Source organism: Emydura macquarii, unplaced genomic scaffold (assembly GCF_026122565.2).
Source record: "Emydura macquarii macquarii isolate MOO-44397 ecotype Brisbane River unplaced genomic scaffold, CSIRO-AGI_Emac_v2 contig_1790, whole genome shotgun sequence".
Taxonomy (NCBI): domain Eukaryota; kingdom Metazoa; phylum Chordata; order Testudines; family Chelidae; genus Emydura; species Emydura macquarii.
The window spans coordinates 14586440-14710116 of record NW_027131927.1 but is presented as its reverse complement, the minus strand read 5'-3'; the positions used below and the strand labels follow the sequence as shown (position 1 = coordinate 14710116).

The following is a 123677-nucleotide window of genomic DNA, read 5'->3' as shown; positions in this document are numbered from 1 at the left end:
TCTATTCAGTACAAATTACAGCTTTCCTTGTCTGCACTTGGAGTTTGTACCAATTCAGCTACATCAATGCCTGGCCATCAATTGCAGTAGTTGGGACAAATTTTCAATGGACACTATTTCTGCCATAATAAAAGCAAAAGCATGTGCTTTACTAACAGGTACATATGCCACTGCAGATATTTCAGTTTGATGTGAAGTTTGTATGATTGTACTGTATCTAGCATCTCTAGGAATTAATTGGGATTTAAATGATAGACCTCTACTTTTAGTGTCGGATCATTTTCCCAAACAAAATGGGCTTTTGGACTTAGATTCAGAATCGTTGTCTTCAGTTCAGAAGTTGCTTTTTTTTTTTTAGAATAATTAACAGAAAACTGAAGAGTTGTTTGATGTTATCCTAGCATGAAGAAATATTGTTTTCCAGCCACTGCTCACATTGGCTTTGGCTCAGATTGGCTTTGGATGGCTCAAAAATCATTTGGAAATAGAATAGATATATCATATGCACAAAGACCGTGATTCACCAAAACACAGAAGCATGTACTTAAATTTTAGCACGTGCTTAAATCCCATAAGTCACTGTGGGAACCAGAACTCTGAATTTCATAACTTTTGTGTGACTAAATCTAATCTTGAAGAATCTGTGGTCACTAAAGCAGGTTAGAGATGTGCCAGTTATGATGATATTTGAGCTTTGTAATGCTAGAACTATGAAACAGGTCTGAAGCATAACACCTGCAATTTTCAGACCTATTTTTCTTGTTTGTTTGCCGCACAAATCTTTAAAAAAATTATTTATCAGTTAATCCTCTCAAAAGGCTTTTATTCTACTTTTTGCATTATGGATAATTTGATTATCACCTTTGAAAAGTGACCATTGAGAATACTGGAATTCAAAACCCTTTTTTCTGCATTAGAAGAAGCTCTAATTTGCCATGGAACTATTTATTAAGAGGGAGATTTTCAAAAGCACCTAAAAGATTTAGAAGTACTGCTTCCATTGGTTTGCACAGAGACTTGTGCTTCTACAGATATGTCTGCGCCACAAATAAAGGTATAATTGCAACATGGGCAGGCATACTTGCCGTTAGCTTTAATCTGCCTAACTTCAGGTGACAATAGCAGTGAAGATGTTGCAGTAAGGACCACAGCACAGGTCAGCAATTTAAAAACATTCCCAGAGTCCCCAGAGGGCTTGTACCAGGGTGCTTACCAGTGCTGGGTCTGTGCCATTATATTTTCACGGCTATTGTTACCTGCACGAACTAGATTAAAGCTAGCACTGGTATGTCTACCTGTGTTGCAGTCACACCTTAATTTGTGGTGTAGGCGTACCTTTAATGTCTTGTGCAGATGCTTATTATGGTATAAGAATGCCTTATATTGATTTAACCTGAACCTCTTCTGATGCAACATAAAACAAACCAAAAATAGATACTATTATATCAGAGTAAGGGTCTATGTGAGGGTACAGTGGTATGACAATATTGGTTTAAATTCACACCATAGGTCAGTGATCTGCACTATTTTTCAAGCGGGGGCCACTTTGGCAAAAAAACTTCAATGTGAGAGCCACATCAACTACTAAATTAACATGTTCGTTGCTGTGGTAATATTACGGTTATTATACAACCGATATACTTAGATGTATTTATTGGCGCATGTCGTACCATGTGGTCAATGTGACGTGCCCCACATTCACTTTCCTGGCCTGATTTTACTGGTAGAATATCCCCAACACTCTGAAGGTCTTTTTAAAAAGGTTGAAATTGATCTGTGATACATTAAGGACCACATTTTCAAAAATGGGGGCTCCTAAGGTGTATGAAGTGCATAAGTAAGGTTATGTCTGTACTACAGATCTTATAGCGGCACAGCTGTACCACTGCAGTTGTGCTGCTGGAAGGTCTCCCATGTAGCTGCTGTGTGCCGATGGGAGAGACCACCTTCAATGAGCGGCGGTAGCTATGTCAACAGGAGAGTGTCTCCCGCCGACATAGCGCGGTCCACACTGGCACTTTTCTTGGTGAAACTTATGTTGGTCAGGGAGGTGATTTTTTCACACCCCTGATCGACAAAAGTGCTCATATAGACCTGGCCTTAGCGTATGTGCACACTGAAGGTGGCACGGTCGGAGCCCCTGGATCGATTCAGCGGGATCAATTCAGCGGAAGTGGAGAACTTCTCAGTCGATCAGGAAGTCAACCGTGATAATCCACCCCTGCAAAAAGAGTGTAATGCTGTGTCGACTGAAGGGCATTTCCATTTGGCGTAACGTAGTGGGGATGGCACGGTAATCAGAAGTTAGGAAGATGACGGGAGATATGCAAGCTACATAGTTTGCATATCTCCTATCGACTGCCACCGAATTTCACCGGCAGTGTAGACCAGGCCTCAGTTTCCTGATTTTCAAAAGTGCTGCAGGCCCAGCAGCTCCTGCTGAAGTCAATGGGAGCCATGAACCACTGAGCATTTCTGAACATTGTAAAGATGAACCATAAGCAATAGTGTCTCTCTGAAGTTCAGTGCTCAGCATCTTTGATTTTATTTAAGGGCCAAGTTTTCAGTTCTCATTTCGGCACTTAAATGAAGTGGCCAGATTTTTTAAAAACTCTCAGAAGCTCCCATGATTCTCAGTGGAGCTACTGAGTGCTGAGCATTTTTGAGAATCTGGCCCTGATTTTGATACCTAAACTGAACTCTTCTGAAAACCTGGCCTCAGAAGTAGGTGCTTAGCACGTGAAAATCTGACCCTATTTGGCTATTTGAGATTGCCTGTAATACAATTACAATGTTTCCCCGCCCATACTAGAGCTGGGGAGATTATCTTCATTATTTAGTAACTGGAGCCTAACAAAGTGACAAATCATTCCGCAAAAATAAATTCCCACTGAAGATGAGGTTGGGTCCTTATCACATTACTCTCTTCCTGTTTAAGAACTCTACTCAGGGTAAACTTATTTAAGCTCCTTTTACTTTTGCCTGATGCACAAGTGCTGCCAGGACTTCTACGGGAACGATCAGGTGAGTACCAATGGGACAGTGTGTGCAGTTGGTAATACAGTATGTCAACATAGCAAACTGTACTTTATTATGGGGAAATTGACCAGCATAGCTCCCAGTCTGGGTCATCTATTCTGGACTAAAAGTCACTTTATTCTGGAATTGTTAGTACACTTTGTGAATGCACTGATTCTTTTAGACTATAGTGACTTTTGTTCTGGAATAGAGTGTCCACAGTGGGATCTATTCCAGAATAGCCACTGCATAACTGTAAAATTAGTGAGTGGAAAATCATGCACAGGCAGAAGAGTTGATGTTACAAGATTGGTGGTGAACTGCCTCAGAGTATATAAGTGAATGCCACTTGTTTACTTAATTAGTAACAATTGAAAAACTATCTGTTGTTTATAAGAACTAGATATGAATTATGATGGTAAATGATTTTGATGTGGGATATACTGTATTGTTCCAGTACACTGCCTTAATTTGGATTAATGGATTTGGGAAACTGTCAGTTTAAAAAGTCTGAGTATGAAAAAGGCCCAACATTTTCAAAATTGGAGACCTAAAGTTAGACTCCTACCTCCACATTTAAGCATTTAAATAACTGGCCTGATTTTTCAGAGGGCTTGAGCACCCACAACTTCTATTAGAGTCAGAAGAAGCTTCATAGGATAATGATTTAGGATCTTAGATAGGAACGATAGGGTTGAACTTGAGGTGCCTGTGTTTTAAAGGTTGTCGTGTGTGAATTACTAGTTGTGCTCAATGGTATTGGAAGTGACCAATATTCACAGGTGTTTCCTGAGGCTCGGAAGGGCATGACAGTCAGAAAACATTGTTAAATCAGCCTCTGTACCAGATGACTGGAGGAGAGCTAATGTAACGCCTATTTTTTAAAAAGGCTGCAGAAGCAATGCTGGCAACTAAAGGCCATGAAGTCTAACTTTAGTACAGGGCAAACTGGTAGAAACTATAGTAAAGAACAGAATTATAAGACTCATAGATGAACACAATGTGTTGGGGAAGAGTCAAGATGGCTTTTGTGAAGGGAAATCATGCCTCACCGATCTATTTCTTTGAGGGTGTCAATACATGGAGAAGGGTGATCCAGTTGAGGTAGTGTACATGGACTTTCAGAAAGCCTTTGACAAGATCGCACAAAAAAGACTCTTAAACAAAGTAAGGAGTCATGTGATAAAAGGGAAGGTCATGTCATGGATCAGTAACTGGTTAAAAGTTAGGAAATAAAGGGTAGGAATAAATGGTCAGGTTTCAGAATGGAGAAAGATAAATAGCAGGTCCTCTAAAGATTTGCACTGGGACATGTGCTGTTCAACGTATTCATAAATTATCTGGAAAAGATATAATAGAACAAGAAAAGTAAAGAGGAGGGCAACAGAAATGATTTAGGGGTATAGAACAGCTTTCATATGAGGAAAGATTAAAAAGACAGGGACTGTTCAGCCTGGAAAAGAAATGACAAAGGGGGTTGTGATAGAGGTCTCTAAAATCATGTCTGGTGTGGAGAAAGGGAATAGGGAAGTGTTATTTACCACTTCACATAATACAAGGACAAGGGATCACCCAATTAAATTAATAGGTAGCAGATTTAAAACACACAACAGGAAGTACTTCTTCACACAATGCCCAATCAACTTGAGGAACTCGTTGCCAGGGAATGTTGTGAAGGCCACAAGTATAAGTGTGTTAAAAAAGAATTAGATAAGTTCATGGAAGATGGGTCCATCAAGAACTGTTAGCCCAGATGGTCGGGGATGCAACCCCATTCTCTGGGTGTCCCTAAGCCTCTGATTGCCAGATGCTGGGACTGGATGACGGATGGGTTACTTGATAATTGCCCTTTTGTGTTCATTCCCTCTGAAGCACCTGGTACAGGATAGTGGGCTAGATGGAACATTGGCCTGACGCAGTATGGCTGTTCTGTTGTCCTTCTGTACACAGTGGCGTGTGTTGGTAGATAGCCAGAATATCAGTGAGTAAGGTTAAGATGGATCTTAGTGTCTTCTGCTCGTCAGGCAGCTAATAGAGATGGGGGGTGGGGGCCCATGTTACTGAGGGAGCAGGGGAGCCTTTGACCACTGCTGCTGCTGGTTTTCCTTACAGAGGAGGAAGCCCCTAGCCTCCACTAGTGGTCCCTCAGGGAGCAGGCACGGCTCACTCCTCCTTAGCCCACCACAGCAGGTGCTGCCCCTTGTGTGGCTTTGGTGGGAGGGGGCTACCCCTGGTCCATTGTTCCTATTCTATGGGTCACCTATCTTCAGGGCAGAGGGCCAGGAAAGCGGTGGTCCCCCCACCAGCCCTGGAGGAGATGGCTCTGGGAGGCCCCAGCCCCTGCCCATTGCAAAGAGAGCTCTGGGAGATTCACCGCTTCTGGCCTCAAGTATAGAGGCCTCTCCCCGAACAAGGCTCTGTGCTGTGGTGGCAGGATGCCTGCCCACTGCCAATAAGCATTTCTTGAGTAGACCTTCAGGCAAACAGACCTTAGCACGTTACCTATCATAGCACCGTCTGCTGGCTGCCACTAGGGTCACAGCATCTTAAAAAAAAAAAGAAAAGAAAAGAAAATATCTAGACCGAAAAAAAAACCTTTGTTAAATTAAAGGTGAAGTTGCTACAGTAAGCAACATAAACATCAGAAAAAATAAATTCCAATCATGTTATAGTTAAAAAAGCTAACCGTCAATGTCCACACATGATAATATGCTCTCTAGTGAAGCTATATGGGAAAATTAACAGGAGACATATCATCCTACTTTCCTAACAAATCGACGTGAAAAGCAGCATGAGATGTTCCGTACTTACCCTTATTTCCATAATTAATATTTTTGTCTGGAAATACTATAATACTGCTACAGATAAAGCCAAAGAATTAAATTCATCCCTATGCAGAGGGATCCTAGTCTGCAGAAAAGAAGAATGAGGGGGATTTGATGGCAGCCTTTAACTACCTGAAGAGGGGTTCCAGGGAGGATGGAGCTATTCTCAGTGGTAGTAGATGGCAGAACTAGGAGAAATGGTCTCAAATTTCAGTGGGAGAGGTCTAGGTTGGATATTAGGAAAAACTTTTTCACTAGGAGGGTGGTGAAGCACTGGAATGGGTTACCTAGGGAGGTGGTGGAATCTCCATTCTTAAAAGTATTTAAGGTATGGCTTGACAAAGCCCTGGCTGGGATGATTTAGTTGGGGTTGGTCCTGCTTTGAGCAGGGGATTGGACTAGATGACCTCCTGAGGTCCCTTCCAACCCTAATGTTCTATGATTCTATGATCAACACAAGGCTTATGCACTTAAGTCCCATTTGAAGCCCTGGTTTAGAAGACTTAGGTAATGCTTAGGACTTCTTCTGGGCCTCTTTCACTTCAACTGAAACTAATGATAAAAGAGAAGAGTTAAACAAGAAATAAATGTTGTAACCCTTTTTGTCTTTTTAATGCAGAGATCTAAACTGTATTTGTGTTCCGTGTGTATCCATCGCGATATAGATTTGGGAACCCCCCTCTTCTGGAGAATGTCTGTTCGTTGTTAGGAGTGCTGGGAAAGTGGCTATTCCACATGACTGAGAGAGACTGAGAGTCCCTGATTAAAAGTGAAAAAATATATGCCTCTCTAGTCACCAAACCCATGATGGCTTCCACCACAGCAAGAGCCAGTGTGTCAAAGAAGCACATCCAACTTATAGTTTTTCAGGTCACTCTTATAGGAACGGTCTTCTGTGGGAATGTGCTAATTTGGCCTACAGAAGCCAGTCACTGGCTAAATATTAAGATCATTATACAGGAACTGATACGCCGAGAGCACAATGTCACCATCCTCGTGTCAACTGCTTCCCTCTTCATCACACCACATGCTGAGACGGCTGAGAGGTTTGAGGTGTATCCTGTGCCCTTCGGAAAGAACCACATTGATTCCTTGATCAAGGAGATAATATGGTTGTGGGTGTATAACAAACCAACGACATTGACCTTCTGGCAGTTCTATAAGGAGCTGGGAAAACTGATGGTCAAATTGAATGAGATAAATAGACAGGTGTGTGATGGTGTGCTAGCCAACCAGGATTTAATGACACGCCTGCAGAGGGACAAGTACGATGTACTTCTGTCCGATCCGGTGACTCTTTGTGGTGACTTAGTTGCTCTCAAACTTGGAATTCCATTTGTGTACTCTCTGCGGTTCACACCAGCCTCGACTGTGGAAAGGCATTGTGGGAAGATGCCCTCCCCACCTTCATATGCACCCGCAGCCTTGTCTGAGCTCACAGACAAGATGTCATTCAATGAAAGAATAAAAAACATAATATCTTATCACCTACAAGACTATGTTTTTCAGAGCTACTGGGGAGAATGGGATTCGTATTACAGTGAAATTCTAGGTAAGCATTTTACTCTTGCATTCGTATCCTCAGTGTTATTTAAAGTCTTAAGTGACATTATATCCAAAAATCTATGTCAAAAGAACGTTAATGTTGCAAAGCCAAGTGCTCAAAAGTTAGGAGATGCCAGAATTAAAGTTGCCCCATACAACATCAGTCTGGCCCCATTGTGCAACTGCTTGACTATAACTGTGCCTTGCCCTGCACAGTTGCAGCAGAGCTAGGAATAGAATTCAGCTCTCTTGAGTTCCAGTCCAGTTCCTTAACCCTGGGAAAACAGCCTTTACTATTGTTAATTACTGTTTGTATTACTGTAGTGCCTGGGAGCCCTGCTCATGGACCAGGACCCCATTGTGCTAGGCACTTTAAGAAGCTTACAATCTAACCCTTCCAGCTGTCTGCCTCATTTACTGCCCCTCTTGTGCGCTGAATGAGGTAGGGGCCCTGAAGAACAAACTGTATGTGATCATGTAATTAAAGATTTTCATAATATATACTCACAAGGGGATCGATGAGAGACCAGGCTTCTATTCCCAGGAGTGCCAGAAGTGAAAAAGCTAATGTGGTCCTAGGATGCATCAGGTGAGGTATTTGCAGTAGAAATAGTGTTGGGGAAAATAAATGGGATTCTATGGGAGATACCTAATCCTCCCGCCAACAATAAAAAAGGTAAGTGTCTAGGTCCCCCCTCCGTATCTATCATCAGAGTAGTCAGGTGGATAAATACCAAAACTCAGAATAAAGCAAAACAAGGTACGATTTATTCAGGGGGCAAATAACAAACGAGGGGTCACTCGGGGATTTAACAAAATGGAGCTTAACTCCAGATTCTTTCCCAAATCAAACCTAAACTGTCCAGGCCCAAAGTTAATAAGAACTACTCAAGATCTTTCTTCACCCTCCTGGAGTGTTGTTCACGACTTCCAGGATGATGAGCCAGGAACTCAGGATCTAATGATGGACTCAGGAACCACTGCAGGTAGATATGCTGATTTTCTTGTGTGGGAGCTATCTGTGATGTTCTTCCTAGAGGCTCCTCTTCGCTTGGCGGCTCCTGCCCGTAATGACACTTGCTGCCTCTAGGACGGACAGCCCCGAGCTGTCCGGCTCACTACAATTTATAGAATCCCGTTGCCAGGCATATCACACTCCTTCCTGCCTTTTCTTTCCTGCCTTTTCTCAGAAAAGGGCAGGAGCCACTGGAGAAGAAGACCTCCAAGATGGAGTCCTAGTTGTTCTTTTGCTTTTTCAAAATGGCGGTCAGCTTAAACATTTTACTTAATTAACATAATGATTCCCACTCAGGGAATTTTTACCCATAAGGAATAGGGAACATAACACTAGGGTATTCTTAACCCAACAATAGGGAGTTGTTAGCACTGTTATATAAGGTGCTGGTGAGACCTTATCTGGAATACTGTGTGCAGTTCTGGTCTCCCATGTTTAGGAAAAATGAATTCAAATTAGAACAGGTGCAGAGAAAGGCGACCTAGGATGATGCGAGGAATGGAAAACCTGCCTTATGGGAGGAGACTCAAAGAGCTTGGCTTGTTTAGCCTAACCAAAAGAAGGCTGAAGGGAGATATGATTGATCTGTACAAACACACCAGAGGAGTAAATACCAAGGAGGGAGAGGAATTATTTAAGTTCAGCACCAGTGTGGATACAAGAACAATTGGATAGAAACTGACCATCAGGAAGTTTAGACTTGAAATTAGACGAAGGTTTCGAACCATCAGAGGAGTGAAGTTCTGGAACAGCCTTCCAAAGAGAGCAGTGGAGGCAAGAAACCTAGCGGGCTTCAAGACTGAGCAGGATAAGTTTATGGAGGGGATGGTATGATGGGACAGCCTAATTTGGCAATTGACTGATTTTATATTACTAGCAGTAAATATGCCCAATGGCCGGTGATGCGAAGTTAGATGGGTGAGTTCTGAGTTACTATAGAGTATTCTTTCCAGATGACTGGCTGCTGAGTCTTGCCCACATGCTCAGGGTTTAGCTGATTGCCATATTTGGGGTCAGGAAGGAACTTTCCCCAGGGCAGATTGGCAGAGGCTCTGGGGGTTTTTCATCTTCCTTTGCACCATGGGGCCTGGGTCACTTTCAATGACTCCATCTCTAAAAGAGGGTTAATGATACTTTGTTCTCTTCTAGCACAGGGGCACAACATCTAGTTCAATAATAAGGGGTGTGAGGTGCAGAGAATTACTAGTGCTGGGTGCTAGAAGAGGTGACACTAAAACTCCTAGTTCCTAGAATGTTTTGGTGGTGAGGAGAGTATATAAGTGTAACCCATTGGTTCTTCAGTGATGTTATGTGTCCTCTTTAAGTGGCTGGTCCCCATAAAATGATAAAACCTACAAGTGCTGCCAGCTAATTGAGGCAGTTACCATTTTAGCTCACGTGGTAAAGGTCTGTACTGTGGTGTTGGAGGCCCTGGGTTCAAATCCAGATGAGAAGCAAACAAGCGTGTCGTTTTGCCCATTCGCTCTGTGCTTGTTGTTACGTTCAGAGGGGCGTGAGTGCTGAACTCAGCCAGGAGTCTGCATGCAATGCCGGTGAGCCATAGATCCAAAGATTTTAAGGCCATGCAGGGCCATTAGATCCCTCAATCTGACCTCCATCAATAGATCACCAGCACTCCCTGTGTCCTTTCCATAGAGCCTAAAAGAAATTCTAATAACTTTTTTTTATTTTATGTGCCGAAGGTCTTTGTAGCCCCAGGCACAAGATGTCAGGAAGGAAAACATAGTGGTAGACATTTCATCCCTCCCTAAGTGTGACCAGAAAACGTTAGAACATTCTTTTGATTTTTAAGAGTCAATTTTTTTTAGTGTGCTGTATCTTAGGAACCCCTCCTTCAATTGGCTTGAGATTCTTCCCACAAAGCCTACTCTGGCCCATGGCACAGCCTGCCTACATTCAGAATGAACAGTCTTTTCTGGGGGGGGCGGGAAGGGGTGTAGAAACTTTGTTGCAATCTTAATTAGAGAGAGGCTACTGCCACAATATTCTAACCAACCACCATGGATGCTCTCCTTCTTGAATGGCTTCATTATTGGGTAGCACTGATATGACCCAGACCCCAACCCCTATTTTCCCCTACTGGCTTTGGAGGGTCTTTTGTGATATAGGGCTCAATTCAGGGGTAACTAGGTAAAATTCTCTGGCTTGTGATCTAATGGTCCCTTCCAGACTTAAAATCTGTGAATGCATTAAAGATCGCTTTCAAGTTTTCTCTGTGTCAGTGCTACAAATCAGTTATGGATGAAAGGCTGAAGACAAAATGCACTCTGCCATTCCTTTCCAGCATGGCAAGTTGGCCTAGTGTGTGAGAGGAAAAGTCAGAGATTCTCAGCTAGTACACTGAAATCAAGCATAGCTTTGTAACCAAAGCTCATACTTACATCACAGGTTAGTTAAAACCAAGCCTCTCTTTTCAAAACAAATTATGCTTACATACACTGCACCCAGAAATAAATGCTGAGGGCCCTGAGATTTCATTTCACGTAGAACCTTTGTTCTGAATTGTTTGCAGTTCTCAATGGAGCTAATCTGTTTTGTAACAATGATAGCTTAAATATTAATTACATATGATCTGTGAATGACATTTTAATGGGTTTGAACTGTGAACTGCTCCTTCAACTCCCACTGACTTCAGCACCTTGCTAAGGCTCAGCATTTTGTAAGATTGAGCCCTTAATGCTTTAAGAAAATTAATCTTTATTGTCATATTGCAATCATGGCAGATCACATGACTCCCTTGGTTTCTCATAGCTATTCCATTACAATAGCTGTCAGCTTTTATATGGGAAGAATAAACAGAGAGAATGAAAAAGGAAAGCATGATCCAAACAGTACACATAAACTGCAGTGAAAGACACTAGGACAGCTAAATGCGGCTTGGCAAACAAAGAGAAATATTGCGTGCAGGATCTTAGAGGCTGTTTTTCTCACACAGTGAAAGGGACTTTAAATGATTTCTTAAGTACAGAGTAAACAGGCTGTGACCCCGCCATGCCTAGGGTAGCCACCTGAAAATGCCAAGGTCAGGGCAGGCTGCAAAAAGAGAGCAGATTCTCCCAACACTGGTGGGTGACACTGAAGCCAGACTTCCCAACCAGCCATAAATAGTGCTTCTGATTCCCCACATTGGTTATCAAGAAGCTAAAACAAAAATATACACAGCCCCCTTTACTACATTTCAGTCTCTGACTCCCAATCAGCCACTAGGTCCAGTAAAGAGACCAATTATTTAAAACTCTAAGCTCTTTACCAAAAAGGTTCTCCTGACCCCAAAGGGTCAGCCACATTACCAGATCAATATAAGTTTAGATCTTATCCAAAATACCATGCTGCCAGCCAATCCTTTAGTAAACTCAAGGTTTATCATAAAAGGAAAGAAACAAACCATAAGAGAAATGTTAAATGATTAAAGCAATCAGATACATACAAATGAGTGGAAAGTCCATATACATCAGGGTTCTAGTAGAATTGTGGAGTTTGCAGGCTTGTATAGTCCCTCTGGTGTACATCCAGTACCTGGATGGGTCTCAGGCTATGTCTACACTGCAGCACCAATTCGAATTACAGAAAGAGATTTATAGAAAGCGCTGCAGACTGTCCACACTACAGTGTTTGTGCTTGTGTCCACACTGGCCAGCCTTAATTCGAATTAGAAAGCAGTGCAATGTGGGAAGCTATCCCACAGTGCAACTAACCATAGAGGCTGTTGTGATGAGTGTCATCATCCCTGGATGCAGCGCTGCTTCCCCACCCCCAAACAAACAGGAAAAGGATTTTCATGCTGTTTTTTTACTCTCCTGATCACCATTGCTGCAGGCACATGGAGCCAGCTGAACTATGCTCTCATTTTGACCGTGACAAATACATCGCAGCTTATCCTGGATTACTTTAGAACTGTATGTTGTTTGCCTTTTATGTTCCCCCCCCCACCCCCTCTATATTGCTTGCCTTTGATTTTTCCTTTCACCAAATGAACCCCCCCACCTGTATGCTGTTTGCCTTTTATGCTCCCCCTACCACCTCCTGTGTATTGCTTGCCTTTGATTTTGATTCTACAGGTGTCTGTAGAATGCAAGATAAATAACAAAGGAGTCAGTTAGTATATTAATACAGTGATACAAATGTTTCCATTTCACTGATGGAAAGCATAATATAATGTATCCACATGTAGTACCTTGAATAAACTCTTAATAATGTATCAATTTCCATGATTGGCCACTGAAACAATGTAGCAAAGATTTCCTCTCACTGCTGGCATTTAAAACGCATTCACCACACGGGGAGTGGGGTGGGTGGTGAAATCTTTCAAAGGGACAAACTTTAAAGGGCTAAACTTTCAAAGGGACAAATCTTAAAGGGACAAACTGCAAAGGGCTTGCTGCGCAGTTAAAATGCATTCACCACACGGGGAGAGAGGGGGTGAAATTTTCAAACCCTTAAAGGGACAAACTGCAAAGGGCTAGTTGTGTGTGTGTGTGTGTGGGTGGGGGGAGGGGGTGATCGCAGCTTGGATTTTTAACCCATTCACTGCAGGAAATGAAGATTTAAATCTTCCCGGGGCTGCTTTTGGGGAGGGTACTGAAATGGGGCATCATGGGATACAGTCTGGACGCCAATTAATTTGAATTAAGTCTCATTGCGTCCACACTCACACTAATGTGAATTAACTGATGCACTTCAGGCGCTAATCCACTTGCAGAGGTGGTTTTATTAATTCAATTTTAAAGGCTCCTTAATTTGAATTAACAATGTGCAAGTGTAGATGCGGGAGTAATTAATTTGAATTAAGGGACTTTAATTTGAATTAAGCCACCAGTGTAGACCAGGCCTAGTCTTCTGATGAGTTGATCCAGAGGTATGTGAAGACTGAAGACAAAATAGTCCATGTGCAGAGTTTGTTCAAATTATCCCATGAGAATTTAGCAGGGTGATTCCAGGCTGGTGCTGGGATCTCAATCTTGTGATCCAAACTTTCCCTGACAAGCTTGGACAGATTTGAGATAAAAGGATCAGTCCCCTAGAGTCTTTTATAGATCCATGCAGGCTGACCAATACTTTCTTGACAGCAGGTATCTCCTTGAACAATTAATAGATGATTACTTGGAATTCTGAAGTACCATCTCCCATGTCCCAAGCAGATCAGTAACTAGTTACATTAGCACAAGGTAACTGGCCATTTACAACCATTCACTGGTATTTACTACTTAAACTTCAAAGAGAAATATAAACAATAGTATTGTTACGTTCAAAGTTCCATCTAAATGTCCATATGTTTCTTTTGAACTCTTAATCAATAGAACAGTGATAGACAGGAAAGCAGTTTATCTACACTGCTAACCTCTAACAAGAGATATGTAAATAACTGCAAACAATACATTTGCATATCAAAGCTCTAGTCTATTTATAAGGAATGACCCTCACTACTTTTGTATTTTCCTATAAAATATCTTGAAAGGTCAGAGTTAGACCCTGCAACTTGCAAAGTTGCTTGGCTGTTTTGGGCCTAGCGTCACACAAGTTACTAGGAAAAAACTTTGTTTTACCAAAGACCTTCAAATCCAGTCTACAGTATGTTACTGTCACCTTGTGGCATATACAGCTCTTATACCAAACACCTCCTTGCATGGTATGTATTCTAGTCCTATTTCAGGTACGTATTTGTCCTGCCTTGCTACAGTATCTGAGCACCTCCCCATCTTTAATATATTTATCCTCACAACACCTCTGTGAGGCAAGGAAGTATCCCCACTGTACAGAGTCAGGGCCACCTCAGATCCCAGGGGGTCAGGGAAAGGCACTCAGCTCCCCCTCCCTCAAAGGGGCAGAAGCCCTCAGATCCTGGCTCACATATGGAGGGCATGGAGGCAAGCTGAGACCCAGTGTCAGAAGGGCAGAGTCGCCCAGATCCTAGCTTGCATGAGGCCCCAGAAAAGTTAGAGTCCCTTCTAAATTAGCTGTACCACTCAGAGCACATTTCCTACAAGTAGGAAACCCATTTATGAGAGACAGATAATAGCAACAGACTAGCTGTAGCTCCTTCTCAGACATCTGCCAAGCGAAGAGATTGGACATGCAGTGCAGTGCAGGTTCAATGGTGTCTGCACGCCTCCTTCAGCCACCAAATTATTGTGAGATTGGGCAGCCTGCAAGTCCTTTGGTTTCAACAGAGCCCTGGTCTTGCGGCAAGTGTGTGTTTCATTCTCTGCAGCAGATGGAAGGGGCTGGGTTTTGTTTGCAGCTGTGGTTATTAGGCCAACCCGTAACACTGAGGAGCCCCAAAAGACCCCAAGCTTCAGACCACTTTAACCATCTGAAAGACACCCTTGAAAATTGGGGATGCTGTAGAGGCGGCAAGTTCTTCAAACCATTTCCCAGTTTGTGTGTGTGGACAAACAGTGTTGTTTTAGAGCTGTTTCATTCTAAGCAGGTTAGGCACCTAACTCCCATTGAAGCTAAGGGGAATTAGGTGCTTGTCTAAATACCACTAAGCACCTAAGAAGGGTAAGCACCTATTTGCCTCATTAGGCTCCTAAATACCTTTGTAAATCTGGCCTTTATCTCTGATTAAAAGTCAGTGGGGCTTGGGTGCCTAACTTCCTTTGAAAATCTTCCCTATATTTTAAAAATCCCATAGAAGAGCAAGTTCAGTGTTTACCATTTACCTTTACCATTTAATAGAGAGATCTGCAAAGTTTGATTCATTCCATGAATTCCCATCCAGGTTTTCCAGAAACAGATCGCTGTTTCATAAATCATGGGATGTTTCTTACTGACAGCACGAATATTTGATTACTCACTCTTTTAAGGCAGATCCCTGCGCAAACACAACCTTTGTCCACTGATGGTCAGATGCGGCAGCTATGCTAAATTTGCAGTTTACCTGCAGAAATAATGCTTTGTCTCTCCCTGCTGGCTGAAAATGTGCTCTCTGGGAATGTGCCAGTGTGGCCTGCGGAACACAGCAACTGGAGGAATCTGAAACTGGTGACTGAAGACCTGGCAAGCATGGGCCATAACATTACAGAGCGGGTCCATTCAGCATCCCTTTCTGTCAACGTGACTTCAGCTTCTGCTCTTCAGTTTGAAACCGTTGAGGTCGGATTTACATCTCATGGGCTGTGATCACTGTGGGGAAAATTCTACATTTTTGGGTCTGTGAGAATCCTCTGGTCTCCTGGGAAATGCATAGCACAATGAAGAGCTTCTCCTGTGGTATTTCTCACATGCACAGGCAGATATGTGACAGGGCAGTAAAACGCAGGAAGACGCTGGAAAAGCTGCAGTTGTCCCAGTATGATGTCCTTCTCTCACACACCCAGTACTTCCCTGTGGAGAACTGCTGACAGAACTGCTGAGGGTGCCATTTATTTTCACCCTGAGATTTTCCCCAGCCATTGTTTTTGACAGACTGTGTGGTCAAATACTGGCTCCTTCTTATGTGCCAACGGCCACTTCTGAACTACAGGAAAGGATGTCCTCTTTGGAGAGGACTGAAAACCTATTGCTCCACTTCATTCCTGACCTGATTTGGAAGGAATGGGATTCCTACTATAGCAGCATATTGGGTGAGTTTCCCTGAGGCCTTATCTACACTAGAAAGTTTTGTCGACGATAATTACATCGGTGATAAAAAAGCGCTATAATAACGGCTTGTGTAAATTGACTTCAGTAAAGCGACACTGGTTTACATGAACTGAGGATGTGGCCTTGTACATACAGAGACTTCACTGGAGGGTAAACATATGCATATCAGAAGTAGGGATATATAATCAGCGGTCTCTTTTCCTCTAAGACAGAGGAAGAAATTTGATGAAGTCAATGCGGTTGCCTCTCCTCTGATATTGTTGTAACTCAGGAGTGACTCCACTAAAGTCAATGGAGAAACATTGGCCTAAAACAGGGATAAATGAAGTCCAGGAACCGCTGATTACAGCAGCTACATTGACTCCATACCGACCTCTCTCCTCCTTCCCCTTCTCGTCATCAGCCAGTCCGTTCTGGTGGTGGAAGTATGTGGTCAGGTGGAGAGTGGAGTCTCCTCTGAAGCACTTGTTGTGAAGACCTCGCAGGAATGAAGACTTCTTTTGTTATTTATGTACAGCGGTGGCACACCTGACTGCTACAGTATGTTTCACCAAATCATAATCAGCCTGGAATGTCATGGAAAAAGCTGGTGAAAACCGAGGCTATAACAGTCACAGGTGAACTATCCCAAATAGAAGGGCCCATGTTTTGTCTTCATTAGACTTTTGTAGCTGGAGATAATTGATTGACAATTAACTTTCATATCTAGAGTTAACTGATTGCCAATTAACATGTTTGTAAAGGCTTGTGGGGATTCTCCCCACTGCAGACAGGCAATGCTGATCCCTAGAGAAGAGAACAATTCCTATGTAACATGATGAAATGTCCACACTAGCCTTTACAAACATGTTATTTACCTTGAGTTAACTGGCAATCAATTAACTCTAGGTATGAAAGTCTTGTGAAAACAAGTCCTTAACAGACTGGCTGTAGTAGATGTGCTGTCACCTACCTTCCTTCCTTCCTGGCTTTCCTATCACAGCTGCTGTAGGATCTATCACTGGAAAACTGTCACAGAAACCCACATGCAGCAATACAGTTGGCATGGCAATACATGTGTTTGCTCTTTCTCCTGCAGCAGGGCAATATTCTTCTTCTAGAGCAGCGGTTCTCAACCTTTTTTTCCCGAGTGATACTCGGGTCAGGTACAGTCTGGTCAAGTGGTACTTGACCTGACTGCACCTGACCCGAGTACCACTCGGGGAAAAAAAGGGGGGGGACAGACTTTCGGCGGCGGCGGGGTTACATGGGGGAAACAATGCCCTCCGCCGAAACCCTGCCGCCGTTTGCGAGGGTGGGTGGGTGAGTGGAACTTCCGGCGGCGGCAGGGGGGATTTTCGGCAGCGGAACGGTACGGTTCGGTTCTAGAGGCCTTCCTCTATTCTGTGTCTAGTTCCCTCTCTGCACCAGGGGTAGTAGCAGTTAGTAAAAAGAGCAGTAATTCATCCAGACCAAGAATTAATGTTAGTGCTTTCCCAGCTGAGGGAGTGATCTGACTTGGATCTCATTTCCTGCTGTGGACTGAAGCAGGGAATTCGTACTGTGTGTTATCAAGAACGGATCACGTGTTAGCACGGGTTTATTTACTGCCAAGGTGTTCCATGTGCTTGGGGATAAGTCGGCAGTTAATCAATGTTGGAAGTTTTAGAATATAAAGTCCACGGGGCTGTCCTCTTGTGTACTGGCCTCTGGATTAAAAGAGGTAGGCGAGCAAGCAGAATGGAGCCATTTATGCTGTCTGTGAAGTGTCTGGCAGCACTTTTTTTGGTTTTGGGCTCTGGTGTGGGCACAGGGTCCTGTGGAAAGGTGCTGGTCTGGCCGGCTGACAACAGTCACTGGTTCAATGTAAAGTCCATTTTAGAAGAGCTTGTAGACAGGGGCCATGAGGTGACTGTGCTGCTGCCTTCATTTTTTCTGGGCACTGATCCCACCAGACCTTCCGCTTTCAATTTTGAAGTGATTCCTGTGCCCTTCACAAAGGAAGAAATGGTGTCCCTGATGGAAGACTTTCTCCACGTGTGGCTTTATGAACTGCCCAATGTTTCGTACTGGAAGACAGCTTCCAGGATGTATAACTTAGTGTCACAGATGGAGTCTGTAACCAAAGCAACTTGCGATGTGGTGGTGTGGAACGAGGAGCTGATGAAGATGCTGAGAGAGGCTGCCTTTGACATTCTCCTTGCAGACCCGCTACTGCCGGGTGGGGAGCTAGTGGCAGAAAAGCTTGGAGTCCCATTTGTCTATACTTTACGGTTCTCTATGGGAAACACAGTGGAGCGGCTGGGTGGGGGGCTTCCAGCCCCTCCTTCATATGTGCCTGCCAGCACAGGGGGACTGACAGACAGGATGTCCTTCAAGGAGAGGATGACAAATATGCTCTTTTATGCTCTTCAGGATGTTCTGTTTCACCAGGTTTTCTGGCGAGAATGGAGTCAATACTACAGCGATGTTTTAGGTAAGGCTGGCAGTGATTGTATCTTTCCTGTAATATCGATAAGGTAGGGCTGCGTTTTGTGAAAGGAAGTCTAGGCCAGTGGGTAAGCCCGCCTGCCCATCTGTGATCCCAGACACCTGGCTTTGATTTCCTGGGCCATGTCGACACGGAAAACTTTTGCTGGCATAATTTGCCAACATGAGTTGGCAACTTTTGCTGTGTTCCCCACTAGAAGCTGTTGCAATGGCTTTACCAGGGCTCATTGGGTGCAGGGGTGGAATGTAGCTTTGCACAGATTGCACCGTCTGTGTATGAGCATCTGCCCTGTGTGATAGAGACAGACTAGTGATTGCAGAAGTTCCGAAGCTATCTGAAAGTTTGGGTGTTGATTCACTGACCGTCCAAACTGCCAGAGTCTGAAACACAGGGCAGCAGAGATTGAGAGCAGGTTTTCTTGTGACATTTCTGGCCTTGCCACTTCTTTTTACAGCTAGAAAGGGGTAGTGAGAAGAAAAATCCTTGGTCTCAGTGTCCAGCTGTGCCAACTTCCTGCTTGACGTGGTGCATCTGAGAGGGTGGGAGGCAGAGGAGAATGGGAGAGACCCTCGGAAACTCTGCCCGTTGAAAAACATAGATGTTTCTCTCCCCTCTATGGATCATTCCCACGCAGAGGATACTGGGGCCTAAAATCATTCTGTCAGTATATTTTGGCACGATCCTATAAGGCAGCTCAACATGTAACCAGTAGGTCTTGTGGTTAAGGCATTGGACTGGGGACTCAAGAGATCTGGATTCTAGTCCCAGCTCTGCCACCAACTACCTGTGTGATCTTGGGCAAGTCACTTCACTTCTCTGTGCCTCCATTTCCTATGTGTAAAATAATCCTTCCTTTCTCCCACCTGTTCGTCTTCTCGTCTATTTAAACTGCAGGCTTTCCTGCTGTGTGTTTGTACAGCTCCTAGCACAACAAGGCCTGAGTCTCAGTTGGGGCGTTTAGGTTCTATTGTGACATTAGTAATGATAAGGTCGTTCACAATAGGTAAATCATGAAACATTTTGAAAGCTGTTAACTGTTTGCAGTGAATTGATCATCTTACACTCTGGGATCTAGTTTCTATTTTGAACCTTATTATAAGGATAACAAAATGAGGCCTGATTTCCAAAGGGGCTAAACACATGCAACTCCAGTTGAAATCAAGGAGGCCTGCCAAGGCTTATTAACCAGGTCTTGATTAGTCTACATTGTTAAAGAATGTGTTTCAAATGGCCCAAATTAAGGCGTAATCAGAGCAAATATTGTAATAGATCAATAAGTAACTAGTTACAAGTAACTAGTGCCCGTTGAAATGGAGACATTTGGGACATCACCCAATGAAGATGCAGCATACTAAGTTTCCCAAATGAGAGGGGGTAGCAGTAGAATTGGTGAAACTTTCATCCGTTTTTGTCTTTTGAGACTAATCTCAATGTGGGGCCTAGACTGTCATCCTGTCTGTCTGTTCAGGACCTAGCACATATTGGGTGCTTACTGCAATGCAAATAGTGCTGATATTCAAAGGGTGAGAAGCAGAATCATTTCCCATATGCACTTAGATCTCAAATGGATTCCTACTGGTTTATTTTCCCTAGTTCGATAGACTTCCATTGCTCTACAGAATGCTAGCCATTCATTTAAAAAAAAATGAAATTAAACCTACTGTTATAAAGTCACAAGTTATTTGATTCTTTGTCTTCTGTATAAAGAGTTTAAATTCACTATCTTTAAAAAAATATCTGGACCAAAGGAAAGATTTTCAAATATGTCTAAGGGATTTAGGAGCACAGGCACCATTGAGAAACATGCACTCCTAAGCCCCTTAGGTGTTCTTGAAAATCTTTTCCCCCCATTTCTTTGTTCAAATCAACTAACTACTTTTCTAGGTACCAATCCAGTGTATTATGCTCATGATAATTGTTTATTTATTCAATAGTAGTTCCTACAAACCACAATCCAGGCCCCACTGGGCTAGGCATTGCGCAGATAAGTAACAAAAAAGATAGGCCCTCTTGCAATCTGGATGTCGGACCTGATGTCAGAGGTGGACAAAACAGATATATGCTATTGGGAGGATGAGGTAATAGTAAATTGAAGTGCGTTCAGCAGAGAAGCAAAAGTCTCTGCTTGCCATGTGCCTGAGAAGTGCCAGAGAGGAGTGATTTGATGGTATCAGGGCAGAAGTAGTCAAACTTGTTGGAGTTTGATTTTTATCAGAGTTTTGTGAAATAAGCTACAGATACCACTTGTCCTCAGGAAATATTATGAGGAAGCCGGGCACTGACCCTTATACCTGCTCTGAGAATGGACACTTTCTTGAAATCCTCTGCTCCCAAAGGCTAACTGGTTGATAAAGAGTGTCATTGCCCAAACTGCAGAAGAGAACATTAAGCAGAGAGACCAATATTCCTCCTAATGATAATAGCAGGCTCTAAAGTTCAAGCTTGAGTGTGTCATGATATCTAAATGCACTAGCAGTATCGCAATCAGCATTGTCTGCAAACAGCTTTGGCCCTGATTGTGCCCTAGTGATGGAGTGGGGTAGGGCAGAGGTAAATGTGATGCAGAGTCCCATGGAAAGATAACACAGTGATCCATGACCCATCCTCCAAGGATGGATCGCTGCCTCCTTGGAAAGGCTCCTCAGCTGCCTTCACAGCCACCTCCTCCATTCTTCCCAGAGCCGACAAAGGGCTCTCTGTGGGTCCAGGGATCTGTGGGCTCACAGGGCAAGGGTAGGGTGATAAGGACTGTGTTTGGTGGAGGTTCCTGTAATCATGGCTCCATTACACCATGGCTAGGGAACGGTTCTGAGTCCTGGGCAAGTGTGAAGGCATAGGACTTCCATGCAGATTGCCTAGGCCTCTTGCTGTTGCTGTGAGATCTGCATGGATCTTGGGGGATCCTGGAGTTAATGGGTTGCCCCATTCTGTGTGGGGCCAGCCCCCGTGGAGCATCTCAGGAGCACCCGTCCCCCTTTGCTTTGCCCTGGGAGTGTTCCAGGGGAGAAGGGCGATCAGGCCCTATGTTTTGGGTGTAATATGCGCTGGCCCATGTGACGCAGAGGCACTGCTGCCCTGTCCGCACCACCATGGAGAAATTGGGAGCTAGCGAAAACGCTTCACTTGGGGAGCAAGGGCAGCACTGTGACAGTGTGATGTCCTAAAGCGTCCTCTGCCTGCCTGTCTCCTGGAGTACCTCCCACCCTCACTGACTTTCCCCAGAGGACTTCCTCAGGTACTGCACCTTTCATCCATGGCGGAGGCACAAACCACACCCCGTGGCTTAGGGGACCTGTCAGTCGCACATCAGCATTCAGGACAAAGTGTTCCCAAACACCAAAGTCCCAAATGCGCCTGTGAAACTATTCATCAGCCAGTCACAAATCATGAATAAGCCGGCGAACATCGTGATTGGTGAAAGAGAAAGTGGTGGTTACAGTGCCATGGTCAAGTCCTGTTAATAAGGGCCTGACCCAAATCAGTGGAAAGAACCACAGTAACTTAGCGGGCTTTGGCCTGGAGCCATAATTTGCAATTAAAAGGCTATAGCAGTGGTTTTTAACCTATGGTCCATAGACTATGTCTAAGATTTCCAAAGGGGTCCGGATCTCCATTCAAAATTTTTTAAGGATCTGCAAATGAAAAAAGGTTGACAACCAAATTGTACAGTATTCCTACTGATGTGAAAATGCACCTTGTGTTTCAATAGCTGTCCAGCAGAGGGAGAAGGTTGTCTTCCCTCTTGCAGGAGAATCCATCCGTTTCATTCCTGAAAGAGAAACCTAGGTGATCCAGGACAGGGTTTGATATTAGCTGAGCCTTTCCCCACCCATGGTGTTTTTGCACTGAAATGACCTTATTGGAACATTCAGGGTCCAGTGTTTGTGGGCTGTGCTTGGAATTATTTACAGGATGGATTTTAGGACTGAACTCAGTTCACGCAGAGGAGAGCTGCAGGCATGTTGAGGAAGTGGTTTTTGCTGGAGCTGTGGGTTCAGATGTGCTGCTGGGGCTCAGGAGCTTGTGGGAAGGTGCTGGTCTGGCCCACCGATGCCAGTCACTGGCTCAACTTAAAACTGGTGCTAGAGAAACTCTCCCTTCGGGGCCATGGTGCGACTGTGCTGGTGCCCTCAGCAAATCTGCTCATCGATTACAATGAGCCATCTTCCCCATTTACATTTGAGGTTCTCCCAGTGCCCTTTACTAAGGAGACCTTGGAGGCCACATTGGAGGACTTCCTGCGACTGTGGATCTATGAGCTACCCAATCTGTCCTACTGGGAGGGCATGCTGAAAATGAAAGAAAGCATGGCAGTCTTTACCGAGATGTCGAAGCAGACCTGTGACAGTGTTGTGCTGAACGCCACACTGATAGCAAAGCTACGGCAAGAGGGGTTTGATCTGCTAATCTCAGACCCTCTTGCTCCGGGCGGTGAGCTGGTAGCAGAGTTGCTTGAAATCCCGTTTGTCTATACTTTCCGGTTCTCTGAAGGGAACACAATGGAGCGGCTGTGTGGGGGGCTTCCAGCCCCTCCTTCCTACGTGCCAGCCAGTACGGGGGGACTGACGGACAGGATGTCCTTCATGGAGAGAATGCAAAACATGCTCTTTTATGCTTTTCAGGATGTTCTGTTTCACCAGGTTTTCTGGGGAGAATGGAGTCAGTACTACAGCGATGTTTTAGGTAAGGGTATGCTTGTTGGCTGTGATTGTACCTATACCATAACATCAAAAATGTAGGCCGCATTTTCCGAAAGGAAGACTGGTCCAGTGGGTAGGATGCTACCCTGGGACTCCAGACATCTCTGTTCAACTTCATGTCTTGCCACAAATTTCCTGGGTGACCTTGGGCAAGTCACATAGGGCTTGTCTGAATGCAAAAGTTGTACTGCTTTAGCTATACCACTGTAGTTAAAATGGTACCACCCCTGTAGTGTAGTGGGATATATAAAGGTGTTTATAGCAGCCTGGCTTTATCTCATGTGGAAAGGGGCATAAGCTATATGGGTACAAGGCACCTTTAAGTCAACATAACTGAATCTATGCTAGAGATTATACTGGTATAGCTATTTTGGTTTTAAAAAAAAACAAATCCAAAAAACACACCCCTCATGGAAATAATTGTACTGGTTTAACCTCCCCTTCCCCCTCACAAAAAAATCCTGTGTTTAGACAAGGCCTCGGTCTCTTTGTGACTCAGTTTCCCCATCTGTACATGGGGATACCAGCACTGCACTATCTCACAGGGACAAATACATTAAACACTGTGAGGTGCTCAAATACTAAGGTCATATAAATACTGTCATAGGCTGGGTTAAACCGTCTGGAAATGAGTGGGTGTAACAGCTGCTCCTCATTCTGGATAAATGTAAAAAAACTAGTTAAGCTTCTTTGTGGAACCAGAGAGCTGAAACGTTTGGGGCCTCTGCCTAAAACAAAGTCATCACATGCAAGGTTGGAGTAGGAGTTGTCATGTGACCCAAAATGCTCCTCTGTGATCTGATAACAATCTCGGAGGTGGGGGATGGATTGGATTGTGCCTGTGTGTGAGAGAAAAGCAGATTAAATACCGGAGAAGCTCAGAGAAAAGGATCAGCAAGCCAAGGAGACAGCTGAACAAGCACTGAGGAATGGCCCTGAGGGAAAAACGCCTCTATAGTGATGTTTTTGAGCAGAGTGCTGACTGAAAGACTTGGAACTGCAGGCAAAGACACTGCCCCCTGCTGTCTGATTCCTCCTGTGTTCAAGGAAACAGGACTTTGTGCGCTCTTTAAAGTAAACAGGATTGGTTCACAGAAATACCTGTCTCCTTTCTCAATTCCTCTTGCTAATGGATGCTATCACAGGACCCTGAACTTTGGCCAATGTTCAGGGCCAAAAATGGGATCCAGGTTTCAGAGGGAAAGCTTGTGAGTTGACCTTCCTGTTGAATGAAGATGGAACAAATAATGGAAGTGCTCAGAGAAATCAAAGATGGACAAAAGGAAGTAAAACAAGGCCCGAAACAATTGGAGACTTTGCAAAAGGAATTAAAGCAGCATCTTTCCCAGAATGGCCTGAGGGATGACGTGCAGGCTGAGGTGAAATCTCTGTTGGAATAGCAACTACAAAGAGCCCAGATGGTCTGGAGTTGCAACACTCCCCGTTTGCAATGGTAAGACAGATCAGTGAGGTGACAAGAAACCTGACTGCCAGGGCCCAGAAGGTTTTTCCATGAATTGGGGGAGATCAAGAAAGCTCTGGCCAATTGGGAACTTGCTAACAGAGATGAGCTGCAGCGAGGACTTAAGGAGCTGAGAAATCACCTGTAAAAGAAAGTCAAAGGGTCACAGACCACAGTGGAAGGTGGCTGCCTGGATGAGGAATTGAGCCAGCTAGAGGAGTCGGGTAATACCAGACATTTAATAATAAATGCCAAGAAAAGGTGTTTTACAAATTCAGGCTGTGGCAATTTCCTTTAAAGATGTGGCTCAGGTGAAGCAAATAACCACTGCAAACCAGTAGCTGAAGTCATAGGCGCCTCTGCAGAGCAGTAGGAGTGTCAGCTTGCCACATGCCTAAACAGTGCTAGAGAGGAGTTATTTGTTGGCATCAAGAGGTAGTTAAAACTGTGAGAGTTTGCTGGAGGGGGGAGGAGGCTTTTCTGTGAACAAACCACAGACATAGAATTTGCCCTCAGGGAAGATAATGAAGAAGCCAGATGTTTGCCATCTATCTGCTCTGAGAATGGGCACTTCAACAGAAAGAGAGGCTCCCAAAGGCTAATGGGTTGATCCAGAATCGGCATTCCCTGAATTGCTGAAGAGAACCCTAAGCAGAGAGGCCAGATTCCTACCCAACTTCCCCCCGAATGATAAAAACAGGGGCTAATGTTCAAACCAGCGAGTGTGTGATGGCTGCGCTGTGACCTATGAGCACTAGCCATGTCATGCTGGGCCTTGGATGCAAAAATCTCTGGCCTTGACTGTGCCCCAGGGATTCGTGAGTAGGGCAGGCTGGGCGGTAAGGGTGATGCAGAGTTTCCTGTGGAAAGACAATAGAGTGGTCCAGGCTGTACCATCGAAGGATGGATCGCTCCTTCTTCCTTGGAAAGAAACCTCAGCTACCTCCACAGCCACTTTCTCCACCCATTGCATAACAACAGTTGTCCTGCAGAGGGGAACGGTGCCTTCTCCTGTAGGAGAATCCTAGGAAATCCACGACAGGGTTTAGTATCTGCTGAGCCTTTCCCCACCCATATATGGTATTTTTGAAATGAAATTACCTTATCCTTGTATCAAGATTAACACATTCAGGATCCAATCTTTGTGGGCTGTGCTTGGAGTTGTTTACACTGAGGACTTTGGAACTGAACTTAGCTCAGACCAGAGCTGCAGGCGTGCAGCCATGATGCTGAAGAAGTGGCTTTTGCTGGTGCTGTGGGTTCAGATGTGCTGCTGGGGCTCAGGAGCCTGTGGGAAGGTGCTGGTCTGGCCCACTGATGCCAGTCACTGGCTCAATATAAAACTGGTGCTGGAGGACCTCTCCCTTCGGGGCCACGGTGTGACTGTGCTAGTGCCTTCAGCAAATCTGCTCATCGATCACAATGAGCCATCTTCCCCATTTACATTTGAGGTCCTCCCAGTGCCCTTTACTAAGGAGACCTTGGCGGCCGCATTGGAGGACTTCCTGCGACTGTGGATCTATGAGCTACCCAATCTGTCCTACTGGGAGAGCATGGAGAAAATGAAAGAAAGCATGGCAGTCTTTACTGAGATGTCGAAGCAGACCTGTGACAGTGTTGTGCTGAACGCCACACTGATAGCAAAGCTACGGCAAGCAAAGTTTGATATTCTAATCTCAGACCCTTTTTCTCCGGGGGGTGAGCTGGTAGCAGAGTTGCTTGAAATCCCGTTTGTCTATACTTTCCGGTTCTCTGATGGGAACACAGTGGAGCGGCTGTGTGGGGGGCTTCCAGCCCCTCCTTCCTACGTGCCAGCCAGTACGGGGGGACTGACGGACAGGATGTCCTTCATGGAGAAGATGACAAATTTGCTGCTTTATATTTACCATGATGTGTTTTTCTTGAATTTCTGGGCGGATGAGTGGAATCTGTATTATAGTGATGTCTTAGGTGAGACAGTCATTGGACAGACATGGCTTTTTGGCCCAGGCCAAGACTTTAAAAATCGGGGGCCTAAAGTTAGGAACTGAATTTAGGTGCCTAAGTGGCCTGATTTTTCAAGAGCGCTGAGCAATTTCTCTTCCAAAGCCTGACTTTTCACAGGGGCTGAGTGCCTGCAGTTCCCAATGACTTTGGCTGGAGTGGTTCAAGCTCAGTTCCATGGGAGCTGCTGGGTTCTTAGAAAATCAGGTCTCTAGTTTAGGTGCCTAAATAGGCACTGAAGGGCCTAATTTTTAGGCTCTCAATTTTGAAAGACAGGAACTCCTGTAGCTGAGGCTGGAATTGCTGGAGCCACTGCCCTGCTGCGGTCAGTCAAACTCCTCTCTGTTGTAATTTGATTTAAGGCAATGGAGTTATACTAGGGATAATTCTGTCCCATTATCAACAGCAGAGTCCCAGAGGCCTGGTAGCATTTTGAGCATCTCTGGACAGAATTTAAAATAGCCAAGGGTGCCCCAGTCATGTTTCTCACACAACCTCTAATAGTGTTACATTAATTGATATATGTCCCTGCTGTTCGGTGCAGGAAACAAATTATACAAATCCCGTGACTCTAGATTTTTCTCATAAAGCTCTCAGGGTTTTCTAAACAAGCCTGCTGGCAACTTTTATAAAGTCTTGTGCATTTTTCAGTGCTGAAAAGTGTGTGGTATTATCTCTTTCCCTTTATTACATGAATTCCATCATTTGAAATACAGTTGGAATTTTTTTCCTTATCCTCTGCAGTGAGGGCCAGATCAAAACCCATTGAAGTTAATGGAGTCTTTGTTTATATCAGTGGGCTTTGGATCAATGAATTTTATGCATCTATTTATGAATAAAGAAAGATAGAAGAAAACCCCCTATTCACTGTAATTCCCCCTTCGTCTCAAATTCCTTCGTATACCTCAAGCCACTCAAAGAAACTTGTTTCCTCTACTTGAATTTTCCCACACCATAGCATTAGTTTAACTTTAAAATGATGTAATTGACTCTTTCCCTAGTATGGAATGACACAGTCACTGCCATCATGCAATAGCGAAATGTTTAAAAGCTGCAATTCTTCACCAACACCCATGGAGTTTTCCTTAGCTCTGAAAAGGACACAATTTCAGGTTTAAAATCATGGGCCAGATTTCATTGGTCCTAAACTGGCATTGCACTATGCTGAGGGACTGACCCATATACCTTAAAAAAAAAATTTTCCTTCTGAGCCTTACAAATGAAGCCAGATGTTAATATTGAAAGAAATTTTAGGTGTAACTTTTTTTCACTGTTTGATCAATTTTTGCATTTCTCTGAGCTTGGATGATTAGGTTTTATAAAAGTTTCTAATCCGTTTCACTTCCTGGTCTTCCCATGTGAGCACAGGCCTGCAGGGACAGCGGAGGATTCTCTAAGGATAAGTTGTTTACATTTTAAATGAATTTTAACGTCATAGAAACACTTCTCTTGATCTTAGGTTTTTAGAAACCTGTGTTCACAAAGCCTTAAGCGTCGCCAAACGTGTCCTGAATGTGGGCACAGTCAGGGTCAGAGTTAAGCTCCCAGTTCAGTAAAGTATCCCTACTCAAGAAGGGTGTCTAAGCCTGCGCTTTAACTTGAAGTCAATGGGACCTAAGCATGTGCTTAAGTGCTTTCCTGAAGTGGGGCCTAAGATTGTGATGATAATATTAATTATCTTGTATGTTATAAGAATATTGTTTGTTTATTTTATGGGCACTGTAAGATGTGTGATCTTAAATACTCATTTCCGTGCTCGGAAGTGCCTGAGTTTTGTAACTGACATGGTCGGTAAGACGACTGTGTTCAGATAGCTACCTGAAGACTTGCTCCAGCAAAGACGAGGTATGTGCTGAACTTTAGCCATGTGATAGTTCCAATGCAGTCAGTGGGTAACATTTTCGAGCACAGTTAAGTCCCATTTTCGACAGTGACTAAGGAACAGATGGACGAAGGTAATGTAGGTGCCTAAGTAGGACTTAGACCAGCACCTATGTGAGTTTGTCTTTTTGCGTTTCAGTGGGAGTTAAGCACCTAACCTGCCTAGGCACAGCTATAAATTCCACACTGCCACCTATCTGCATCTTTAGGCACCGAACTATCTTTGAAAAGCTGACCCTAAGACACTTAGGGTATGCCTGCACTGCAGCGCCAGCTGACTGGGGCTCGCGGGGGCTGTTTCATTACGATGTAGATGTCCAGGCTCGGGCTGGAGCCTGGGCTCTAGGACCATGCCAGGGGGAAGCTTTTGAAATGTTTTGCACATTGAGACCACTTACTTGAGTAAAGTTGTATGTGCAGGCTCAAGGCCTGTATTGGCGAGGCGTCCGTGTGCAGCACAGCTTACCTTCCCCCTCAGCATCAGAAAAAAGTGATAAATGATCATAACAAATTATGTATCAGATAGAAGGCAGCCAATACCCTAACCCCTAGGCCAGAGGCCCTCCCAACCAAATCACTGACTCTCTCTGGGCCTTAGTTAACCCATCTGAAAAAGATAAGGCTACTAACAATGTTGTATATGTCTGCAGTGCTGTATCTGTAGATCTCAACACAATTTAAAGATGTGGGGAAGCATTGTTAGCCCAATATAACAAGTGGCCCAGCAAAATACAGACATGCTGTAGTCTGATGATGTGAGAGGTCTTTATAGTATTGTCAGCTATGGACTCTATTCTTAAACTGTGTCTGTGAAGAAATGAGAGCAAATGCCTATATGATTATCAGCTGCCCAGCAGGGGAGCAGTTTGCCGGTACTGCTGTCTAACTCATTGGCCCCTTTAGCAGAACGATCAGTCACCCAAGTCAGGCTTGGGTTCTTGCAGAGCCTTCCCTGCTTCCCCCTGCTCTTCTTCTCCAGTTAGGTATGTTGTGTTCTGCAATGAGGTCAGTTGCTTCGGGCAGGGACAGCCGTGGGCTGCCTGTGGGGATGTTTACTTTGGGCAGGGAGGAGGCGAAAGCGCCCCACAGGAATGTACAGTCAAAGCGCTGGGGAAGTGGCTTTCCCGGGCGCTGTGGGTTCAGACGTGCTGCTGGGTCTCCGGTTCCTGTGGGAAAGTGCTGACCTGGCCTACCAATAGCAGCCACTGGATAAGCTTAAAACTCTCCTTCAGGGGTAGCCACGCTGGTGCCTTCTGTGACTTTGCTCATCGGTTCCAAGCCCTCTTCCCCAGCTGACTTTTCCCCAGGGCCCTTTACCAAGGAGACACTGGTGGCTGCAAGGAGGACGTCCTGCATCTGTGGATATATGAGCTGCCCCTGGAAAGCCTCCTGAAAAGCCATGATGAAAGTCAGAGAGTTCGTAGCAATGGGCAAGCAGAGCTGTGACAGCATCAGGCTGACCCCCTGCTGTTGCAGGAAGCTGAGTTTGTTATTTTGCTCTCAGATCATTTTGCTTGAAATCCCTCGTCTATGCTTTGTGGCTCTCGGAGGGGAACACGGTGGAGCAGCTGTGCAGGAGCAATCCCAGCTCCTCCTTCATACATACCTACTGGCTAGGGGACTGACGGACAGGGTGTCTGTCCTTCATGGAGAGTCTGTAGAATGGTGTTTCACCTGTCCCATGATATGATGTCCCTGCAGTTGCAGGGGAACGACTGGGAGTCATTGAAGAGGCTTGTAACGTGTGGCCTCGGAAGAGATGACAGCTTCTTGGTGACCTATCAAGATACAGATGCTGGTTCTTCTGTTTTCCTCTGCCATGTGTAATCAGTTACGCCAGGCAGAGGGAGCCAGTCGTGTCCAAGGACTTCCTTCCAAAACCTCCCAGGCTGGAATTGCTACTACTGCTGTCAATTGTTCCAGCTTCTTTTACCTTCTAACAGTTCCTCTCCTCTTTCTCCCCAGCAGACTTTGTTCCCAGCGGTGAGGTGAGCCCCTTAGGCTACAGTTTCTAAGGGCAAAACTAAAATCCAAATGCCAAAGCCTGTAAGATGTAGGAGGAGAATAACCATTTACCTTCTTCTAGTACCTGGTACCCTTGTGGCTACGGATGTGCTTTCTAGTCTTTATAGAGTAGGAATCATTTTACCCTCCCACTGAACTGCAGCATTTGATAGTTTAGGAGAAGAAATGGCAGGACAACATTAAAATTATAGAGTTTAAGGCCAGAAGGAAGCACTAGATCATTCTAGCCTGACCTCCTCTGTGTCACTGGCCACCAGCACGCGCACACGAAACTCAGCGATGGAAATGAGACCGAAGTAGATGAGACTCACGGGACACTCGAGAAGCGGAGGGACCGAGACGCAGCAGTGCTCAAGGCCCCTGCAGTGGCAGGGAAATGATTCTCTGAGATAGACCCAGATAATCCTGGCAAGTGACCCACAGCCACACGCTGCAAAGGAAGGTTAAAACCCCCAAGGTCACTGCCAACCTGACCCCACAGAGGGCAGTCAGTGAGACCCTGAGCATGTTGAGCAAGAGCCAGCGAGCTGAGCATATGAGAGAGAGAGAGACTGCTTGATGCCACATCAGCGCCCTGGCCCTTCCTATCCAATGTCCCATCTCCCCTGATGCTTCAGAGGAAGGAGATTAAAAAATCCTCTCCGAATACACTGGGGTGTCCCTTCCTGACCCCTACTAGTGGCTGGTTGAAACCTTGAAGCATGAGCTTTAGGAACATAAGGCATAAACCAGAAGTGAGCCCAGGGCTCTTGAGCCCTGCCCCCTGCCATCACAAGCAACCATGTCAATACAATCGCATTCATAAATTTGTCCCACTCTCTCTCAAAATTAAAGTATTTGCCCCACAATTTCTGTTGGGAGGCTGTTGCAGAACCTCACCCCTCTGATGGTTAGAAACCTTCTAATTGACAGCCTGAATTAGTTTACAGCCACTTTTTATATCCACTTGTTCTTGTGCCAACATTGTTCTTTGGTTTTAAATAGCTCTTCACCCTCCCTGGTATTGTTTTTATGTTTTAATGATTTTATAGAAAGCAATCATGTTCCTTCCCAGCCTTCTTTTTCTGAAACTAAACCAGCCACCCTTTTCCAATCTCCTCTCATAAGATAAGCCTTCTAGTTCCCTGATCATTCTCATAGCTCTTCTCTGCACCTGTTTTAGATTAAGTTCATCTTTGTTGAACATGGGTGACCAGAACTGTACAGTGTATTCCAGATGAGGTCTTTCCAGTGCTTGTACACAGGCATTAATACCTCCTCCCTCTCCTGTATCTAATAGATGCTGCAGGGGGTGTTTGGGGGCACCGTTGAGAGCAGGATATGTAAGGAGTTCAGTCTGCTTTTTGGGGCATTTGTTTAGTCCTGGCCCAGAGGGAGGTCTCGCTTGGTGCCCTGTCAACACTGCTCTCCAGCATCCTGTTGTCCAGTACTAGCGTGGCTAAGCTCGGCTTGTGATGTCTGAAATGGGCTATAATGAGAAGGAGCCGCCGTATGGGACCTCAGTATCATTAGGAAGTGGCTGTGGGATGATCCAGGTTGGCCAGCGCTGGCAGCAGGTGTGTTTGGGAATGGCACATAAGAAGGCCAGGGATGTGCTCAAGTTGCTCCAGTTTACACAAGATGGCAGGGATGCTCTTCCACTTGCTCCATCAAAGCCTTGATTTGTTAATCTTCTGGACACATTGCCCAGCCTGCTTCTTTCTAGAGTGTTCAGCGAAGGGGTGAGAGTTAAAGGTAATGGTGGTTATAGGGGGAGCAAATGCTCTTATCCTGGGGAGCAAATGCTATGGTCTTTATCTTCTTTATCTGTGCTGGCAATTCCTTATGGCAGCACCAGTCACGGCTCCATAGGTAAGGCTGAATTGAGTTTGCACTTAAATCAGAGATTCATCCTCTTTGCTCCAGATGGAGGATATGGGATAGGTCTCTCAAGCTGAAGCAAATACTTTTTAGATCCAGAGGGAATTTGCTGACATATTATATGTAAACCTGGTAACATTTATAGGGCAGAATTATCAAAAGTGCCTAAAGGAGCTGGGTGTCTGACTTCTGTGGCAAATCAATGGGAGTAGGGACCCAACTGCCTTTGGGAAGAAGCACTTAGATGTTACGGGTGTGATTTTTTTCATAAGCAGTGTCTTGACATATGTCTACTCTGAGGGGAGTCAATGGTAAAACTCCCACAGCTGGGCCAACACTGAGCCCTTCTGAAACTCCCACTTCATAAATCAGTTAAGTACCAGATTTCTTAGGAGGAAGGTCCTTCCAAATGCGCTTTTTCATCCATGGTCCAAGGCTAATGGATAGCGACCCAGCTTTGTAATCACCTTAATTAACCTGTGAGATAAGGTGGGTGCGGGAATATCTTTTATTGCAGTGTTTCTCAACCTTTTTGATAGCAGGGACCGGCTTCCTATACTGTGTCAGGGAGATCTCAGGGACCAGTGCCCGTCCATGGACCGGTTGTTAAGAAACACTGCTTTATTGGACCAGTTTCTGTTGGTGAGAGAGACAAGCTTTCGAACCACATGACTCTTCTTCAGGTCTGGGAAACATACTCAGAATCAGTGTCACAGCTAAAAACAAGGTGGAACAGATTGTTATCATAAGTCATTAACACGTATTTCAAGGGACCATTCAAGCTGACATGTCTGGTTAACACCCCTCCAGTCACAGGGAGGAAAGGAAGGGGATGGCAGGAGTAAGCCATAAATCCAGATTCTCTACTCAGTGCACAACACTTTCTAAAGATGATCCTGGGAGCTTAAATTCATAACTTCACTAGACATTAAAAATCATGGACTGAGCAGAGACACTGGATTTATGGCTTATTATAGCAATCTATAACCCACTAACAACCTTCACTCCAGCTGTTTCTCCCCGCCCCCATGGTGCTCTCCCACCAACATAACGACCACCGCTCTTTGGGTGTGGTTTAATTATGTCAGCGTGAGAGAACAACTACATGGGAGATCTTACAGTGGCACAACTGCAACGAGTATAGACATAGCCTAAATCAACACAGAGAGGCACTTACGTTGGCGAGAGCCAAATTTAAGTGAAGACTCTTACACAGCTAGGTCGATGCAAGGCAGCTTACATCAGCCTAACCAGGTAGCATAGACCAGGCCTGAGTATGTTTACCAGAACTGAAGTAGAGCTCTGTGTAAGCTTGGAAGCTTGTCTCGCTCACCAACAGAAATTGGTGCAATACAAGATATTACCTCACCCACCTTGTCTCTCCAATATCCTGGGACTGACACAGCTACAATAACGCTGCATACTAACCAACCCGTGTGGTGATCAAAGTTTACTGTATCATATGTCATGCTGGCGTGGAAATGCTGTTAGTCAACCCTTCAGGTGCTGAACAGGGCAGGACATGGGGCTGCCTCATTGACGATCTTCCTAGATGTGATCAGTGATTGAGACTCTAGAGGGAGTTTCATATTATTGATCTGAGAGTAGCAGCTAGAGCAGGGGTGGCCAGCCAGTCAGAGACGAAGAGCCGCAAAGAGCCACGTTTACCTTTTCAGTTTCCCCTCCTCTCTTACCCTCCCCCAAAAATTCCCGCTGATCTGTCAATTTCAATTTCTGCCCCAGCTTGTCAATTTCACTTGTCAGTTTCCCCTCCTCTCTTACCCTCCTCCAAAAAGCTTGTCAATTTCAAAGAGCAAAGAGCCACATGCAAAGAGCCACCAGCTGCATTTGTAGACAAAAGAGCCACATGCGGCTTGCGAGCCACGGGTTGGCCACCCCTGAGCTAGAGTGTCCTTGTGCTAAGCGCTAGACAAACACATAATCTCTTCCCTGAAGAGTTTACACTCTGAGGCCTGGTCTAAACAGACAGTTGTAGCGATTCAGTTAAAGGTGTAATTTTATACCAATTTTGTTAAACCTCTGTAACTTTGTGAGGACACTTATATCAGTTCACTTCACCTATGTAAAGTACAGGCACCAGCAAACCTAATAGATCTGTCAAAAATGGGTTATAAGAAAGTCCAGATACAAAGTTGCACCATTTTGACTAACCCAATTTAAGGTAAACCCGTGCAGCTTGTGTGTGTAGATGTCAGACTGAAGGGTGAGAGGGGAAAGAGAGGTGAGGTCACATGCCCAAGGTTATGCAACAAGTCGGTAGCAGAGCTGTGGTAAAACCCAGGTCTCCTGCATCCCAGTTCTGTTCACTAGGCCACACGGCCACACAAGTGTCCTGGATTGCCAGTTCTGATATGTAGGGCTAGTATCTTTCAATTGACAATCAGCAAGATGGCTTCCTCATGCGGCTAATTTTAACTCCCTATCTTTTGCTGGCAGGAAGGCCCACGACGCTGTGTGAAACAATGGGCAAAGCAGAGATGTGGCTGATCCGAACGTACTGGGATTTTGAATTCCCTCGCCCTTTCCTGCCTAACTTTGAGTTTGTTGGGGGACTCCACTGCCAGCCTGCAAAGCCTTTACCTGAGGTATCTTAATACTCTCCCTTGACCTAGTCATCTGTCCACCAGAGCAATAACTGTTTGTTTCTCTGCTTTCCACAGACAGGGTAGGCCATATCCTGAGACGCTCACTGAGAACAATATCAGCTTTGGGCAAGAGAAATCTATTATGCGTCGCTGCAGGATGATGTTCCATTGCTGGTTGAAAATAAAGGGCCAGTTCTTGAGCTATGCTGATTTACACCAGCTCAGGATCTGGCCTATAGTCAATAACCTGTCTGCCTATTGGGGGGACAAAGTGGGGGAGGGAATATTTTTTTATTGGACCAACTTCTGTTGGTGAGAGAGAGATGAGCTTTCGAGCTTACGCAGAACTCTTCTTTGGGTCTGGAAAACATACTCAGAGTGTGGCAGCTAAGTACAAGGTGGAATGGATTGTTATCGTTCGTAGTTAACACGTATTTCAAGGGATCATTCAAGGTGAAGTGGCCCGTTAACATCTCTCCAGTGATAGGGAGGCAGAGGGGGATGAGCAGCTGGGTGGGCTGTTAGGGAGCTACAGATTGCTGTATTAAGCCGTAAATTCAGTGTCCTCTGTTCAATCCCTGATTTTTAGTGCATAGCAAAGTTATGAGTGTAAGCTTCTTTTGAAAGTGTTGTGCAGGTTTTCTTTGAGGATGAGGACTGATGGGTCAGATATGGAGTGATCGCTCTGTGGAAAGTGCTCACCCACAGGTGATAGGATATTTTTGTCCTATATCATTGGAGAGTGTTGTCCTGATGGTCTGGTTTCACCCACATAGTTGCTATTGGGGCATGTATTGCACTGGGCGGGGCATGCCATGTGTTGTCCTATTTACAACCTAGGGAGGTGGGCGGGTGAACTCTATGATGCTGTCAGCAAGCTACACTGAGGCCTGGTCTACACTGGAAAAATAAGTTGACCTCACCAGGACTGACCGAAGAGGGGCAGTGTGGTCTCTCCGTTCTGTGCCGGGAGCCCCACAGGCTCCCATGCTCCGGGCAGGCTGCCCCCCCGACTGCCCGTTCCTGCACTTCTCCCATCCTTGCTCCCAGCCGGGAGCTGGGGTCCAGCCGACCAGGGCTTTTTGCCCCACTCCCAGCTGGTTTTCTTGTCAATTTTCTTGTCGTCGAGGTGGTTTTATGATGTCGGCGTAGCAGGGGACTTACACGAATGTGTACATCTCCGCTGTTTTGTCAACAAAAGCTGGCTTTTGTCGACCAAACTATCTAGTGTAGACCAGCCCTTATACAGCCATCTACAGGCAGAGACACACCACACTGAGTGCCTTGCTTAGCCACTCATGAACCAACAATAGAGAGGCACCAGCCAATCATCCCTCTCCCAGTTTGTAAGAACTGCGCCAAAAGGAGTGTATTCCCCAAATTATATTAATAAGCCCGCTCCCTCCTCGTTGCGGGGAAGACATGCAACAGCTTTTGTCACGGAGCTAAGATTCCTAGACCCTCCAATTCAAGACCACGCTGGTTGAGATAAAACATTAAACAAGTTGATTAACTACAGGACAATAGACTAAGTGATTATATGTGGCAAATATAAAGAGATTAAAAGACACTACCAAATGAAATAAACATCAGATCGCAGTCTGAGTACTACACACTAATACCAGTGTTTGATTAGCAACGTCTACCCCTTGTTAGCTGGTGCAAGCAGTTTCTTAAACACAGATTGGGCAACTTTTCCTGCCTGGAACTCCCCTTTCGCCCTTTCAAAGTCTTTTTGTCTTCTAGCTAATCCTTCAGGTGTTGAGTTAGGGAGAGAGAGAAGCTAAGGGACAATGTTGTGCTGCTCTCACACCTGCTTCAGCTTGCTACTACTAGAACTGGCCAGGCATGTGACGTGGTGGCTGCTTCTCATTGGTCAAGCAACACCACTGTGAATGTGCTTCTACAGTGAAGCCTTGCTGTCAGCAATTCCCGGAAGTGGGATCTTTTCTTGAATGGGTGAGAGAGCCGTTGACGCTGTCTGGCCACTCCGTTGTTGTGCTGAAAAGACTGTTTGTGGGAGTTTCCCGCCTTGCGCCATGTTCTAGTAGCATTTACAACGATTTTTTATCACTTCCCATACTATGGTAGTACATACAATCTGACAGGATATTAATGTTTAGCAGATCCAGACTTTTAAAATAATACCACACTAGGCATACTTTGTACAGAACTTATCCTAATGTTATGACATTGGTGAGCATGGGGTTTATGGGGTTTTGGGGGGTCTTGTTTTCAGACACAGGGTGTCACAGTATTTACCCACCTTCCACGGCTCGCTACTCACCCAAGTGGAGACTACCACATCCATATGACTCTTTTTAGCAGCATAGCGTCGCACTGGCAGAGCCTTTCTCTGACACAGAAGACGACTCTGGCAGCAGGGGAAGCCTCTGGCAGGGTGGGAGGCTGCTGGGAGAGGCTTTTGCAGCGGGGAAAGGCTCTGGCGAGGCGAGGCAGCAGGGAGAGGCTGAGTCTTTCCTTGCTGCCTCCCCTCCACCAGCGCCTTTCACTGACTTATGCAGCTGCGCACCGCAGCCTGGTGTGCTTTTCACTGCAGTGTGTTGTGTGCACACTCTGTGCCGATGAAAGTGGTGTGTAGTATAGACATAGCCTGCGTCAGCTAGGACTGATGGACTGCTCTGGTTAGTTTTGTACGGCACCAGGCATGTGTCTGTACTTAACAGCTAACAAACAACGATAACGATAAAAGCTTTGTTAAACCAGCTACTCATGCAATCTTTTTTTTTTAAAAAAACCCTAGCCATTATGGCTGTGTCAGCTAGATTAAAAAACCCTCTGCTATAAGAAATCTTCTTCCATACCAGGTGCTTAGAGACCAGGATCAAATAACATTTTAATCTTCTCTTTGATAATCTTTACATTTACATAAACATATGCAGCTTACAATGTGTGTTTCTATTGAATGCCTTTCATAGTGTGCCATATATTGAAAACTGGGTTAGAATTTAAAGTGACAGCTTGTAATTTTAAGGGGTTTCTGGTCCTGCTTGCAGGCTAGGGGGGCTCAGTAGGGAAGCTGAGATCAGCAGTCAGTCTGCAAAAGACCCAGGCTAGGGCATGGTGGACTGAGTTGTGCCTTTCTCCCTTTGGATTTTTTGTGATAGATTTCTGGATTCTAAGGAAAAAGTAGTGTTATGTTTCCACATTTCAGGTTAGAGTATTGAGGTTTTGGGTCTGACTCGCTCTGTACGTGTGCTGTGAACTGCATGGGGTGGCTGCTTTCCAAAATTAAAAGGCTCTTGTCTCTCTTTAGGAAATGGAAGCGTTTGTCCAGAGTTCAGGGGAACATGGGATCGTGGTGTTTTCTCTGGGCTCAATGATTTACAACTTAACGGATGAGAAAAGTAACATGGTTGCCTGGGCACTCAGCCAGATTCCACAAAAGGTCAGTTTCTGTAAGTGAACTGCGTTCCTGCCAACAGGATCAGCAGCACTGCTGTAAAATCCCTGCTTCCCGCAGGCCACAGCTTTCAAACTTCATTGCCTAAAGGTAGGCTCTTTATTTCACCTAACTATAAGTAAATCTGATTTTTTTTCCCCTGCAGCTCCAATTGGAGTCAGTGGGTTTAGGACTTGCAAAGAAGCAGGTTTGAGTCCTGAGTGGCCATAGAAATTGAATTTATAATATTTCACTTGGACAAACCCACGTGGGGGTGAGTTCCATACCATAATGAGGCAGTGTGGCCTAGTGGATAGAGCACAGGACTGGGTTCTATTCCTGGCTTGTCCACTGGACTGCTGGGTGACCTTGAGCAAACCACTTCACCACCTTGTGCCTCATTTTCCCCATCTGGGAGATGGGGAGGATGATACCGATCTCAAAGTGCGTTGAGATCGACTACAGAAAAGTGCTGTGTACGAGAGATAATAAATAACACTTGATTATAAATGTGTGTATAAATAACTGAAGCAGGTCAAAAGAAGCCTCGCTAATCAACAACCTGATCCAAAGCCACTGAAAGCAGTGGAAAGATTCCCATGGACTTCAGTGAGCTTTGGACCAGGCCCCAAATGGCGCTGCAGTGCGGTGGGGCAGCTTGAACTACATTCATCTTCAAACGTTTTCCTTCAAGGTTCTTTGGAGGTACAAAGGAAAGAAGCCAGAAACATTAGGAGCCAACACTAGGATTTATGACTGGATACCCCAGAATGATCTGCTTGGTAAGATTGCCCGTTAGACACACAGGCTAATAGAATATCCAGTGCAGCACCTTAGAGGTCGCTTTGGAGTCCAGGGTATTTGGTGTGTTCGTTAGGCAGAGAGAGGTGCTTACTCAACCTCAATTCCACTCGCTGATGGTCGCAGAGGAAGGAGAGAATTCACAAAGGTACTGGGGTGCTTAACTCTCATTGATACCAATGGAAGTCAGAACCCTAAATACCTGTGTGGCGCTGGGCCTTAGTAAAGCTTAAGTAGTGAAGGCTTGTTCTAGCTCTGTATGGCCCAGGTTCAAAGCCCACCCTTGGTCCAAGTGCGCTCAGTTACACGATGGGGAACCGAGCTATGGAGAGAGTGCAACAGTGGGGGTCACGGGCAACAACCTTGGACTCAGTATGGATAAGTGGAGAGTCTTCCCTGTGGGCAGTGGGTGTAAACTTCATAGTTGGTTGTTTGGAAAGCTGTGAGCTCAGTGAGAGCACCTGTAAAGCACCATCTGGGTAGTAGCTTCGGGTCTGAAGTCCTGAAACCAGCCAGTGCTGTTCTCAGCTATATGGACCGCAGCTGCATGACTGTAAAACCAGGGAGGGTAACAGCATTGCTTTGTCTTGGTGCAACTGTCCTGGGAATAAATGAGAGTGTGTGGTTCCTGTGATTAAAAACTAGAGTGAATACAAAGAATGGCAACAGAAGTGATACAAAAACGGTAGGAATGGTAGTGAATGGGGCTCCTCAGTAACTGTTGTGTAGAAGGCAGCCATTGGCCCTTCTCTTTTTATTTGTATTTTATTAAGACTTTTTTTTTTTTTTTTAAAACAAAAATAAGGGAAGAACAGGGGAGTAAAAAGAACAAAGAAGTGAAGGAGTGGGCAGGGAGGGCAAGGAAAGGAGAGAGACATCTCAGTTTCCATCCACTGGGGATCAGTCAAAGGCTTCTAACAAATTAGACCAAGTATTTTCAAATTGGTAGAGATCCCTGTTCTCTGAAACAGCACCCGCTCTTTAACTGCCAGGTCAGCAGAGCCACCGAGTCAAAAGTCCGTCCCTGGAGGCAGTCTGCGTCTGCTCTTCCATCTATGCAATATGAGGCGTCTGGCTACAAGCAGAGCTCTAAAGAGCCAGGCTTTCTGGGAGTTGGAGAGTTTCCCAGATGACGGGATAGATCCCAAAACACAGTTCTGGGTAGTAGTTTTTAGAGAGGTTCTGCCTACTTCTAGCCAGAAGGATTGTATCCTGGGACAATCCCAGAACACGGAGAGCCAGCGTGCGTGGCTCCAGGAGACCCACTTCTCCAGCTGCAGTTTGTTCTGGCACCTATGCACGCTAACCTGTGCAGGGACCAGTGTGAATGAAAAAATAAAACTTTCTACTGGATCAGCCTTAATCGTAGATCAATAGCAGAGTTTTTAGTGTTGTGCAAGGTACTTCCCCATTGGCTAGGGTTCAAGCATACACATCCTAATGCTAGTCTGGGGTAATCAAGACTAGCCCCTTGTCTAACAAACAATTATTTACTGAGTTAGTACAAAATTGTTGCCTTCTTCCCTGGAATCTGAGCATTTCTGTACCAGTTGCTCCTAAGCGCTTCTCTACTATTCCAGGCCACCCTAAGACCAAAGCCTTTATTACTCACGGTGGGACAAATGGGATCTATGAAGCTATTTACCATGGGATTCCCATGGTGGGGATTCCCATGTTCGCTGACCAGCCGGATAACATTGCTCATATGAGGGCAAAAGGGATGGCAGTTGAGCTGGATTTTAACACAATGCAAGCCCAGGATTTAATCGATGCATTGAATACGGTCATTAACAACTCCAGGTGAGTTCAGTCTCTGCCTAATGGGCCAGGGTGGGTGTAGCTGTGTTGGTCCCAGGACACTAAGGAGACAAGGTGGGGTGAGGTAATATCTTTGAAGAGCCTCCTCATCTTTCTACTAATAGGAGATGGTCAGGTTTTTGGAACCCAATGCTGCTGAGGTCAGACACCCAGCTGGCTTCCTCTTTTCTGTGAACTGAGTCACCAAAAATGCTGGACAGTTTGAACATAGAACAAGTGGTAACCTCACAAAGGTTCTTGCATTAAGCATGTGTCTATCTGAACCTGCGGCTGCTCCTGGAAGATCTCTCCTGGAAGGGGTGGACTGGAAATTATTTTCCCTCGCACTCTATTTTGCGATTTCTTTGGGAAAGGCCCTGGAGCAGCCCCTAAGATTGTGTCGTTTTCTGCAAGGCACCTTACATCCACCTAAACTTGTAGTGGAGACCAGCTCAGAGAGCAGGGAGCCTGGTCAGCGATCCCTCTGCTTGCGAGGTGCTCCACATGGTAGCTGTGTTGGGGAAAGTGCTGTTTCAGAGTAACCACAATCTTCTTTCCCCCTATTCCTGCAGCTATAAAGAAAATGCACTGAGGTTATCCGAGATTCACCACGACCAGCCCATGAAGCCTCTGGACCGAGCTGTCTTCTGGATCGAATTTGTCATGCGTCACAAAGGGGCAAAGCACTTGAGACCAGCAGCTCACCAGCTCACCTGGTACCAGTACTACTGCCTGGACGTCCTGGCATTCTTGTTCACCTGTGCAGCAGCTGCCGTTTTCATTGCTGTCAAGTGCTGCTTATTTTGCTATAAGAAGTGTGGCTGGACTATAAAGAAAAAGAAAACCGAGTAGATTTGCTGTTCCCCTGGGCCATGCTCGTCTCTGGCTAGGCCGTGCTTCAGCAAGATACTTCAGCTTGTTAGTGGGCTCATTGATTTAGGCACGTGCTGAAATGCCATGCGTAATAAGGGCCACGTTCTGGTGGCATAGTAGTAGGAAAGCTGTGCACTTAGCATAGGTGCTGTTTACAATAACTTCCTTTTGGCCTGAATAAGAGTGAATCATTAGCTGATACACCAATCAGACTCCTTGGGTGATAATACAGGGACTTGTCAGATGCTAATCATGGCAATGATTTTCAGAATGTAACTTTCAGGAGACTTTATTTTAAAAGGACCAAGCCCACCTCTTTTAGGGCCTTTGCTGTGTCTCCCCTCTGCAGGTATTAAAGTTGATTTGCCCACACTGTGATCTGTGAGAGTGTGTCCTCGCTAAATCATCCAGAACCAAAACGTTAGTGGCTCTGTTGTTACGGCTCCTGGAAGAGCAGACACTGATGAGTTCGGGAGCTCAGATAAGCTGTCAGGTGCTCCTAAAAGATCCCCACCAGACAGACCAAGACTTCTGAAAATAGGAACCTACCGGCAGATGGCTATGTCCATATTTAAGCATCTTAATACATAACGATTTTCAAATGTTCTGAGTATGCAGCCACTCCTTCTGACTTCAATGGGAGCTGCTGAGTGCTCAGCACATTTGAAACTCAGGTTCTTTAGTAACCATGGTGGAGATGAGGCGATTGGATATTCAAAGGCGTTTAAGGTAGTTAGGTGCTCTACTCCCAAACTCCCTTGGCCTCCTTTCAAAGAGCAGAACTTCAGGTGCTGTGTCTGAAAGCCTGAATGGTGGTGTGGTGATATGAAGGCTCCAGTCGGAACCCACCTGCATTATTGCTCATCTGAAATTCTTTCCAAAGTTTAATGAAACTTTGCCATGAGTTTAATTTCTGTGGGTGAAGACATAATTTGATGGCTGAGAATCACAGTGATGGGAAGGCAGTAGGCACCTACTAGCGCATGGCCCAAGAAAGGGGTGTGTTAGAACAGCAGCTTTTCCAGAAGTGGCGTTGAAGGGCAGTCACTATACACAGGGAAGATCACCATCTCTACAATGTACAGTTACCTTCAGACAAAGCAGCTGGAGAAAATTGGTGGTTCTTTTACTGCATATATTTTCTTGCCCCACATGAGCTTAGTTTATTAGCTCTAATTTTTGGAGCTGGCTGTGACAACTCCTAAGCTACGTTTGGTTTGTTTCAACGCTATGTAAACCTGAGCTAGGGAAAGATTGATTTGTTCATAAAAGCTAAAGCTCCCATACTAAACTGAAACTGGGCCACTTAGTGGTGGGGGTGATTTAGGACAAACTAGACTCCAAGTCCATCATATGGTGATTAAAATGCACTCATTTGCATGGTCAGGTTTCTGCTTTACACAGAGTATACAGAAAAATACCTAAATTGGTAGAGGGCTTTAGACACCACAGTTCAGTGATTTATAATTGAGATTCCCCTCATTACTATCAGTCAGTGGGAACTTGATTGAATCCAAAATGGAAACACTGGGTGAGATGCTCAGCTAGTGTAAACTGCCCTATTCTAATCACTTCAGTGAACTAGTTCAGTTCACACCAGCCGAGGCTCAGGCCAATTAGCGTCCCTGGAAGTCTGCATGTTGCCTAGCGTAAGTGCAGAACTCTGTACTAGTTTGTGTTCCCAGTCCTATAGTGAGATGCATGTAGGCTGAATGCAGCCCCTTTGAAGTCAGTGGGAGCTGCATATGGGCCCAGAGGTGTGCCCATACAGGCAGCTGGCATGATCACAGTCTTGATTGTTGACATGTAAAACATTCAAAGACTTGATACGTGAAAGCAATGAGCCAAAGTTAGTTATCTAGACCTGCTTGAAAAGGGGAGAGGTTTTGATCAACTCCAGTCTTACTTTTGCCTTCACAGGGAAAGAAAACTATGACCCCACTCCACCATACCCCATGGCCCTATCCCTACAGGAGGAGCTCTGCATGGGCTAGGGCATCACTTTATTTGAATGTAAAAGGTCATACAAGTTCAAGCTCTTGGGTAATTCCCTGTTCTTTGCACTAGCTGAATGAGCTTCCTTCTGTGTGCTGCTTTAATACCACTAAATCTCCACTGCGTCTAACTAAAATATTTGCTGCCTTGTGGATAGACTGTTCAACTCATTGGGTTGATTAATAAGAACAATTCCTATAATTGAGTGTCACACGGATTAATTCTATTTAACATTTCCTCTACTAAAATATACATGTCAGTTTCAATCGTGTGTCAGGGAATTCAGATGTAGACAGTACTGCAGTAGCCTGCACTGCAATTTGTGGAGATAGACTGCCACCCACAGAGATCACCATGCAGAGTTGGTGCCCTACTCTGACCAGCTTATTTAAAAGTTTGCCTATGCAGGAGCCCTATGCTGTCAGAGGAAGCAGGACAGAGGAAAGACGGCTGAGAACAAGTAGGTGGAGACAAAAGGGCTAGCTTTTTCAGAAAAACTTCTCAAGTTGGGTGCTAGACTCTTCACAAGCATAGCTGCAAATGAAGGAGCTGATTGAACATGTGAAATCTGGCCATAAACCTTCTTGGCTTTTATACTTCAGCATGATGCTGCCTTCTACACCTACCAAACATGGCTATTGCCAGAATTTATTCTTTTTAGGATGCTGTGCTTACAAACACACAATATAATTTGCCAGTTACTGAAGTAGCTTTACAAGCCATGGTACAGGTGACAAATTAAGGTGATGGCAAATTACAGATAGCACTGTATAACAGCTGTAAGACTGTAAACTTGCTGGGATCCACAAGGTCCCTGCCTTCTGAGATGAGACTAATACATTTCAACCCAAACGATAACTCTTAAGTAAAGTAAGAACCGTGAAATGCCTCTAACTGCATGCAAAGAAGGGTGTTTTTTCCAGTGAACTCTCTAGTTGTTTAGCTCTCTGGTTTTTACTACTGCAAGTTTAATTTCAAATCTGTCCTGTTCAAGAGCATTTACCATTGATACAGCAGTCAATGAACTATCCCCTGGTATTTGCTATGGCATGTGTGGGGTGTAATTTTGTTTGGCTTGGGCAAGTGTCCTTACCAGGGGATTGACATGGAGGAGCTGTGGATATCTCTTTCAATAAAGTGGTGTTGAGACTGGTGCAAAGCTAGGACATTAAAACCAGATTGTTTCAAACAAGTGATTCCCCCATAAGTAAGTTATTGAGGGCACAGGGGTTACACAGTGGCCCCACAAAAAAGAAAAGTACATTTTCATCATCAATTGAGTGTTTTCCTCTGGTTTCATCCTCAAACTCCATGGAACTCCTGCAGTGGTTCAGGAAATTGACTATGAACCTACGTTCTCTAATCAATCTTAGTTGTGGTGATGCTGAGCCCCAGCTAAGTCTGTTAAGGACAGCTGTCAGGGTTGAATTTCACCCATTGGAAATATCTTTACTGAGGGGGAAATAGGTCACCTTTGAATACAGAGTCCTGCCTTCCTAGAACTGTCAGCAAACCTGGAAACCTTTAAAATGACAAGCCAAATTACATTTTCAATTGTTTCAATTGTTACCAATTTATTTTTTATATAAAAAATGGTAGCAATGTAGAATACAGCAACATTTCCTGCTTCCACACACGCAAACTGTGAACATTCCAAGCAATGTGTACGTTTTAGAGAGAGGCTAGACAACAGCATTGACCAGAGTGTTACTGAACACAGGAAGATTTTTAAAAAGATTAAAAATTAGATATCAATAGTGTCTTCTTAATATTGCTTTCATTATTGAAGACTGAAAAAAAACCTACAGCAAAGGTTAAAAAACAGAAAAACAAGAGGCTGCTACAACACTGCCATACAGTCAAATCATCATACTTCAATAGTTGCCTACTTGATAGCAGCATTTTTTCCACTGAACCATGTGAAACTACATGTAAGATATAAAAGCAAAACAAAAATTATGGCAGTTATCCATCAGTATTAAAAAAAAATCTAGGCTGAAGTCACTAGAAGTAGATGAACACTTATTGAAAATGAACCAATATCTACATTCTTAACTGTTTCCCATTTTCCAATAAAAATGTCAACTCAAATGTCAACTTTGTGCATTTTTTTTCTTTTGGCTGATTGAGTTTTTCCAGTTCATAGTTTACTGCATGCTTGGAACATAGAGGGTCATTGTAAAACCTACACAACAAACTTTAAGTAGACAGCTGAAAATAAAGTGTACTACTTGTAAACACACAAAAATACAAGCTTTGTTGTTTTGTTTCAAATGACCACGGTTCCAGATGGATTATCTTCTATATCTGCCTCTTTCGCCCCTGTCTCTGTCCCGGTCACAAATTCGCTCTCTCTCCCTTTCCCGGTCCCGCCCCCGGTCTCGGTCTCTTCTGTTGTCTCTGGGACGATCGCGCTCCCTCTCCCGCTCTCTCTCGCGAGGTCTGCTTCTCCGGCCACTGACCACTGCTTGTGTGCGACGCAGAAAGTCATCTACCCTCATATCATAGTCATGCTGTGAAAGAGAAGGATGGTGGTATTTATTTCATTGCCCAGTTTGAGTCCCAGCACTTCACCCATCCACTAGCAGGGCCTTTTGGAAAGCCAAGATGAAAGGCAGCTGATAAGAAGCTTTAGCATAAAGTCCTTCATAGCAGGGGCACAAGAAGTTTCCTCCCTTCTCCAGACTTAACCCCTTCCCACTACTTCCACCGCCTGCAGCAGAGGATGTCATAGAAAGGGGGGCACAAACACCTCATGGCAGGGAGAAGCACTGCCACAAAGCCATCCCCACCAGGATTACTTTCTGAAGAGCTGCCCTGCTCTAGAGTGTCTGCAATAATATTGGTTAAAGCAGCACCATCAGAATGACTCTTATTCCTACGATAGCAACAAGAAAATGATCGGTAGAAATATCAAATAAGCAACAGATACCAAAAAATCCTTTCTGATTTGGACTTAATTTCAACCAGGAAAGTGTATGCATTGACAGCTGGAGGCCTTCCACAAACTCAGGCCAAGAAATGGTGGGATTGGTGCTTCTACATCCCTGAAGGGGATTTTCAAAAGCACCCAAAGCCTTGATTTAGGCACTTCAGTGACCCGATTTTCAAAAGTACATTTAGAAGCCCAGCTATAAGACCAAGATTTTCAGAAATCAGAAAGCTCCTGTATGTTTAAGCTCCTAACACCCCCAAAATTCCCTCCATTCCTACTTCTCCCGGTCTGTATGATTTGCCCCTTCCTTCCTTCCCCCTTGTCTGCACGTACACTTACTACTCGTTTATCTCGGTATCTTGCTTCATGTGGTACAGGGTGATGTCCTGAGTATGGAGGGTGAGCTTGAGGTGGAGGAGCATGGTGCTGATAATAAGGGTGATGTGGAGGCTGTTCCATACCTGGATAGGGTGGCTACAAGGAAATTAGAGGATGTTTGTTGAACACGCCAAGATACAGAGCAAATCACCCTTACAGTTAGGATTACAAGTACAAGTTACCATTTGCTTTGAAGGGAAAAAACTGCAACATTTCAATATGTTCATTTCATTTCAACATCTCAGCAGCAGGTGGGCTGTGGTTTAAAGCATTATCCTGCGTAAGGAGTGTATAGCAGGACACTATGAGTATTCCAACCAGATCATCTACTCACTGAACTCCAGCTCTCAGTACTTAAACTATATCTAAAAAGCACTTAAAGATACTCATTTCCTTAACTGCCAAAGAGAAATACTGAGAACACTTCTGCTGTCAGTTCACTAAGTGTTATACCGTCTACCTCAATGGTTCCCAACCTGTGGGCCGGGGGCCAAAAGTGGCCCATGAATCCCCTCCTGCTCACTGCAGAAGAAAGCTGCCACCTAAGGATGCAGGTGGCGCGCGTTGCCGCAGGGCTACAAGACCAGTGTAGGCTCCTTGCTGCAGCCAAGGGACAGGAGATCAGCGCTCCCCTTTCCATCTGTAGCAGGGAGCACGGCAAAGTGTTTTGCCTGGCTCCATAGGCGCTGCGGTCCCTACTGGAGCCAGAGGGAGGGGAGCACTGATCTCCTGTCCCCCTAGCTGCAGAAGGGAGCCACTGCCTAGGGACCCAGATGGAGCACATGGGGCTACAGGACACATGCGGTGTTTCTGATGTAGCCAAGGAGACGGGAGATCAGTGAGGAGGCTCCTTTTGTCTGGCTGCATGGGGGGTGGGGAAGAGGAGAGGAAGCTGCTGGCGAAACAGCCAGGACGCACCATGCTTGAGGAGGGGCAGGACTCTCAAAATCAGTGCTTTCTGGTTTGGCCTGCACTTAGCATGTCACCCACCACGACTTAGCTGCCAGGCCACGTGCTGCAGTGTGTAGAGACAGTCACTTATCTACACTTGTGCTTTGTTTGTGAGCGTGTGACATACTGAGAGTAATTTGTAGGTGTAAAATAGTGAATGTAAAAATGAGCACAGCAGCATCAAAATGTTTACTGTAACTATGTAGTGATTTGTAGTCCTTAATGGTGTAAACCTCAATCCATTTTTTATGGGTTGATAGACTGGTGGCCCTTCAGGGTTGTAAAAATGATATTTGTGGCCCTCGAGCCAAAAGGGTTGGGAACCACTGGTCTACCTCATATAGGATAGAGTCATGTAGACAAAAATATCCTGGGCTGAGGGAGATTGTGAGGCCAAAGCACTTGTTGTTCTGCTGAGTTTTATTAGGATATTCACATTCTGAATGAAAGGGCTATTCCATAAGATAAAAACAGGCTGCCAAAAAGCCAGAAGCTAAAGTGATCTTTAAAAAAAATTTAAAAAAAAGCATTTTGGCCAATCTCATCCATGGCCCCTTCCCCAAACCAGCTGCCTCCCCTCTCCTTGTCTTATGGCCACTCCCTGCATCAGACAGGCTGTTCTCCCATAGATAACCACAACAGGGTTTGGCTTGCATGGTGGTTCCAAACTGAGCTGGGTGGGAGGACTGGATTCTAGTGTAAATGGGTATTTAGCCAACCTTTTGATGGGATGGGGTAGGACATGGGTCAGAGGTTTTCTTTCTTTTTTTTTTTTAAAGAGCTATTTCTCTTTGTGCAGTCTGATAGCCCCAATTGTTTGGATATTTTTGGTTCAGCTAAGAGCGAGAAGTCCTGGTGGCATCTTTACTGCTGGCAAGTTATTTGATAATTCCCAATTACTAAGAGTCATGGCAGAGATACTTGCATATTTATAGTATGGTTATTGAGAAATAACCACTTAGTGATTATCCAAATCAAGACACAGCCAGAATGCTGGGAATTGGATAACTGAGAATAACTAGTTATTCCTCAGTAATTGCACATTATTCCTGCCTTCCAACTGGCAGAGACCCCCACCTCAGTATAAAAGATAGGGGCTCATCCATTATCGTTTACTTTATGTACGAATAATAGTTTGCTGGGTATGTATATTCAACTAAATACACAAAGTAATCAAAAAGTCAGTGCAGTATAGCAGCATACCTAAACAGGACCATGCTGAGTACACTGCAGTGCTTCTCTGCTAATGCCAGACAACTCTTGCACAGTACCAGAGTGTATCATCTTCCCCATGCAGGCTCCTAGTGCCAGAGTCCCATAGTGGCCAGCTTCCCTCCTGCTATATTTTGTACTCCCATTCAAATCTGATGGTGATTGGATCCTGAACACAAGGATCCAGCCACCCTTTATAGTGCATTGTAAGGAAAGGTCTGTTGTTTTTTCTGTTTTATGAGAACAGAAATTTCCTCACAACATTTTCATCCATTCAAAGTGAGCTGGATTCCGTGTCCTAGTACATATTAGGCTGTCAAGACAGCTTCCAAGATACAATGTGTTTGATTACTGCTAGGCCAGGTCTACACTATCATTTATGCTGAAAAAACTTATGTCACTCAGGGGTATGAAAAAACACAGTCCTGAGCAACATAAGTTTTGCTGACATAAGTGGCAGTGTGCACAGTACTATGTCGGCAGGAGAGCTGCTCCCACTGACATAGCTACTGGCGCTCACTGAGGTGGTTTTATGATGTTGGTGGGAGAGCTCTCTTCTGTCGGCACAGAATGGCTACATGAGTAATCTTACAGCAGTGCAGTTCCATTGGTACAGCTGTGATGCTGTAAACTCACGAGTGTAGATATGGCCTTAGTGAGAGTGATTACAGTATCTTGACATTACCTAATGTAATTCACCCCACTGGATTTTGTTTTCCTGCAACACTTAATAATCTAGTGTACACATGGCACTTTACTAAACAAAGTACGAGGGCTGAGAGCGGCGCAGGAAAAACAGACACTCCCACAGGGTAACATAGGGGTTATTTTCAATTAAAAAATGAAGCTGAACAAGACACAAACCATTCCTTGCCATGGTGGCGGTGGTCCCATGTTGTGGAATTCCCTCACATAATCATTGTAGGACTAAAATGAAAGAGAACAACATGAACATTTGATAATTACTTTGGAAGTGATGAAAGTTATGTTTAAAACAAATGCATCAACCTACCCCATTTAAAAACACATCTCGGCGAACTCCTGAAAATCGTCTGTTGGGAATAAGATTTGTAAAACTCAATCCAGGCGATTGATATCAACAGGTTACCAGGACATAAAATGAGTAATGTGAACGAACACACCTTACCTGTCTACTTCTTGATACCTGGGATCCTTTATATACCCTGTTCAAACATCAAGCAGTGTTATCAATCAAATTTACCATTTTGCCATAACAATCTTTACAAATTACAGTCATTAGCATCCACCCTTCCACTGCAACAACCTCCCCTGATAGGTATGTTCTTATATGTCCTGCTGGTCTTATCTCATTTCAGAAGTGCTTGCAAAATAATTTCTACTGACTTAACTTTACCCATCAAAGACATGCAGTAATGGCATACAGAAAAGGGCAAAACAATGTTAAAGAAAGGGCAAATGCACTCTTATGGGCTTGCATATAGTACAAAAGAAATTGGGATGGGGATATTTGTGCAGACAAGGACTAGACTGAATTGCTTCGCAATGCTTATGCACTTGAGGAACACTGGCATGTATTGTTTAGCTGGTCAAGATCTCAATCTAATAATGCTCTTGGAAGTTTGACTAATGATGACAGCATACTATTAAAGTAACTTTCATCTTTGAAGAAAGCAGCCTCTGAAGTCTATTAAAACTGGACACTAAAATATAAAGAGGCTTTTAAAGGGTAAGAAATCTACTATGGAAATAATACGGTATTCGCAGAAGTGTACATTCCATTAAGACGTCCTGGACTGAAGTTTGTCCTGTCCTGACACTGCCTTCTCCAGCAGCAAAGGTACACTGGTAATATTATAATTAGTTGCCGCTGCATTTACACTGCTGAAAAAACTGTTTTATGTCTGAAGACCGTAACTTTTCCAGCAGAACCTCCTCCTCAGCCTGCCAAGTGGACCTTTCTTTAAAAAAGCATGAAGCCTCTCTGATCTGCTTTAGATCCCGTCTTTAGAATTTTCTCTGAAAACACAATGGGAACTTCTAGTATCATCCCACACAAGACTTGCTCAGAGTTGTGAATCCCAGTTAAGTTTACAAAAAAGGTACAAAAAGTCCTCAACTCATTGCAAATAAATGCTTGTCAACCACCAATTTAAATTTGATACCAATATAGAGATTATGGAAAAAAGTTAATGCAAATCTATCCTGGCCTATTGTTGTAGCTATGTACATTCTGAGTGGTACTTTGATAGGTCTTCTTCACTATTAAGTTTCAGGTTACTATTTACAGACTAGGAAAATAGATCATTATAGAAACAAAATACTTCCACCATTTAGGAAGCAATGGATTTGAACTGCCTATTTCAACTACTTGTGTTACCACCTAAGACTACTTAAGAATTTACACTAAATTTAAGGTAGGATTTTCAAAAGTGCTCAGCACTGGCCTAACTCAGCTGCCATTGAAATAAATGGGAATTTTATCATCAACGACATGAGAGCAGAGTTAAGCCAATGCTGAGTGCGTTTGAAAAATCCCACTCTTAAATCCTAGTCATATATTAAAAGCTCATTAGGCCTGTCTGAATTCAAAATTCCATAATAAAAATGCAAATATTTTTACATTTGTGCACATGAGATATTAACCTGGTCTTTGGTGAAACTCAGGGGGATAGTCAATCCTTGGTTTCTTTCTGCTGTTATGAATATCATAATCCTCTGGTCGACGCCTATACAAATTAGATATTAGAGATTAAACAAGACTGTTTGACGCATTCTTTACAGCAGCATACCTCACAGAAAAAAGCATCATGAGCTGGCCAGGATCTCTGTTTAGAGTCATTCTCAACTCAGTCAGCTTTACATATACTTCACATAGTCAACAGTTTATACATTTAAGCTTTAAATTTAATTTCAAATCACCAGAAGCCATACTCTATGCTAGATAAATACACTTGACTGTCACTTTATAGTTATAAATAGACTGTGGCAGTAAGAGAGGAACTTGATCCAACCATACCTTAATATCCAAAGAGAATATTTAACAAGCTGGTCTAAAACAATCTCTCAACTTACGCTTTAACATTATATTTTCCACTTTACATCTTAATTTAACCTAAAAGAATTAGACAAAAGAGACTTAGTAAATCTGATTAATCAGTCAAGTCTACAAATCTAAATATAGATACCACATTTGCAAAGTGTTTTATCCATTTTACATGGACAAACATTTTGCTAAAATTTGTTAGCTACAGGGCAGACAAAACTTTTGTAAAATGAAAGCCTCTTTCTGGGTACATTTTAAAATAAAAGCATGTATGATTTGAATACATGCTTTTTTCCTCCATTAACTATCTAACTTGATTGGGCTGGAGGTATTTTTGGATTGTCACTAACAAAAAAATGCTGTATCTGTTTAATAGTTTAACCTCAGTTCCTTCTAAGGAAGGATTAATTCTAAAAACTTAAGCATCCTAACTGAATAATTAGAGCTTGCTTCTAAAGAAGACTGCTCTGTTGCTGATGTGAAGCGTTAAAAAAGCTCACTCATGCTGGGGGAACCCATTTTAAAAGCAACTCCATTCCAGTTACTGTTTTGAATTAGTTCTCCAACAGTCTATCTCTGGTAACTGGTGCCCCTCCATCAAGAAAATATATAGCATTACAATGGCAAATCACTATTGAATATTAGATTGTTTAAAACATTATGCTAAAAATGAATTTTTCAACAACAGGTATAATTCCTTATGATAAAGAAATCCAATTAAAGTTCCTTTAAATCAGCTAACCATTTTGCAAACGGTACTAGCTGACAATAGCTCTACTAACTGACCTGTTTCCATAACAATAATTTCTCCTCCCCCTTCCCCCTTTCTATTTTTTAAAAGCCCATTTTACCCAGTAACAACTTATTTTTTTAAATGAAAGCAGATCCTTCACCCTCTGAGCAAAAAACCCAAAAAACAAAGCAGTTGCATCTACAGCAAAATCAGATTAAGAAAAATAAAAGCTGGTGTAAAGAATAAACATACCGCTTTCTTGTAGTTTTGAGAGTGCATTTACGACCGGTATAAAATATGATAGTAACAGTTCATATAGTAGTCCAACTACTGACTTTTAGCTGTAAGCGACATACATAAATGGAGGCCCTGGCAGGCTTGAGAAGGTGTGGTGGTGTTATATGTATAGTTTGCAGTCCATTGCAAAACCTTCACTTGTAAATACTTTATTGCACTGGAAACCTCTTAGCTTAACTTCAAAAGCCATCTTGGTGCTCAGTCCTTTAAAGCCAAAAATATGGGGGCGCTGCCAGGTTTCCTCCTACCTACTCGTTACAGTGTCCTTTTTAAGATCAAGGAAATGGGGACTCTTGTTGGATATCTGTACCTACCACAGGATGTTTCCGCAAAGAGGAAACTTAACCAAAGGTTTCAGCCCAAACCATACAGTCTTTAGCAGAAAAAACTTTAGATTTATCTGTAAGCAAAGTGGCTACACACAGGGAAAAGGTGTTTGGTAGAAGGGCTTATATCAGTCCTTTGCAAAGACTTCTCCAATTCTGTAACAAGTTATACCCCCTTTTCCTGGTAAATGCTGTTAAGTTCATAAAGTAGTGATCAATAACCATGTCGATCCTCTAAAAACACTTTAAAGTCCACAGGTACTGCCAACATCTGGAAAGGTTGTATATACAGACACAGCAACAGCCACTCTTTTTGGTTTGTTGCCGGGTCTCCAAGGGCCACTTGATCCCCTTTGGAAAGAACCTACTGTTTTCAGAAGCTCAGCAAGATGTGTGAATTCAGTGGTTACATGTTAGAGAATATTTGGCAATGGGGTTAACACATCACGGTGATACAATTTGAAACAGTCCCAATAATGCTCCTCTTGAATATCAAAACAATTTAAATATTTTATCCTCAAAATGAGGCGGCATCTTCTGCAAAATTATAAGTGATCCTTATAAAAGTCCCATATTTGATAAGGCTTATCCAGAGACACACCTGAAAGAAAAGGCTTTTACAAGATATTAACATATTTTGGCATATAAAGACTTCCTCTTCCTCCATCTAGCCTGCTCATAATAAATCCAAGCTTACCTATGGCTGACATTACATGTTGTGTTATCTGTATAAAAGATCTAGTCTAAACTAGAGAGCTTTATTTATTTAAGAACTATTTTTCTGCAAAAGCAAAGATCCCCATTTTCCTCTTGAAATATGACAGATCGGGGGACAATGTGAAATCCTCAATGAAGCCACAAACTTGTCCATGCAGCTTGATTTGAGGATTTTCTCTCTTCTTTATCGCAGGGAAAGCTTTTGATGAATCACATTCCTCCATCACGTTATTCTGATACATGTGCCTATTATCAGTCCAAAGAACGTTTCTAACCTTCCCACGTCCCGGACTGGTTCTCGACGGGATGGACGTCCTCTTGATCGGGGCTGTGAATGCATTCTTCGCTTGTGCCTCATTTTATGAATGACTTGATACAAGTCAATGCTTTCATCAGGAGGGAATAGGAGACAAAGCTGGGTTCCACATTCAAGCTCAATTTCCTAGAATCAGTTAGAAGTTAAACAGTGATTTACAAGCTGAAAACAGAGAACATCTCACATTAATTACTTCCTCAGGGTTCAGAAACAAAAAACACACTTTGAAGAGGAGGTTTCAATCTCACAAAAAACCGAGAGCACAGTACAGTTATATTAGCTTCAATGCTTTTGGGGACATTTAGCATCATCATAAAACAGTCCTATGCTGGGGATATAGTATCTTCCTAACAGACATTCAGGTCAGTTTCATTATTATTTAAAAGTTGGAGGAGTTTTTTGCAACCATATAAAATTAAGGAAAATAATCACTACCTACCTTAACCAGTTTACAATGGAGTCTGGAATATATGGATGACAATCCCACAAGCATGGTGAAGCAGATTTATTTTCAAGAATTAAATGTTATGCAAACCCAGTGAAAGGGCCACAAGTAGTTTGTGAAACTCAGGTTTAATTTGTGTAACCATTGTAATTATATTTCTAGCTTATAAGGCAATTTGTTACAGCCAACTTAAAGCATACATTTTAATTACACATTACCTGAATGTACTGGAATATTCTCTCCAATGGCTCAGCAATTTCATATAATCATTTTAAAAAAGGGATTGACTGCAATTCTATAGACAGTTAGGTGGACAGAAAATATTTTATTTTAAACATTTCTTTAGCCATTTAAAGGGAAACTGTCGAAGATAATCAGATAAGAGTCCTTTAAACAGTATTAATAAAAAATGTTAAAAAACATACTCTGATTTGCACGGTCCATTTACTTTTTGTAAATTATGAATGTTGAACAGGCAGATGAATATTTAACCACCTCCTCCCTCAAAAAATTATTTAAAAAACAAAAACCTGTAAGAACAATTCATGTTGATTTTGCAAGAGTGTTTTTAAATAAAACCTAAGTTACTGCAGTTGACAGTGTCCATTTAAGTGTGCTCTTGAATATTTGATAGAACTAAGAGCTACCAGCTTGCATTTTACAGCTGTGCATATTATAATGGTAGAATCTGTGCCAGAGGAAACTTAATACATAAGACAAACCCAGTGCAGGGGACAGAACTGAAAGCACCAGAACTCATTCTCAAAAGCACAATACTCTACTACAAACTGCAAGTCATAGTACAATACACACTGATTTTAGCGGACCAGTAAAATGCCTGGACTACCAATAATTGGAATATTGATTATCATGCTTATGGCCAAAAGCAGCTAAATCAGGACTTAGCAGGCCTCTGCAACGGCCTTGGCATATCTAAGCAAAAAGCTGGAGGTGAGGAGATAGACAACTCCACGTCCTTCCTGATAAAATCTCAATTGAAACTGCTGAGATATGTCTTAGAACAGAAAGCTTATCTATATCTGCCTGTTGTCAGGGCCCTCAAAACATGTGGGCTCTGCAAAAACACATCTAACAGTTTAAGAAAACTTCTTGCTTAACTTTTGAAGTTGTTTGCTTAATAAGTTTGTCTATTGACCCATTACTGTTACCCTAACCCAATAAATAAGGGGAGGAAGTATGAGGTAGTTGGATTCATCAGGAACACATCATGGATATAGCCTAGGGCCCCCAATGGTAGCTGAAAGACTGGCCAAATCGGAAAGCTGTCATTGTACCACTCAAAGACCACTCCAAACTTCAGTAATGATTTGATTTTTGCGTTATTTTTATTAACCTGTTGCAGACATGCATAAGTGCTTGAGACTAGAATAAAGTGCAGCTTTAAGTGAAAGCACTCTTGTATTGTACTGTTTGTGCCAGCCATCTATCAGTTGGACGGCCGTGTTTCCATTGATTTATTTCCTGCTTCCACCTCACCAATAGTAAGAGTTGCCAAGGGCTTTGGGTTTTAAGAACCATAGTAACAGTACTACAAACTTTACATAAAATCTATTACACTGCAACTCTGAAATGTTACAAAGTCTGCTAGTACCAATTGCTGTTAGTCATGTTATAACCACACAAAAATTGCTGATAATTTATTAATTGATTTGCTTATCTGAACTGTTACAACTTACTTTTGCAATGCTGCTCCCTTCTCCAGTACTATGAGAAATCAACTTTACCCCATATATGCCCTTGTTAATGAAAGCTGTACCGCAAAAGTTGAATAATTATAAGAGTTTAAAAGTTCTCACACCTGAAGTAAGTTTATCTAGTCATTTCTTTTGTTTCACTTTAGTACTAAAGGCATTGATTAAAAAAATTGACAAACCTGTCCGTCACGTCCAATCTTTACTGGTTTATGTTCATTCCAAGGATTGGTCAAGTGAGCAGATTTAGTGAAGGGTAATTCACGCCTAAATATGCAAGTGGTATAATTTATAGTTATTTTGTCTATTAGTTAAAAAAAATGCATACAACAGGACATTAGGTATTGTATAATCCCATTAATTTGCACCATGACACGATCCTTTGTGAATTACTGATTGAAGAATCCATGCCTTTAGACAGCTGTAATTCAATATTATGTAGTTCAGAATATACTAGTCTATTTTATACAAAATAATTAATCTTAGCACTGAGATTTCTCACTACAGTACTATCCCATTTAACCTCTGAGGTTAAAAGAACATGTACTAATATATCTAGAGCAAGGTTTTATTGTTTGGCTAAGACTGCATTACCGTTCAGTGTGCCAACTTTGACATACTGCTACCTAAAATGCTAACATATATAAATCTGGTAGTTTCCGAGTTCTGGTGGGTACAATTCTCTCTCTAGTTTTGTCTGAGCCAAGTGGGAGTAGCATTACACCTTTGAGGATGAGTTAGATTAGTGAACAACCACTGGAGGAGATATTTCCTACAAGAGCTCCGTGAACTTGATGGTCTGGCTTGCTAATATTTGTTTTATGATCTTGTAGCAGGGGCATCCTGTCAGTTTACTTAGTGTTTTACATCAAATATGCATAATTTATTCCATTCAGAAAGGAACATCTATTCCTCCTAACCTGGCCTTCATTTGAACAAGTTTTGAAGCAGTAGCATCTTGCTTAGCCAGACTCCAAGCTACAAAATACTTCCTCTTTGAGTTTTTATTCTGCTCTCCAGGGCTGTCAGTCCAGAACATTTCAAAGGATCACTTCATTTTATAAAAGGAAGATTTGAAATCAGCTGCAAACAAATGCTTCCAGTTTCAGTTTATTAGGCTACTGAAAAAATGAAGTGCTCAGTTAAAAATCTCTGTATAAAACGTTTAAGACTAGCAAACTAAAAGCATTTGCTATAGCAATCTCACTTATGAGAAGGAGTCCCAAATCCAGCAATAGTAACAATGGGCAGATCTTTCACTGTTTAAGTGAATTACAGTAAGATGGGAATTTTCAAAAGATTTTCAAACAACAAATATAGACAATGAATGGATACATACATTTTCTACTTAGGAATGAAAGTTAGAAATAGTGTTGAGATTGTGTTTCCTACTTACTAGATTTGCCACAATCACATTTTTTTAAAAATGCTACCATTTAAATGAACAGAAATATTTACCTGCAAATCCAGTCAATTTTAAAGACCCCTCCTAACATTTTTGCATTCATTCCTGCAGGCAGCACCCAGTGTATTGGGGACCCTCCATGATGGGATTCAGATGAGAGCCGTGCAAACCCTAAAGGATTTGAGATACGTTGTAACAGAGGGTAGCAGAACAGCTTCTTAAAAAAACAATGAAAACAAAAAAAACCACACACCACACACAAAATGCTACTTTCATTTACCTTGGAATTTTCCACTTTCTCTCACAGAAAATATTAAGATAACACTTCTTGCTGATTTAAATGCAGCATTAAGCTTCTTCTCATTGACTGGAAGAGTTGACCAAACACCCTACAAGAAGAACAAGGGAAATGTACACAAGTCAGTCACTACAAGAAACTGTTCATCAACTCAATATTTTAAAACAGATTTGGTGCGGGGAGAGGAGAGAGAGGCGGAGGAGAAAAGAGGACAGGCTAGTGATCTGGAATAAAACACTGTGGGGCGGCTGCACTGGAGATCGAGTGGTATTGCCAACCCCACTGTTAATAAAGCATGAGATTAAAAAAAAAAAGTCTCTTTTTTAAGCCAAAGTGTTGGTTCTTTGCCTTCTAGTTTCTGAGCTTTTTGGGTGCAGTGAAGTCACCTTTTCAAGATTTTCTCTGCAACAATGACAGCAAGGAATTTATTCAGTTATTTATAAAGATGAAGAGATCCTCACATAACATGACTCCAGGAGGTGGGCCTTTAAGTTTAACACCAAATATCATGAGACTATGCCTAAAAAAGAAAAAAAAATCACAAGATTGGGCAACACTGGGATGGCAGAGGTGAAGAATATTGTAGAGATGCCACAGTTAGATTCAGGGAGAGAACTCAGGTGCAGAGTGTCTTAAGCTGTTGCTTCAATGACTGGCAGTGAACGTGTTAGATACTAGTCTGTGCGAAAGGCACAGAAGGAAATAGTTACTTTACATATAAAGACTCTATATAAAGTAATAGCACTAAAGAATCTGAGCAGTGAACATGCTGTTGACAGCTCCAACAAAAAGAACATATGCTACTGTGGCTTTATTCCTCTCAGCAGAAAAGCAAAGGGCCTGTTTTTTCAGAAGTGCTCAGCACCCACAGCTGTGACATTCCACAGATCAAGCCCAAAGTTAAAACCCTAATACAAGGGATTTAAATTTAAGCTTCATTTGGTGGGGGTTTTACTTTTTCAATGTATTTTAGCAGGTTTAAAACATTTTTTTTTTAAAGATAGGGCCTCCGCCCCACCCAAATTGGGTAACATATTGTACTGACTTTTTCCTGTATTTCCTTTCCACATTATTGCTAACGCATAACACGTAAAAATACAAACTGCCCAACTGCCCTCTGTGTAAGAGGAAAGGCACCTCCTTCTGCCTAGGAGGGTGATCTGGAGGGCAGGCAATAGGGTGGCCAAAGAGATGCCATCTCCACCTCTTCCCAGACATAGCTCAGGATAGACATGTAATACAGACAGACACTGTACATTTCGGGCCCCCCTCCAACTCAGCCTATCACATGGTGTACTTGCACTCCCACTTTAAAAGAGAAGTGGAAGTCTCAAGGCAGCTGATGGTTTCAGAAGCCACAGCAGTAAAGACCCTATTTCCAAGAATTAGTGATCCTCCAGTCCAGTGCCTTTTCTACAACAGAGCAAATTCTGCCCCTCGATTAAATGGTGAAAGCCCTGCACATGGAACGCCACACAAGTTTCTTTCTGCCAGGAAGCAGTGAGGAGGCCCAAATTTATTTCCCTTCTAAACAGTCTGCTCCCCCCAGCACCCTCATTTAGTTAGGCCACAACCCGCCTGTATTTTAACAGTTTACTCAGTTAAGGGATCAGTTCCCTGGCAAGAAAAGGAGGCTAAACAGAAAGGAAAGGTCAAACTTGGGTGCCTAAAACTAGGTATCTAAATAATACGTGGTCTGATTTCACAGATTCTGAGCACCCCCCACTTACATTAATTTCACTTCGGGCACTATGGTTTTTAAAACCTGATGAAATATCCACATACACTCAAAAGTAAAATACACATTTGCATCCCTTGACAGCTATTGTAACTAACTGCATTAAAATAAAATATCCTCCAAATCAACAAAATACATGGATGTACCACACACATGCAGCAATGCAGGAACTATGCGTCCGCTGGAGAAATTTAGTAACCAAAACCAGACTGTGTGTCAAATTTTTCAAGAAGTTCTGATAGATTAAGCTCTTTCAGAAAGGGACTGTCTTTGTTCCATGTTTGTACAGCACCTACCATAACCCCTGGTCCATGACTGGGGCTCCCAGTAGCCACAACAATGATAATTATATTATTAATATTAATACCCCACTTGTTCTAGATACACAGACAAGTTTATTAAAAGGTTATATTTGAAATAAATTTATTGTAGCAAGTCAAATATTGCTTCAAAAGAGGAGGCTACTTACCTGCACTGGAGGTTCTTTGAGATGTGTGGTCACTATCTGTATTCCATTGAGGGTCATATGCATGTGCTTGGAGTCAGAGCTTTTGAAAGCAGTAGTGTCTGTTGGTCCACGCATGTGCCCTTGATCCACCTCATGGTTTCGATCGAGGCGATGAAGGACGGGGTGAACCAACTGCACTCTCAGTTCCTTCTTCACTGCAAATCGAACAGATCCGCAGCAGACAGGAAGGAGGATGGGAAATGGAATACAGATAGGGACCATACATCTTGAAGAACCTGCAGTTACACACAAGTAACCTCCCCTTCTTCAAGTGATAGCCTCTATTGTATTCCACTGAGAGTGATCAGCAAGCAGTACCTAGGTAGGAGAACAGTGCAAGGAAGATGATGGAATGGTGGAACAGAAAACAGCCGTGCCAAATGAGACATCTGTCGCAGAATCTTGCACCAAGGCATAATGGGAAGAAAAGATATGTACCAAATGCCAGGTGGCTGCCCTACATGTCTGTGAGTGGCATGTCATGAAATGTGTTTGTAGTTGATGCTTGCGCTCTCATGGAGTGGGCTTGTACCCCAAGTGGTGGAGACAGATCTGATAATTGATAGCAGAGTATCATACATTCTGAAACTCACTTAGAAATCCTGAGTAGAGATGGCTGCCTCTTAATCCTTTCCGCTATAGCAATAAAGTCTGGGGGACTTCCTGAATGTCTTAGTCCTCTGCAAGTAAAAAGCAAGGGCCCTACAGACGTTAAGGGAATGAAAGCACCATTCCTCCGGTGAGGCATGTGGCTTTGGGAAGAAGTCCAGTAAGTATATGGCTTGGTTGAGGTTAAAGCAGGAAACAATGTTCAGCAGAAGCTTGGGATGCAATAGCAGGGAAACTTTGTCCTTACAGAATTTGGTAAGTGGGAGTTCGCCGTCATGACCCCCAGTTCACCTACTCTTCTCGCAGACATAATAGTTGCCAGAAAAGCGACCTTCATGGAGAGAAGAGAAAGAGAGCAGGAGGCCAGAGGATAAAAGGGCGATTTCATCAATGCCATAAGTACAAGGTTGCGGTCCCACTGAGGAGCGATAGTGTGAACAGGAGGATACGTTCATATGAAGCCCTTGTAGTTAATGGGTGAGTGAAAACAGAGGCCATTCCACAGGAGGATGGAAAGCACTAATGGATGTTACGTATACCTTGATGGAGTTGAAAGCAAGTCCAAGAGGAGAGGAATGCCCATGGCCTTAGGGGCAAGCCCCTTCTGTTGGGTCCAGGGGATGAAACATTTCCACTTGGCTTGGTAGGACTGCCTCATGGATTCTTTCCTGCTACTCAAGAGGACGTCTTGTACTGCCAACGAACACTCAGAGTCCAGCAAAGATACCCATCCAAAACCCAGGCTCTCAGGTGAAGCGTCCATGGATCGGGATGTCTGACTCTGCCACTGTCTTGTGTGAACAGTTCTGTGAACGTCATTAGCGGAAACGGTGTATGTTCTGACATGTGGAGAAGAGGAGGGGAGCAGAACTGGCGAGGCCAGAATGGGGTCATCAGGATGACTGTCGCTCTCTCACTCTGAATCTTGTGGAGGACCAGGGCAGGTGAAATAGCGGAGAGAAGGCATAATTGAACTGGTCCGACCAGCAGATGACTAGGGTGTTGCCTTGGGAACAGACTCCAAGCCCACCCCTGGAAAAATACTGGACACATTTGGTGCTGGCATGGGAGGTGAAGAGGTCCCTGGTCAGAGTCCCTCAATGGCTGCAAATGTCCATGACCATGAAGTCGTGTAGCTCCCATTTGTGGTCGGCCACAAAATTCCTGCTGAGAGCATACGCAATCATGTTCTGAGTCCCAGGGAGATAAGCTGCTGACAACAGGATGCGATGCATTTGCCTGCTGCTTCTAACTCCTCTCCTCCTTGGGAGTGAATGTAAATGTCCAAAAATCAATGTTGGACCTCACACAGTCCTTGGAGTTCATCAGGGCTCACACTGATGCAGTCTCTGCGCATGCCTATCTACTAGAGGACTGATTACTATGGTGATTTCCAATCCTCCTGTTCCAGCCAGGCAAACCGCCCCCACACAAAGCGCTGGTGACCATGTACCCTTTTGCTTGTTTATGTAGTAAACGGTGGTGGTGTTGTCTGACATGATGAGAACATGAAGAGTGGACGGACGGGAGAAATGTGCGACATGTTCTGCTTACCGCCGAAGTTTTAGGATGTTAATGTGCATCCTGGATTCTTGAGAGGTCCAAGTCCCTTGGGTCATGTGTTCGCCCATGTGGGTGCCCCATTCATCGAGTGATGCATCTGTAATGATTGTCATGCTTGTGGAGGATGGAAGGAAAGGCATCCCAGTGCAGACCTGAGCTGGGTCCATCCACCACCGAAGGGAGGAAAAAACCTTAGGGGGAACAGTCAGTAGGGTGGGTGTCCAGGGAATGGCGCGTTGGGGAATGGGCTCTCTGTAGCACAGCTGTACACAGTGGAAGTGAAGACACAGGAAGACGGTGACATATGTGCACACCATCATGTGGCCAAAGAGGGAAAGGCAAGTTCTGGCTGGAACAGGAGGACTGGAAATCACCATAGTAATCAGTCCTCTAGTAGATAGGCATGCGCAGAGACTGCATCAATGTGAGCCCTGATGAACTCCAAGGATTGTGTGAGGTCCAACATTGATTTTTGGACATTTACATTCACTCCCTGAGAGGAGAGGAGTAGAAGCAGCAGGGAAATCGATGCTCAAGACTCCTGTCTGGATCGCCAACAGCCAGTCATCGAAATAAGAGAAGCGAGGACCCCTGGACGCCGGAGATGGGCCGCCAGTACACAAAAAACCTTGGTGAAGACTTGAGGAGCAATGGTGAGCCCTATTGGTAGAACTCTATACTGCAAGAGCTGAGGGCCCACTGTAAATCTCAAGAATCATCTGTGGATCAGGTGGATATCTATGTAGAAATAGCATCTTGCATACCAAGAGCCATAAGCCACATGCCTCTTTCTAGCGAGGGTATGATAGCTGTGAGAGTGACCATACGAAACTTTGGCTTCGGTGTATGAAGTGGTTGAGATTACAGATCTAGGATTGATCTCCATCCCCCCGTTTTTTTGGATATCAGGAAAGAGGTGGAGTAGAACCCTGTGCCCTGAAAGATCAAGGGAACAGGCTCTATTGCCTCTCTCTGTAGGAGGGAGTCCACCTCTAGGGTGAGGATACTGTCCTGAGAGTGGTCCCAGAGATGGGGGATGTGGATGAGGTAGCACTGTGAGCTCAATCATTAACCATGTTGAATGACATCCAGGACCCACTTCTGTCCACTGTTATCGTATTCCAGGCTGGTTGAAAAGTGCCAGACAGCCCCCGAAGGGAGTGGGTTGTAAGAAATGTGGAGTGCAAGGTGGCTGACAGCTCTCTAAATGCACTCAGAAATAACACTTAAGCGAAGATTGAGTGTGTGATGTACAAGAACGCACTGACAGACCAGGCAGACGGGGCCTTTGGGTCTTTTGATGCTTATGGGGTTTCTGATGGAGCGCTGTACTGTTGTGCAGGAGGTGGATGATAAATTTGCGCTTGGGTGATGGTGTATAAATACCCAGAAATTGCAGGGTGGCTCTAGAGTCTTTGAGGGAGTGCAGGAAATCATCAGTCTTCTGGTTGAAGATGTGAAATTCATCGAAAGGGAGGTGGGTCCTCATCTGTGTTCTCTACCTCCCTTGGGGAACCAGATGAACACAACCAGGATTCTCTCCCCGTGATGATCCCAGTAGCCATAGTGTGTGAAGATGTATCTGCCAAATCCACCGCAGCCTGAACATTCATCATGTCAACCAATTTGCCTTCTTTTAAAATAGCTTGGAAGCAAGCACAATTCTGCTTAGGAATCTTGTCCTCCAAGTCTGCTAACGTATCATAATTTAAAAAGTTGTATTTTTGCCAGTAACGCCAGCTAATTAGAGAGGCGAAACTGAAGGCTGGCTGAAGAAAAGACCTTATGACCTAGGAAGTCTAATCTCTTACCTTCCTTGTCTTGTCAGAGTGGAATGTGGGTGTTGCTGCCTGGGCTGTTCAATAGCAGCCTGAATAACCAGGGAATTGGGTGGGGAGTGAGAAAACAGAAACTCAGACCCCTCCATAGGTACATTATATCTGTTTTCCAGCCCCTTTGGGTCGGGTGCATAAGTAGCCCAAGTATGCCAGACAGTACAGGCAGGCTGGAGAATGGCATCGTTGAGCAGTAGTGCCACTCTGGCCGGTACCAATGCATGCTGAATGTCAAGTAACGGATGTTGGCAGTCCTGCAGCTCCTCCAGTGGAATGTGGAAGGCATCAGCCTCCCTTCGTAACAGTTGCTGGAACTAGTGGTCGTTGTCTGTGGGGGAGGAAGGAGTCGATGACATTGCCACATCTGGCAATGTTATGGGGACCTGCTATGGATCTGGCAGTACTGTCAGAGTCGGGCTAACAGGTGCATCTTCCAACCCTGGATCTGAACATCTACTTGAAGAAGGCCAGAGTGGCCAAGACCCCCAGTATGGCCACCAGGAGGATCTGACGGTTGCTGTGGTGGTCCCCAGGCAGCGAGGTACCAGTTGCTCCTGTGCTGAGGAAAGGGAGAATATTGCCACTGAGCCAGCGGAGCCTTTGGGTATTCATGCCAATGGTACGGGAAAGGCAGACCTTGTGTTTCATCAGAGCCCTCCAATGCTCAGAAGTCAGATTCTGGTTTGAATGGCAGCGCTGTCGGAACCAAGAGAGTCGCAGGGGGGAGTGCTCAGGAACACAACCCGAAGGCGGCAAGTCCAATATAGAGGAGTGGGGTCTCTTATGAGGTAAATGCACCAGGAGATGTGGTGATCTCACCTCGGTCAGGGCATGTTCATGAGGTACGGGAGCTGAATCAAACCTCCCCAGTGTCAGTGGCACACGTTCCACAGATGGAACCAGGGCCAGAAAGGAGGACTGCCTCAGAATCGATAATTCCTGTGACTTTGGCAGTACCGATCCAGAAGGGGTACATGGCTTCCTTGTCTCACGGCTAGGCCCTCATATGGGGTCCCCAGCGCAGGTACTGGCGTAAACCAATGGGAGCTCCGCAGGAGGTGGCGCACTCCTCGACTGTTTAGGATGATGTACAGGGCGAGTTCCCTAGTTTGGATCCAAATGTGGCCTCATGGTGACCTCCATGAAGTGCTTCTTGAGTTGGAGAGCCCAGCCTTCCCAGGTATGGGCTGGAAAGGGGAGGCAGATACTGCACCTGGATGCAACATGGGCTTTCCCCAACCATTAAAAGCAGCACTGGTGCTTGTTGCTGATTGAAAACAAGTGAGGTCAGGATGTGCGGATCTTGAACTGCTGTATTTTTGACATAACTCAGTACCCAGGCATGGGTGCTAGGGGCGGGGAAGGAGGGAAGACAGTAAAATGGTATCTTGAAGTCCTTAAAATCCTAAAAACTACTACTAACACTAAAATTACTACAGAAATAACAAAATGCTAACGATATACAAGAGTAAAACAGTCTTTTCTCTGTATTTAGGAAAATGTGTCACAAGACATGAGAGGACAGAAGAGGTGCTAACTCGGACCATGCGGTGGTGAGAAGGAACTGAGGGTGGGTTGGTCTGCCCCACCCATTATTGACTTGGCTGAAACCATGAGGCGGAGCTAGCATTGGACACTACTACTTTCAAAAGCTCCAGCTCTGGGCACATGTGTATGATCCCCAGTGGAATACAACAGGGACCATGACTCGAAGAAGAACTTGTATTTTCCTGACTGACTTCCCACAGGAACACATTCCAAAACATCCGAATACACAAACATTAAATTGATTCTCTAATACAATAGCCTAAATTTCTCTTTTGCCAAATTTAATATTAAAACGAATCTTGTCTCAGGAATAACAGACATCAACTCAGGCATTCAGTCTTATTTGTTTCAGCTGAAATTACATACAGATGAAATTCTTACCATGTACTGAATGAATTATATTCAGGGGCTGGAATGAGGCTGCAGTTTCGCAGCTGAGATGCCCCTGGAAAAGGAGAATAACTCGGGTGGCATACAGTCGGCTGAGCCAAACTCCTATACCATCCATCAATAAGAGCCCTCTTGATATAGGAGGCGTCTCAATGGTGGATAAAAGCTCTCCTCCAATTCTCAGCTGGCATACAAGTTCTTAGTAACTCCAGCAAGCTGGCATAAGTTAAGAGCAGTCTAGGGGCTGCTTTAATTTCTGCTGGAGCCAGAGCAGCTGCAGTTTGAGAATTAGGAAGCTACAAATAGGTTTGCAGTCTTGGCATGGGGGATAATATGGGCTTGAGTATCCTTCAGCCCCTTTCTGTACTAAGTTTCATCATAAAAAACCAATTTCAAGAAAAGTTTGACGTACCTTAGCTTTGGCAAGTGAGACATTTTCATGGTTGTTACTCTTGATGAGAAAAAATCTTGCATCTTGCAGAACATATTTAAGTTTACTGGTTTGGTCTGAAAAACAAATTTTAAATAAGCTGAAGTTTAAATTTTTTAAAATTATTTCCACTAGGTTATGGATGTTTATTTTTAGCCCTCCCAATCCCTATCTAAATCAAGAGCCAAATCCTCCCACCCTCCGCTTCAACCTTAAAGTCTATGCCAAAGAGCACACAATGCCAAGCTTTTTTATTAAAAAATAACCAAACTTAAAACTCAAAAAACTTCAGATAAAAATCAAACACAGCCTAGTGATGTTCCGATATATTTGTATCCCAGCTTACAGTGCCAGGATAGGTTATGTGGAACATTTGTATCAGGCATTCTTGAATAGAGTATTTGTTAAATATATTTTCCTTTTCAAGTAAAAGCATCTCATTGCTACTTTGCTTCTCCTGCAAGAAGCAAATAATTGACATGTTTTTTGCACCTCTAATGACATGCAAAAATAAATCAGGATGGAGATGCATCACTGTTTACATTCACAAATCAAATATTCAGATTGTTATATCGGAACATTACCACTGCAATATAACATAATGAATGGACAGAGACAATGGCTTGTGATGGGGCATGCATTAAAAATTCAAATTTAAATGATACCTTTTTGGACAGCACGAACGGAAGATGATAATTTCTCATGCTTCTTTTCTGAACCTGTGTTTAGCCAAAGTACATTTGTTCAGATTGAGCCTTGATAGAGATAAGATACAATTTCTACAGCCTTGTCACATACAATTTTCATTCATGACAAATTATTCCTCCTGGCGCGCACCCACACACACAAAAATACTGCTCAATGTGCACGAGTGTTTTGTTTTAGTTTTTTGGGTTGTTTTTGGTTGTTTTTTTTCTGTTTATTTGAACAGTTTCCTACTCAGAAAACTAGTCACTGAATCATCATCTTCCAAGTTTTTTTAAAAAAGTGAAAATTCCACTTAAGCAACAGAATAGCATTAAAGTAACAAGAAAGCCTACTTCCCCCAAATTATCCACACAGAACATGCCAAGGTCAATACAAAATTAACAATTACAATATTAAGCTGCATACCATACCCCACAAATGGCTTTCACATTTCAAGATTTGATACAAGTCAGCATGACAGGCGATAAAAGGAAAAAATACCTGCATACGATTCTGATGCAGAACTTCCACTTCTATCAAAAACAATTGGAGAGATACCTCTAGCTCTCTTCCTTTCCTTTTTCTTCTCATCTAAAAATCCCAAAACAAAGGTAAGTAGTATTGTAAACATCACACGTGGAAGACAAGAACGGAATGAAAATACTAGCAATAGATAAATGTGATTTGTGATAACTACAAGGGTATTTGGTTCTATCAAGAAGATTTAGATTTCTGTCCTAATGCCATCCCAAAAATATCATGTACAAGAGGCATTTACACTAATTTTCAAAACTTGTAGTTCACGAGGGAAAAGTAAAAAGCAAGAAGTCTGCAAATGCTACACACAATTTAAGATACAAAAGTGATTCATTAGGTTTGGGGCCATTTTAGTTCTTCTCTCCAATGCTTAGAAATTTGCGGTGACACCAAATAGGCAAGTGACCAGTGACACTGCCTCCTGAATGCTACCCTATATATCAGAAAAGTGGTAACAGTAATAAAAACATAACACTGGGGCACATTGTCAATAGCTCTCTTTTCCCCTGAAAGTTAAATTATATTTCAACGTTTCTTGAAAAAAAAAAATCATTTGTTTCTTTTATTTTTTAAGCCGACTCTTCTTACTCTCTAACTCCAAATACCATGGCTGGCCCACCTAACCTGTGTCTAAATTACTCAGGAGGACCAGCAATGCAGCCCTCAAAGCAAGGAAGCCACATGACAGGAATCTTGTTCTAACAAGATAGTAAGCATGTCTCTCACCAAAACCAAACAAAGCAATGCCATGAAGTGATCTCTCCACTGAGCCAAATTACATAAGAGTGATCTCTTTCACTATTTCATCCAACCCTCTAAGTCACTTTGTACCAAAAGAATAATGTACTCAATAAATTTAGCTACACCACATAAAAAAGCTTTATTGAGTCTTAAATTCTGAGAGCAATTCAATATTCATGAAAATGAAACACCAGCAGAAAAAGTGAGAACCAGGCATAGTGCAGGCAGTTGCTATGAAATTTTCTTCAGTCCCTATTTCCCCTATTATTCTGATCCTAGACTCTTCATCATTCCAAGTTGTGTAGTGTTCTCTCAAATGGATGAGAACACCAAATGCATTTTAACTAAGACCCAGCCATGTTATATAGCTCTCACCTTTGGGCCTCACTATTCCACCCAGCCACACGTCGAACTTCTTGCCATCAACTTTAAAGATAAAATGAATCTATGTGAGGAGAAGTGTCAAGTAGTATTGACTGCAGTAGCTTTAAAACAATCAAAGTCAAAGCAAACCAAGTTCATCTACAGCAATCTGATTCTCCAGTGGCAAGTCATTTCCAGGCAAGCCTTAGTAGTAACATTCCATTACATTGTCTTAGTGTAAAAATTCAATCATTTAAAAAAAAAAAAAAAATCACCCGATGACCAAAGTCAAAGCTTCATCCTCACTAGTACAAGCCAAAAACAAGACAGTAATCTTGAAATATCAGTAGATTTAAAACAAGTGGGAAAAATCTGATCTCAAGTATTATAAGAAGTGATCTACCTGAAGCATCTGAGCCGGAACCAGATCTGACTGACCCATCTGTGAAGGATGCGGATTCAGAATCAGAATCACTGGCTTCACTTCGTGTGTCGTAGTCATTTCCCTCCTTCTGATCTCTCTCATCTTGTTCATATTCCTCCTCCTCCTCCTCTCCATCTTCTTCTACCTCTTCATCCTCCTCCCCTTCATCATCTTCCTCTTCTTCCATTCCTTCCTCCTCGTTCTCTGTGTTCCCTTGCTCAGAGGAACCGCTGCTGCCAGTCTCATGTTCTGAGCCATACTCCTCAGAGTTCACCTCTTCTTTAGAAGAATGGCTGGATCTGCTCGGTCTTCTATCTACGTCAAGCCTAATTCTCTGATGTTTAAGGAGAAAAATCAATCAGCAGTCATACAACACCCTGTCAGGGTGCATAAACTGTCTTAAGAGAATGCACCTTATAAAAACCTCAAACAATTATTTTATTTCTAAAGCTGCAATAACTTTTACTACCTCAGAACCATCTGGTGTGGATGACCTTGCCCTTCTGTCAACATCTCTTTTCCTCATGCAAGTCTTTTCAGGTTGTCCTTTATATGGTTCCCTTGAACTGCCGCTTGACATACGGGTCTTTCGATCATCTGGGCGCTTGTTTCTATCAGACCTCTGATATTCCTCATTCTTGTACTCCGACAGCGGCTTTCCTTTTGTACTCACCATTCTTTTGTTATTGCTAACTGATGAGCTAGGCGGCTTTGGCATCATTTGCCTTGATGAATGCACAGAAGGCATCTGTCTTTTGCTTTCAGTAGTTTCCATCCTGTCACTTTTTCTTTTTGATCCTTAAAAAAAAACCCAATTGATACCAACTTCAAAGTTATTTTGCACATCATATTAGAAGGTTCTATTTTTTTTTTAGATTTGATAATATTCCTCCTTAAAAATCAGCTTTATTGTCTTGCAGTTTTTATTTGATATCTACCAGCTTTCTGTTCCAAAGCACTCTGTTAAAAAAAATTAACCTTTCAAAAGAATAGCATTTCTCAAATACTAATTAAGTCCTTAACCTTCATATTTTCCACATTTGAAAGACTGAGAAACTGATGCTGAAAGGTTAAGTGACTAGTGCAAGGCCAAACAAGTTACTAAATGAGCTGGGACTGGAACAGAGGACTTCCTCCCATTCCTATGCTCAGTTCGCTAGAGCAAAAAATAATTTCCATTTATCAGGTATATCTGCAGAAAACCCAGATTCATTGTCTGATCCTGAGATAAGGAGAACCTCTACTTTATTATGTTTGTCTACAAGGTCAGAGGTTACATTATAACGCAGTTACACAAAACCGTTTGGGATTCCATTACCTAGGTTACAAACATTGTCCCTGCACTATAAAATTTTGCTGTCTACTTTTTAGCAAGATATCAGAGTAGTAAAACCACATACCCTTTTTCTCATTTTTATCTTGTTCACTATCAGGATTATACAGCTCATCATCTTGGTCAGGCGCATCTGTCAAAATGTCATCCAGAACATTCAGTTCACCATCTGAAAACAATATATATAAATTACAAATACTGACAATAATCCATTTGAAGAAACTCTCTGCAACATAGTTAATGTTTACAACAAGTGTTAGTTTTTATAGTGTCATTAAATTTACTGATGCATTAACACTGCAATGAAACGTAACAGCTTTTCAATTTCTTCCTTGATTTTAGCTTGAAATGTCAACAAATTCCAGCATGTGCCGCAGGATAACAGCATCAGCCTTTGAGAGGGTCAAAGTTCAGCTCACTTCTGTGACATGGTCTCTGCCAAAAGTAGAGGGATTCTGGGACTTGCAGTCCAAATATCATGGGAGCTGAATGCTGCTATCAAAGCATGCCAATAATAAAATGCCAGACCACGGAAAGCAGCAAAGGGAGATCAGGAAGATGGCAGAACTTAATGACTGTCAAGGAGACTGGGGAAAGGCAAGAGGGCTGACTTCATCAAAGGGAAAGGGCTTAATTGGATCACATGCAAAAGAAGCCTGGAGAGGAGCTGAACAAAGGGCTGTTTGAGAGCTCTACATGAAGAGGAGTGAAACCCTGCAACAGAAGGAAGAAGTGTCCACTCAGACCCTGATGATGCTCCAGTCACAATTTTGAACTCTGTTCCTCAAGGGGTCACAGACACCGGAAGCTCCCCTACCAGGAATACAGCCTTTCGCATCTGAAAGTTCTACAGGAACTGAGCAAGAAGGGAGGCTGTCTGAATAGAGTGAAACTGACAAAGTTTCTATAGATTTCTCTCCAGTGACACTACTGCTCTTAGAATAAGGCCATGTGTACACAACAAAGCTTGGTGGATGCAAGTTACGATGGCGTAAAGCTGCCACAATTATTACATGGTTCCTGATCATGCATATTTGGCTCCTTGTGTCAGTGCTGAATTTACTCACTAGGAGTGCTTGTGTCAATGCAGTGTGGTGCACCACGGGGAGGCATCCCAGGGTGCAACTTGCCATCATTCAGCACACTGTTGTGATGGGGTGTACCAGGCTCCCTGCTGGAGGCCTTGTGGTCCTACCACACCCTGTCCCAGGAAAAGTGCAATACAGGTGAGTTCTCCAAGCTGCCTAGAGCGGCTGAGGGCAGCAGCCAATCAGAGCTCAGCAGGCTCATATAAAGGGAGTTGTTGGGCCTGACCACAGTCAGTTTTCAATTGCTGGATGCAGCCAGAAGAGCAGGAACCTTTACAAGCTAGCCTAGAGAGGGCTGCAGATCAACCAACCAAAGGTACCATGATAGGCCCTGTTGAACTGTTTTCTCCAGAAGAAGTTGGTTTATTTCAGTTCACATAGGCTGAGTCACCAAAGATCCACCTAAAGGAGAGCAGTCACAAGACACTGTGAACTAAGAAAAAAGTGCAGGCATGCATGTGTACAGCAAGAGACATTTGCGAGAGGCGAATGCCCCCCAATACAATTTCTACCAGAAGTGGGGTCTTTTAGGACTGGCCCCTGCAAACAGGGGGACAATGGAAGAGATGAAAGGTGCTCTGGTGCAGCAGCAGTAGCTTTTAGCAGAAAGGCAATAAGAGGCCCAATAAGCCACCCAGCAACAGCAAGATGTAAACCAGGAGTTACTTCTGATACAGCAGCAACTCCAGCAGTCCCAGTTTCAAGCTTGGCTGGAAGCCCAGCAGTAACAACAGCACCCAGAGGTCGGAGTCACAAAAGATGCCTGTACTCAGACACCAAAGGCTGGTGGTGGTAAGAACTGGGAAAAGACAGCTGGGGCTCAAGAAGAGCAATGCACCATGGGTAAGGTGTTTTAAATGTGGGAAACTGGAGCATGTAGAGAGACATTGCCAGGTTTGGAATTGCAAGATGAAAGGCATGTTGCAGGAGCCAAGAAAATCTAATTTAGAAAGAGAACTCTGACAAAGGGGCTGGGGGCAAGAATTATTAAAGGTGTTAGAAGCTCTCCAGACAGAGAGGTCTGAGAGAAAAGAAGACCCTAGTAAACCAGGGCAAAAGACTGTATCTACTAATTGCTTTCCAGGGAGAGAGGCTTGAGAGAGAAAACCAGTTAAATCAGACAAAAGACTGGGTAAGAAGGGACATTACCCGCAACAGCACGACCCCAACCCTGTCTGAAGTAGGAGGTGTGTGCTGGAAGTCTCATGGTCCTACCACACCCTGTTGCAGGAAAAGTGCAGTAGAGGTGAGTCTTCCAGGCTACTTTAGAGAGGCTGCAGGCTCATATAAAAGGAGTTGCTGGGCCTGGACAGAGTCAGTTGCTGGCTGGAGCCAGAAGAGCAGAGGCCTTTGCACGCTAGTCCCGGAAGGGATGAAGATCAACCAACCAACCAACCAAGAGTACACCAACTGAGGATACTGAGATAGATCAGACTGAGGATTGAGCCTGGGGAGGGCTACAGGAAGTTCTGAGAATATTGTGATAGGCTTTGTTGGATTGTTTACCCATGAAGGGGTCTGTTTATTTGTGTTCATGGACTGAGTGTGACTCTCGCGGAGGGCTGAGTCACCAAAGACGCACATAAAGAACGCAGTACCTGACACGAGACACCGGGAAATGAGGAAAAAATGCAGGCATGCATCCAGCCAGCCAGCAGGGGGCACATGAATGGCAAATAGCCTGTCACAACTGTCTTTTGGAAATTTTGGCAATGCATGGTGGGGGCAGAAAAAGTCACATGGTGTGACTAGGAGCTAGAGGTGAAGTTCCTAGCATGCAGCTTTCTCCATCCCATAACATCTATATCCCATAATTCATGCCTGTTTAAAAAAAAAGTCCCACCCACAAACCCGCACCGCGCTGTTTGGTGTCCACCATCTGACGGAAGGATGGAATCCACACAGCTCTACATAATCTCATGAACGTTGCAAATATAGGACACACTATTCTCTGATATTACCGGAAATGCAGGAAAAACTACAACAATGGTGGGAACATGCTTTTAAGAGGATAGGCTGCTATGGGACAGTGAAAAATAATTCAAGGCTGTTGCTGGCATTCATGAAGCAGCTTCAGATGGTGCAGCCCCACTTCTGGGCCCAAGAAGTGAGTACTGCCTGGTGGGATCACATCATAATGCAGGTTTGAGTTGACTAGCAGTACTGCACAACTCTAAGACGTGAAAGGTCACATTCCTAAACAGGTGTGCAGAGTTCGCCTCTCCACTGGAAGGACATCAGAATGACAGCTGTATAGACAGTTCAGAAGTGAGTGACTCTGAACGGTAGCAATCAGGCATTGCAAGCTGTCAGGGGAAAATCATTTTAGAGGTGGAAAATCCACAGTGGGGGCTGTTGTCATGCAAGTACATAGGGCCATTAATCACATCCTGTTATGCAGGTCTGAGACTCATTATGGATGGATTTGCGGCAGCGGGGCTCCCAAACTGCGATGGGACAACGAACAGCACGCCTATCCCTATTTTGGCACCAGACTATCTTGCCACAGAGCACAGCAATAGAAAGGGCTACTTTTCTATAGTTAAAGCCTTGGTGGATCACCTGGAACGTTTCACCAATATCAGTGTGGGCTGGTCAGGAAGGTGCATAATGCTTGCACTTTTAAGAACACAGTTCAGAAAACTGCAAGCACGGCCATTTTTTCCTGACTGACAGATTACCAGTGACGATGTTGAAATGCCAGTAGTAATCCTGGGGGATCCAGCCTACCACTTGCTCCTCTGGCTCCTAACGCCATATACCAGCCACCTCGACAGCACCAAGGAAAGATTCAACTACCAGCTTGGCAGGTGTCGAATGACAGTGGTGCTTTTGAAGGCATGCAGGCACTGTTTACTCACTGAGATCCAGTCTTGTGAGACAAATACCCCAATGGTTATAGCTGCCTGTTGTGTCCTACACAGCAGAAGTGAGGCAAAGAGGGAAAAATTGCTGCTGGGGTGCAGAGGAGACAAAGCAACTGTCTTGTGAGTTTGAACTACCAGACACAATGGCTATTAGAGAAGCTCAATGTGGTACAATACAGATGAGGGAGGCTTTGAAAGAGCACTTTAACAGCCCGCCATACTAGTGTGATGTGGCCGATTGTGCTCTACATGGCCCTGAAATTCTGGGGCCTGCTAAGAATTGTGTAGCATTTGGTGTACATTTACACATCTGTCTTATAACGAACAAACGAATTATTCTAGTCTCCTCTACATTTATACACTATTACACTTTCACTGAAACTATGAATTATGTGGTGCTTGCTGTACCACTTACGTATGACTAGGGTGTGTTCTTGAACCTATGAATTATGTGGTGCTGTACACTTACAAGTATGGGGTGCTCTGAGTACTGCTATACATTCCGCAGTACATGTGGTGAATGAATGAAGAAAGACGAGTTTATCTTCAAAAACAGAATTTTATTGACTGACAAAAGCAGCGAAAAAATGCAAATAAAAAAGGACAACACAATACAAACAATGGAACTTTATATTTAGAACAGCAGCAAATCGTTCTGTCCATTTCAGTGCAAAAACGCAGTCAATTTTAGCTACGCGTACACCAACTGTGCCAAGCAGGTACACCAACCAGGCCAGTAGATGTGAAGCTGTGGTGGTCCTAACTGTCCCCCAGTGTGGAGCAGTAGGGATGAGACCCATATGCTGCCACATGGATTACTGGCTGGCTACCATAAAGTTCTACTGCTACCATAAAGTTCTCCAGGGACTGCAAAGGGTGGTGATTCCTTGATTGCTGGACTTGTAGGTCAACTAGAGTTGGCTGCATTTATGCTTGCTGCCTGAGAAGCCTCATTATATCCTGGTACATCTCACTCTACTTTTCCAGAAGGGATTCTTCGGTCTGTCTCCATTTTCTCTTGTCCTCTCTCCCTCCATGCTGTCTGCCATACTGACCCACCAGGCCCTTTGTTCATGGTCTGATGCAGCACTGGCTTGCAGGATTTTGCTGAACCTATCCTCCTTAGTTCTCTTTTCTCCTCATCAGGGTCAGGCGTTCCACTGGTGTGGCATGGTTCCCTCTCTAGGCCGTAACAGCAGCAACTATGTATAAAACACAGATGTATCAATGGCTTTACAGTCACAACAGAAAGTAAAAGCTAAGTTTCAAAAATTCCTTTCTTCACTCTCACAGTTTTTTTTTAAAATAAGACATGCTTATTGACACTTCTGCTGTGGAGCACCTCTGCTCAGCACCACCCCCCACCTCCAGCCATGGTGAGTATCACCTGCAAAGGGCAGTGAGAGAGTGGTGTAGAAGAGGAGGTCATTAACATTTTCACTTCCATGAAGTATTTCCATGGGCAATGGAACTGAAAATTGGCACTATTTTCTATAGGTGGTGGTGATTTTTGCTGATATCTCATTTCTGAGGGTCACAAATACACAGAGAACTCAGATGATGCTGGCACCCCAAAGCTGCCCATGACTGCATGCTGCTAGCCTGTTCACTGCAACGGTGCCAACTGAATTCATCGCAGAGTGGCAAGGGGAAGTGTCCTACCACAGTGGAAGAAATAAGGCTGCCCTCCCCAGAAAATTTCAGGAGAAGATTGCAGAGCAATGGTTCTCAACCCGTGGCCCACTTGCGGCCCAATCAGCACACAGCTGCGGCCATGTGACATCCTCAGGGCCATACAGATAGTAAATATACTGTGTGGCTGCAGCCCGCATAATACAGAGAGCTGCATACGTGGCTCACAATGGTAAATAGGTTGAGAAACACTGTTGGAGAGCACCTCCAAGAAAGTATCATTAAGATCTCTCAGGAGGATAAAAGGGACATCTCCTATGTACATCAACTGCTCTGCATGCCCCGCCTCCCCAATCCTGCAGGGGAATGAAAAACAGATAACTCTATTTCTGTTTGTTGAACAGCTCTCTCTTCTTGTACAAGTAAAAATGAAAAGTCAACATGTGTCTTTGGTAACTTGGGATGGGCAAGGCACCATGTTTACATTTAAGCATTGTAAGGAAAAATACATTCACACACTTACCTGAGGTTCCTTCCCTTGCATTGACCTTGTCCATGCTTGGCTGGGGGAACTGGCTACACTGTGATGGAGTCTCCAACAGGTATTAGTTTGCAGCATACTCGACTCTCCTGCCACGTCTCCCCCTGTTTACAGCTGAGTCTGTGTCTCGGATTCCATGAAGGTATCCATGGTGGTCTGTGGGGTGCTGGTAGGATCTTGGTCAAATATGGTGTACAGCTTGTTGTAAAAGCGGCAGGTCTGCAGCTCAGTACCAGATCGACTGTTGGCCTCCCTAGCCATGCGCTATGCCTGTTGCAGTTCCTTTGCTTTCACACAGCATTGCTGCTGATCCATCATACCTCTTCACCTACGTCTCTGTGCAATCCTGTGCATTGCAGGACAACTGCTGAAGGACTGTTAGGGCCCATATAGGTCGCGAAGTGTCTACACTTGCCTGCATCAACCACAGTGTGTTAACCATGACTCAACACAGCTGGGGATGGTCGTGTTATTGTGTTGCTATAAACGGGGCACTTTACATCAGTGGGAAACAAATCTGAGTGTAGACAAACAAATAAGTCAATGCAAGGCAACTTAAGCTGACCTAAGTTTGTAGTATAGACCTGCCCTAAGTGAGTGCAAAGGCATTTTAAAGTTCTTCAGGGATGGAGATATTCCATAGGAGATTTTTAAAGTCATTTAGGGATGAGGATACAAGTACAGGTACCCTGCACATACATTGGAATTATTGTAAATGAGTCAAACAGAAACCTTTCCAACGCCACACTGCTAAGCCACCCCTCACTGGAAATAAGTCTTATATTCAGTTCTAAATGGGACAGCCTCTGTATCCATACCACACTCATTGTCCCCCTATTCAACCATCTGGGAAAGAACTTCTGCAAACTGTATCATGGAAGGAACAGAATATCAGAAACAAAGGAGCTCTGACAAATCATCACAACCTATTAGAATTCTCAAAGGGCATTTAAATTTTGCCTACCTAAAAACGAAGGTGAATACATGACTTCAAAGAATTAAGAGCCCAATTCTACTTTGCAAAGTTGTCATGAGGATTTATCAGCTCAGATACAAGCAAGTCTGTTTTGCTCTTTTCCATGATGCTACATTTGCCTGTCAAAAAAATTCTTGCCTTAAGTGAGTAGGATTTTCCAAGTAGAAATAATCTGACAATAAAATTATTAAATAAATTCTAAAACTGGAGGATTGCTGGCAAAGAGGAGGAGCTGTTTTATCTGTGTAGACAGTTGCATAACCTGTCACCACTTCCCACTCCAAAAAATCCAAAACAAAGGTATTTTATTTAACCCTCATAGACTAGCATATGGTTGAATGCCTAATTTCATTCTTCCCTGCTTTCTATTTTATACAGAATTAAATCCTAGAAGAAGAGCACCCAGATGCTGCAGCGCTACTGAATTCAGCAAACAGCATATTGGAGATCACCACTAACCAGATTTAGTCACACAACTTTATCTTGTCACAGTACCTAACTCGTTCTCTGAAGATCATAGAATCATAGAATATTAGAGTTGGAAGGGACCTCAGGAGGTCATCTAGTCCAACCCCCTGCTCAAAGCAGGACTAACTTCAGCTATATCATCCCAGCCAGGGCTTTGTCAAGCCTCAGCTTAAAAACCTCTAAAGATGGAGATTCCACCACCTCTCTAGGTAACCCATTCCAGTGCTTCACCACCCTCCTAGTGAAAAACTTTTTCCTAATGTCCAACCTAGACCTCCCGCCCTGCAACTTGAGACCGTTGCTCCTTGTTCCGTCATCTGCCACCACTGAGAACAGCCTAGCCCCATCCTCCCTGGAACCCCCTTTCAGGTAGTTAAAGGCCGCTATCAAATCTCCCATCATTCTTCTCTTTTGCAGACTAAACAAGCCCAGTTCCCTCAGCCTCTCCTCATAAGTCCTGTGCTCCAGCCCCCTAATCATTTTTGTTGCCCTCCGCTGGACTCTCTCCAACTTGTCCACATCCTTTTTGTAGTAGGGGGGCCCAAAACTGGACACAATATTCTAAATGCGGCCTCACCAATGCCGAATAGAGGGGAATAATCACTTCCCACGTCCTGTTGGCAATGCCCCTCCTAATGCAGCCCAATATGCTATTAGCCTTCTTGACAACCAAGGCACACTGCTGAGTCATATCCAGCTTTTTATCCACTGTTACCCCCAGGTCCTTTTCTGCAGAGCTGCTGCCTAGCTCGTCGGTCCCCAGTCTATAGCTGTGCATAGGATTCTTCCTTCCTAAGTGGAGGACTCTGCACTTTTCTTTGTTGAACCTCATTATATTTCTTTTGGCCCAATCCTCCAGAATATGCAGGACTCTTAGGATCAGTGCTTTCAGCAGAGGACCAGAGAGTAGACAGATGTTCCAAATACATGGTATTTCAAATGCTTTGGAAAAACTGTAGGTGTGCCCCAGTGAAGCATATATACTCTCACCTTGCCTTCCAAGGTCAGTTCCTTTAAAAAGGAAAATGACAGACTATAGCACTGAAATAAAAGCCAGTTACGTACATCTGAAGTTCTCCACACTGAGGATAGAAGGGTGGATGAATGGTAAACCATTAAGGCACATCTTCACAGAAAAAGGGGTCAAGAGCAAAATGATGAACACCACACATTTTTCTCTGTGTAAGCCCACATGAATCCTTGTACAGTAGTTGCCCCACACGCTGCTTGAGTATCAACCTCACCGTTCTGAGTGAAGAAGGCAGTCAAGCAGGCACACCTCAACTGCCAGTTACTGCTTACAAAATAGTTCCATGGCCACACAACTAAGCATACAGGCAAGTTATACTTCCCCAACACATGGAAAAAGCAAGTTTTGCTCAGATAGTCTTTCCCCAGTTCCTTGAGTACACCACCATCAACATCATGTTCGGATGAGGCACCAACAGATATCTAGTGTCCTGCCTTGAGGCAGGAGTGAGGAGGGGAGAATGAAGATCAATCTGTGGTTCACAATCCAGAGATCCAACAGGATCACTGACAGGCAAAGCCTGTCTTTCTTTCCAGCCATGTAAGTGATCACTACAAATGTATCATGGACAATGAATGATCCTGTACCTGCTGGGCTTCTCAAGAGATGGCATGATTATGTACCCACCACATTTGTAAAAATATTATTGTGAAATGTATTGCAATATACTGTTGCTTCATGATCCATCTGATTCAGGACCAACTTTTGAGAGGCCATATATCAGAAGGTCCTGTACACATTCAGAATCACACCTACAAAATGTTTTGTTCTTGAAGAAACCTAGTGCCTTGAATACAATATTCTGTGACATCTTAATTCCTTAATCCAGGTACAATATATCCATGAATATGACTACAGGGGCAGAGAAATTCAGATGTTTGATCTTAATTACAGACTGTCTCCAGACTGCAAATTAATCAAGAGAAAGACTGCTCACCACCAAGATGCAATGTGAAATCCTTTGTGGCTTGTAGCCAGAGATTACATGAAGCCATCTTAAAGGACTGTGAAATGGCACAGATGGGTACTATGAATGCATAGCTGCCATGACACTCAACATTCATACACTGGCACTTGCAAATCCTTTCCATTAGATACAATGTTCTGGATCAGGAAGGCTTTGAGTGGAACAGTAGCTCCTATATACTAGAACTGTCTTTTACAAACAAGCTGGAACTTCAGGTTTCAAAACAGATTACCCCGTGACTCCAACTGATAACTCAAGACAGATTACCCAGCAATCCAAAATGCCTCGCCCTAGATTTATTACTGAATCTCTCCTACATTTCCCTTCCTTAACCAATCAAGTTAAGCATACTTGTGTAGGAAGCCTTTCACAATCACATGTATTTTGCAGTGGCAACACTGTATCACAAACTCTGCAGGAAGGTCAGCGCCCTTATTCAGAACCTGATATATGTTGTTTGAGGGCTATCCTTATATGCATGTCAGCATCTGCATTTTTCTTTCAGAAATGGAATGATGAATCCCTGACAGCATGTCAAATTTCCTTTACTAGCAAGTGACAGACATCCAAAAGTATCTGGAAATATCTTGCCTCTTTCCTTTAATGGTATAAAGCTTGATGGAGGTCTTGCCCGAAAGGACTCGATTTTCTGCACTCACTCATCCTCAGGAAGATATTGAGTGCATTCCTGAAGGAAATGGTCTAGAAGGTTTTGAGGAAAGACTGGACAGTCCTACCAAATAATGCTGAGGACTCCTGTGTCTGAGGCAATCAGGAAACAAGCAGAAACAGAAGATCCCTATTTTCCAAAACTAGCCGCTGTGCCTGTCTCAGAAGATTCTAAACTGTGCAATAATCAGAAGTTTTGCTGCTTGGGCTTCTGAGAAAAAGAAGACACACACGCTGATTCTGTCCTTACTAGGCATGCTTGAATCCAAGCTCATTAGTACAAGCCACCCTTTAGGATAGGAGTGGTGGAAAAGGAAAATAAAGCCTAGCTTTGCTCTAATATTTGAAGCACCCGTTTACCAAAGAAGCTCTTTAAGTGACACAGCAGGTCTTCAAGCTTTAGTCACTCTGTTTCAAAGTCTGACAGAAGCAGACACTTGTATCTGTAGACATCTATGCCCAATGCTGATGTTCTTGCTGCTGTTACCAGTAAATGACATAAGAACCACATTCCTGGTTGTGTAAGTGCTCATAAAATCTGTTGAAATTCTTTGTGCTTTTCCACAAAGATACAAGCCCTCTTCCAGGGCTTGAGCTGTGCTTTGTCCAGAAAGGACAAATAGTTTGCAACTCTTGCCACTATAGACCAAAAAACTATAGACTCTCTTGCCACTATAGACCAAAAAACATTTTTCCAGGGGCATCTCAGTATCTTAATTCTCAGTCTAGGGAAGCCAAACAGCAAGTCTTAAATCTTAGCCCTGGCCATAATGCACTGCCATCATACTTGTGGTGAAGCAGTAGCAGCCCCAATTTATATTTTTACTTAAGTCACTTTAGCAACATTCACAGTGGAGTAAAGGTGATATCACAACTCCTTCACAAATTGGCTCAGAACTGGGTGCATGGGTACTGCAAACTTAAAAGGTGACTGTTCCACAGTTGAGTCTCTCAGAAACCCCCAAGGCTGGACAAGAACCACATTATAATTTATAACTTTAGTCATCTATTCTAAAACGTGTGGAAAGGTTGATCTTCTAGGGGTGTTCCTTGTCTTTTTCCTCTGTGGATGTACATTTGGTTCCTGAATCTCCAGTTTCCTCAGTAATGAAAGAGCACTCCTTCTATTTCACAGAGCTCCCCCCAGACCAATTACATGGCGCTATCTCAATATGTACAGCCTGGGGGATAGCCAGCACTGCCAAAGCAAGTGATAGCAGCTGCCCCAGTAACCACAAATACTAACAATAATAAGAACCATGATCAGCTCAAGTTGCATCAAGACATGTTTCAAAAGCATCAACAGAATTGGTATTCCTATGGCACCAAGCTTTCAACCACCCCAGTACAGGACACTGCTTTAACAGTTAAAAATCCCCTGATGCAATCAAAGCAATCTACATAAATCAGATAATCAGCCAACAATATCTCTAGCTATTGCCTCATAGGATCTACAAGCCCCCCACCCCATGCTACCCTGCTATTCAGAGTGTGATTACTGCAGACTAGATAAGTAGTAACTAGTAGGCATACAATGTGCAACAATGGCTGTAAATTGGGATACCCCTAGTTAAGCATCAAAAGGGTTATGTCTACACTACAAAATTATGTCGACCTAAGGTACATTGACGTACAGCCACCACAGTAATTAAATTGCTTTTGCATGTCCATGCCATGCTCCTTGTGTCAGTGGTGCATATCCTCACCAGGAGCACTTGCACTGATTTAAACTGTCAGCATGGGGCACTGTGGAATGGCTTCTGAAAGCCAGCAACAGTTGATTTAAGCAATGACACTGCGCTGACCTACATGCTACACCAGTTGCAGAGGTGGAGTTAAGTCGGCACAGCAGGCAAGTTACATTGATGGGAGCGATATTTTAGTGTGGACTCTTACAGAGTTAAGTTGAGACAAACTGCCTTGTATTGACTTAACTCTGTAGTGTAGATTAGGGGTAAAACTTGTTTTTGACACATACAGGTCTGTTATGCTCAACAAGTAGGCAATCCAGATTAAAACACTCCTCCCAGTGTTAATGGAACTGAAATACTGCACATAACAGAATTTGTATCTGTTATGAAATATTTTCTGTTACAAAAATATTTCTTAATGCAGCATTTTGTAGAGTTGTCTTTTCAGAGCATCAGACTTATACCCACCAGTGCTATTATTACACTATACCCATGCTTGAGCTGCAGATTAATGGCCTGGTTAAATATATACTTTCTTTTTTAAAAAAAATACTTCCTTACCTGTGTTATCAGTTGTGTATCAGAGTATTAAAACTAGGAAAAAAATTATCAGCAAGTTTGCTGTTTTGCTCAGTATTGAAAAATAAAAAAATGAAGTCAATCAATTTTCCTTTTCACTTCTCATACTATGGGGAATTTATAAAAGTTTGCATTTATAATGCCTAAACTGAAAGAATATATATTAACCTGGCAATGTACCTTTTACATACCATATCAGCAAGTACACATGCACACAGCAGTAAGCATTATCACAGCATTAGGAACCATCATATTGAAGTATTGGTTCCAAAAGACAGAAAAGGAGATAGACACCATAAAAGATGGCACGACTGGAGAAAAAGCTCACAATTCCCTTCTGATGTTTGAATATAAAGTATGAAGTAGTACTAATATGTGCACGTAGCTATGCTCTCATTCTCAAAACCATCCCTATTGTATATCCACATTCAGTCTTTGTAGGACACTAAGGAAGTCAGAAACAGAAGAAACTATTACAGTACCCAGCTCCTTTGGCCAACCACAGGGCTATTCCCTTTGGCCATACTGTTTACTACTATGCTTAGGTTGGACATCTCAAACTGTACTGTGCCAATGTAATACTTTGGCCTAACTTTGGTGGTTGGGTTTAAGTGTGCAGATGCTGCTGGTGGCTTGCGATATACAGAAGATGAGACTAGACCAGGGGTTCTAAAAGTGGGATCACAAGCTGTCAGCCCCCATTAAATTAAATTATAAAACCCCATTTTTAATTTATAAGGGATGTTGCACACAGACTCTTGCTGTGTGAAAGGGGTCATGGATACAAAAAATTTAAGAACCACTGGACTAGATTATCTGGTTGGTACCAAACTCTACGACTTTACTGAGGCTTCCACCATTTCCCTGATATTAATCCATTTTTCCCCCTTTCTGTAATTTCAGTATATTACTCTGTGGTACTGCATGTCACCTTGAGAAGAGCTAGAAAATTTATCAATATAAGAAGTCATCTCTAAGTCGATACAGAGAAGGGCCTCAAAGCATCTGTAGTTCCTATACTGGAATCTCTGCACACGGAAACCCCACTAGAGTCAAAGGAACCCCTAAACAAGGGTAAGCAAAGCAGCTGCCTCCCCCCACCCCGTAGGGCATTGCAAGCGTGATGGATAAGTATGATCTGAAGTGCACACAATGCAAATGAGTTGTGTGTACACAGCAAGGCTATTCCCACATCAGGGCAATTACGCCTTACATATGTCTGGCAGAGCAAATTCCTGATACAGCCCCCACCAAGGGTTTCACAGATGGATCTACATCCAGTTCCTTCACCCCCACAATGGGCCTGACACTTCAGAAGAAAATCAAGGAAGATTTTTGTAATTACATTTCATTTATTTTGGGAAAACCAAAAAAAGAATCCCCACATTCCCTCCCCCACAGGGCAGCTGGCTCTCCCCCTTCCCCCGAACCTCTCCCCTCTCACAGGGCAGCTGGGCCCCCTTCCACCGAACCTCTCCCCTCCCCCAGCGGGGCAGCTGACCGACCTCCCCCCCCACACATCCCTTGCCCCGCAAGGGAGCAGAGGCCCCAGCCAGGCCCCAAATTCATCCACCCCCCTCCAAGCAGCGCAGGGCCGGGGATCGCCCCGCCGCTGGGGCCCGCTACCTTTCTCCTCCCGGCTGTCCGCCGCCATCCCGCCGCCGCTTCCCCTCACGGGCCCGGCCGCCTCGCGCTCTGCTCACAGCGCCGGAGAGGCGGGACGCTGGGTCGCGAGGCGGGCGCGCTAGGCCTCGCTGCGGACCCGGGTGCAGTGGGGAATATGTGTGTGTGGGGGGGGGCGGGGCGCGGGGTCTCCCGTCGCAGGCCACAACGGGCCGCAGACCCTCTCCGGCTGGGCAGACGGCCCCTAAGATGGTGGCTGCTTCCTGCGTGAAACAATCCCTCTCCCACCATGCACCGCGTTGTTTACGCTCCTCGCGTCACAATGCAGACGGCTGTGTGACCTCATCGCGCAGCGTCCGCCGGGAAGGGCGCCTGTAGCTCTCCGGGGAAATGGCCTCACCCACCACGTGACCCCACAGGGCCGGCCGGGCTCTCTCACTCATGGACGGCTGTCGCCATCTTGAGTCTCTGAGCGGACCGCGCAGCTCTAAGCGTAAACGGCTCGGCCGGCCTGCTCCGCCGGGGCTCCGGACAGCTCTGCCAAGAGTGAGCCCCGGGGGGCGCCCCTTGCCAGCGCCCCGACGGGGTGGGGTTGGCTCTCCCAGGCGTTCCCCGCTCCAGAGCGCGGCTCTCAGTGCTCCTGGAGGGGGCTGCCGGCCCGGGGGGGAGAGCTCGGGAGGTCCCGGTCGCTCGGGCTCCCTCCCCTGAGCTGGGACATTTACACTGCAAGAAAACAGCCCGAGCCCCGTGAGGCTGAGGCAGCTGGCACGGGGCCAGGCCCAGGTGTCTCGTCTAATCGCGGTGTAGACGTAGGGCCGGGCCAGGTGTAGCCCATCCTTTCCAGGTGAAGGGCGTAAAAGGACTAAATCCAGGGGCTCAGCCCGTGACTCAGACCCAGGCTTGCACGGGTAGATAAACTCAGCTGCGTGGTTGAGCAGCTCTGTGGTGCAGAGATTCTTCTTCTCCTTCAGGGAGAGGGGCTGGATGGTGAGGGGAAGTTGCAGGGAAGACATTCGCCACACTAGGCCGAAGGGAAGGTTTGTGGCTGGAGCTTCCTGCTGCTAGGGTGAGGAGTAAAACCCTTGGGGTCATATCTATACTACACATGGTGGCATGGCTACGAGGCCATTGCTGGGCCAGCATAATCCTGTAGCATGGACAAAGCCTACAAAGACAAGAGTGGTTTTTTCTGTTGCAGTAGTAACATCACCTCCCCAAGTGATGGTAGGTTGACTGAAGTGTTGTTCTGTGACTTAGCTGTGTCTATTCTGGGGGTTGGGTTGACATAGCTATGGCACTCTGGTATGGATTTTTCACACCAGTAAGTGATGTTGCTGCGTGGACCTATGTTTTATGCGTAGACCAAGCCTTAGAGGGACATAAGGGATTTTTGATCCCTGGAAGTGCATAATGAACTGGTGAGTCCGTAGAAGACAGGAGTTTCTAGTTGAATTTTTTTAAACAAATAAGTCCCCAAAAGGGGAGAGTAACTACAAAACACTGGTTGTGGGAGATTTTTTTTGCCTGTGTAAATGGGGAAAATGAGGCAGCAGGGTCTGACATTCATTTTGGGTAAGACTATTACATGATAGGGTCACTACTATGCTCTGATAGCTGTTTTGTATCACTGACAGAGGAAAATTAAGCAATTAATTTGGCTTTCAGCATAAAGTTGTGTATTCATGACAGAAAGCCTAAGTTTAACAGGCTAAAAATAAGTTGTCTATATTTACAAGCTTATAACAGCACAGCTGTTCCGATGCAGCTTTTCTCCTGTAAAAGTGCTGTGTAGTCGTGTTATGATGGGAGAGAGCTCTCCCGTCAATATAATAAAACCAAATGAGCGGTGGTAGGTATGTCAGCAGGAGAGCATCTTTAGCTGACATAGCGCTGTGCACATGAGCACTTATGGCAGCAAAATTTATGTCGCTCGAGGGTGTGTTTTTTCCACACTCCTGAGAGACAGAAGTTTTGCTGACATAAGTGTTAGTGTAGACATGGCTTAACCCATGTTAACTGAACTACCTTGCCTTTGCTAAGATTTTTCCACATGCTAGTTCACACATGGCAAAAATACCACACACTTTTCCGAGGGTGGATGCCCCCTTTCAGGCTATTCACGAGCACTGAAACTAACACTGATCCATATGTCAGTTTACTAGAGATGTGTCTAAACTAGAATTTTTACCCTTGAGTTGATTTGTTGCCAGTTAAGACAAACTCAATGTTTGCCTTATATCTTAATCAGCTAATGTATTAAAACTAGTCTGCCTTATCTACACTAAAATTTCAATGCAGTTTAGTTAACATCGGTTCATTTAACACAGGCTTTCTCTGGTGAATACACAGCCTAACGTGAGGCAGCTAATGCATCAATAGAGACTAGTATGGACACTCCCCAAATTTTTGGTACAAGCTATAAAGGTTTAGCCTAAGGTAAATGACAAACCCTTGTCTAGAACAAATGATTAGAGAATGTCTACACTTGCATTTGAAATGTGTTAATTATGCTGAGTTGAAGTCAGCCTTCTTACTAATTTCCCACCATGCACCCTGTGAGGAAAAAAAAAACTACAGTGCCTTAACTATCGTGATGTAAAATCTTCATATAGACAAACTAAGTTAGCAATCTGGATGTAAAAAACCCTCTTTTCAATGAATATGTAGCCTTATTTGTCAATTTACTGAGTAAAAAATTACAAAATAAGCCCTAGAACCTCCCCCTTGAAAAGTAGCAAAATACTTTGTATTACCCTGTGGTAATAGTCCTTCGGCTTCTCTGTTCTTGTACTGTAGCCAGCTCAATGAAAATGTCTGCTTAGTGCACAACAGCAGTCAGTGGAGTTATACAAGTGTTAACTGGAGTAACTCAATGGAGAACAGGCCCTTAATCTCCAGTTCAAAACACTTTAATGCCGTAAGATGCTGACATACCCTCACTTGTAGCCCTGCGCTCAGTTTTGGTCACCTCATCTCAAAAGGATATCAGAGAAACCCTCTTCTGAGCCTTTCCTATAACAAAAATAACTGGAAAGACTTTTATGAGGAGATTGAAAATAATGGGGCTAATTATTTTACATGGGAAATAAATAAGAGGAGGCAATGAAATAAGGGTGTGAGGACACAAGGGGTGGATAGGAAGAGACTCCACATTATGTTCTAGCAGCAGTTGCCTTAGCTGGTTAAAGGTTAATATCCCTGACACATGACAGGGTTCAGTACTTGCTTATTCCAGTGAACACTGTTAAATCTTGTCCATTGTGTGTCTCTTCCTCTGAAATGTTTGGTACTTGCTGCTGATGGAAACAGGATACAAGATTTGATGGACCACTGGTCAGCTCCACTATGGCAATTTCTGTGTTTGTATATTCCTGTCACTGATTGGATTAAGCAGTTGATTGTGTCTTTTTAACCACTGGGGGAGGGGTGCAGATCACAGCTTATATAGGACACAGTAAAGCTTATAAGGTCAACATCGATGTCTGAATACCACAACTTTTAGCTAAATCATCTCTTACCATTATATCAGTTTCTTAGGGCATTTTTGGCTCTGCTTTTGATAGAGCATTAACTGAAAAAGCAACCTAGCACAGAAATAGTCACTAGATGGTGCTGTTAATACAAGTCAGTCGGAGTAGCATTTCGAAGAATGGGTTCAAGTCAGGAATACAAGAGTCTATGCATCCTCAGATTTGAGGGAAAGCAACTGATACCTCTTGACTGGTTTTATGAAATCAGACAGTATCTGTCTTGCAATGGCCACTTGCTTCCAATGAATAAGGCAACTGAAGCCCCAATTTGTTGGGGGAGTGGGAGAGATTTTTTATGTATTTGGGAAGCTTGGAAGCAAAGTGATACTTATGCATCTGGAGATTGATTCTGGTGTTATTTCCAAGGAGACAGTTATGGAGCACAAGGGGCCATCATTAACACTATGTCCTTTATAAGTTGATGATTACGTATAATGGATTTGGTCACTTCTTGCTCAGTTTGTAAGTAATGCATGGCTTGAGAAGGTCTTTTGGCAGAGCCAAGCTGATGTTAAGGATAATTTTCAAAGGAAATTGTAATTTGGAAAGTCCCAACATGAAAAAAAAGATGCTAAACTTGGTGTTAGGTTTTGGTTCTAGTTCCTGCTACATCAAGGGACAGTGGAAATAAAATAACCTTGTTTTAAAGGTTATTTCTCAGCCCTGAAACTAAACCAGTCCTTAAGGGGACTGTCACAATATGTGCAAATGCCCTTAATAGCCAGGCTGAGATGGCTGCCCAGTATATTGTTACCTTAAAACTGTGTCCTTTATAGTTTTTTTTTTTTTTAGGTTTTGAAATGTCCAGTCTCATTTTGATTGCCAATTATTCCTGCATGGAACTGACATACAGGTGACGTAACATCAACCAGGACCCTCTGGAGAAAGATGCCCATCTGTAGGGATGGGCCACTGGTGCGTGTTACTGGGATCACTCAAAATAAGGACATCCTGGAAAGAATAATCAAAGGAGAGCTTCCTTTGGAACTACATGCCAGGATAGATATATATTAAACTGACTCAGACTGATCAAAACCCACTGAAATACATGAAAAGACTTCATTGCACTTTAAACCAGGCCCCAAAAGAAATGTTGCATTTGAGTGAATGAACCTGATTGAATGGACACACAAAGCTGGACCATCCGTAAGAGATCTTGTGAAAGCATCTTCAGGCCTGGCTTGGTATCCGTTTCCTACTGCCTCCACAGTCAAACAGCTTGCTATATGATAGTTGCTTGACGGGCTGTTGCCCATCCCTCCTGGAGGTGCCTGCATCTCACTGATGCTGTATTTCTACAATTGATTATTACGTGCTAAGTGCAGGGGCCATGTGCTCTGCACTGTCCAGAACAAAGATGAAGTGGTGGTCTCTGCCACATGCCCATTACAGTCCAAAATATATACAGATATTAAATGATCTCGAATATAAATCTAAAATACACAATCCATTGGTTGAAATGCTCATTTCCTTCTTCTACTGCCAGACCAGATCCTTCATCAGTTACTCAGATTCACAGGTCTGAAGAGCTGCCCCGTCTCCATGCCTTCTCCCATGCTTTCCTCTCATGCATGGAATGACTTTCCAGTTCTGATATAGTCCATGTACCCCCCACCACATTCATTTCCTTTCTACAGACCAATTTCTTCTGTGATGTCCTCACAAACACTAACCATGACAAATAACTTTTCCACCCCAGCAATAGTGGATAATGGAGTGTGATAGAAACAAAAATCTAAGTTAATGCCCTCCTTTGGGTTGCCAGTGCCTCTTGTTATCTCTATCTGTCTTTTAGATTTTAGGCAGATTCCTTGGGGCTGGGACTGTCTTTATCCTGTCCTGAGCAGCACCAAGCACACAGTTAAGAAATAATAAATTGCATCCAAAAAAATTACATGAAGGGAGAATTAAAGGCCATATTGTGAGTCCCTTACTGAGTGAGCTCAAATAGTCCTACTGATTTCAGTGGGATGACCTGTGTGTAACTGCTTATCAGCATCAGTAAGGTGTTTACAGTCTCACCCCAGGGCTGAAATGGTAAACACTCAAAAGTTAGGAAATGCCAGACGTAAGGTGACCTATGCATCCTTAACTCAACCTCCTTGTGCATATGCCTTATGGTACAGTCCATAATTACGTGATCACATACCATTTCTCAAACAATGCAGTGTGGGTGGCATCTTTGAAAGCATTCAGCATTGGCCTAACACTGCTCAATGAAGTCAAAGGGCATTTTGATGGGGGCAGAGATAGGCCAACACTGAGCAGTTTTATTTCATGTGTGTAAAATAGATGGCAATACTTGAATCACTTTGGGTATGCCACACAGAATCCATGGTAAGCATTTACATAAGAAGTAGACAGTATATTTGCAACCTACCAGGGGTTGTAGCACTGTAAAGTAATGGTGAACATAGAATCGTAGCACTGGAAGGGACCTTGAGAGGTCTTCTTGTGCAGTCCCCTGCACTCAAGGCAGGACTAAGTATATATGCCATCAGCATATATAGACCACCAGAACATGCAGCTATGTTAAGTGCTTACACCTAGGTTGCAGCATGTACCCTTTGAGTGCTGGCCTCCCTGAGACTTTTCACTCTCACAGCACATGGGGAGTGCTGGCATTCAGATAACTGCTGAATACTTCCTGTATAATACAATCACTGTATCCTGGCTTGCTTACACATCCAGGCCAAAAGCCTCAGGCCCCTGAATTTATTAGCGCATGATGTAGTTATTAGTGTGTAAATAGAAAGCAGTAAGTATCCTTAAGATATTATTACACTGAGATATTATCATTAAGTATATAATTAAATGAAAGAGAAGGATTACAAACATTATGCAAAAAGGGATGCCTGAGAAAATGTTTGAAAAACAATAGCAGTCCTCCCCTCAGCCCCAAAAAGCAATGCTTGGCCCTTCCCCTCCATTACAGCTTCTCTTCCCTCTCCTTTCACTTCTTCCTCATTTGTATCTTTCCTCCCCTGACCCCACCTTTCTTCCTCTCTTACAGGCTACCATGGCTATCATGCTGACAGTAATATTTGTATTATTTATTTGTGTTGCAGTAGTTCCTAGGAGTCCATTGTGCTAGGTCCTGTACAAACACAGACCAAAAAGATGGTTCTTGCCCCAAGGACAATACAATCTAAAGCTTAGTCTACACTAGAGAGTTTTGTTGACAAAAGGCAGCTGTTGTTGACAAAACTGTGCTGGTGCACACACGGAACACCGCCTCCCAACTGCCCCCTGCTGACAAAAATGCCCTGTTTTTTTGACAAAACTACCTTGACCAGAGGCAGTGGTATATGGAGGGTCTCCGGCACCCAGAGGCCAAGCCTACATTAGTGTCCCCCACAGGTCCTGGCCCTGCCCCCCAGCTGCTCTGGGGAGGGGGGAGGGTCTGTACCCGTGGAGGGAGGGGGACTGCAAATGCAGGCTTGGCTCCACTGCCTCCCCCTTCCCACACTTACCTGGTGCACGGCACCCACCTCTCCCACTGCAGCCCCGCAGCCTGGTGCCGATTTGGATGGGGTGGCCTCACCTCTCCTGGCCTGGGGAGGGAGGCTGGGCCAGCCCTTCACAATGTGTGGGGGGGCGGTGCTGAGCGGCTCCCCTCAGAGCCTCCTGTGCCCCTCACTCACCACCTGTTGAGAAGGGCCAGACCGGTGCCCCTCACCTGCTGCTCCAGCCCTGCAGCCCGGCACTGGCTTGGATGGGGCAGCCTCACCCACCCAGCCTGGGGGCAGGCCGCCAGGTCAGCCCTTCATGACAGATGGGGGGCACCCGGGGGGCCTGGACCCCCCCTTGGTACTCCACTGACAAGAGGTGTATGCCTTTTGTCGACAGAACTAAGGCAACACGGTGTTAATATAGACACTGTGACTCCTTACAGTGTTGGAGGGGTTGTCATTCTTGTATTGACAAAAAAACCTGGGGCAGCTGGTTCCTGCTCCCAGCTGGCAGCGGGGCGAGAAGCCCTGGCTGCTGCAAGCCCGGGGTGGTTGGGACCCACCTCCCAGCTGCAAGTAGGACGGGGAAGCTGCAGGCGGGCTGGAGCCCGCCACCCAGCTACGAGCCAGGAAGCAGGCTGCTATGAGCCCGGCTCCCAGCTGGGACTGGGGAGGCAAGAAGTCCCCTCACAGCTGTTCCCGGCTGGGACCAGAGAGGGGAGAAGTCCCTGTGCGGCTTCTATTGGCTGGGACCGGGGAGTGCGGGGACAACCCACAGGGAGCCCGGCAGCCCACAGAGACCGGGCTCTCAGGTCTCCACTCTGCCCCTTAGGTTGGTGGAAGTCCTGGTGAGGACGCACTCCACTGACCGAAGGAGAGCAGTGTAGACATCAGCCACCGCTGTAATTATAGCATTGGCTGTAAGTCGACATACCTTATGTTGATTTATTTTATTAGTGTAGACAAGGCCTAAGTATAAAACGAGACAGATGGAGACAGACAGATGGGTGATTATGAGGAAACAATGAGCCAGTAGTCATCAGCAAGATGTGCAGTGATATCTGCACACCTGCGGTCTAACCATAAGCACAGTATCCTTTAGTTTACAGTGTGTCAAAGTGACTGGGACTTCAGAAGCACCTAGCTCTGGCCTAGCTCTGTTCCCATTGTAGTCAACAGGACTTTGGTCATTCACTGCAGCGGGAGCAGAATTGGGCCAATGCTGAGAGCGTTTGAAAACACCACTCACAATGTAAAACAGCTATGGCTTTTATTAAAGGTGATTTAAACAGGAGGAACTGCATGCTCACTGGGGATTGTTGCAGGGCTCAGCACCTCTGAAAATCTGATCTGTGGAGCCAGATTTTCAGAAGTGCTCAGTGCCCATGCAGGCACCTAAGTGAGGGCTGACTTTCTAAAGAGTTCAGCACCCAGCAGCTCCCCTGGTGATACCCATGGTCAGATTTTCCAAAAGGCTCTGCATTCACCAATTTTTGAAAATCTGGACACTGATTTTGGTGCCTCAGTGGGAGCTCAGCTCCTTTGAAAATCTTCAGGCTGAAGTGACTCCCCATGAAATAAACATTCTTCTCTTTTCCACCCTTCTCTGTCATGTCTTCGGCCTTGTGTACATACAAATACTTTGCCAGTATCACTATACTGGCAGAGTCCACTGGGATAGATGCAGCATATGCCAATAGAAGGACTTTTTTTTTCTGGCACGACTACACTACCTCCCTGAACGGTATTTGCTAAGCTGACAGAAGTCAGCTTCTGTTGGCATAGTTGTGTCTACACTGGGGGTTTTGATGGCATAGCTATCTTGGCTAGAGGGTTTGATTCTTTTTTTATACCACTGACTTATATAATTATGCCTGCAAACCTTTGTAGTGTAGACCAGACCTGACTGAAGCTTTTTCTGTTCTCTTCCAGTAACTAAAGAGCAGGAGTGAGTTGGGTTTGCAAATCAAGGAGAGACAAATTGGGACCTAGGCCAGATCTGTACTACAAAATTTTTCTGGCATAACCCCAAGTGTAGGTGCAGCTATACCAATAGAAGCGGTCTTGTGTTGGCTTAGCTGATGTCGTTCAGGGAGGTCGTGTTGCTATGCCAGCAGAAAAACTTCTTCAGCCAGGATATGCTGCGTCTCCACCAGGGGGCGCTGTTAGTGTAGATATTCCAGTATAGCTATGCCAGCGAAGCTTTTGTAGTGTAGACAAGCCCCCGAAGTTCTAAGTACCAACAACTTTTCCACAATTTTTATTTCTTCTATTTATCAGGAATGTAACCAGAGTGAAGAACCCAACAGTTCTGAACTGGGCAACTCAGTCCAATTCCTCCCTCCCATCTATAGCTAACACAAATATCTAAAGCATATATATCAGTGGTTCCCAACCTTTTCTCTGCCGCGACACACCTCAAGCTCCAGATGCTCTTCTCCCTACCCCCGGCCAGAGGCTGCAGGAGGGGAGCAGAGGGGCAGAGGAGCCAACCCATTGCTCACAGAAGAGGGGAGGAGGGAAGAGAAGGAGATTGGACTCTGATTGGTTGCTGTGCCCCTGGAGGAGGTGGGGCTGTGAGGCAGGCAGCCAATCAGAAGGTGACTCCCTCCCCTTGTTCTCACGCACATCTGTTTGGGAAAAACTGGTCTATATAACACTTAGTTCTTGGCAACCTGAGGTGTAAATCTACCCCGCACTAGCCTGCCTCACACTAAGTGTCCATGTGGACCCTGGTGCTGTGCACTAACAGTTCCCTTGTGCAATTTGGTCTAATCCTGATTCAAAATGGGGTAGGATCAGAGCGCACTATGGAACATCTAGCGTTTGGCAGCAGAGTCCACACAGACAGTGTGCGGTAAGATAGCACAGAGTAGAATCACACCCCAGCTTGCTGAGAAATAAGTGTTCGTATAGACACTCACACAGTGTAAAATTTTTTCACAGGTTTTGTCTCCTCAGTTCTTGGTAGGTTCCATTTGGCTAACTTCTTGCTTCTGTCTCTTACACATAAGAAATGCCATACTGGGTTAGACCAATGGTTCATCTAGTTTAGTATCCTGTCTTCCAACAGTGGCCAATGCCAGGTGCTTCAAAGGCAATGAACAGAATAGGCAATTATCAAGTGATCCATCCCCTGTCATCCAGTCCCAGCATCTGGCCATCAGAGGCTTAGGGACACTCAGAGCATGGGGTTGCATCGCTGACCATTTTGCCTAATAGCCGTTGACGGCCCTATCCTCCATGACTTATCTAATTCTTTTTTGAACCCTGTTGTACTTTTGGCCTTCGCAACATCTCCTGGCAAGGAGTTCCATGGGCTGACTGTGCATTGTGTGAAGAAATACTTCCTTTTGTTAAACGTGCTGCCTATTAATTTCATAGCGGGGGCTCCTGGTTCTTGTGTTACGTGAAGGGGTAGATAACACTTTCCTATTCACTTTCTCCGCACCATGATTTTATAGACCTCTATCATATCCCCCCCTTAGTTATCTCTTTTCCAAGCTGAAGAGTCCCAGTCTTTTTTCTCTCTCCTCATATGGAAGCTGTTCCATATCCTTAATCGTTTTTTGTTGCTCTTCTTTGTACCTTTTCCGATTTGAATATATCTTTTTGAGCTATATTAGAATTGATTTCAGTGAGATATATCCAGGTAGTCCTGGAAAGTGACCCATGACACACACTGCAGAGGAAGGCAAACCCCCCCTAAGGTCCTTGTCAGTCTGACCCGGGGGAAAATTCCTTTCTGACCCCACATATGGCAATCAGACCTTGAGCATGTGAGCAAGAACCAGCCAGACAAGCTCCTGAGAGACAGAATGCTTGGTGCCACTTCAGAGCCCTGGCCCACCCCACCCAATGTCCCATCTCTAGCCATGGTCCTCTCTGATGCTTCAAAGACAGGAGATTTTAAAAAAACCCTACAGAATACACTGGAAGGGAGGGGGAATTCCTTCCTGACCCCTTACGGTATCTGGCTGAAACCCTGAAGCATGAGGAACATAAGGCATAAACCAGAAGTGAGCCCAGGGCTGTTGAGCCCTGCCCCCCCACTATGACAAGCAACCATGTCAATACAATCGCATTCATAAATTTGTCTCTTAAAACTAATTAAGGCATTTGCTGCCACAACTGTTGGGAGGCTGTTGCAGAACCTCACCCCTCCGGTGGTTAGAAACCTTCTAATTGCCAGCCTGAATTTGTTCATGGCCAGTTTATACCCATTTGTTCTTGTGCCAACATTGTCCTTTCATTTAAATAGCTCTATGGGATCTGGCCCATTGACTTCAGTGGACTCCAATTTACCCAAGATCCTTGCAGTGTTTTACAGCCAAGCTGGTCGTGATCCTTGTGTGAGACAAGCGTGCTGTCAGCTTGCCTCCTGGGTGAGGAATTCAGTGTGTTTCTTTGTCCCCTAAGGGACACCAGTCCCATATTGTGTCTTTATTCCTAAAGAGGATGTCGCCTGCTGTTGGTTTCCTCTTGTAGATTTCCATCCGACCCAGGGGATCCCTATGCACCCCCCATGTCCTCTGTCGGTTGGCATCAACAGGTCACTGGATCAGAATGGCTCACCAGTAGCTGGTGTTCAACAGCATGATATGCTGCACATGGGTGAAGGTGCCTCCTCACAAACTATAGAGGAGAAAACCAAAGCTCTGCTGCTTCCTGGTCTAAACTCAGACTGGGAGGGCTCCAAGACAGTGGTGGAGGGAAGGTGTTGTTGGACTTGGCCCTTCACCAGCTTCTCCGTCCCCTGGCTTGGGTACGGGATGTTAGATGGTACCTGAGCTGGTGGTAGCTGGTGATTAGCAGGCCCAGCAGCACCCAGCCATCCTTCCACTGCTAAGTAGGGTCTGGATCACATCTCAGGGCTCTGGTGTGTCTCAGTGCTTCCAGGACTGTCAAGTTGGCAAGGGACAGATGTTGGTCTCATGTGTGGCTGCCAGTTCCTGCGTTACCCAATAGGCCAGCTCAGACCCATAGGAGCCTATCTGGGGAGTCAGCGGAAAGCCGTTGTTGGAAAGTGATAGTGTTGGGTCCTTGGGCTGGGTGCCGGTGTTTATGCATAAACAAACTGCTTCGTGCTCTGGAGACGTTTTTCAGGGGGCCACTGCTATGGGAGAGGAGAGTAAAGGTCTTTGAGCGGCTTCTGCAGTGTAAAGGAGAGGGATCCTGTAAAACTCTGCTTGTCTGTAGCTGCTTTCTGCCATCAACATCTGTTTTCTTCCTTCTTGCTTCAGTTGTCGCAGTTTGTCTGAGGGAGCACAGGGATTTCTGAGAGCAAAAGGGTGGGAGGGGTAGGAAGAGGGGGCATTTTCACACTAGGATGTTGTCCTAGGGTGAGCTAGGGGACTAGCTCCTCAGACTCATCTGTGCCAAGCCTAGCCCACCTCCCCAGCTGGATGAAATTAATTGGGGCTCGTGATGGGAGCCAGGATGCTGGGGACTAGAAACCAGGATGCTGGGGACTAGAAGGGCTGAAAGAGCATAGGAAGGGGACATGAGTAACTTCCCAGAGTTCCCAGGCAGAAGGATTTGTAGTAAGCAGGAATCTATGGGGTGAGAAGCTCTTGCAAGGAGGGCGGCCATGGACTGTGAACTTGGAGGGAAGGCCATAAGGAAGGGACTGCCCTACTAAAGGACTGGAGAAGAGTTTTGAGCTAAGAGAGGGTTTTAGGGATGCTGAAGCCCCTTATAAACTGTAAAAGACTAAGTGAGCCTTGGGAGGTGAACTGGAAGTTGTGTTATTTTGTGGTAACACTACACGCACAGGAGAGCAGAACTGAGAAGATGCCTGCAGTGTGAAGTCTTCTTCCCTAGGAAGAAAGGGGCAACTGAGGCAACAGCATCCCCTGAAGTCAAGCCAGGTAAGCCCTATGCCAAAATGTCAATGGCAGTGGAAAGGATGTGTCCATCATGCCTGACTGTCCTCCAGACCTTGCCTGGGCACTGGCTTCTTGGAGAATGTTCTGGAAGCTGGTGGTATAATGAGTTTTCAGTGTCAAGCCTTTATGATTGTCCTCCTAATGCTGGTCTGGAGTCTGGGACCTGCCTCAAGTTTGAACTAGGTGCTGCAGTGGATTTTAATGCATTCGCCTTTTGCATTTGGAACGCCGGTCTCTATTTCAGGCATCAGTCACCTGTGAAAATGACTTCTGTGGCAGTCTGCTCTTTGTGGTGGGCACTGCTCAGTCTGCCAAACTGGGCATTGACAGCATTCTCTGATAAAAAAATGCCCCAGACTGGGAGGAGGGAGAGGAGGTGATGTAGCGCCATAGCTATATCGCTGCATTTGGTGTCTTTCTAAAGAAACACTAATACTGTCCAACCTGACCAAACTGATTGCCTTCTATGTGTAAGCAAGGTCTGAGTGTCTGAGTAAAGGGGGGCACTTTATTTGCATGGCCTTTGTATCTGCATGAGTACAATTAAGTATTTAGCATAATTCACCTAGGTGCTGAGCATAATGGGAAATGGTTAGCAGAGCTGGTTCTGGGCTACAAACCACTTTTGTGTTAACTGCTGGGGTAATGAAATGTGTCGTTCAATTGTATGATCAGATGTCAGCAAAACTGTGCTTAGTCTGTTATGATAGAATACTTCACCCTAAACTAAACAGAGCCCCACAATGTTTCAGCCTGGTAAAGGGGGGAGATGGAGCAGTCTCCTATGGGGATTGCATTGGCCCTGGCAAAGGACTGCCCCCAGGCATGGAGTGACCCTCTCTTCTCATTGTTAAAAGGTAGAATTAATGACTCCTCTTGGAGTCTTTTGTTTCTTGAAAGCAGGGACATTGTCTGTCAGCAGAAGGTTTACCCATGAGCTGAAATCACTAAAGAGCTGAAATCCACTAAGAGCTGAACCAGTAGAGGATCTGGGAAACCTTGCCTGACAACCTACAGAGCTGAGTGAGCAACAGGCAACTCTCGTGGGAGGCTGGGACTGTCGGTGCCAGCCCGGTCAGCAGAGAGGTCAGCATGGCCGCTGCCAGCCCGGTTGGCAGAGGGGCTAGCACAGTCGGTGCCAGCCTGGTGCAGTCAGCGGGAGCCAGGCGCGGTCCGTGCCATCAGTCAGCAGGAGACAGGTGGGTTGGTGCCAGCGGGAGCCAGGCGTGGTCGCTGCCAGCGGTCAGGGACTCAGTGAGGCCCAAAGGCGGTAGGTGACAGCAGCAGAGGGGGCCTGGTCAAGCCTGTGTCAAACAGGAGCTGCATAAGGGGTGAAGTCACACCCAAGAGGTTGACATTGCAACTACAAAGGTCAGTACAGGGGAAAGAAGAAAGGGAGAGGCGAAGGACACGCCCAGTACTCTGCGATGGGTTTGGCTCATTAAGTTCATTAATGCTGTTTGCACTGTTTCCCCAAACCAGTGCTGTGTTACCTCTCTTTTGCTATTAAAAGGTTTCTTTCTACACTCAGACTCTGTGCTTGCAAGAGGGGAAGTATTGCCCTTTGGGGGTGCCCAGAGGATAGTGTGTGATTTCCCAGGTGACTGGGTGGGGGCTCGAGCGAGTTTGGTGTATCATTGACAGGGACCCCTAGACATAGAACCTGGCCCTTGCTGCTGCCGACTCAGTCTGGCAGAAGGATTACATATGAAGAGGTGACTGGGTCTGTGGATGTGGGGAAAAGCGATGGACGTGATATACCTTGCTTTAGCAAAGCTTTTGATACAGTCTCCCACAGTATTCTTAACAGCAAATTAAAGGAGTATGGGTTGGATGAATGGTCTATAAAATGGATAGAGAACTGGCTAGATCATCGGGCTCAACAGGTAGTGATCAATGGCTCGATGTCTAGCTAGCAGCTGGTAACAAGCGGAGTGCCCCAGGGATCGGTCCTGGGGCCGGTTTTGTTCAACATCTTCATCAATGATCTGGAGGATGGGGTAGATTGTACCCTCAGCAAGTTTGCAGATGACACTGAGCTAGGGGGAGTGGTAGATACCCTGGAACGTAGGGATAGGATACAGAGTGACCTAGACAAATTGGAGGATTGGGCCAAAAGAAATCTGATGAGGTTCAACAAGGACAAGTGCAGAGTCCTGCACTTAGTACGGAAAAATCCCATGCACAGCTACAGACTGGGGACTGATGAGCTAGGCAGCAGTTCTGCAGAAAAGGACCTGGGGGTTACAGTGGATAAGAAGCTGGCTATGAGTCAGCAGTATGCCCTGGTAGCCAAGAAGGCTAATAGCATATTGGACTGCATTAGGGAGCATTGCCAGCAGATCAAGGGAAGTGATTATTCCCCTCTATTCGGCATCGGTGAGGCCGTATTTGGAGTATTGTGTCCAGTTTTGGGCCCCCCACTACAAAAAGGATGTGGACAAGTTGGAGAGAGTCCAGCGGAGGGCAACAAAAATGATTAGGGGACTGGAGCACAAGACTTATGAGGAGAGACTGAGGGAACTAGTCTTGGTTAGTCTGCAAAAGAGAAGAATGAGGGGGGATTTGATAGCAGCCTTTAACTATCTGAAAGGGGATTCCAGGGAGGATGGAGCTAGGCTGTTCTCAATGGTAGTAGATGACAGAACAAGAAGCAATGGTCTCAAGTTGCAGTGGGGGAGGTCTAGGTTGGACATTAGGAAAAAGTTTTTCACTAGGAGGGTGGTGAAGCACTGGAATGGGTTACCTAGGGAGGTGGTGGAATCTCCATCTTTAGAGGTTTTTAAGCTGCGGCTTGACAAAACCCTCGCTGGGATTATTTAGCTGAGGTTAGTCCTGCTCTGAGCAGGGGGTTGGACTAGATACCTTCTGAGGTCCCTTCCCACTCTATGATTCTAAGATTTGGACACAGCCTGTATGTGTGCAGCAAGCGAGGGAGGTGGTAGAATCTCCATCTTTAGAGGTTTTTAAGCTGCAGCTTGACAAAGCCCTGGCTAGGATGATTTAGCTGAGGTTAGTCCTGCTTTGAGCAGGGGGTTGGACTAGATGACCTCCTAAGGGCCCTTCCAACTCTAATATTCTATGATTCTATGTTATGAGAGTAAAATACAACTGGTCATGCTCATCTATGTATAATTTCACAGGATATACTGCACAAATGAGCTTGGCCTTTAGCCGTTTGGTTTTGTATGGCCCGTATTGCATACAGAATACTTAGTGAGAGTCGGGAGCTAGGAATTGTTAGATGAGGGAACACAAGTAGGTGGGAACAGTCTTACTTCAGCACACCCTTGGTCCGTCTAGTGTGCTAGCCTAATTTTACAATTCCCAATGTCAGTTACTTTAGAGGAATGATGTATAAAACAATTCCAAAGAAGAAATTGAAATATTGCCCCACAGAACAATTGTCTTCCTGACTTCAACTCATACTCTGAAGCAGATTTACTGAGAGCATCTCTAATATTATCACACTACTGGGCCAAATTGTCCTTTGATGTCAGTGGAGTGAGGCCAGCTGGGACCTGGCCTGCTGTTCTCAGCCAATGAGGCAAGTATCTAACTTTGAGGGGGTAAATATTACAAAGCTATTTGTCCCGCTAACATCCCACAGTGGGATGCTATTTCTATGGTATAGAAAAATCCATTTCAAACCTATTAACGTCTTAATTTCATCAAGTGCCCTCAGCATTTTTATGGCACACTTCATTTTCAATGTGCTTGCATATGTTAACTAATTAAACCTAGCAGATAGGGGAGGAAGCTCTCTTGTCATCATTTTACAGGGGGGAGACAAGACAGACGAACTGTTGTTATAGCTAGAGCTATAGTTAAATCAGTGTCAGCATTTATACTATAACCTCAGTCACTTCTACCTGTGGAGCTGAATCTTTCCAGAACTGGTCTATGTCCATGTGTGACTTTGGAAATGTTTTATCTAAAGTGGTTCAAGCACTTAAATATATAGGCCCGCTTTTCATTTATCTTATAGCCCCTATGCCCTGGATGATGATAGCCTTTAATGCTACACACAGCAGCAGCAGGTGAAACTGACTATGTTGAAATAGTCTGAGCCTTGCTTACACCAGTGCAGTTGTTGGTATGCTGACCCTACGGCAGATTTTAGATAAGTGCCATGCTGACAGCACAGCTCCTCCTGGTGCTGAGGAGACATACCCTCCCCTTATTATAGAGGAGCCTTGCTTCCTGTCATCTCTTGCTTCCCCTTGTTTTCTCCTCTCAGGAGGTGCCTAGAGTTGGTCAAATTTTCCAGTGGAAAAATGACCCACTGGAAAATGTCAACTTATCAGAACTAAAGCCTTCCACAGGAGTGTGTCTTGGATAAACTTGCCTGGCCTCCTTGCAGCTCACCCAGCTGGTTGCTGGGACTCCTGGGCAGAAATTGAACTGTGACCAGGTCTAGTTCTGACTCTGCCATGTTGCTGTGCAGGTAGGAGCAAGGAGTGCAGCGTCCCCTGTAGTTACACCGGAGGCTAGTGGTTTTTGGCTAGAGGTTCTGGCTCTCTTCAGTTAACTGGAATACCTGCAGCTTATCTTGGTACCCAGCCAGAATTATTTTAATCTAATAGCTTTCCCTCCTGGCTCCTACTAGAAGCCTCTGCATTTCCTGGTAAGAAGTAGAGATTCCAGCTCTTTTCCCAAACCCAGCCCTTCTGCACAGTATGTGCATGCCAGGGATAGCTGGCTTATGAAAGGAGAATGCACCTAGAAGAATCTGCTCTGCTGTCTACTCCTGTCACCTTGAGCAAATCACTTAGTTTCTCGTCTCTTCCTCATGTCTCTTCCTCACAGGGGCATGGTGAGGTAGTGGTGATATAAGAATATGTTTGATCACCTACAATACATGGAATGGAACTGGCTACTGGCCTACGGTTTGAGTGGAATTGCGTACTCACCAGAGGTGCCTTCCCAGCTTCACACTCAGCCATGATGCTGTTCTGTAACCAGCTGGACTGCTCTGGGGTTAAAAATAGCCCTGGCTCTCAGGGAGAATGGATCCCCAGCTTGCCTGTCTCCCATTCTCCTCCTCCTCGTTCAAAATGTCCTCCTCGTTGTGGCCTGGGACTTAGACTCCTGGGAGGTATCCACGCTGTGTTTGTGGGTAGTGGTGCGGTCGCCGCTGAAAATCGCATGCAGCTCATAGTAAAAGCGGCATGTCTCTGATGCAGAACCAGAATGACTGTTCACCTCCCTTGTCTTCTGGCACGCCTGCCAAAGTTCTTTAATTTTTCACGTGGCACAGCTGCGTGTCCCTAGTGTAGCCCTTCTGCCCCATGAGATCTTTTTGTAGATGCCTATTTTTGTTCGGCTGGACTAGAGCTGTGCCTGCACAGACTCTTCTCCCCACAGACCAATAAGATCCACTACCTCCTGTGTACACCAGGGAGGCGTGTGTTTGGGGCATTGCATCGCCATGATCAGCCGGGCTGGTGAGCTCTCCCCTCCGTCAAACAGGAAATGGGAATGTGAAAGTTCCCAGGGTTTTAAAGGGGAGGGGCTGTTTCCTGTGTACCTAGCTGCTGTGCGGCAGAGTTGAAAACTATCTCCAGAGCAGTCCCAGTGGGGCATTGGTGGGACACTTCCTGGAGGCCAATTCAGTCAACTTACACAATGCTGTGTCTACACTGCCTCTGTTGTCCCATCAACATTGAATTAAGCACTACGCCTCTCGCGAAGGTGGAGTAATTAAGTTGACATAACAGGCGAGTTAGATTGGCAGAAGGGACCTGGTAGTGTGGACGCATATATTATTAGGTCGACGTAAGGCAGCTTCTGTTGACCTAAGTTCGTAGTGTAGATCAGGCCTCAGTGTGTTCACCTTATACAGAAGGTGTGCTTCCCAAATGCCCCTGTAAACTAGCCGTCTTTTATAGTATGGTTCTTTACAATCACACTACTTAAAGCTTAATTTTAACTAGCCAGCTTGTGTCGGCTTTATCTCTGGTGTCTCCCTGTAACTTCCCATCTCTCATTTGGAATATTAAATTCCAAACAATGAGGGGTATGAAAATACTCCCTAATACAAAGCATTCATGCATCTTACATTTTTTCCTGTTATCACATGGTACCTTTGTTTCATAAGGCTTGTCCGTCTAGCTTTTGATAGTTTGTACATTCGACTGAGCAAAGTACCGAACTATATATGTCCTGGGGCATTGTGGGACATACGCCTTAGCATAAATTAGTAAGAATAAGCATAATGCAACTTAGCATGGTTACCCAACACATAGTACCTATTAATAGCTACAGAGCTCAGGGTTGTGAAAAGTCAATGTTGACCTAAACTGTAAGTGTAGACATGGCTGGAGTCTGGATGTGTGTCCATCAGAAGTAGAGGAGGTTGTCTACTAGCCCAGCCAGCACTGTTCTGTGCCAGGTGCTTGTCTCTGTTCTCCCTGAGAACGGGTCAGGATATTTAGAGAAGGTGGAGTGTAGTTGGAAAAGCTTTTCTGCCAGTTTTTCATTCACCTTGCTGAGGAAAGGGCCAGGGGAGGTGACAACAGGCAGTTAGGGGTGAGGATGGCTGTCTCATCACCTGAGTGCACTTGTGGACTGACTGCCTGCCATAGGGTGGCTGGAAGATGACATTGAGGGGAATGCGAAGGGGAGGGCTGCCGTCGGGTGAATCTTGGATCCAAACATCTTAGGACGTCAGTAAAGCCAAAGGGTGCCAAGCGCTCTTTCAGACCTTAGAGAAGGAGCAACTGAGCACCTTACAAGTAGTAAAAGCAGCTGCAGGCGATGGGGGGATGAGCCAAGGTGAGAAACTTAGGGAATGTCTGCACAGCAGCTAGACACCTGTGGCTGACCCAGGCTAGCTGATTCGCCGGGCCCGCAAGGGTCGGGTTGTGGGGCTGTTTCATTACTGTGCAGACTTCTGGATTCAGGCTGGAGTGCAGGCTCTAGGATGCTGTGAGGTGGGAGCAGCCCAGAGTGCAGTCCAAGCCCCATGAGCTTGAGGTGACTGGGACAGACCAGCTGCGGGTTTTTCTTTGCTGTGTAGACATACCCTCAATGACAGATCAGAATGTGGTTTCGGCAAATGGTTTTGGCTAAAGCAAAAGAATGTGAAAACCCCCTGACATCTTGACATAACTAGTGTTTTTGGGGGCTGGATTCACAAGGCAGTTTTAAGCACTATTCACACAACTGGCGATGGTGCAGTGCCACTTACAACCCTTAGCTCAGTGGTGTGGGCCCCGACCTGGGAGAGACACGTTTGAATCTCTGCTCTGGAGCAGGGACTGTAACCCTGGTGTTCCCCTGCTCCCCACCATTAGTGCCCTAACACCACTAGGCTAGAGAGTTGCTCTATTTTTCTGGCCCAATGACTGTACAAAGTGGAACAGTTTCAAGAGAGACTGACACCTGCCCCATAGTCTGGAGGTTAGAGAACTCACCTGGGACTTCCACTCCCTTTTCCAAAGTGGGGAGCTGAACCAGGAGTCTCCCACATCTCGAGTGAGTGCCCTAATCACTGGACTAAGGGTGGCACCAACTCCATCTTCTCCATTTTTGTGACTCCAGTTCTTCTTTTCCTTTTATTTCAATAAATACCTCCCTCACCAACAACATTTTTTGGACTCTCCTGGTTTGCAGAAAAATTCAGTTTTGGTTCAACCTAAACCAATTTCTTATGTGGTCCCCCCACCCCTCCCGACCTGCCATTGAACTCAACAGTCAGCACAGCTCTAGTTGTGAGCATGATTCCCAAGGAAGCATGACTGAGCTCCTGGGGCACAGAGCTTGTTAGACTGGAAGACTTGGGGATTTCTGAGTGAGGAAACTGTCTGCTGTTTGCCCTGTGTTCAGGGAAACAGGATTGGGTGTCTTTTTCGTGAATAAGATTACACCAGCAATATACCTGATTTGTCATTGACTGTTCATAGCTCAGGATACGATTTAGTCACTGAGGTCATGGATTCCATGACTTTCTTGGACTTCCACGGCAGGGCTGACAGCTGCTCCAGCCATGCCCGAAGTCACGGAACAGCTGACTGGGTGGGTGGAGGGGGGCTGGTGAGCCCTGCCACCAAACAGCTGATATGGGGGTGGGGGGGCATCTGACCCTGGCCTTGCTACCAAACAGCTGTCAGGGACAAACAGGGACAGGTCACGGCTTCTGTCAGTTTTTGTTTATTGCCTGTGACTTGTCCCTGACTTTTACTAAAACTACCTGTGACAGAATCTTAACCTTATTCATAAGAGAACAGGCCTGAAGACCTCTAATAATGTCTAACTGCTCAGGCCCAAGTGACAACTTCATCCTTGCCTTTCTTCCCCTCTTGGAGCAGTGAAGTAGGTGCCAATGATTCCTTAAATGTCAACATTAAGTGAGTTAGCGTAGCACCCTCTGAGATGTATGGGGCAGCTTGCACCTGTTGGAACTGCTGTTTGTGTCTCTGCAGCTCAGGCAGACATCACTGCACTGGCTGAATTCTGTTCATGTTTCAAGGTTTTCTTCACAACTGTAATGGCTAGAGACTTTGTTCTTCTTTTAAAATGAGAGCTGAAATTGTGGAGAACAATTCATAGGCCTGTCGGAGGCCCCCAAACACTCCTGCAGTATCCCTCCTGTTGAGAAATGCTGGGAGATCCTAGGCAGATGCTTTTGTTGAATAAAGGTCACAGAGCCAGGAAAATGAGCTAGAGCTCAGCCGTGCAAGGTACAAAACATCGGGATCCCATCCAGCAAAGCACTTTTCACATGCTTGACTTCAGTGCCAGTCGTGCTTGAAGTTAACCACGTGCTTTGTCAGGGCCAAAATGCTCAGCACCTTGTGCGATATTAAGGGGCTGGGATGGCAGGTTGGGGAAGTAATCAGAAGCTGAAACTTCTGTGTTTGGTGAGGGCATTGGGAGAGTTCTGGGGGCAGCAGCCAAGCAGCGCACATGGGTGAGAGGTAGGGGAACTGATACCAACATAGTAACAGTTCAAATATGCTCCCAGGAACCACAGCAATGGCTGCGTTGTGGGGGTCTGGGTAGTAGCTGAAGATATAATCATAACTTTGCAGACAAAGAATTTTCATGTTATCAGTGGTTCAGAACCAGCATGAAAATATCTTGGGAAGAGACCCATAGACTTCTCTGCTACATGGCAGAGGCCCTGATTCAGGGAAGCACTTAAGCATGTGCTTAATGCCGGTTGTCAGCACTGAGACCAAAGCCTGTGTTTAAGAACTCCTCTTATGGGGAAGTGGAGTGGAAGTGAATGATTTCCTGGCAAATCCACTCAGCGCTGGCTTGTTCAACAGAGAATGAGGAAATAAAGAGAATATTAAGTGTGTGATGAAAATGAGGCAGGTCATTATTGCTTAAGAATCCAGCACTTTATAGGCATACACAGTCCCCTGCATGCCCCCCAGCAGGTTGCTATATAGGCTATCCCACCCTGGGACCTCATGTGACAAGGGATCCCCGATAATTAACTTAAAACTAGGAAAGGTGCTGCCCTTGCTTATGGCTGGAAAGCAACATGCACATTTCCATAGCTGCTTTGAAATTGCGGTGGAAAAACATGTCAACGTATTGCTTGCAGAAAATGCACTTTCATCACCTTGCTATCAACAGGTCACTGACTGGGGCCATCCTAGGCCTTGTCATAACCCAAAAGTTTTACTGCTTTAGCTTTATGGATTGTTAAAGCAGTACAAGCCTCCATGGATTGGACAGTTCCTCAAAAGTATTTAGGCACTTAACTCCCATTGATTTCATCCCTTTTGAGAATCTGGGTCTGAGCCCCCCAACGATCGGCAGCGAATAACACACAGCTTTCCTTAGTCACAGCCTATGTCCTTTAAACTCATTCACCAGCTATATTTGAAGAGATTTAAAGATATGGCAAGTTTGGGGGCAGTTAAAAATCACCCTACATTTTTGTCTTTGACTCCCTCTAATTCATGAACGACTTAAATCAGTAAATTGGAAACACATGGATTAATTTTCTTTGAACATTGCATATCAGTTTTCTTTTTCAGAATATATCTTCCAATTTTCAGGCCAACCCAGCTTTCAGACACAAAGTTACATAGGGGTTCAACTATGGCTTCGTAATGGAAGCTGGTTGTAACTACAGCCATGGAGTTGCTACTACCTCTTTCTTCAACATCCATTAGCACAACCAGACCCTGTTATTCTGGTCACCTGAAGCAAGATAGCTTTTCGCCAGCAAATGAAGAGCTTTTCTCTGTTTTAGCACATGAGTAATACAGTGAAGAGACAACACCCCATATGCATAATAAGCAAAACAGTCACGACACACAAAATGATAAAGTTACATTAAGGGTGTTTCCAAGAACAAAAGAATAGCAATACTGTCAAAAAATAACATGGCTCCTGTAAGATCATAAGTCACTGATGTGAAGCTGGAATGACTTACCAGCAAAACCCAATAGTGTGATTTCCTTGTATCACATTTCTTGTGACGTTTTTCTGTATTTCACAATAGAAACTAGTTGATTCATTAGATTCATCTAGAAAACATCTCTACCCTCCTGCATTTTACTATAATTTTTGAGAGCTTTAACTAGGGACAGGGTGAGCTTAAAAACTGCATTTTTCTTTGGAGCCTTTTTTTTAATCTGATAGTGTTACAAACCACTCCTGAGATCACTGAACCAAAGAAGATTATGAAGAAAGATTCTCTCTCTCTTTCCTTTTTTTTTTTCAGTTTAACTTTGTGACTTAACAGTACTCAGGTCTTGATCTTGCAAACACTTTTTGCACATGCCTAACTTTATGCACCTAAGCAGTCAATGGGCTGGATCCTCAGCTGGTGTTAATCAGCATCATGTAGCTCTACAGTGAAGTTATTTTACATCAGCTGTGGAGTTGTTCATATCAATTTCTGATTCTGCGAGGGATATGGTGCCTTTAACACAGACAATCGACTTTGCTGTAGTTATGAATGGTAGTTAACAATGGTTTTGACAATAAAGAATCAGGCCATTGGAAACCTGGAAAAGGTTAATATATTATAGTACCATTTATTGTAGCCATTTACATATTTTAATTCTGTTGGCTAAAAAGTTTAAGGGTGTTAGAGACTTTTGAGTGACCATGTTTTCTGAAGGTCATTAGCAGTTTTTCTATTGCTATGATGAGTAACAGATTGCTAATGTTTTAGCTTTCTTCAGTGATCTTCAGCAGTTTGCAAGTCAGGGCAGTTCCATGTAACATTATTCTCTCGTTTTGAGAAGGATGACTGAGTATTATCTCACAGCAACTCTACGTGATATATCTTGTTTAGGATTATCCTCTATGAGAGAGGCCGATCAGCAGGATAAATAATTTCAGTGACTCAACTAGACAGTTAACAAACTAAAACAATATATTCTTGAAGAAAAGGAAACCAAAACACAAGTCAACAGAGCCATCAACATGTGTCTTCTGATGTCTTTTAAGGCTTGTTCCACACAGAGAGTGGCACTAAATCGTTTGTCTGTGTGTGTGTCAGTCACAAGCGTAACTATTCTAACCAGCTGTCAACTGATCAGTATGTGCCCATAGGGGATTGCACCACTTTTACATTCCCATGGTTACTGTACTTAAGCCGCTGCAATTTCTGTGCAGATAAGACTTTGAAGACAACGCCCCGGTCCTCCCCATCCTGCTCTGCGCAGAATCATATACCCCTTGTACAGAGTGACTGCAGGCTCTGTAGGCCAGATCCTTAGCTGGTGAAAAAATGACAAAGCTCCGCTGTGTTCATCGGGACCCCTCACGTATTTAAAGGTGTGTGTGCATGCAGGATTAGAGCCTACATTTGTGGGGGTTAATGTAAAGTGGACCCCTGTTTTATTGCCACTGGAGTATAAACCCTATATAGGTTTGTACAGTGCCTGACACAATGAGGCTCTAATCCCGAATGGAATCCAATGGCTGCTTATAGGACTTGGGTCACAACCTACCTGTGGGTCTGTCTACACAGCAAAGAAAACTTGCGGCTGGCCTGTGCCAGCCGATTTGGGCTTGCGAGGCTCAGGCTTTGGGGCTGTTTCATTGTTGTATAGATTTCTGGGCTCTGGGACCATCCCACCCTGCAGGGTCCTAGAGCTCACATTCCAGCCTGAGCCCAGCTGTCTGCACAGCAACAAAACAGCCCTGCAGCCTGAGTCTGCTAGCACAGGCCAGCCGCAGGTGTCTAGTTGCCCTGTAGACATACCCTAAATGGCATATGAATTTGTGACGTAGAGTGTTTAATCATAAAATAGAACAATCTGCTCTGAGCAGTGGGAGGTGGGGTGGATTTCTAACGGCCTGTCCATATGGGGTTGAATTGGCACTAGCATAGTTATAGCATGCAAACTCCAGAGCAGGGACTCTGCAGCCCTGTCATACAGGCTTGCACTGGTGCAGCTTGCCCGGGTTTCCACCTAATTGCACAGCACTGGTGCAGCTTGCACTGCACTGGGAGTGTTCGCTCGTGTAGCTATATCAAAGTAGAAATCTTGTGTTCCAGCTAAACTGGATTCTGACTAACGGGGCATTGCTCTTTGTGCGCCACTGATCCCAGAAAAAGAAGTGGCCTGTTTATTCCTGTCTCTGCCAGCTTCTGTTGCCTGTCCTGGAGTTTCATGGGTGTCTATTCTGTGTGCTGCTGATACGACTGCCCCGAGTCATCCTCAGTAGTGAGGGCGGGGCTGTGTGAGCTGGATAGCAGTTAGCTTTCCTTTTTGGGCTTGGATTGACCTTGCTGTGTGTCTTTGTAAATATCCCCAACCGGGCTGTGACATATGGATGCTCGTGCTAGTGACTTATTTTTGGAAAAGAGGCTGTCACACCAGAAAATGCACTAATATAGCTAGCTGATATCATGAAGAACCTGCATGGCTCTGTGAACTGTTTTCTAGCACCCTGTAATGCCATTGATTACACTAAAGATGCATCTATTCCTGAACAGCCTGTACTTTATTAACAACAGAATAGAGCTATGCACACAAAGGGCAACAAATGTGCTGTCCGTGCATCACAAATTACAGCGTATGAAGTCAGAACAGGTTCCCCCGTCCCCCAGAGTAGAGTAGAGTAGGAACAGATATAAAGGTGTGCTGGCGTCACTGTCTTTTCCATGCTTTGAAGTAAATTGGTTGGCTGTAGAAACGTCTTGTGCTCTCTGTTCCACTGTCTTCATGTAGCAAATGCAGCTCTTGGAGATTAGCTGCAATGTCTCCTGCACCTCCCAGTCCTACTTCCGCTCTTCCAGCAAGAGCTGGACAAAACTTTTCAACTGAAACTTTTTTAGCTGCAAATGCAGATTCAGATTGACCAAAAAATGTATTAAATTCATGTTCAACTTTCCAAAACATTTAGACTTTCAAATATTTGGGGGATTTATTCGAACTGGAGCATGTCTCAGATTTTCAGTTCAGAATGACTTTTCATTTAGACACTTACTTCCATGTTTTATTTTTTAAATTACATTTCAAATTGAACTTTTGGGGGCCAAACCAAGCCTTTTGTTCAATCTGAAATGGAATTTTTTCCATCTAGCCAGTGAACCAAAAAACCAGTCATCTGTACCACTTTTCTTCCAGCAGCAGTTCATGCCATTGCATCCCTCCTAGGTCATTTTGACTAGGTTGTTTTGCACAAAGTCGGAGAACATGTCCACCTTTTGTGTCTTTCCTTTTGGCCCTGATAGTGACCCGATGCTCTGCAGGGGCCACTGGGACTCTCCCCATCATGGTCACTGAAACAAACAAAGAACACTTGCTAGGTATGGGTGAGACCCTTCATTTCCAGGGAATTGGTCACTATTTATCCAAAACTTTAAAAAGGATGGAGACTGGTAAAAATGGGAAACAAAGAGCAGTGGCGAGGAGGGATGCTGGTACTTATAACACGGCAGCTGAGGAAGCCTTCCACTCCCTGTGAGCCTGTTGCCGCAGTAGTTGGTGGTCTTGCCTATCTTGCTCCCAATTTGCAGAGCAGCAGCCATAGACTGGAAGGTGTCCTGTGCCGTGTGAAGGCGACTCTGTAAGGAGGGCAGGGGGACTGAGCTGCCATCTCTCCTTCTAGAGAAGGAAGCTGGGTCCGGGGAGTTCCAGCACTTCCCAAATTTGGGTGAAAATTGGTAAACCCCCAATAATGTTTTTTTAAAAAAATCCTAGGAATCTTTCTGGGAAATTGGTTGGGGTTTTTTGTTGTTGTTTTTAAAGAGGGCCAGAGGTATTGGGGATGGGTGTAGGGGTTGGATTCTGCAATAGCAAGGCTCCAAAGTGGGTGGGAGAAAGAAGAAGTTGTGAGGGGATGACTTTAAGTCCCATTTGAATGGTGCAAGTGGAATGGAGGATCTGGCTCCCAAGGTTTTGTGTCCTGAGTACATCAAAAGACTTTCTGGAACTCTTTGCCAGATCTTTGTTTCCAGGCTTCAGCCTGCATTTTCTCCATTGATGATGTGGTTGCAATAATATTAAAGTACCACTTGAGTAATTTAGGGTTAGAGTGGGCTGTGAATTGAGTTAATTGTATGATTTGCTGTCATCATCTTCTGTCTGCCAGTAGTCTTCTTGTTAGTGAATTTGATAGGTATATTCTAATGCTCTTTTTTAGAGTACCTGCTGGCTCAATCAGTGATGTGAAGCTGTTAACATTTATTTATTTCAGTTTAGAAATAGGTGCCTTTTGGGGGCTTCTCAGGTTCCAGGCACTTTGCCTTGAGTTAGACAAGCGATTAGCAAAACAAACCCAGCCGCTAATCCACTCGCAATCCCCCATAGAGCATAACCCCAAGAGAATAGAGAGGAGAGCTGAAATATAGGGCACACACCTGAATACAGTAATTTCTACCAGTGATTATACTGGACTGGTTTGAGATATAAATATTATCTTTGAAAAATTGACCTGTCTGCGCCATTAAAGTTGGATGATAATTTCCAGGAGTAACTGAGCCTGCCTGGTGCATAATGCTGAGCCCCCAGAGACTTACGTGAATGCTCCTGCTACTCAACATTCTTGAAAGTCAAACTCCTTTATTTAGGTGCTTAAGTAAGGATTTTAGGGCCAGATTTTCAAGAGTATTTAGGCACATAAAGATGCAGAAAAGTTCCTAGTGGGATTTTGAAAAGCACGTAAGTGGGTTAGGTACCCAACTCCCATGGAGTTAATCTTCTTAGGCACTTTTGAGAATCCCACTAGGCATCTATCTGAATCTTTGTGTGCCCAAATACTTGTGAAGATATGGTCTTTGCTGGCTTGATTTCCAAAGTGTTGAGCATGCAGTAGCATCCATTGCATGCACTTCTGAAAATCAGCCTGCTTTTTTTAGGAACACTTTTTTAAAATCCTAGCCTAGAGGCCTAATTTTAAGCTCCTATTTTCTTTTTTAGTCTTGATTTGGAGGAATAGGCAGATCTTCTCAGCAAAGACCCAAGTATGTGCACCGAAGAAAAATGCACTAAAATAATTCTTATGACATTTATGGAATCTGTGAACTACGGTTTGTGATGATGGTTGAATATAAATGATTCATTATGCTAACAAAAGTTTCAGGGCAACATTTACCTTGTGGGGGCATGTGGCACTCAAATTTAGCTACAGGTGATATTATACATTGTAATATGCAAGGGAGAAGGGAATGCCTTATCTCCCTAATCCTTGTTGCACATGTATAGATCAAGAGACTATCTTGCCCTCAACAGTGATACTTCTAGCCTTTAGTCTGAGTAGCTATCTAAATGATGAGCAGATCTGCACAGAAGCCATAGGCTATGTCTTCACTGACGGCAGCAAATTCGCCGCCATCAGATTGGCTTCTCTGGATCAACTGAGCGGTCAGTGAAGACCCACTCAGTCGATCCAGAAATTGACATATTAAGACCACCTTTTCAAGTGGCACAGTGCAGTGAAGATGGAGCGCAGAACAGAAACAGAGAAGTTGATGGGAGTCACGCAAGTTTTTTGCGTAGCTTGTGTAACTCCAGTTGACTGCCGCCGAATCTGTGAGGTAAGTGAAGACAAGCCCATAGTGTTTTGTTTTATAGTACATTTCAGGAATGTAGGAATTGTCAGACTGCATCAGACCCAATGTCCATCTAGTTCAGTATCCTGTCTCTGATGTTGACTAGAACCAGAAGCTTCAGAAGATGGTGTAAGAACCCTGCAGAAAGCAGAAAGTAGGATAGTCTGCACCCCATTTAGTTCTCATCCTGGTCTGAAATAATCAGAGACCCACTTAAGCCCTTAAGTGTGAGGTTTGAAATCACTTCCAAAAGTTTTTTGTTTTTCTTAATTATGATGTTGATCCATGAACTTTGGATGTTCTTGATGTCCATGTAAATGTCAATCCTTCATATCTTAAATTCTTGACCTCAACAGTTTCCTGTGCTAGTGAGTTCCAGAATCTAATCACATGTTGTGTGACAAAGTGTTTCCTTTTATTGGTTTTGAATATTCTGATGTCGTCTTGTTCTTGTGCTATGAGATGGAAAGTAAGCTACTGATCAAGCTTCTCTGTTTCATTCATTATCCGGTATACTCTCATGTCCCCTCTGATTACTGTCTTTAAGATAAATAATCCAATTGATTTTTATATGAGTTTTTCCAGTCTCTTGATTGTTCTCGTGGCTCATCTCTGAGGGCTTGTCTATATGAGGACGCTCAGGAAAATTAATCTAAATTAATTAAAGGTGTTAATTTAAAGCAGGGATGTAATAGCCTAACGGTTTTAATGGTAATCAGCTGTTTAAATGTTTTAAACAGCTGATTACTGTTTAAATGGCAGGGGTGGGGTGGAAGCTGCTGGGCAGCTGTGGCTCGCAGGGAGGCACGGAGCCCAGCGGGGTGGTTGGTAGGGAGGCATGGAGCCCAGTTGGGCTCGCTGGACGGTGCGGAGCCCAGAGCAGTTCCCCACAAGCACAGAGTCGGGGAGAGCCGCAGCTGGGCAGCTCTCGCTTGGCAGTGAGGAGCTGAGCCTAGCACAGCTTCCCCCACTTTTAACCATTTAAACGTTCTATTTTTAAAACATTTAAATGGATTATTTAAAATGGATTTTTGCATCCCTACTTTAAAGTGGATTAAACTCTCTGTGTGAACGCTTTCATTCAGAACTAATATGGCTTTAATTCAGTTTAGTTTAATTCACTTCCAAATGAATTAAACTAAACTGATTTTAAAGCTACCTTAATTCTGAATGAGAGTGTCCAAACAGAGGTTTAAAGCAGTTTAACTAATCCATTTTTAATCCACATTAGCTAAAGGTATGAATTTACTTTCCTGAGTGCCCCATGTAGTTATGCCCTGAGCCGCTTCTAGTTTCTGCAATATCCCTTTAGAAATGCAATGACCATAACTGCACACAGTAATCCAGAGGAGCCGACACCACTAACTGATACAAAGGCAATACAATATCCTTTGAATTATTGACAATCTCATTCCTTAGGCATCCTAATATCTTTTTAGCTTTTTTTATCACAGCTGCATGATGAGTAGAGGTTTTCACTGACCTGTCTACAGTGATGTCCAGGGCCATTTCTTGAGTGGATATAGTTAAATTAGACTCCTGTAAGGTGTTTGAGCAATGTGCATTCGTTATATATTATCCATTTCATGGAAGTTATTTCTGCTTTGGTGCCTGTGGAGGTTTCCACATCAGTGTAATGGTGTGGTTTTCAAATCAGTGTCCTGTCAGCGTAAGGGGTGTGTGAAGTGTAGCTAGTATTATATCTGTCAATGACAGTGGAATGTGGAACATGGGGTTTGTAGGACTAGAGAACTGCATTGCAGCAAAAATAAGCTGTAAAATGTTGTTCCAAAAGCTTTTGATATGTGGATATGTGCAAAGCAGGCGAAGGAAGGCCTCTTTGTTGGAGAGTTCTCACCAAGTTTTCTCTGCTTTACCTTAATCAAGGACATATCTGGTATCCTTTCTCTTTTTCCCAGTTTAGCTCAGTTTCTACAGCCTAGGACTGCCTTATTCTGGCTGTTCTTCTGAGGCCCAGTCCTACCCTTCTTTCTCAGGAAGAACTCCCAGTGAAGCCAGTGGAAACTTTGCTTTGGGGAAGGAGTCCTGGGTTTGATGCTCAGTAGCCAGTAGATTACAGATCTCTGAGTCTTCAATTGCTGCTCAGTGTTTTGCTTTATTGTGCTCTGTTTTGTCTATGGGCTCAACCCAATACTGAATGTGGTGCATCCCAGGAGAGCTCAGAGAGGAATTCTGCCTCGGGGAGTCCCTCTTGGAACTGTCTGGCACACAAAGGGAGCATGCCCACTGCTACACCCCTTTGAGGGATGCAGCTCCCTGTCTCCACAGAGCTGTGTGCGGGGGTGGAGGAAGGGTGTGGAGCCATGGAGGAATTTAGGCTTCCAGCTCATTTTAGCTCTGGGGAGCAGAAAATCCAGTGCTTTGCTGGTGGGCTGGGGAGTTTGGGGCGTGAACACCCTGGCATGCTTCCACCAGCCACTGCTTCTCTTGCTTTGTGCCAACATACCAATGAAGTGTGTGGGAACTAGCACCACTCGAGCTCTGAGTGTAACAAGTGCCTACTAGCTTTCTACCTGCCCATATGCTCTGCCAACAACCCAGTGTGATGGGCAAATATCACTAAGTGTATAACTGATACCGACACGGACAACCGCATGAGCTGCACCTACTCTGTGAGCAAAAGATGGGTCCCTGCCTTACCCTTTGTGCAGCCTTTATCCCTCGTGTGGTGTAGGAGTGAAAGGCTACCACATCAGAATGGTGGTGTCCCACCTTCACTCTGCACTGGTTTCAGATCTCCCAGAGTGCAGGACAGATGAGAATCTAGTCTAGAGACCGCAGGCAGCTGCAGGATATATAGCCACCTTGCTCGCCAGAGTCTCTTCTAACTTATGCTGGTTTGAATCAGGAGAAACTCCGTCAGATCCATTGGGTCTAAGTGAGAGGAGATGCTGGTGCTGCACTTGCAGCAGATCCAAGTTCTCCTGCGGTATGCGGTGCTTGGTATTGCTTGCTTAGTATCGCCCCACAAAGAAGAGCTCTCATATGATGAAGAGTTTCATTCGCCACGCATCCCAGACTGTGCCGTTCAGTCTGGTTCATTGTCCTTTGGCGCTATGTGAGAGAATCTAACCCAATGAGCGGCAGCCTCAGGGCACCATGTAATTTAATCACATGAGGAGACTTGGTTGGGCCTTGTCCCCTGGGTGGACGAATTCTAATTGGGATCCACTAGGGCACCAGTGTTAAAATGGACCTTTAACTCTGTTCTACAGAGTACATACAGTGGGTGCTGCAGTAATACAAACTCGCAGCTGACATCAGTGGAGCCAGGATGATTGGCGCCAGCTGGGGATCTGGCCCAGAAAGATAATAGCAATTTATTTATTGTTCCAAAGTCTGAGGTTCTCAGGTACCTTTTTTACTCATACTTTACTCAGCAAACTCCTGTTGGCTGAATTTGGGGGGGTAATTAGTAAAACTGAGTAAAGGCCTCAGGATTTGTTGTTGTTGTTGTTAATCTTTATTTGTACTACAGTAGCATCCAGAAGCCCAACCAAGATCAGGGCTCTTCTGTGCTAGTAGCTGTACAAACCCATAGACAGTTCCAGCTCCGAAAGACCCAGATCTCATGCTTTCCTACAGAGCCCCCCGGCCAGCAAGCAAGACTAGGAAAACCCCATAGAATTTAAAGTGACAGTTTGAAATTTTAACAGTTTTCAATACACCACGTATGTGACAAAGCTCTCTTTTTCTCTTTCAAGGAGCTCCCATCAACTGATGTTAGATCCATGCATTGTCTTTCAGAAATGAAAGAATCCAGAAGCGGATCCAAGGGATGGAATGCAAGATATATGAGCAAAGGCTGAAGGAACTGGATATCTTTTGTTTGGAAAAGAGGAGATTAAGGAGGGACACGATAGTGGTCTTCGAATACTTGAAATGTTGCCATAAAAAAGATGGAGAAAAGATGTTCTCTCTTGCCACAGAGGGCAGGACAAGAGGCAATGGGTTCACACTACAGCACAGCAGATTTAGATTAAATCTCAGGAAAAACTTCCTAACTGTACGAATGGTAGGATAATGGAACAGACTGCCTTGGGAGGTTGTGGAAGCTCCTTCATTGGGAAATGATCATGAAATAGTGGATGGTTTCACAGCAATGGGATTCCCTAACTGTGGTGGGGCGATAGATGGCATGCATATCCCAGTTTTGGCCCTGGACCATCTTGTGATGAAGTACATCAATAGAAAGGGGTGCTTCTCTATGGTATTGCAGGTGCTTGTGGATCACTGGGGGGTGGGGTTCCACTGACATCAATGTGGGTTGGTCAGAGAAGGTGCATGACGCATGCATCTTCAGGAACACTGGCCTGTACAGAAAGCTGCAAGCAGGGACTTTCTTTCCAGACCAAAAGATTCCAATGGGAGATGTTGAGATGCCCATAGTGATCCTGGGAGACCCAGCCTACCCCTTACTGCCATGGCTCATGAAGCCTTATACAGGCAACCTGGATAGCAGCAAGGAGTGCTTCAGTAACAGGTTGAGCAAGTGCTGAATGACCATTGAATGTGTGTTTGGCAGACTAAAAGCTTGCTGGCGCCTTTATGGCAGGTTATACCTAAATGAGGAAAATATAGTTATAACCGCCTGCTGTGTGCTCCATAATATTTGTGAAGCTAAGGGTGAAAAGTTTCCTCCTGGGTGGGGTGCAGAGGTGGATCACCTTGCAGCTGACTATGAACAACCAGATGTCAGGGCTATTAGAGGGGCACAGTGTGTGTGTGTGTGTGTGGGGGGGGGGGCATTCAAAGCAGGGAGGCCTTTAGGAGTTATTTTGCAATGAGCAACAATAAGGTGTTTTTGCAAACAGCACTGTGCCTTGCTATGACTGCTATCCAGCTTGTACTGTGTATCAGTGTAAACTACAACCACCATGTGCAACAGACAAGTAAAGATTGCTTATTCTTCACAGAGCATGTCTGTATTAAATAACAATTATTCACAACACACACAAAAAGCTGGTCTGGAGGGAAGAAAGCAGTGAGGGGCAGTGTGAGTTATGACAGCTTGATGTAAATCCAACTATCATTCTGGAAGGTGTCTGAAGGGGTGTGAATGGGGTACTGAGGTGGGCTAGGAGTTTAGTAGGAATGTGTGGGTGGAGTTTGGGGAGGGCATGGAAAGCAGCTTTGTATTGGCTGCAGAGGGGGGGGGGGGAAGAGGGGCGGGCAGGAAGCACGCACGAATTCAGTCTGCAACTTTATGAATGACTTTAGCAGCTCCGTTTGCTCCTCCGTGGCTTTTATCATGTGTTTGTGACCTGATATCACTCATGCCTGGTTTTCCTTCCTCTCCTGCTGTGACATTCCCCTCTGCAATCTGGATGGGTATATCACTGTGTCACCCCAATCCCTCGCTCCTGGAACCTGTCTTGCACTTGCCCTCCTGTGTGAACCACCCACTCCTGGGTCAACCTACGCACAGCCTCCTGCAAGCCAGCCAAGCAGCTCATATCTTAGTGAGTGAGTGTTTTGGCCAGCCTCTCATGGGATTCTGCAATGGTGTGACCCCCAGCCAATATTCCCCAGTCCCAGATGCAACCCTAGGAACTGCCATTTTACAGAGTTCAGTGCTGCCCAATGAGCTGCCCAAGCTCATTGGTTAGTCAATTTATCAAATAAATTGATATACACCAGCCCTGTCACTCTAAATGAGGTCTCTACACACATCCAAACCACAGGCACTGCTTTAGATCAAATAAACAAGTAAGTTTATTAAGTACAGAAAGATTTTAAGTGATTATAAGTCAGCATTATATGTCAGATTTGGTCAGGTAGAAATAAAAAGGCAAATCGCATTCTAAACTAAACTTAACACTTCAGTAGCCTTACAGTCTTTGATGTTATCTTACCACAGACTGGCTGACTCCTTCAGCCAAGCTCCCCTCCTGTGGTGAGTTTTTCAGTTGCTTGATGTTGCTTCGTAGATGGATTACAAGGGAGCAGCACCCCAGAGACCAAAATGCCTCTCATTTTAACAGATTCCCCGGCCACCCCCCTGGGGTTAGGTGATCAGCCATGTCCGGCATGGCTTTCTCCACTTGAGTCAAATGAGCATCACCTTATCAGACGCTCAGGCCAGTCCGTTGTTCCTGTCAGCATGTCTCAGTGAGACATGAACTCTCACTCTGCTTTGTGTTTGCCTGGATCTATTCAAGTCATGTGAGACACACGTTTATGGAGCTCTGCCATGTAATATTCCCAACTACGCATGTGACACTGCAAGAAGCATACTAGCATAACGATAATGTTCAGTATGTCCTGAGCATTCCAAAAACACCTGACATGACATACTTTGCATTAAACAATACACAGTTACGCTATAAGGGTGAACATGAATGGTGCACAAATCATGCCCTAAGGGTGTACATGGGGTACAGCGTATCACACCTGCCTATCTGTTTTTTGATTTTTGGTCACACTGTGTCTCCATGCCCTTTTTCTGCTTCAGAGGACTGCAGGAGTTCTTGGAACACCTCTTTGCTTCTCCGTGGTGGTTTTCTTATCAGCCGCAGGTGTGGAGGGGTTTCCCCCCAAGGGCACATCTGTAGAAGCACAATAAACAGTGAAGCATGATTGTGAGTGCAATAACTGCATTGATGCATTACTGTATAATACACCTCTTTTTCACTGTCCCCTGGCAGCACGGCTCAGCGATCAACTAGGGCATGGTGAGTTGTGCCCAGAAGGAGGGGTCACTCAAGCTGGGGAAAAGTTCTGGGTGATTGTTTGGGGTATTGATGCAGGTAGATAGGGACAAAATTTCAAATTGTGCCAACATTTTCCACGGGTGGGGGCCATAGAAGCCGATATCTCACTCCTGAGAGTAAGCAGGGATACTAGGGTGCATCTCCTCCATGTGAGCAGCTTCAGACTGCACTATGCTGCTCACCTGTGTGCTGCTTTGGTTCCTGCGCAAGTGAGGGCTGACTGGTGATGGAAAGTTTTCTACAATGGGGTAAGAAACAAAACAGCTCTACTGAGGAATCTCTGGCAGAGGATTGGTGAGTACCTCCAGGAAAGTTTCCTAGAGATCCCTCTGGAGGATTCCCATGACATCTCAGTCTGCATTAACACACTTTTCTGCTGCATTGCCTAGCTGCACAGGGGGAATGGAAGCACATGCAAACACACCTACTCTTGTGCATTTCTATCCCTTCAACCACCTGTATAATGCATCAAAGCTAAGGACAGCTGTACCTCTTGTAACCGAGCAGTATCAGCTCAAAAAAATCATTTACCCGAGCTCCCCTCCCCTGCATCCTGCACGCCAGAGCTGGAGGGCTGGGACTGGCTCGAACCCTCTGGGGTTGAGAAGAGGTCCTGGCTCCCCACATCACCAAATGACCCAGTCCCCTGCTCCGCATCGTCCTCCCACTCAACTTCCTCATCCACAACTTCTTCATCGGGGTTGAGTCTAGTGTCCACTGCCTCCGGGCCTGCAGAGGTGTCCACGGATCTCTTGGCGGTGGAGGTGGGGTTGCTGCTGAGGATGGCTTCCAGCTCCTTATAGAAGCAGCAGGTCTTTGGCTGTGCACCAGAGTGATAATTTGACTCCCTAACCTTTTGGTATCCCTGCTACAGCTCCCTGATATTCACATGGCACTGCAGCGTGTCCCATTCATAGTCCTTCTCCACCATTAAATGAGAAATTTCACCATATGTATCAATGTTCCTTTGGCTGGAGTGGAGCTGGAACAGCACAGTCTCCTCTACCCAAATGCCGATCAGATCCAGAAGCTCTGGTGTGCTCTCAGCAGGAGAGCATTTGTTGCATGTAGCTGCCATGGTCAGCTGGGAAAAATGAGATCTGAGCTCTCAGCACTGACCAAGCAGGAAGTGGAATTTCAAAAATTCCAGGGACTTTAAAGTGGGAGGGACAGATGGCTTCAGGGCAGTGGAGTTCAAACTGATGGCCAGAGTACTCAGATGAGTATTGTGGGACACCTCCTGGAGGCCATTTACCACAACATAACCATGCGCGGTATCTACACTGATGCTTTGTTGCTAAAAGTTTGGTGCAAAAAGCTGTTGAGGTGGTTTCATTTTGTCGTATTATTAGGAAAGTTGGGTCGGCGGGGCTGGGGGAGGCGGGGGGAGGAGAAGGGGAGAGAAAGATTGCAATGTGTACACCACCACTGTTTTGGTGCAAAAAGCTGACTTTGGTCGACACAAGACTGTAGGGTATACCAGGCCTAAATTTTGGGCTTTTGTTTTAAGTTGAATGTAACTTGAGTTTGGGCAGTTAATTCGACATAACTAATACCCTTATGAATGCTGGTCTAGACACTTTGCAAATGTTTGTTACATCACACAAATGATTGATTTACTAGAATAATTTTTTCCAGGACACACACATAGATGGTGTTTCTAATCTAGAATTTACAGTCATATTAGTTAAAATGGAGCTAATTGGCAATCAATTAACTCAAATTTAAAAGAGGACCACAACATTTAGTTTAGCCATATCTTTAGAGACAGGTCCTCAGCTAGTGTAAATCAACATAGCTCCACTCACGTCAGAGGGCCAGTGTAAACTGGCATAGTCCATTAGAATAGAAGGAACGATACCGATTTATCCCAGCTAAGGGTCTGGCCATAAATCTTCAGCACTATTTCTGCAGCACCCTGCAGTTTCTTTGTAGCTCTCCTGTCTAGGTTCTGCCCATTCTTTTCTCATTTGTCTTTATTTAGCTGGCAGAAGGAGATTAACGCTTCTTCCTTGCAAAACTCTTAAAACTTTTGTGATTGAAGGGTGTTGTAAGGAATAATTAATTATTGCATACAAAAGTCATTGGGATTCCTGGATGAAAGGTGCAATGCAATAAGCGTACTGTTATTGTTATGATTACTCCCTTGAAACCACAGTACTGGGTAAAGCCTCTGTCACTGAGACTTGTTGGACTTGTTTTCTCTAACTTGTCTGTGACACCCTTTTTAAAAATCCTAATCCAGTCCATAAAACCTCAAATCTGCACAGAGGTGCTGCACATCGGATCACGAAGCACAGAGAGGTGTGTAGCCTGGACAGAAGGGATCCTCAGCCGGAACCCCAGCCAGCACCTGGAGGTATGTGCAGCTTTTCCTGTCTGACTGTTGGTGGCTGGTAGCTTGGGACAGGCACTGGTACGTAGCGCAGTGCCATGCTCTGCAGCCATGCCGTGATCAAGGGGCAGTGCTGGCTAGGACTTACAGATGCATAGACCCTAAGGTCAGAAGGCACCAATATGATTATCTTTCCTGAGATTTAACTGGCTTCCAGGGTTGAGAGCTGGTGGTTGGGGCCAGTTCCTCCTCTCTTGTGCCCATGCCTGAGAAGTGACATTTGGAGAGTGAGAGAGGAGGGCAGA

At 44.6% G+C, this 123677-nt stretch overlaps 2 protein-coding genes and 1 long non-coding RNA gene across 13 annotated transcripts; 2 read left to right on the top strand and 1 right to left on the bottom strand.

Moving 5' to 3' along the window:
* The first annotated feature begins 6379 nt into the window (after positions 1 to 6379).
* On the top strand, positions 6380 to 45418 carry LOC137158919 (UDP-glucuronosyltransferase 2A2-like). Of its 4 annotated transcripts, XM_067556923.1 has the most exons (7): positions 22403 to 23154; positions 25939 to 26590; positions 34847 to 34995; positions 38273 to 38404; positions 39093 to 39180; positions 40780 to 40999; positions 41569 to 45418. In XM_067556923.1, the coding sequence occupies exons 1-7, from the start codon at positions 22438 to 22440 to the stop codon at positions 41846 to 41848; spliced, it is 2238 nt and encodes a 745-aa protein (XP_067413024.1). In that variant the 5' UTR covers positions 22403 to 22437; the 3' UTR covers positions 41849 to 45418. The 4 variants fall into 4 exon arrangements, with proteins under 4 accessions (XP_067413025.1, XP_067413024.1, XP_067413022.1 ...); XM_067556924.1 differs by lacking the exons at positions 22403 to 23154; positions 25939 to 26590 and adding an exon at positions 6380 to 7395; XM_067556921.1 differs by lacking the exon at positions 25939 to 26590 and having other exon boundaries at positions 22403 to 23161.
* Positions 45419 to 46158: 740 nt separating this feature from the next.
* Positions 46159 to 85645, bottom strand: YTHDC1 (YTH N6-methyladenosine RNA binding protein C1). 7 transcript variants are annotated; one of them, XM_067556913.1, is made up of 18 exons: positions 85455 to 85645; positions 71388 to 71489; positions 70457 to 70785; positions 69967 to 70321; positions 69576 to 69626; positions 68424 to 68513; positions 67901 to 67954; positions 67218 to 67312; positions 58597 to 58705; positions 58370 to 58487; positions 57094 to 57178; positions 54714 to 54880; positions 51966 to 52048; positions 50488 to 50524; positions 50353 to 50392; positions 50205 to 50267; positions 47133 to 47273; positions 46159 to 46377 (listed from the first exon to the last, which is right to left on the bottom strand). In XM_067556913.1, exons 1-18 carry the CDS (start codon positions 85480 to 85482, stop codon positions 46159 to 46161), a joined length of 2166 nt encoding a protein of 721 aa, XP_067413014.1. In that variant the 5' UTR covers positions 85483 to 85645. The 7 variants fall into 7 exon arrangements, with proteins under 7 accessions (XP_067413014.1, XP_067413015.1, XP_067413018.1 ...); XM_067556914.1 differs by having other exon boundaries at positions 47139 to 47273; positions 85455 to 85637; XM_067556917.1 differs by lacking the exon at positions 67901 to 67954.
* A 756-nt stretch (positions 85646 to 86401) lies between these two features.
* Positions 86402 to 91217, top strand: LOC137159159 (uncharacterized). Of its 2 annotated transcripts, none has more exons than XR_010921558.1 (2): positions 86402 to 86517; positions 89774 to 91217. It is a non-coding gene; the product is annotated as an uncharacterized lncRNA (long non-coding RNA). The 2 variants fall into 2 exon arrangements; XR_010921559.1 differs by having other exon boundaries at positions 86408 to 86675.
* The last annotated feature ends 32460 nt before the right edge of the window (positions 91218 to 123677 follow it).

Bases quoted from the DNA above. Each gene is read 5' to 3' on its own strand.
- LOC137158919 (XM_067556923.1), top strand. From the start codon at position 22,438: ATGTTGAGGAAGTGGTTTTTGCTGGAGCTGTGGGTTCAGATGTGCTGC. The intron at 23,155-25,938 runs GTTTTAGGTAAG...GCCTGTGGGAAG, and splicing joins GGAGTCAGTACTACAGCGAT to GTGCTGGTCTGGCCCACTGA. The intron at 39,181-40,779 runs GTAAGATTGCCC...CTACTATTCCAG, and splicing joins ACCCCAGAATGATCTGCTTG to GCCACCCTAAGACCAAAGCC.
- YTHDC1 (XM_067556913.1), bottom strand. From the start codon at position 85,482: ATGGCGGCGGACAGCCGGGAGGAGAAAG. The intron at 70,322-70,456 runs GTAGTAAAAGTT...CTTAAACATCAG, and splicing joins CCACACCAGATGGTTCTGAG to AGAATTAGGCTTGACGTAGA. The intron at 52,049-54,713 runs GTTAGAAACGTT...TAATTTGTATAG, and splicing joins CCAGTCCGGGACGTGGGAAG to GCGTCGACCAGAGGATTATG.